Source organism: Anguilla rostrata, chromosome 16, assembly GCF_018555375.3.
Source record: "Anguilla rostrata isolate EN2019 chromosome 16, ASM1855537v3, whole genome shotgun sequence".
In the NCBI taxonomy this organism is placed as follows: domain Eukaryota; kingdom Metazoa; phylum Chordata; class Actinopteri; order Anguilliformes; family Anguillidae; genus Anguilla; species Anguilla rostrata.
In genome coordinates, this window is record NC_057948.1 from 26,456,326 (window position 1) to 26,583,063 (window position 126,738).

The 126,738-nt window shown below is 43.9% G+C and overlaps 8 protein-coding genes across 12 annotated transcripts; 7 read left to right on the top strand and 1 right to left on the bottom strand.

Moving 5' to 3' along the window:
* The first annotated feature begins 2,161 nt into the window (after positions 1-2,161).
* Positions 2,162-6,920, top strand: LOC135242040 (cytochrome P450 1A1-like). Its single transcript, XM_064312921.1, has 7 exons — positions 2,162-2,303; positions 2,976-3,887; positions 3,998-4,124; positions 4,289-4,378; positions 4,693-4,816; positions 5,017-5,103; positions 5,345-6,920. The coding sequence occupies exons 2-7, from the start codon at positions 3,048-3,050 to the stop codon at positions 5,628-5,630; spliced, it is 1,554 nt and encodes a 517-aa protein (XP_064168991.1). The 5' UTR covers positions 2,162-2,303; positions 2,976-3,047; the 3' UTR covers positions 5,631-6,920.
* A 352-nt stretch (positions 6,921-7,272) lies between these two features.
* Positions 7,273-29,162, top strand: LOC135242641 (enhancer of mRNA-decapping protein 3-like). Its single transcript, XM_064313794.1, has 7 exons — positions 7,273-7,432; positions 9,124-9,288; positions 9,508-9,791; positions 16,102-16,324; positions 20,370-20,558; positions 23,777-23,994; positions 24,187-29,162. The coding sequence occupies exons 2-7, from the start codon at positions 9,125-9,127 to the stop codon at positions 24,519-24,521; spliced, it is 1,413 nt and encodes a 470-aa protein (XP_064169864.1). The 5' UTR covers positions 7,273-7,432; position 9,124; the 3' UTR covers positions 24,522-29,162.
* A 463-nt stretch (positions 29,163-29,625) lies between these two features.
* Positions 29,626-66,689, top strand: csk (C-terminal Src kinase). 3 transcript variants are annotated; one of them, XM_064313556.1, is made up of 14 exons: positions 29,626-30,246; positions 44,156-44,229; positions 53,553-53,630; positions 55,062-55,175; positions 55,760-55,872; positions 58,398-58,617; positions 62,339-62,432; positions 62,980-63,045; positions 63,350-63,449; positions 63,706-63,796; positions 64,024-64,097; positions 64,224-64,419; positions 64,778-64,864; positions 65,588-66,689. In XM_064313556.1, the coding sequence occupies exons 3-14, from the start codon at positions 53,616-53,618 to the stop codon at positions 65,768-65,770; spliced, it is 1,353 nt and encodes a 450-aa protein (XP_064169626.1). In that variant the 5' UTR covers positions 29,626-30,246; positions 44,156-44,229; positions 53,553-53,615; the 3' UTR covers positions 65,771-66,689. The 3 variants fall into 3 exon arrangements, with proteins under 3 accessions (XP_064169626.1, XP_064169628.1, XP_064169627.1); XM_064313557.1 differs by lacking the exon at positions 29,626-30,246 and adding an exon at positions 43,736-43,789; XM_064313558.1 differs by lacking the exon at positions 44,156-44,229.
* Positions 66,690-80,553: 13,864 nt separating this feature from the next.
* Positions 80,554-87,207, top strand: LOC135242065 (complexin-3-like). The gene is made up of 3 exons (XM_064312964.1): positions 80,554-81,593; positions 85,373-85,460; positions 85,782-87,207. The coding sequence occupies exons 1-3, from the start codon at positions 81,436-81,438 to the stop codon at positions 86,004-86,006; spliced, it is 471 nt and encodes a 156-aa protein (XP_064169034.1). The 5' UTR covers positions 80,554-81,435; the 3' UTR covers positions 86,007-87,207.
* A 1,414-nt stretch (positions 87,208-88,621) lies between these two features.
* si:ch1073-459b3.2 (growth arrest-specific protein 1) lies at positions 88,622-91,573 on the top strand. The gene has a single exon (XM_064312963.1). It carries the CDS (start codon positions 89,250-89,252, stop codon positions 90,024-90,026), a length of 777 nt encoding a protein of 258 aa, XP_064169033.1. The 5' UTR covers positions 88,622-89,249; the 3' UTR covers positions 90,027-91,573.
* A 10,961-nt stretch (positions 91,574-102,534) lies between these two features.
* Positions 102,535-105,967, top strand: tm2d3 (TM2 domain containing 3). Its single transcript, XM_064314041.1, has 6 exons — positions 102,535-102,694; positions 103,318-103,419; positions 103,527-103,687; positions 103,875-104,049; positions 104,564-104,639; positions 104,734-105,967. The coding sequence occupies exons 1-6, from the start codon at positions 102,634-102,636 to the stop codon at positions 104,897-104,899; spliced, it is 741 nt and encodes a 246-aa protein (XP_064170111.1). The 5' UTR covers positions 102,535-102,633; the 3' UTR covers positions 104,900-105,967.
* Positions 105,968-106,108: 141 nt separating this feature from the next.
* On the top strand, positions 106,109-112,182 carry adal (adenosine deaminase-like). Of its 3 annotated transcripts, none has more exons than XM_064314040.1 (10): positions 106,109-106,356; positions 107,033-107,163; positions 107,258-107,318; positions 107,635-107,722; positions 108,300-108,381; positions 108,545-108,671; positions 108,989-109,069; positions 109,152-109,290; positions 109,422-109,522; positions 109,616-112,182. In XM_064314040.1, the coding sequence occupies exons 1-10, from the start codon at positions 106,312-106,314 to the stop codon at positions 109,805-109,807; spliced, it is 1,047 nt and encodes a 348-aa protein (XP_064170110.1). In that variant the 5' UTR covers positions 106,109-106,311; the 3' UTR covers positions 109,808-112,182. The 3 variants fall into 3 exon arrangements, with proteins under 3 accessions (XP_064170110.1, XP_064170108.1, XP_064170109.1); XM_064314038.1 differs by lacking the exon at positions 106,109-106,356 and adding an exon at positions 106,493-106,753; XM_064314039.1 differs by lacking the exon at positions 106,109-106,356 and adding an exon at positions 106,493-106,660.
* On the bottom strand, positions 111,423-115,953 carry larp6a (La ribonucleoprotein 6, translational regulator a). The gene is made up of 3 exons (XM_064314037.1): positions 115,170-115,953; positions 113,944-114,142; positions 111,423-113,455 (listed from the first exon to the last, which is right to left on the bottom strand). Exons 1-3 carry the CDS (start codon positions 115,907-115,909, stop codon positions 112,337-112,339), a joined length of 2,058 nt encoding a protein of 685 aa, XP_064170107.1. The 5' UTR covers positions 115,910-115,953; the 3' UTR covers positions 111,423-112,336.
* Positions 115,954-126,738: the final 10,785 nt, after the last annotated feature.

The following is a 126,738-nucleotide window of genomic DNA, read 5'->3' on the forward strand; positions in this document are numbered from 1 at the left end:
CAGCGTCTAAATTACGATATGAACATCTGATTTGATTTCTGGACCGAATCGCCGTTTTGGGAGTTATTTCACTGTTTAAATTGACCGACATATTCATTTTAGATAAAACACAACATGTAGACTAGACTACTACTCAAAACTGGAAAAAGTTATTCAGTTCAAATAATGCTATTTAGTAAAATATGTAACTTATATTATTACATTAAATTGTAACAAGGAAAACTGATTTCCCCAGCAATGCTTTCAGTGTAACGCTGAAAAGTTAGCGTTTCTACTTTGACACAGTGAGTGAGATTTATCAAGCTGTCAAAGGCGAGTTCCTTCTTCAAAAAACACTCCGGGGCTTGAAGTTCTCCCTCCCGGAACGTATACCTTTGCACGCTATCGAAACTCTTACCTTAATGAGCACAAAAACAAGACTTGCAACTGGGAACATGAATGAACATCAAACATGACGATTTGATTAGTGCATAGAAAACAATTGCTTGACATTTTTCCTCCTGTAGCTAAATTAATTTCAAATAAGCGGCCTACTGTACAAATGTCGAGTTTAAATAGATGTCACAGTTAGATCAGTTCTTGTTTCATGTAATCATAGGGCATATGCATTTATTATAGTCCTGTTTTTATTTCTCTCAGGTAATTAACCGAACATTTAGTGCAACTTATTGGCCAAGCCGTCTTCACGCCTGACTCCCAGGTAGGGAGGGTGGAACAACAGTTCTCGGCCCTTGGGGACCGAGTAACAAGGCTTTAATATATACTTACAACCTGAATGAATTCCAGTGTGATATGTATTTCTATTTAACAAATGGCTAACAGTCGATATTTACATAGTGTAAATATGTATATAAATATAAACATATTAATAAACATTTAAACAAATAATGTAGGCACCATTGTGTGTGTGTGTGTGTGTGTGTGTTTCATAATGTGCATGAATTATTAATTGCTATTAGGTAATGTGCTCCTTTCTTGGAAAATCTGAGGCATACACTACACTATTAACATTTTATTATTTGTAGTAATGACAATAACAACAACAATAACAACTACAACAACAACAACAACAACAGCACATCAGTTTACCTTTAACTTTCAAATATTATTTTATAGCCACGATAAATTTTTACTAAAGATGCATAGGATGCATTTTAACTAACGCAAGTTGAAATGAACCAGAAATCCTGTGAAAGCACAACATTTCCTTCCTTGGAAGGTCCAGCCAAGCTTTAACTATACTATTGACATTTTGTTATTTGCAGTAATGGCAATAACCACTCCAAAACAACAGCAATAAATAATAATAATAATAATAATAATAATAATAATAATAATAATAATAATAATGCAATGTTTAATTTTCAACGGTTTAGAAACCTTATTGTCTCGTTTAATAATAATTCGTAATTTAAAAAAATGGGGGCAGAAAGGTCTTTAACCTGTATTAAAACAAAAAATAGTCACGTAATTTTAAAAACACCACCATGCATCCTTTCCTTTGTAAAACTGCGTCTATCTTTGTCGATGACTTGCACCAATACGTCTGCAAAGATTAATTTTAGAATATTTCTCCCAACAGTGTCTACCTAGCCTACAGCTAATTAAATTAAAAAAAAAACACCGCTACTAATTGATAGTTATTTGGTAAACTCCATGCACTAAAATTCAGAAAAGCGTTTGCACAGCGTTGTTCAACTGTACTGTAGCCTACTGTATTTTCTGGAGGTGTAAAATGCGCTTGGTTATATGCGCTGATTGTTCGTTGCTTTGGATAAAAGCGTCTGCCAAATAAATGTAATGTAATATATATTTCAAAAATAAAGTAAGCAAAAATGTTAATGAAATTATCTGGGGGATAGACTTTAGTTTGCCTATCGTTCATAGGGCATTTTCACAAATTGTATGTTAAAATACACTTTTTCCAAGTAGTTTGTTATCAGTATTAAGGTTTTTTTATTTATTTATTTTTAACCGTGATTGCTCTTAACATAGCATTTTACTAACAATGGAATCTAGTCATGATCACTGTTCTTTTGAATTGCCGCGACCTGAAACAATCCCCTGAGCGCCGCTGGGTTTCCAAATACAATGAAGAGCTCTCCCTACGTCATTCAAACATGGACCAATAGAAACGAACAGCGCTCTATAAAAAGAAACTTTTCATTCATCATTTACTTACTCAAAGAGCTTCAAAACAGAGAACAAGGATTAAAGTTTCCTCGACGCAATTCCTTCTGTGATAACAGAGTTTGGACGTCTCTCCGCATTTGGACCCCTGCTTTCTTATCACCAGCGTGAAGGTAATATAATCATCATCGCTGTCTATATGGTTACAACAGAGGTAGAGTAATTTAATATCCTACAATTAGCATACAACTGAACGTTTTCTACCGGCTTTTTTTATTTTTACAAATGCAATCAGTTCTCCAGCTCGGGACTGTTCACCAGTCAGTAAAACCTATTCATATTGCAGCTTATAATTAGTTCAGGATATACTGACTTACAATGCATTCATTCATGTTTCGTGACGTTTAACCGTGTAGTGACGTGTTCTTATTTATAAATCGGAGATTTATTTTCCAATTTGGGGAAAACAAAGGTTTTTACCGGAAAAGTTTTGTCCCAATGTATGCGAATTTGTATGACTTCCATGCGTAAATCATAGTTCCAGCATATTGCTGGCTGGAATTTAAAGACGTTTTTTGTTCACTAGTTTGACTTCTTTAAATTACAGCCAGCATCAAGCTGCCTCATGAAAACATTACTAGCCATGTATGTTCAACTGGTTCAGTCACTGCTAAAGTCATGCATCAATTAATTTTGTTGTTTTTAATTAATGTTCCTGAAAGGGAACACTTCATGTATGTCAGGTTCTCATGAAACACCTGAACTGTGCTGAAATGCCACAGTGATGTTTTCCAGGATTTTACCTTTTTGCACCTTAAAATATTTTTACACTTATCTCCCAGCAGACAAACAGACAATCACAAAGCGACAAAGCTCCCTCCTTCATCTGTCAAGGAAAAGATTCAACCATCTCCTAAATGGCACTGATGAATTTGCCAGTGGTTGGCCCGATCTCCGTATGTGAGAGCCTGGTAGCTGTGGTGACAGTGTGTGTGGTGTATCTGCTGCTGCGGCTCCTGTCCACACAGATTCCGGAGGGGCTGAAGCGGCTCCCAGGGCCGAAGCCGCTCCCCATCATTGGGAACGTGCTGGAGCTGAGCGCTAACCCTCACCTCAGCCTGACTGCCATGAGCGAACGCTACGGCCCTGTCTTCCAGATCCAGATCGGCATGCGCCCAGTGGTGGTACTCAGTGGAGGCGAAACCGTGCGACAGGCGCTAATTAAGCAAGGGGAGGACTTTTCAGGCCGGCCTGACCTGCACAGCTTCCAGTACATCAGTGATGGCAAGAGTCTGGCCTTCAGCACTGACCAGGCAGGGGTGTGGCGGGGCCGTCGTAAACTTGCGCTGAGCGCCCTGCGTTTCTTCTCCACCATCGAGGGAAGCAGCTCAGAGTACTCCTGTGTACTGGAAGAGCACATCTCCAAGGAGGGCGAGTACCTGGTGGAACGGCTCAGCACTGTCATGAAAGCCAACGGGACCTTTGATCCCTTCCGTCACATTGTGGTTTCAGTCGCCAATGTCATCTGTGGCATGTGCTTTGGCCGGCGCTACAGCCACGATGACCAAGAGCTGCTGAGCATAGTGAACTTGAGCCATGAATTCAGTCAAGTTGCAAGCACAGGCAATCCCGCAGACTTCATCCCCTTCCTGCGATTCCTGCCCAGTCGCACCATGAAAGCATTTATGGAAATGAATGACCGTTTCACTCAATTTGTGCAGAAGATTGTCAGGGAGCACTACATCTCCTATGATAAGGTCTGTATATAATGTAAATGCTCCCTTATTTGAGATCTCACTGCCTCTGAATCATTCATGCATCATTTTCTCTGGTAGCCATGGTGTTCATTGTTTCTTATTTGTTCCAGAACAATATTCGTGATATCACTGACTCCCTCATTGATCACTGCGAGGACAGAAAACTGGATGAAAACTCCAACACCCAGATCTCTGATGAAAAAATTGTTGGAATTGTTAATGACCTCTTTGGAGCCGGTGTGTGAAAACTTTTATCACTGAGTTCAATGTAGTGCTTGACTTTTATATACATTTATTTACCATAATCACAATTTAATCATGAATTTAATCATAATGTGAAAATGAATAATGTGATTAAAGGTGCTAATGTTTTTGAATGTCTATTTTCTCTGGCTTTTCAGGATTTGATACTGTCAGCACGTTTTTGTCATGGGCGGTCATGTACTTGGTTACCTACCCTGAAATTCAAGAGAAACTCCATCAAGAACTAAGTAAGTTAAAGCATCATCCAGTTCTGGGAAACATTGTGCTCGTCAGATGAAACCGTATCTCCTTCTTGTATCAGTTAAAGTACTGTGCTATATTATCTTTTGGCAGAGTATTTCAACTCTATCAGCTATCAAAAATGGACTGTAATCTAACTGCAGGGAACAGGAAGTTCTCTCTCAATTTGATTTTGGACTAAAAATTTTGCTATGTTTCTTCATTCCTAATGGATATGTATTCACACAATGTAAGACAACCATAGAAGTCTCCAGTTCCACATCATGTCTGACTTCAGTGTGCTGTCACTTCCTGATTTCAGGAGAAAAAGTGGGAATGGATCGCTTCCCCCGTCTCACTGACAAATCGAATCTACCCTTCCTGGAGGCTTTCGTAACGGAGGTCTTCCGCCACTCTTCCTTCGTGCCTTTTACCATCCCCCACTGGTGAGTCACATCTCAAAATGCACATCAAGACTCATACAATCAAAGCTGCTGACAATGTTTCTGAATGTGTTGTCAAATTAAGTATTCTATGAGAACCTAGTTTTAGTGAAGTAATTTCAACTCTATCACTAGTAGGGTAAAGTAAAAAGGCACGGTGATGTGGATAGCTTGGTCAGCTAACTCATTTTAATTCTTTCTAGCACCACTAAAAATACATCACTCAATGGATTCTTCATCCCAAAGGACACTTGTGTCTTTGTCAACCAGTGGCAAGTCAACCATGACCCGTAAGTATCATTTATCTGTCCTACCTGAACATCAGGCTAGTTTTGCCTCAAAATACAGTTAAAAGTTTTCTTTTTTCTTACAATTATTTTTGCAAGAATAATAATTTCCAGAAGTAATTGCTACCCATTAGCATTATCTGTTGAGTCTTAAAATATAAAAATATTGTTAATAAATGTTAACTATTGCTTATTGTTCCCTGGAAATTATTTAGCTATATTGTGCTTCTCTCATATTCTACAGTACCGTGTGGAAAGAGCCCACTGATTTCAGCATAGAGCGTTTTCTCGATGCTGATGGCATTAGCATCAACAAACTGGAGGCAGAGAAAGTGATGACGTTTGGCCTGGGCAAGAGGCGTTGCATTGGCGAGGCCATTGCGCGATCCGAAGTCTTCCTCTTCCTGGCCATCCTGCTCCAGAGGTTACGTTTCTATCAAAACCCAGGGCAAGCACCGGACATGACTCCGGAGTATGGGCTCACCATGAAGCACAAGCGATGCCAGATGAGTGCCAGCCTGAGGACATGAGAGCAGCAGCGAGAGCCTGGGAGGGCCTGCCAAATGCTTGCCATGCATTTTCTGTCATTTGCATTTGTTGACCCTAAATATTAGTGGGCACAGGCTATTACAGAATGGGGGTCTCACAGAGAAAAATCTGCATTGTCATGCCAGTTTGGTGCCCTTTTTAGGGCAGATATTGAACATGTGGCAGGGCTGTGTGTGGGGAAGCCTGCAAAGAATGTTAATTGAAATGACAACCCTCAGGAAAAATGAGCAAGTTATTAGCAGGAATATATATCTGCTGTCTGTCATATACCCTCAAATTGTGAGTATAAGTTACCAAAACCTAAATCCCTTTGCAACACCAGTAGATGGCCAAGTGTCTGTGTTTTAATACCAGACCTGGAATTTGATTTATTTTTTAAGCTAAATGGTTATATGTAGTGTATATTTTGTGATGCTCATTTCATTAAAAAATAAATATTACCCCAGGGTAGCATGCAAGTGAGAGATACCACTAGCATGTGTCAGTGGAGATAAAAGCTGAAGGTGTCTTCCAGTGAAAGATAGAATAGCTGCTATTTAGTTAAAGCTCAGTACTTTTGAATTTCACAAAGCAATCTTTACTGCCCATCAGTGTATTAAGAAAAAATCAGGCCCCTTACATCATCAAGCACCTTTTTCCATTAACTGTTGTTGTGTATACATAGAATTAATTTTGGAAAAAGAAAATATTTTTCATTGAAAGAAATGATTACCATCTTATAGATTTGTGTCGTTCAATCTGCTGAGAGAATGTGTTTGATACACGCATAAGCTATTTTGATATTTTTGGTATCTTTAATCCCAAAATGTGACATATTTTTAATGTTGAGAATTATTAGTGAAGAACAACTTGTAGATGTCTGTGCCTACACATACTGCTATATGTACAAAAAAGAAAAATAAGAGACAGAAAAACACATTATACACTGGAGTATACAATTCACCAAGGAACCTGATGATATATATATAATTGTGGCTGTATGTTTTTCTTTAAAATGGTACTTTTTTTAGACCACCTGCCCTTTTTTATTTTTATTTTTGTTTATTTGTATTTATGTCAGTCACCCTTAAAAATGGCAATTATGAAGGATGTTTCATTCCATTGATGGGGAAACAGATACACAGATGCGAGCTATTTTGTAATTAAATGATATTAATTCATGCTGGTGTAACTATTTATCAATATTGTGAAATGTAATGCAGTTTTTTCATCTCTTTGCGATCTTTTTTTTAAATGTACAATGTGAATATAAAAAGTGTCTTTGTTCTTTTGATCTGATTCCATCTGTGATCATAGCATACATAATTTCCATACTGTGGAAATTTTGTGCAATTTTGAGAGTACATTCCACACACACACACACACACAAATGAACAACAACAACAATAATAATAATAATAATAATAATAATAATAATAATTTGATGAAGACAGAAACTGTATTTCATTCTGTTATGTTTCGAATCTTTCTGTCCGAAGGAATCTATTTGACTATTTCGCTAGGATATAAAGTAATAGTAATAGCTAGATGATAGGCCTACACATGGCGTTTAGTTGATTTCGCTAGCAGCAAAGTGTAAACAACAGACACGTGCGTAAGGTCTTGCGAATTTAGCTGCAATGAGCCACAGGAAATGACGCAAATTTCACTTTTGGCCTGAGGAAGTAATACGCTGGGTCGCAACTGCTTCTTCCACTACCACCACCAGCTTTTCAGAATAACACAACAGGTTTAGAAAAGGCTTTTAAAGTACATACGAGCTGTCTTACAAGTTTGACTACAGGTATGTTTTTTGACTGTTTGTGATTTTTGAGGAAATAGAAGTAGTTCGCCTCATAGTGACCCATGCTGTCTCGACACACAGCAAGGACCTCAGGCTACATCGAAAAGGCTAGTGTGTTGGCGGTATTGAAAAGTCAAACTTTACCGATATTAGAAACTACCAAGTATTAGCCAGCGGTAGTTAATCTGTTTATAATTCGTACCTGATAGCCAAATCTGCTGCGAATTATGAATTTTACCTAGCTAAGTAGCTGCGTCAGGTTTGAGACGCATTTAATTATAACTGATCGCTAGGTAGCTTAGTGTGCGCGAATTTTTAGGTAGCTAATATATCGTCAGCTAGCTAGATTAACGTTAATGATAGTTATTTACAATGTTAAATGCTAGCAAATTACAATTTTATCTTCATGCTCGTTTGGCTTAGCATGTGGATGTAGGCCCTACTCATGTAACACTGTCGTAAAATTACTTCTTAATGTGTAAAAATGCCTTGTTTGACTATGACTTGTTTACATAGACATATGTGATTGCTAAACAAATCTATTGCCGTTTCTGTCTCAGCGCCTTCGAAAAAATCATTATCGGAACCGCTGTCCTAAAATTTATCCGTACCATGAACAGTGCCTGACCTGCAAGCGTAGACATGTGTTGCCACGACGACACAATTATATAGAGAAATCCCATCTTCGCAGAGAAAAAGCCTATATTCAGTAACTGCATTTAGATCAAACCTACCAAGCATAAAAAACAAAACACTCCTAAGTCACCCGTTCAATGTGTTCATAATGCGGTCATAGCGCGTTGCTTAAAACCATAAAACCACCCCCTTACCAGAAAAGAAAACTGTAGGCTGGACCTGAATTTTAAATGTAAACCAACTAGTCTGACTTTGACAACTTTCGGATTAAACTGGCTCACGTTTTGGGTAATAAAACTCAAAAGTAACTTAAACAACCATTGAGCACTAGTGGCTTACTACTAGTCCAGTATTTTTGTATCATTTCTGCAGCCTACTTCAGTATACTTGATGTACTAAAAGTATACGCCTAACTATATTTTCCTGATGTGTATAATAGTTCAAAAGTGAACCGAGGACACTTTATTGTAAGTGGTATATTAATGTGCTTATTAAACTTTGTAGTGTCCACCTTGTCAAAGTTCTCTTCAGCCTAAAATTGGTTATTCAGTTTGTAGGTCTAAATAAATTTACTTTGCAGTCAAATTTGTCCAAAATGTAAACAAGTCAGGGATTCTTTGCGGTAAGAAGAAATTTTGACAACTTTACTAACGAATACAATTAATTGAGTTTGAAAGGTAGCTAGAAAGCTCTTTGAAACTGAGGATTACATTTTTATGCAGTCTGGCTAATTATACAATCAATATGAGTTGTGCTCTCTAACATTTAACCTACCTGTTTACTGTTATACCTGAATACTGCATATTCTATTAACTTGGTGGTTACATAACTTGTTTACTAAGTTAATTGGCTTTGTTTACTAAGTTAGCAACCTTGTCAGCTAGTTAGCCTTGATGACCCAAAATTGGATTTACGGGCTTTTTACGTGCAATTTTAGGTAACTTAACCTGCATGCTGTCTAATAATTCAGACATTTAGACTACCCTGCTAGCCACAAAATATAAACTCACTATGATGGTCACATTTTCTTTTTTCTGGTTGTCTGTTACTGGCAGTATGGCTGCAGACTGGTTGGGGAGTCTGGTGTCAATAAATTGTGGAGTGACACTAGGGGTGTATCAGGGAGAGGTGTCCTCGGTGGACCAAGTCAGCCAGACCATCTCTCTCAAACAGCCCTTTCACAATGGGATCAAGTGTCCTGTCCCGGAGGTCACTTTTAGGTGAGGAATTTCTTGGAGTTGTTATTTTACTTGCATTGTCAGAATGGTACTGAATGTCACAGTAATATCTAGGAGGAGCTTCCTCCACGCTATAACATAGCATAGTTTGCTGATAACAGTACACGAAAGATCCTCCATCTAGTCCACCGCACCGCTGATGTGCAGTGGGTGTCTCTTTGCATAAAGATGTGCCTTGTTTTTTTGTGCTGCATTTTGCAGTGCTATGGATATCAAGGAGTTGAAGATCCTGGACATTAGAAATGGCAGCGGCCAGGTGGGTGGGGCCGACTTTGGCCCCGCCTCCTTGGGACACTACGGACGGAATGGCAGGGGCGGAGCCTCCGTGGCCCCTGCCAGCAGCGCCCCAGTGGCAGTTCCGCGCAAAGGTGAGCTGAGGTCACAGGAGGGCCTCAGCTCACCACAGCAGTGTTCCAAAAGCTATGGGGAGAGATACCTCGAGGGCCCGGGGCAGACCAAGGGCTTTCGCCGCAGACACAACTCCTGTAAGTACCACAGCCTGATTGGCTGAGGCCAGTGTTTGTGGTGGTAAATGTGGGGGCATTGTAGAGGGCTAGAGATGATTGTGTGATCCTCACATCAACCGTTCAGTTTTCTACAGATTTATTAGCATAGATCTACATAAATGCCATTAGTACATTTTTACACGATGCTGTTAATGTTTACATTGAATCAAGCTCTCTTTGTAGGATAGACAGCCAATACTGTCCTGTCCTTCCCAGCCACAAACGGGTCCATACTCTTTTTCTTCTCCTTTTCTTTGCTTTCTCCAAACAAAACGCAGCCAATATTGCAGCCACAACTTGTTCTTTTGACCCCGTGCTTGATTGGCCCGTCAGTTGCCATAGTCTCGCAAGCCAGTTGCAGAGTGTGACAAGGGAACTGATGCAATCTGGCCAAGTTGATTTCAAGATTTTTATTTGGTTACGTTACACAGTGTGACATGTAATAATCATAAGACTCAATCCATTGTACAGTGTGGGAAGGTATTTAGATAAAAATTCCAGACAGATTCCAGATTTCTTTTTTACACCAAAAAAAAACAAGAATTTAGGTTTCATCAGAGATACAAATCTATGCCATTAAACCTCAGCTTCTTATGTTTTACAAGTATAGATATCATTTTTCTGTTGTAGCCTATTATGCTCAACACATTTTCTCTGTATGTTTTGTCTGAAACTGCACTATAGCTACACAAATTTTATTTTGAATTGCCTTTCTCAGTCTAGATTTATTATTATTTTTAAAATTTCCTAACAACTGGAACAATAAATCCCTGGACTGGCCACCTGATGTTTAAAACTGGGCTTTGGTTTGCTCAATAAGAATTTTGAAACATTCACTTCACTCTAACGCAATGTATGTATTTGAACCGAGGGGCCACTGGTGTAACTGCTCATTTACCCTACAGAATTAGCCTGCAGCTATACAAAGTGCTAGTACCCTGTGGTCTGGCTAATGTTAACTTGGCGTTTGCATTCGCAAAATAAAGGTGGAGTGCAGCATATGACTAATGTTTTTCTGTGTCTGTCTCACCTGCCGAAACTTGAATGCATGTGATTTTGTGTAGCAGGCCGTGTCTAATGAGCGTTCATGGCCATCCCAGCTGAATAACTGAGCAAGCAGACACTGTGTTCCCTGCTCGGCAGTAAATCTCTGTAAATTCTGGGCTCAGTGGCAGGTCCTATCAGCTCCTGGCAGGAATCCGAAGTGGAGAAGGGGGCTGGGATTCACACACTGTAGCTGTGATTTTTTTTTCTATATATTTCCACTGCCCTCCGTCTGACTTCTCCTGAAGAGGTTATCCCAGGCCAGGCTTACGTGCCTCTGCACCCCTCTTCCCTCCCTGGCTCTGGCACGCCACCCAGAGCAGGAACCCCCCCTCTCGCACCCCCACAGGAAACCTTGCATCCCAGTGTGCGTGTTGGTGCAGGGGACAGCAGTTTTGAAAGCACTGTTTGGCTTTCTGATGTTTTATTTTAATTCCTTATCTTGGGCAGGTGGCCATGTTGTCAAGGAGGTGTTTCAGCAGTGCATGGATTTGGTTCGGTAGGGGCAGGGCTGTCCCGTTGAAACGCAATACGATTGGCTGATCCAAGCCTGACTTGGGAGAGTAGTGGAGGGTGAAGGACAGGGCACATTTGTTATTTAAGATCATAGATTATATGGATGGATTATACGCTAATTATCTTGAGCTTTGTGGGTCATAAGATGGGAAAGGAGAAGAGTGCTGCATTTGTAATGAAATATTAGCCTTCAGTAACCCAACTTGAACTGATATCCTAACTGATATGGAGCAATTTTATATTGCTCTTTTTCTGAGTCACTTATGCCATAGCATGACTTTGCTAGGGGGAGTCTAGCCTCCCATGTCAGGCTCATATTAATGTATAATTCTCTATCAAAGACTGCATCTGAAATTATGGCTAGGAGTAGCCTTAAGGCTTGAATAACAAATTCATTTTAGCTGACTTACCTCAGTTTTTCACCTCTGTCATCTGCATTGTGTTAACCCTTTCATTGTCCGTTCACTCGGAGGTTTTCCTGTAGCTAAAGTTTTTAGTTTATACAGACCCATTTCAATAAAATTAACTAGTCTCTTGGGCACTTACCCCTACCCCCTTGCCCGTCTATGTTCTCTCCCTCTCCACCTTGTGTGGTGTGGTGAGTGTTGTGGCGCAAAATGGCTGCCGTGCATCACCCAGGTGGGTGTTACACATTGGTTGGGCCTGGGGTTTGCGGAGTTCCCTCTTATCATTGTAAAAGCACTTTGAGCGTTCGGAAAAGTGCTATATAAATTCACTCACTCATTCATTCATTCATTATATAAGCTTCTCTGACAAGTACTGACCAAGCAGTTCCTCAGTATAGCCAATGGGACCCGCAATGACTCGACATGGACAATGTAACTTCTGCCAGCCAGTGGCAAGCTATTATATTGACGACTGAGAACCATTTTTGATAATGAATTTATGTTTTTAACGATGTGTCGGTTGCTCGGCTTGCATAAAGTTACCCGCACTATTTCTTCAGCGTAAACACACCGTCTCTATTACAGTACTCATGCTGAAAACATTACGCATGACTCTCAGCATTCTTGAGACTTTATGCCTTCAGAGGTTGTTTTACCCAGTGGTTGTACTGGGCAGCTCCCAGGTGTGAATGTGTGTGAGTGTGAAGCAGGGCGTTCCTGCAAAAGAGCAGCTGTGCTCAGTGAACCTACCCTGGGTAAATAAAGGTTAAATTAAAAAAATAAAAATTTTTACAACAAAAATAGTTTGCAATGCCTAAGCCTAAGTGAAAGGTAGAGGGAAAGCAGGCCACTACTTCTTCCACAGGCATATAGTATAAAGTATATATTTTACTCCTCTAATAACCCAAATATCATTTGGTTACCAAGTGTCCTTTTTGGAAACCGGCCTAGAAATAGCTCAGAAATTTTTTTTTGGTGATATTGTCATCACATTTGAACCAGGGTTTGTCCAGATGTGTCTGCATTGTGTTTCTAAGCCCACCGGGCAAAGCCTCAAGTGTCTATCTGCTCAAAAAAAAAAAAAAAAAAAATCATAATTTTTAGATGAGAAAAAAAACTTCCACTGTTTGAGCTTCTGTTACTTTGTTTCAGTAATATTTAGAGTACTTCTTACTCTTGCGAAATAAACTCCCAAGGGTTACCTTTCAGGAGAGGTCAAGATTATGCCCGTAGTCGAAAGGGTTCAAGAATAATAACCATTTTATTTTGGGCATGTCGTTTTCAGGCTTGTGTTAAAAGGATGTGATACATTAGGGGTTAAACTTAGCTCGTGATAATTTTAAAATGTGTTTTGTGTTTACTCGTTACTATTACATTTCGTCTACAGATCTGAAACCATTCAGTGTGACAAATATGCAATAATAGAGGAACTTTCCACGGCACTATACCTGTAGTAGTGATCGCGTCGTCGATCCTGTTTATTTCGGTGTACCAATCCTGCTGTAAAGATGATTGAGCTTTAACTTTATTCTGAACATTTTAATTATCACTTCCTGCACATTAATCTACTGTCAGGTCACAATGTCTATATATTTCCATATTCTTTTAATCCTATTTTAGTATGCACAGGATTCAGATGGTAAATGATTACATCTTTATCAACAATTTAAAGTCTTACCTATCAGCAAGATGCTTAAAAAAAATTAAACCTTTGTGTGTGAACATCAGGTTTGATCTGGTGTGCTAAGTAGCTCTCAAATGCATACCCCAAGGGACAAATCAGTGGCATTTATTGCTGCGCCCTCTATCAGCATATCATGGTATTACGCATTGCCTCAGATGACTTAAGCCGCGTTTCCACCGCAGGAACTATACCCCGGAACTAGGAACCTTTTGAGGAACTCAGTGCGTTTCCACCGCAGGAACTAGGGTCTAAATTTAGTTCTGGGGGCTTTGTTTTACCCCCCAAAACGTTCCTGCTCGGGGGGTAGTACTTTCCGAAAGTACAGGAACCTTTTGGGTGGAGCTTGCAGCGCTGAACATTTCTGATTGGTCGAGTACTCGTAGCATTTGTGTTGTATTTATTTTCCGCCATTACCCGCCATGTTTGAAAATATGCAGCGGCAAACCAATTTATTTTCATAATAACAAATCAAACTTGTATGTTATGCGGCGCAGTAGCCTACTTTTGGTTATAGCCTGTCAACGTCTTGGAATTATAACGTGTGCTCTTCTGTTCTTTTCTTGCTTTAGTATTCGTTTTATAAAATGCTAAGCATTCGTGCTGGGACAGCATATTACGTAGGCTACCAAAACATTCAAACGGATTAATTCGGTTGCTGAATATTTTCTTCCGGATTTTCTTTGTTAGCCCGTTGTAATTGACTCAAAACGTTTGATACAGTTATGTGAGGTATGCGGTAGTTCTGCATAATTAACATTGGTGATACAGTACAAGCAAACTGGAAATCACCTTCCGCACTTTTTATCCGGGTAAAATAACAGGTTAATTCTAGTAATCTTCCCTTTAGCTTTTTCAGACTGCCGTAATTTTACTCAATTTTACTGCCATTTTTCAATTCCACGAAAAGACCAGGAAGACTATGGACTCATTTATGGTGCATGGTTCGCATCTGGAGGGCACACTTCGCTGCTCGGCTAGCAGTAACTTCGAAGGAAAGCAAACGGTGGCTGTACCACTACTAATTTACATTTTCACGCAAGTCCGAGTTTTCGTTCTATTCTTGTCATTTTGCGATTAGCCTATATGGAATTGACGACGAGAAAGTAATAAAACAGCAAATTGTTTACAACGTGTGCATGTTTTCTGCTGTTAATGAATGTGTTTGAGAGGATATATGAAAATCAATAAATACAAAAGTAACCATATATAGTCATTGTTGGTAGCCCGTTGTATATAAGTGGAATAAACCCCTCCGGGCTGTCCCGGTTATTAGAAAATAATGTAGGCTACTTCGGTGGTAGCATGGGGTTACAGAAGAAATCATATGACAGATGGACCGACGACAACGTCAGTGGGCTAATTTGCCTAATCTTCGCGGTACTTTAGACCCCGGTGGAAACGCAGACAACCATTAGCTGAAGGAACCTTTTAGTTCCTGGTAACGTAGTTCCTGGGACTGAAAGTTCCGGGTAATTTTGGTGGAAACGCGGCTTTAGATTGAATAGCAGAACTGATGTGATTAATGGAGGAGAGGGGGGGCCTCTGGTATTGTAGACCATGCTGGTGCTGCATGCTGAAGCTCAGCGTTGGCCCCAGTTGGGGCCCGGGTGAGCGTGGCTTGGCGCAGAGGCAGGGGCAGGCGGACGTGCCCGTGTGGCATGTGATCTGCGTGTGAGCCTCAGCGCCAGGCTGTGGCTGCCACACTTGCGTGAGACAGCGCCTCTCTCTCTCCCCGGCTTTGCGTGAGAGCTCAGGACTGCCGGGCAGAACACCAGGTTTTTCCAGTTCTCCTCCACTCATCATGCTGGCACGTTTTGTTTTGTTTTGTTTTTTTTTCCTTTGTGTTTGTGTTTGTGTATGCGTGTGCGTGTGCGTGTGTGTGTTTGTGTGTATGTATGTATATATGTATGTATGTCTGTGACCAGTGTGTGGATGTTCATGTTTTGGACAGCAGGTACGATAGTAGTGTTCAAGGTGGCTTTCTGAAGCCACTGGTTGTTACTGGAGGGATGGACTGCAACGCAAAGCTCACAAACCAGGCGTACAATGCAGGCGAACATTGCTGCTCTCTCACGCATCCCTTCTCATCAGTTTCTGCTTGATGAGTGGTGGATTCCTGTCGCTCACAGCCCTTGCTCACATGCTTTAGACCTTTAGCAAAGCAAGCACGCTTTTCTGGCTCTGTTGCAGATGTCGATACTGCAACAGTACAGTATATGAAAAATCATACACGACTAAAGCATGTTTACATTGCGCAGGGAGAGAACATTTGGCTCTGAGAAAGATTTATGGATGTTTGTGTGTTTATGAGCAGCATGCATTTTTAATAATGGCCGTTTGATCCTTGCTTTATGGCAGCTGTGCCCAGCCCTGTTCCTGGAGATCTGCCGTCCTGTAGGTTTTCACTCCAGCACTATTAAAAGCACACCTCTTTCAACAGGCTAGAGTTCTCATTGATTTGCTGATTAGTAGAGTCGCGTGTGCCAAATAAGGGTTGAAATGAGAACCTACAGGACTGTTGATCTCCAGGGTTGGGGTTGGGGTATCCCTGATGTATGGAGTGTTTTTATGGGAAGGCTCTGGGCATTTCATTGGGTGAGATGCTATACAGACCCCCTTTTCTCCGCCCCCTCCACAGGGTCGTCCAGCAGCAGAGGCCCAAGTCAGGCCACGCCCAAGAAGAACGGTCTGAAGAACGGAGGCGGGGCCATGAAGAACAAAGACGACGAGTGTTTCGGGGACGGGATGGACGAGGGTCTGGACACGGACTTCGACTTCGAGGGCAACCTGGCGCTGTTCGACAAGGCCGCCGTCTTCTCGCAGATCGTACGTGAGCGCGGACGCGCTCCCGCGGAACGCGGGTGCGGCCCCTGAACTCCCGCGGAACTTCGGACGGCACCCATCGCTACCGCCAGATCAGACACACAGGGCAAAAGTATGCCTTAGACTGCTAAATGCACTGTACACTAGAAGTGGAATTAGGAGCCTGCACTGGTAAGACTGCTCACTGCGCTGAACACTAGAGTGGAGTTCAGGAGGCCTGCACTGGTAAGACTGTGTTCACTGCACTGTACACTAGAGTGGAGTTCAGGAGGCCTGCACTGGTAAGACTGTGTTCACTGCACTGTACACTAGAGTGGAGTTCAGGAGGCCTGCACTGGTAAGACTGCTCACTGCACTGTACACTAGAGTGGAGTTCAGGAGGCCTGCACTGGTAAGACTGCTCACTGCACTGTACACTAGAGTGGAGTTCAGGAGGCCTGCACTGGTAAGACTGTTCACTGCGCTGTACACTAGACTTGCTGCATTAGTTAATGTGTTAATTCACTGTCAAATGTTAGTGCGGTTACTGATTACCTAGCAGTCTTCAGTTAAGCATAACATGCTTCTGGATTATCAATCACTGTGCATTGTGCTTTGGTCAGAGAATTGGGCATTACCTCAATGTGATGCGCTAATGCAGAAAGCACAAATACAATCTGTTTTTTAAATCATTATTATATATTTCTTTATCGTCTTTCCCCAGCTTCTCATGTAACATGTAAGACTGCTTGAATCCTTAAGTTTGTTAGTCGGTTTCTAATGTTAATTAGATGATTTAACATCTTATATTTTTATACATGTGGTTGTAACTGCACATGCAACATGCTCATTAGCTTTTATTTGGTATTCCACGAACTCAGGCAGAACCTTAGTGCCATATTTATTGTCCATAGTAGGGATCCATTCAGTTTGAAATTGGGGCATTTTTTTACCTTGCTGGTTGATTTGTATTGATTGTTATTGTGGTGGATAGTTGACTTAGCGTGTTGTTATTGGTGTAGTTGTTATCTTTGTTCTCAGTGCTGCCAAGGCTTTGTAGCACTGCTTGTCCTCAGATGACCCCGCAGGCTAATTGCTTCACGTGTTGTGCTGAAGCTTTGTGCAAACAGACTGTGATTATATGCATTGTATTTGGCCTCTTGCATTGACTTGAACAGAAGTAGTGTAAAGTAAAGAGCACATTGGGGAATGGTATTGTCTTTCATGTTCGTACCGCTGGAAGCGGGTGTATTGCGGTAAAGCCGTAGACTTTCCGTCTGCGTTAACAGGCTGGTTGTGGTGAAACTGCCTCCCATTGGCCAGGGAGGGGCCGCGTCCTGGCTGTTTTGGCGGCAGGGCGAGCGCTGCACCTTGTGCGGCTGCTGTCCGCTGCAGAGCTTTAAGAACGGGCCGGTCTCGCTACCAGGAGCAGGGACTCACAGGCAGCGCAGTCTGCTTTTGGCACAGAACCTTCTGATTGCACAGGATATGAAGCAGTGAAGTGCAAATACTGAAGTTGACACTGTGCGAGGAAGAGCAGCGCCTGCAATGGGACACCATTTGGGCTCAGTGTAGGCATGGAGCATGTTAGCCATGCTAAATACGCCTGGTTAAATGCACCTGCTGAACGCCTTCATTGTAAATACGTTTAGACGTGTGCTGTCATTTGAAGCTTTTTGTCCCGAACCAGATGAAGGATTTGAGGGCAGAACAGGCCAGAGCAGAGGGGGACAGGTCACAGGGCACAGGGGTAGTCGAAGCTGGAGGTGCACGTGTGCTGCTGCCTCACACACATGCAGAAATGTGCTGTGCGACAGGAGCGTGTGTCTGCTCAGAGCCAACTTTACAGTAACCGCATCCCAAACTGGAAGAACCAGAGAGCCCTGATCTGGAAACTCCGCACTGTAAACAATCAAACCAGCTATTTGATTCATAAAACAAAGAACATGCAGCAGTGCTGTTCTCATACTGTCCCTCTGTCAGTGAATACTGGAATACTGTTATTGAATCAGTTTCTAACATTCATCAGTGTTGTCCTAGTTTTGACACTTTTAGGCAATATTAGATTTCAGGACAACCAGCAGCCCTTCAGCATTCAGTCAGTCACAGCTGTTCTCTTTTTGGTAGCTTTAAATCCGAATAGGCTAAAATTTATTAGCATTTCCCATGTTCGTTTCTAAAAGAGATGGCTAGCTAGATAGTTCCCCCATTCTATTAGCCTATAGGTAGTTTCCTCAGCTTTATCATTTATCTTTCTGTTTAAATGGTTTACCTTTAGTTTGGCTCACAAATGAGGTCAAACCTTCCTCATTTTAATTGTTCTATCATGGTGAACCTATCGGGCCAGACACCATTTACTGAAATCTTCTGTATCCCATCTAGATATGCCGGTGGTAGCATCGATGTCGTGACTGGAATGTGTTTGAGATTAGCCTAATACTTTTGAACGAAGAGTTGCTGAACTTGTGCAGGTGTATTGTCATCTTTATGATTGTTCATGCAGAGATTTTAAAGACAATGAAATGTGCTCAAATTCCTGGCACAAAACTTCCATGAGGTTTGGTGTTAATGATCCTGAGTTGTGCAAAGCAACTTGTAAATATCTGCGCGACAAGTTTGTGCGCCCCCCCCAGCCATGTGATACTCCAAAAAAACAAGAACAGAGTTTGTATGGAGTATACTGACAACAGTGTCCTACGGCACGTTCACCGGTGGTTCTTTTTCTAAAAGTTCATTGGTCGATTGGAGAATAAGTGCCTGCTTAAAGGAGCCCTGGAGCTGAGGTGCATGGGGCTGCTTTCCACACCACACTGTATTACAGTACTTGCACAAAGCTGAATCTGCTTAGCCCAGATGAGCATGTTGTGGGGGCTTGTGTTGTGTAAACATTCGCACCCGTCGTCCTGTCTGTAAGGTCCATCTCAGGATATAGCCTGTGTTTAACCGCAACCTGCAGAAGAAGGTTGTGAAATCACTTTTTGCACTCTGCGCCAGGCATAATTAGGTATGGCCTCCGTCCAGGTAACACCCCCCTCCCTCCCCGTGTATTAGTTTCAGATTGGCGTTTTTGTTATCATGCTTGAAAGATCAAGATCATTTCCACCTCAGTTTATTTTACCGCTCCTGCACGCTCCTTGGTTACCCAGTTGAGCAGGTTGAACGTTGCGTGCTTGTCTGCACCACAGTGGAGTGGGTGTGTGCAGTGTGTGCGTGTGTGTTTCTGTGTGTGCATGTGTGTCTGTGCATGCATGCATGCACACAAAATGTATGTGTACGTGTGTGTGTGTGTTTCTGTGTGTGCTTGTGTGTCTGCATTTTGTGTGTGTGCATGCATGCACGCACATTTGTACGTGTGTGTGTATGTGTGCGTGCGTGCGTGTGTGCATGCACGTGTGTGCTTGTGTGCGTGCGTGTGTGCGTGTGTGCGTGTGTGCGTGTGTGTGTGTGTGCGCATGTGTGTCTGTGCATGCATGCACATTTGTACGTGTGTGTGTGTGAGGAGAGGGTGTCTGGTAGAGGTATTTTTTCCAAACACACCCGGAGGCGAAGTCCAGAAGCAATTAGCACGAAGTACATTTTTTTCCTGCCCATCATTCTTTTCCTCTTTATCAGCGGCAGGTTGCATGACAGAGAGCACTTTGCTTTCTTCTGCTTATCGCTGTCCGAGCCAAGACTCTGCGCCATGTGATACGTTTCCTGCTTTTTCTGAGTGTGTGTGCGTGCGGATGTGCGGGTGTGCGTGTGTGTCTGTGTGGGTGCGTGCGTGCACGTTTAAGAGCACGAGGGAAGGATTTAAATCGCAACGTTCCTCCTGTATTGGCCAGTCAAGAATGTCTGGGTGTTGGGTGGATTAGTCCCTGTGAGTTGGCATTGGTCTGACGGGGTGTGTGTATCTGGTGTGTTCTTCTGTGGTGCATGATGTTATCAGAACACACCCGCTTCTGCATATCAGCTTTTATTTTATTTTTTTGTTTATTCTTGTAGCTCGCATAAGGTTCTCAGGCATGATTAATCTGTAATGTAAGTGATGCAGTTAAGGTTTTCAGACGTGATTAATCTGTAATGTAAGTGATGCAGTTAGGCATTAACTCAGAGGTAACTGAGTGGTGCTGACCCCTCTTCCCCCCTGCCCGTCGCAGACTCGGGGCTGGTGGTGCCCAGCGTGCCCTACGAGCTGCACAAGCGGCTGCTGTCGGCGGCGGAGCGGCACGGCCTCTCGCTGGAGCGCCGGCTGGAGATGACGGGCGTGTGCGCCAGCCAGATGGCCCTGACGCTGCTGGGGGGGCCCAACAGGTGAGGGGGGGCCGGAGGAGCTGCCGCCGCACATTGCACACATGCACTTGCACACACACACACACACACGCATCACACATGCGCACACACACACACACACACACACACACACAAACACACACGCGCACACAAACACACGTGCACATGCACACACTCGCACACATACACAAGCAAGCACATGCACACTTACACGCACACGCGCACACACACACTCACACACACACATTCTCTCTCACACAGACTCGCGTGCAGGCTGGCTTTCCCTGCGCTGATCCCACCGCGCGCGGTGCTGCTGTTGAGTGTTACTGGGCCGTGTGCGTTTCCCTGCCGCCGAGGTCGTCGCTCAGGTTAACGTCTAGCCGGTTTCTGCAGAGCCGTCAGCCCAGCGCTGGAGCTGTCGAAACTCGCAGAGTCACGTGTGCCTGTCAGCACGGCTAATTCATCTGCATCCTCTTGTCAAAGCCTTTGTCTGCTCTTTCGTTTTACACACGGCACAACACACCGAGCTTCACGCCGCAGTTTAAAAAAAAAAAAAGGAAGATGAGTTATGGAAATGATAGGGCGTCGCCAGGGAAGGCAGTGAAAGTGTGGTGGCCTGATGCCTTACTGCTGAGCAGTGTTCATTCATACCACTGCACTTCTCTCTGAGTCTGTCTTTCTCTCTCTCTGTCTCTCACTCCCTCTCTCGCTCTCTCTCTCACTCTGTCTCACACTCCACACACACACACTCTCTCACTCAAATTCCAAATTCCAAAGCTTTTAATTGGCATGACAAATACAGGCATTGTTGTGTTGCCATAGCAGGTTACATAAGAAAACTATGTACAGTATGGATGATAGATTAAGGGGAAAAAAATCATACAACAAAAATGACCATATATGATGTTAGGTCTGTCTGTGTGTTGTGTGTGTGTGCGCACGTATATGCCTGTGTGTACGTGTGTGCAAGACAGGGTCAGTCATTGTCCCTCAGAGTGTGGCAAGAAAACTAAAATTGTGCTGCTAGTATGCAGCAGTCTTTTTCCCCCTAGGGTAGCTTATCTGTGTCAGGTGTGTTGTTAAATTGTGGGCATTTTTCGCTAATTTTGGGGGCACATTCAATCAGGAAGTGTTTCTCAGTTTCTATTTTATTGTCTTTACATTATTGACACCATCTTCTTTCTTCTGGCAGTCATGTTGTTTGTGCCTCCCAGTCTCTATTGCTAGGTGGTGCTTGCTGATTCTGTACCTCGTCAAGGTGGTTCTCAGTTTTTTGTCAGTAACTGTGGTCAGTTTGCTACAGTCGTTTTAGGGCCAGATAACATTTAATTTTACTTTGTGATTTGTTTGTGATTCCCAATAAGTAATTTTGTTGCAGCTGTGTTAGAATTTGATTCATTACTGTAATTAGGTTTGTAATTTTGTTCTGATCCTGAGCCAGTGAGGTGTTAGAATGTGTTAGTGTATGAGGAGAACTAAGGCTCAGGACCAGTTGAGTGAGGGGATTATTTTATTTGCTCAACTCTCGGTATTGCAGGGCTTTGTATTGATGTGTATGCATGGGTGTCGCTATGTTTTAAGTGCTTCCAAAATTTGATTGCCCTTTTTTGTATTTTGATGAGTAATGGGTATTGGCCTAATTCTGCTCTGCATGCATTGTTTGTTGTGTTTCTGTGTACCTTTAAGATATGTTTACAGAATTCTGCCTGCACAGTTTCAATTGGATATTTGCCAAATTCTTGATTGATGAGTGGACTGCCAAAAAGAGCAATTGGTTCAACTATAGCTTCAAAGATTTTAAGCCAAATTCTGATTGGAATTTCTACAGAGATTTGTCATTTTATGGCATGGAAGGCCCTGCGTGCTTTCTCTCTTGATTCATTCACTGCAATCAGTTCTGTGAACTGATTTTTAATCCTCAATAGTAGCTAGAGGAATGTACAATATAATTTGTTCCTAACATGAATTTGTGTTTAGTTCCTGAGATCTGGATATTCTTTTGGATCTTTATTAAGATTTACTGCCAGGGCCCAGGTCTGGCAGTACTGTTCTAGCCGATCTAAGCTTTGCTGTAACCCCTGTTCAGTCGGGGACAGCAGAACCCCTGTCTCTCTCTCTCTCTTTCTCGCTCTCTCTCTCTCACCATTTCTTTCTCTTGTCCTTGTGTTCTCTGGGAATGTAGAACTGTTCAGGCCTTGGTCTGGTCGAAATGAAAGGGGTCTAGGTGGAGTTTAACATGGGGTTTAATAGAGAGCGTGCTATCTGCTGAGTGAAAGATGCTAACGTGGAGCTCCCAGTTGGCAGCGTACTGTAGCCCAGAGCAGCTCTTCTCAGGTCCCACTGACTGCAGGAAACCTCTTATCTCTGCTTTGACTGCGCAGTCACGCCCAGGAACTGCATGTCTGCTGAGTCTGCAGCCCAGCGCTAAGAGCTGGGAAATTCTGAGCATTAATGAACAGCCATTTTGCCCTTTTTGTGTGCTCACTTTTTCTCATCAGACGGTTATTTTCGGAGTTTGACCGCAGCCTTTTGGGCAGTTGTTAAGGCCCTGTCTTTTCTGTGTGAAACATCGCTGATTTCATTGGAAATTCTTGCTGGTGCCACCTCTCTGGGCTTTGTGGTTTCCTTATTTAGAATTCAGTCCATCCTTTAGTAAAGACTGTAGCATTATGACCGGTGTGTGGGGCCTGCTCGGCTACTTCCATAAGTGCAGGTTTCCTCATGCATTAAATTGCATTTGAAAGTGCAAATAAATAATATTTATATAAAGTTCACTGAACTTGACTGAAGTAGGTTTTTTTTTATTGTGTTGGCGGGCTAAGACACTGGTGCACATGTGGAATTAAAGAAAAGCAGATTCACCCATGTAAGGCTACCGGGCATTGCACTACAGTTTCCCACTTTACCTTCCTGAAAACGTGCATCCAAAATATGCTGTGTGAGGGCACGTTGTTCAGCAGACTGTCCAATTATATGAATGCATTTATGAACATGGAAGCCTGGCCTTTAGTAGGAATTTCAGTCTGTGTAGTCCTGTAAACACAGTGTCTTTTATTCATAAACGTTTATTTCTGTAGTGACTGGTGCTCGATCGCGCCATGGCAGCGGCAAGTACAAAGCCGTGAATTAGAAGAATGAGAGCGCTTTAACTTTTTTGTTTTCAGGAACATCTTTGAGTAAAATTACTTGTCAGAACCTTTTAACGTCTCTCTCCCTCCTGGTGGACCTTCCCTTCACAGGTTGACCCCGAAGAACGTGCACCAGCGCCCGGCGGTGGCCCTCCTGTGCGGGCCGCACGTGCAGGGGGCGCAGGGCATCAGCTGCGGCCGCCACCTGGCCAACCACGAGGTGGAGGTCATCCTCTTCCTGCCCAACTTCGTCAAGATGCTGGAGTCCATCACCAATGAGCTCACGCTCTTCAGCAAGACGGGCGGAAAGCAGGTGTCCAGCGTCAAAGGTAACCCCGCCCCTGCCATCACCACGGGTACCCCTCTACTCCAGAGTCAGGCGATTAAATCAAGGAGTCATGAAATTAACTTTGAACGTGGCCTGTTGGTTCCTTCAGCCAACTTATACAGTGTGAAACAAGGTTGCCCTCTAGTGGACATGCGCATATATATAGCGTTTAACTCTGCTTACTGTATTACAGACTTGCCGGATACTCCAGTGGACCTGGTCATCAACTGTCTGGACTGTCACGAAAACGCCTTTCTGAGGGACCAGCCCTGGTATCGGGCAGCAGCGGACTGGGCCAACCAGAACCGGGCGCCGGTGCTGAGCATCGACCCTCCGGTGAGCGGGCAGGAGCAGGCGGTGGAGGCCAAGTGGTCCCTGTCCCTGGGCCTGCCGCTGCCCCTGGCGGAGAGCGCGGGGCGGGTGTACCTGTGCGACATCGGCGTGCCCCGCCAGGTCTTCCAGGAAGTGGGCATCAAATACCACTCGCCCTTCGGCTGCAAGTTTGTCATCCCCCTGCACTCCACATAGCGGGGCCTCCAAATCAGGGGCTGCTCACTTGTGGCCTCCTTTCTGCCCCTGTGTTCCTGAACACAGAATTAGCCTTAAATTCCACATACCTTGAATGAATATAAACAGTGTGACTGATTGGTTTAGGGGTGTAGCTGAAGTGGTATATTTTTGGAGGGAAAAAAAAGCATTTGGCTGGGGGAAGCGATGCTGTTCTTGTGTGAATGGAAGACTGGAAGCGACATCAGCAGGCCTTCTCCTGAAATTTTGCTGGTTTTTTGGTGATTATCATGCTAGGTACCACCAGGAAGGCTAAAAAAAAACCTCTGAGGAGAACTTTGTGTAAGTTTGAGTGTTTGTGTACATGCATACCTGCACACATTCGCGTATAAAGCACGGTTTCTCCCGCACCTCTGATTGTGTTTACAGCGTGCTCAGTCCCTCCCCTTAAAAGATACATTTACACTGGGTACTCTGGATTAGCAGGCTGGACCTGATTACACTTCCTGTTTTCTGTTCTGCTTCCTGCTGGACACTGAGCCAGGCCCAGTGACTTGGCCTCTTTGACCAGGTGTAGAGATTTTTTGTGAATTTTCTTATTTCAGAAGTGTCAAGACTTGGAAATGAAAATTGCTTTTAGACAATGGGAAGCTTGTCATGAATGGAGCCAATTTGAATGATTATTTCACCATTTCTTTAAAATTGTATAAAACAAGGATTTGAAGAAGATGGAGGGATTTATTGGAACTGTGCTTAGAGATTGGTTGCTTGCTGCTGAACTGAGATTTGCAGCTTTTGGCACTACTTTTCAGCTTACCGTCTGTATGGCTTTATTTTGACTGTCATTCCAGGAATGGCAATACAGCAGCACACAAAGATGCTTGTCTTCATATCTGAACATTTGTTTAAAATTCTGAGGGTTTCAAATACTATATTAATATGTGTATGTGAATGCTTTAGTTTTATTTGAAATTTAAGTCAGGCAGCACACCGTCTGCTTTTGCTGTGAATCAGAGACCAGAAGCTGAATCTGCCATGCTATCATTTCTGTGCCAAAACCTTGTGTTTGATTGCGTTCAAGCGGCTCTGACATGAAGCTTGAAGTGAACAACGGCCATTTTTTCTCTCCACAGACCTTCAATCAAAATCAGGTCTTGTTTATGAAAAACACTGTCGTACAGTCTGTTTTACTGTGTGAACGTTAATATTTACAGGGGAGACGGCAATGATTCCAGCCCTCTTTCACACGTGTGTATGTTTATATTTGTGTGTGTGTGGTGCGCGCGCATGCATGTGTGTGTGTGTAAACATATGGAAAAGGCATTAATAAGGAAGTGTTGTCTGTCAAAATACTGCCAGGGTTGTCATTGTGTATTTTAGGACATCAGAGTTTAGGACATTTTCTTTTTCATTACTTTCTCTTCTAATCAAAAAGATTTTTTCTGCTCAGTTTGTGACTGGGGTTTGACTGAACCCAATGTGGAAAATGTTCCTCCACATCCTCCAAGAACAATAGACAATACTGAGTTTCAGTGGTTATGTTACTCCTCTTTAACCTTGTTACATTTAACCATGTCTGTGCTGAAAATGTCATTTGGTGATAATATGTGCAGATTCTGGACTTGCTGCATCTGGATCTGTGAATGTGGATTGATTGTCTGCATATCAGTTGCTGGTCAGTGACAGTATGCTGTGCAGTGACATGTCTGGTCACTGGTTAAGATAAACATTTTGTAATTTTTTTTGTTTTCTGTTTGCTCAAAATCACTGCTCATGGAAACATGGGAGCATTGTCAATCACTTGAGCAGACTGCTGTACGTCTCAGAACTGTATCAGTTTTGTTTAATTTGTATTTCTTTTCATTTCTATCTTTCTTAGTTATTCCTTTTTTTAATATTGAGATCTCATTTCTTGTCCAATAATGCATTTCCGTGCTAGCACAGGTATCATGAACGAAGCTGTGCGTATGCATTGGGCGTTTGATGGTATGTCTGTCTGTTTTGAACATGTTCGTTTCAGTGTCCTGCTCCATGAGGGGCTGTTGTTTTGCTTGAGTTTGGCCAGGGTGGTTGAACGTGGTTCCACACGGTGCTTGTGTGTGCTTGTTCATACCAGTTCCCCTGTCTAAATTGGTGTTAATTAACTATTTCTGTTCATACCTTCAGATTTCTCAAAATATAGCGCACTTAAATATTGTTTCACTGTAGGGCTGTGGTAGGTAACCATGTTCCTCAAGTAGTACAGTGTTTCTGTGTTTTGATTCCATTGAATCGCTTCTCCGATCATTAAGAGCCTGGGCCTGGATATTCAGTCTGAATGGTGGAATTGTGGAATCATGTAGCAAGCACATGGTCATGTGCATTCCTAGATCGTAACTATTGGCCTGTGGTGTTTAGGCGGTTGGATGATAGAGGGGGGAAAGAAACATGCGTGGAACTCCAGGACCAGGGTTTCCTGCTGTACCCCTTGCGTTGGGCATGGGGGACATTTAACACCTGACAAAAAATGATAATGAATAGCTGTAGCCTCAAAACAAGCGCATGCATTGTTGCTTTAGGAATTGGGTTAAGCACTGGAATTCTGCCATTAGGCTGTTTTGTATTTACCCTAATCTATGCTCAGTGAAGAGGGTTGTCCGCTGTACTGGTCAGACCGACTGTGTTCTGTTAGCGTAAATGTGCCTGTGAAAGTCCAGCACCTTCCGCTTAACTTTTTGCTGCCATTAAGACATGCTTGTGCTTCCGCGGTTCATGTCTGACCTAATCTTTAAATATGTGGACTGCTAATTTCACATTTAATAATAGGCTGTTTGATGCTTTTGTGGGCAATGCCAGCGCTTTTGCCTCAATCTGCACCAAACAAGATCTGACATCACTTTCAGCGGAAAGGGACTTTTTCACAGTGCGAAAGATCTTGTGTCTCTTTATGCTGGCAAACCTCCTAAGATTTTGGTTTGATGCTTCACAGCGGAACAACAAGTATTTGGAACAACTTACACTGTTTCCATCGTTCTCAGTTGTAAAGTGGAACTGCTGTAAGAGACTGCTGGAGCAATCAGCTGCTCTCACATTGTCAGTTGTTGTTTTCTATCTGCGTCTGCAGTGTGAAAATGGGGCCTACTTGCAGGTGCGCATACACCTGTGTTGTGTATGTACTGGGCAAAAAATGATTGGCAGCTTTAAACGTAAGTACACAAGTTGAATGAGGATTTTTGGTGTAACTTTGAAATGGTGACCTATAAGGTTTTATTTACAGAAAGTCTTCCTGTCACTGAGAAACAGAGTTGTTTTTCCATGCTTTTCAGCACCACTGGGTGGAAGAATTTGACTGACAGGTGGACACTGAGACACCGGGCCTCGCTGTATTGAATTGGAAGCCCAGGGTTCACGGTGGCCATCGGTACACCTGTGTCAGGTCTCAGGAAGAGCCAGTTGGCTCCCTGTGAGGAATAGTGGGTGTGCGCTTACTAAAGGTCAGTTTTTCAGTAGTTTAGGGTACAGGCTGTGATAGTTGGCCTCTCACTGGCCTCTGCCGCCCAGTCATGGCTGCAGGAATTTTATTGATATAATTGAGGAGTTTACTGGTATTGCAGCAAAGTATTTCAGCTGTACCAGTCTGCCTTTTATCAGTGACCGCTTACCCTAGTACTTTTTGGGTTGTTTTTGTGGATCTGGTAAATTCTCAGTCTATATTGTCAGTTATTTGGCTTGAGGTATGACTGAATCAGCCTGGTTCTTTCTCACTTTTGTTTAGTTACTTTAATTTTGTCTGATGTATGCACTAAGGCATCTGATGCATTTGTTTCAGTTGTGCAGGCTTGTGTTGGTTTTCCAGGCATGTCTTGAGCATTTTCCTCTTGGCTGACTTTTGAAACCCAGTCTATAGGAATGACTGCCAGCCAACTGTGTACATGTTTATGTTCATTTTTAATAATTCCAAGGATTGACTTTGACCATTTTTGACCTGACCGAGTTCCACTGGTCTGTTCTTGAAAAAAAAGATGCTCTGTTCTTGGGAAATGCTTTGGTACAGTTTGCTGTGCACGAGCAGGTCTTATTAAGGGATCAAGGGAACTTTGCTGCATTTCTCGTATCTCAGTGGCTGAGGTGATTCCTGCCTTCCTCTGGTTGGTGTACTGTAGAATAATCATAGTTACGGAAGCCATTATCTTTCTCCACATGGAAAATGCAGTATCAGGAAATATCCTGAATCCTGGAATATAATTGTTTCCAAAAACATAAATTAGCAAAAAAATTATAATCGTGTTGCTGCCGCTGTATGAGGTGCATTATGATTTTGTGAATGACACCAGTTTGTTCACTTGGTGGCTAGTGAACCATTACATTAGACTGCGCGACATCAGTATTACAGCTGACCTCATGGTGGAACTGCCCTTGTAGCTGCAGGTTTCCAGCCAGAGAAATGGGAGAGCAGCAGAACAGGGCAGCTCATGATGTCACCATCTTTTTTGGAGAAAGGCAGTGTTTCACCCCAGCCTTGTGATATTTACTTAATTTTCTGTAGCCATTGGGCTAGATATTTTTGAGCCCAATAGACAGCTCCTCAGTAAAAGAGCAGTTTGTCATTTGGATCCTGTCATTATTAATATGTAAGATTGGGAAATAAAGAACTTAAAATAAAAATAAAATGATTGAAAAGCTCTTTGTGTGTGTTTGTTTACTGACCATTTAAATGTGTGAACCAAAAAAATGTTAAGACCGCATACCGCCCTTCCGTTTGCTTTTTATTCGATAAGGGCTATAATGACATGTTAACAGCACTTCTCTAGTGTCGACTGCCCAGGTCTCTGCGGTTTTTGATTCAACATGAACTGGAAAGAATGTTGTGAGAATAATTCGAGGTTATAACATTTATAAAGGGAAAGATTCTGGAGTTGGGTCAAGTATTTGGATTTTTGTGAGTGCTACGTGACTATTTTCCGGTTCTACAGTATTTCCATCGACGCAGTTTTTTATGTCTATGTCTATCGCATCTAATCAATATAAAAGCTAATGATCTTTGCCGTTTTTAATTAATCCACAGGGCGGCGCTAGCGTGTTAGATTTGTGCTGCTCTAATTTCTGTTATGCGCGGCGGCGGTGGAGCGTGGTTCACAAAGAAGCGCATGCGTGGTACGGTTATCAAAAACGTAGAGGACCACTTCCCTTGCAAGGCCTGTGCAAAATCGCACAAGGCAGTTTACGGTCGGACCTCAGTTTTGATTGTGGCTTTTTTGCCGCTTATAAATTGGATGCGCAACTTAGCAGGCATCTTTCTTCACTGTCGCTTTTTATCTCATTTTAGTATTTGCCTAAATTTCTCTCACGGTTTGCTGCAGACCAGCACTGTTTTGTTTTTTCCATCAGCGCATTCTACAACTGACGTTATAACCGTATCACCTTGGAATCGATTGAGACTTAAAGCAAGACAGACATTCTAGTTTGTCTGTTAATCGTATGGAATTCCGGTCAGAAAATTGTTTGTTTTTCAGTAGCTTATTTCGGTGGTTGCAACAGGACTCTAGTCTTCTAACCAGCAAGCCAGTGTCAGCCACATCCGTACGCTGCAGCTAGCTACAAACGATTGACCGTGTTGGCGAGAGCAGAGCAGTTCAGCCCATTGATGGAACACTGACGAATTGAGGCTGGAGAGGAGATCCACTTTGGAATCTAACTATCTTATTTTGCCCCCATCATTCCAACGCAACATCAAGGAATCGCACGCAGATCATTTCGTGAAAACAAGGTAAGATATCTGTCTGGCAATCTATCATAGCACTTGGTGCTGGATTAATTATTGCTTGCTGCATCAGTACTGGGCGAACTGCACGGGTGTTGCATTGTACGTCTAGAATGGATGTTGGCAGCAGTCTACATGAGTTTCTATGATTGTTCCCCTCTTCTTCAGCAGCTCGTTGACCTCTCAGACCTTTAAATAATTTGAATTTGGCAATGAATGGTTTTCTAACTTGGATTCATATTTAAATATTAAGTTTAACGACTGCTGTGATTAATGGGGTAATGTATCATTACATATGGAGTGGTGAGGTGTGGCTAGAATGATAGTATAATAGAAATCGTTAGCATTCCTGTACTCTATCAAAACTTATTAAACTGCAAGCTTCAGGGTCAGTTCCGCTGGACGACTGTTTTGCAGTTGTTGCCAAATACTTGTGAGAGTGAGATTGGCAGGGTGGCTGGCTGACAAAATGTCACATTACATCCAGTGTATCAGCGTTGTAGACTACGTGTGGGGAAAATGAGTCTTATGTCCTCGGTGTGAGAATGTATAGATAACGCCAATGTTGCCACGAGCCGAGATATTTATTTTAGGTTTAAAGGGTTTGAGAATGAGCCAGGTCCTCAACAAAACTTCCTCTCCACTAATTGTAGCAACGTACTCTTGTCTATTTGTCCCCATTCCCCCGGTGCTCAACTGGAATGCTACCGACATTACTTAAGCAAAGCCGCTTGACATGTTTGAAGGGCTGCGCGTTAGCTCTACTGGTAAATCCTGCATGCAGCCTACAGTATACGTATAGGATAGTTACATTCCAGTTGTTCTTTTGAAAGGTGGCGTGTGTTTTTTAAAATAAAGGACGTTCACACAAAGAACATAATTCTGTTCTTAATAATTTGTGTCATAATAGGTGCGCCATTTTGTACATGTTAAATAGGGAATGCAAGGAATAGCAAATGTACCCAAATAGGCTTGGCATTCTGAGAGAGGGTTTCTTCCAGCTGAATTTGCATGATTCCTGAATATGGCCTGATATTTAATCTGGTGTGGTATTTCCTTTAGTCACTGTGGCTACAGATCATTTGCTCCTATCTGTTGTATGTCAACAGATATGATTACGCTCACATTTCCCTGTGTCTTGCTGTATTTTTTTAGTTCCTCTGCACATCAATAATCCTCTCGAATATTGTCTTTCATGCACAAATGGCCACTACTGTTATGCATGGCTAGTGTTGAGTTATTCATTCTTTTTTTGAGCCGATGTATTTGAGATGATGACAAAGTGGCTCAAAGATGCTGTGTATGCATCTGGTTAATATCTTATTAGACCATGATCAGAACTATTTGCAAATGGCATTGTATATTTTCTCCTTTACCCTGGTTTTGTGTCTACAAATGTTCTGCAAAATGCTCTTCAGACTTATTTGCCAGAATATTCTTTTAAATGTTTTCCACAGTTGTGTACAGTAGGAATGCAGTCGAGGAATTCCAGTGTTTTATATGAATCAGGGTTACAGTTAGGCTACTTGTTGCTATTTGCAGCTCTTCTTTTGGTTAATCATTGACACGATCGCTCGGAGCCCTCACAGGGAAGTATTTGATGTAGGCATTATTATCCTCGCAGGAATTTAGAAAATCAGATTGGTACATGTGTGTTCTTGTTGTGCTGTTTCTGTTTCTAAAAGCCTGTTGCCAAAGAATAAATCTGCTTGCATTGAGGTGAACTGCAAAGAGCAAGCAGCTGGATCTCACCCAGGCTGGATTCATCAAGTATTTAGGCATCACTGCACATTGTAAAATAATTAAATTGTGTTACAGAAAGGGAAACCTGTCCAGTGAGCCTTTCACATGCACTGTTCGTAGAGTCGCATGTTCTGTCAGAGGACGTATCTTGCCTGAAGGTCCATCAGTAGTGCCAAATAGGGATTTAAACGTGAATATAGTCAATTAGACTTTAGCAACCAGCTGATCCATTGAATGAACACACACAGCGCTGCTGGTGTACTCTGATAGGCTGCTATGGAAAGAGCTTCCCTGGGAACGGCTATAGCACTGCTGATTCGGCCATGTGCCAGTTTTACTGCTACCTTAAGCAGAACACTAGATCTGTGGAGGTCACACAACGTTCTTAATTGAGTGCCATGCAATATTTACTTTCACCATCAAGTGCAGAGGTGGGCAACAAGGGCCGTATCAGTTTCCGGTGTTCATGCCAACTTCTGGCCTTAATTTATGCCATCTGACATTTTAGCTACATTTCTTGGCAAGCGCATGAATGGCAGCCGAAGACTGTTCTTGTGTTTAATATATGAGATTTTTTACTGTGATTCGAATCTAGGAGTGAACCTGTGTTGGTGTAAATGACCAGTTAGCTAATTTAGCCAGGGTAATTGGTGGAGACAAAAACCTGCATATAGCCTACTCCATCCCTCTAGGAAAGGAATTGCCAACCCCAATCAAGAGAAACCCTTTGAGTGTGTGGGGGTGTGTGTGTGCGCATGTTGCAGTAAGGTAAATTAAAAGCTTGCATGGAGTTCTGGTGTAAGTCCACCCTGGCACTGGGAGGTTGTGGGATCTGTCCTGAGCCAGCCTGAGTCATGCCAGGGCTGGTTTGGCACTGTGTATGAAGGGCTGGACGTGCCCTGTGCTCTGGGAGCGCGCTGCTGTGTCAGGCTCTTTCCAGGCCTCCTGAGCCCGGGTGTTCTGTCAGATATGCTGGTTTTGGCTCGGGTCCTTCCCAGTGAGCTGCATTCACTTATTCAGTGAAAAAGCTGTGGCACTGAAGCCGACTAAAGGCTGCTTTCTAATTGTATTATTATTCATATATTTCATGTTCTTGTTTTCAGTAGCTGCATAATCAAGCAATTCTTTGTCAAAACTCTACAGTAGCATTTCCTGGGTTTGGCTATGCAGCAAGACCAAATTTCAAGGTTGTGCCTTAAGTAATTATTGAGATTTGAATTTAAATTATGAAGTTATATATGATGTTATTCTCTTTTAAAAAAATAAAAAAAAAATCTTTTTTGATTACTATTGACTTGAGCATGAGCATGAAGTTGGTTTGGTGGTGGACATTCCCAAGAATTCTAGTGGCCGTCATTGATATCACCGTGTTGTAATGAGTTGACTCATTGCCGAGCAGCGAACATGTCGATAACGTAGGTACACTATAATTGTCTTTCCTGTTCCTGTTAAAAGGATGTGCGCTTGTGCTATTCTTGGCCCTTGCCACTTCAGCTTTTGATTCAACCCCACTAGCCTGTCTTTGCTTTACCATGAACCTGTGACCTTGATCGCATGCTTGATACAGCCCTAACCTGTGAAGTGGTGATCAGTCATAATGCATATCTTATCAAAATGTATCCGCTTGTAAAAACCTGTCAGAATTTTGATTTTTTTAAAAAGGAATCCAACTAGTTTTGAGGAGCTCACGATTGTGCGGCTTCCCATGAATGACATTTATGTTTTTGTTTATTGTAATGTGGCCTAATATTTATTGTAAAAACACATGGACAGAGTTGTTAGACATGTGTACATATAGGCCTAGGCCTTATGTTATTCATATTTCATTTAGTAATGTTTTTTTCCAGTCTTTTAAAGTTGTCTGGAAAGAATTCACACCTCTTGCTGGTCTATTTCTTCATTATTAATTGGTACTTAAAATGAATTGGAAACATATGGGTATGATTGCAACAGATTTGGTTGGACTGATGGTGTTGGAATTGTCACTGAGGAATGGAATTGGCCCTCGCTGTGATAGTTTTGTGTTCATCTGCAGCAGCAGCAGCAGCAGTTTTGAGGAATACAGTACTGTGCACGCCGTAGTCTTCTCTCTCTCTCTCTCTCTCTCTCTCTATTTCTCTCTCTCTCTCTCTCTCCCCTCTTCGTTCTGTGCAGCAGAATGGAAGCATTGTGGTTGATGTCTGGGGCCCTGATGAAGTGGCCCTGGTCCATCTGGGCATGGGCTGGTCAAGCAGGCCGTTTCTCGAGTGTGTCCCTGGGCGGGTGCCACCACGTGTGGGATGGGCCAGGGCTCTCTGAGACGCACTGGCCCCGCCTCCTCCTGTGCAGAGTAACTCGCTGGGCTGTTCTTTGTGTTTTGGATTTTAGTTGATTCTTCATTTCTTTGTGGAATAAGGTTGGCAGAGGAATAAGCGAGAAGACAGAGGGTTGGCTATTAAGTGTGTGTGTGTGCTGGTGCATGTGTGTGTGTGCTCAAGCTTGTGTTGGTGTGTATGTTGGGAGATATCTTGAATCTAAGGGTTCTCTGTCTCTCTTCTCTGGAGGGGGGGACTGATTCAGACACAGGAAATGATTTGTCAGAGATCAAATGCGCACTGCTGAGAATCTTGGCGCAGAATGGTTTTGTCAGTCTCAGATAGGCCTAATAAGAAAAGAAAGCCTTGATTTACAGCAATGACCCCTCGAGAGAGAGAGAGAGTGGACACTTGTCCACTTTGTGCTACAAGCCAGCTGTTATTGTGTGCCTGCTGTAAGGCCTTAAAGTCTGAACGGGTTTTAGGCCTATAGGCCGCAAGCAGCTATGGAAGAAACAACTGCAGTGTTCACTGCTGCTACAATAGTATGAGAACTCTGCACAGGAAGCAGGAAGCAGAAGATCACCAGTGCACTGGGGTGCCTCTCTTTCTGGAACTGAAAGAGTACAGGAAGGCCATAATGAAAGAAGAGAGAGAAAATAAGCATTCAAGCATAACTGAATTAATATTGCCTGCCAGACCATTACAGTACGGTGAGGCCTGACTGGCAGAGGATGTACGGTTGTCTGGGGTGCGATCCATATTGCCGTTTGAGTCTTGTGTATGTATTACCCTGGAATAAGGGCCTGCCGTCAGCAGAACCATCTTTTGAAGTGTGAACACACTGAGTTTAAATCTCATTCCCCATAACTCCTTGTGCAAAAAGGCTTTGTCCTGTGAATTTATAATGCTGCTTGCCTAATGTTCCACCGTAGGCAACACCATTTAATTGTTCAATGTGAGAGAACTCCTTGTGCACCATATCCCTGGTTTTCTGTGATGTCTTGCTTCAGAATTGTCAGTGCTGATATACCACATGAATTCTGATTTTTATGAATATTACCACTTCGTGTTACTGATTGCTTTCCAAGCCATAAGTGGATCAAATAAACACTTGTGTTCTTGCCACAGCCCAGGGAACTCATCATCTTTATCTGTCAAACCTCTCCTCAATGAATGTTTACAACACAACAGCAAAAATTTCCAATTGCTGAGTGGTTATTTTTATTGATAGTATTTTGTTTATTAAACTAAGGTTTAGGTGCGATTCTGGAAAAAACAATTAAGCAAAGTGTTTGCGAGCTATTATATAGCTCAAACACACTGCAATATTTATACCACTGAGTCGATTTGTGTATAATTCCTGCATGCTTGAAGCTTTAACAATCATAGGCAAGCTGAATTTGCTGTCCAGGTATAAAGTCATACTGTATATTTGAGGTTTAGAGAGATATGTCACTGATGCCAGGCACTCGTACCAATCACCTGTCATATGCTATGCTTCACAGTCCTTGATGCTGCAGTATAGCAAATGCATATTAACTTACGGGGCAAATACAGAATGCAGTTCCTTTGGGCACCATCGTGGAGGGGTTGTATTTTGCAGAATACTTTTAATGTTCATATGTAGGCTATATCCAGAATTCCAGTAACAGAGCTAGCTAAAACTATTGTGAATTGACCCGCTTCATATGTTAATATTTCCTACAGCAGCACCTTTCTGATAGCTCATGTGACTTTTTGTCATGATAAACAAATGGAAAATGTTTTTTATTTATTATTTCTTTTCTTTTTTTTTTAGACGAGCGTCTTTGTACATAATTACCATACAATTGGCACCTTGGCAACATGGCCATTTTACAGCCATTTTAGTCAATGAAAGAAGCTATTGCTAGGCTCTGATATTCCATGGTTATTTCTCATTGAAGTAAGATGTGTAAAACATTGTAGTGGTCCTATGGTCAGTTACTCAAATTTTGGGCTTTAACATTTAATTAGAAGGAAGGTGATTTGATGGAATGAGCAGCTGGTAAATTGCAGACAATGGAAACATAAGGTCACTTCCTCCATCAGACAGGACCAGGCAGCAGCAGGCTAGTACTCCCCAGTCTTAAGCACTGGTGACTGGGTCGGCTTATGTGCTATAACAAAGCCAATAATAAACCAATTCATACGTTTGATGATACAAACATACAAACCATTCATACGTCTGATGAATCCATTTGGAGATCTAAAGCTAAATAACTAGCTTGCTTGGCTAACATACTAGCTGCTTTACGGCAGGAATTTGTCTATAACTTAAGCTAGTTAGCTTGCCTTGGTAGATAGATAGCAAGCTTGCTTAGCAAGTTAGCCAACAAGCCTGCCAAGCACTGCTGATTCATAATAAAAATATATGCAATGTATCCAAATACCCTTTCCAGTTCACTTATGCAATGTTAACAAAGTGGACATAATGCATGTTCAATTTTAGCCATCGGGAAGTGCTGACCAGAAGTCGCTATGTCATTTAGTGTAATGTGGAAGTCCGTGCTGCAGGGACTCTTTTGTAAACCACTGAAGCAAGATGTGCTGAAGTGTGGAGAAGAGGAAGTGCAAATTGTGGGGAGGGGCGGGGATGAAATTTCTGGGGCAAGTGTTTGAAACGATAAACTGCTCCAGTCAATGTGATCAAGTGCCACCAATCGGATTACAATAAATCTATGTCACAAAAGTTAACTAAGCTGTCTAGATGCTTTGTCAGAGATTGAGCATCTGAAAATGGAGACTACCCCATAATCTTATCCCACCCCGTGGGTGAAAAACACAGAAACTCATTTGGGATCAGTATTCTTTTGATGATACTAGGCCTAACTGTAGTGGTTACCAGAGGTCTGAGCAGTTCCCGCTCATGATAACCATACCTGCCCCAAATTCAACCTTAAACACTGGTTCAACAAACCATGTGCCAGTGCTTATCATATAATGTGCTGTCAGACTCCATATTGTGGTATGTTAGTTCTGGGTTTCAAGTGAACGTGTAGCCTACATTAAGCTACAGTTATGCAGCCAGTACTTGCCTATTTCACCTATCCTGAGTAAATTTAGTTCTCCCCCTGACCCCTTTTAGTAGATTGATTTCCACTAGTTTGCCAAATTGACCCATGATGGCCGCTTCCCTGATGGTCTGTATTTGTCATTTACTTGCTCATTTCTTTGTCGTCTCCTGTTCCCAGATTGCAGTACCAGTGGCCAGACTGGTGTGGTTACTTTTGTATCTTAACCCTTGTGTTGTCTTCATCTTAAGTACACATTAGTGTTGTTTTTGTCTTCCGATTTCATGACTGCAGGGTTAAAAAATTGGCTCATAAGATGGTGTACTACTATTATGAAAATACTAAAAATAGGGCAGTGTTTACCTTTTTCTTATGGTATGGTCACTCCATGGAAAGTTTTGTGGGTTTTCACTGCTGTTGAACTAAGGAAGTGTTGCTTTGCTTCTTAGAAAAACACTTTTAGAACTCTTCATGAAAGTTTGTTAATACGCCAGTGGATACGTCAGCATAATACTTACGCTCAACTTTTTTTGTTAAAGATTACCCAACCTCCTCCCTACTGTCTATAACATCATCTCTTTCCCTGCCCGTGACGTCTTCACAGCTGTTTTATACTGACCTCTCATTGCAAAAGGGCCGTCAAACTGCTTACACAGAAGAAATATTCTGGGTGATGTCATGAAGCCGCCAGGCTGTTGGGAAATAATGACAAGATAACTTACCACAAACTGTGCCAGATCCAAGCACCACTGCTGGGGGTTAAGATGCGTGAAGAATTAGCCTACTTTTGAACAAGAAATCAGATCAAATAAATAACAATATTCATCATTTGAAAAATCCCAACTACAATATTCTGTTCAGAAAAGTGGATACAATGTGTCAGCATGTGAAAAAATTGGAACTTGTACATGTCAGCTTGAATAGATTATTGATGTTAATTTATCCAAGACACCATTTATGTTGATATATGACAAGTTCATTAAAAAAACTGATAACTGCAATGCATTGGGCTCCAAAATGATAACCATTAATTTTTATTGCTTCAAATCCAAGAATGTATTTTGCTGAAATGATTTCCTACATTATTTTAAAATCCTATGAAACAGACTGTGAGTCATTGATAACTTAAGTTCACAAAACTGAAATTTGGTCATCAGTCTGATGTGGCACAGTCCAGTATGGAGCTGGTGTCTGAGTTTGTCTTTGCGTAAGCTCGATCTCCCACCCGGACTGAACCATTTGCTCCTTATCATGGGGGTTTTCCCTTCGGTTTCCCCTCTCTTTCCCTGAAAGCCTGCTGGACATGGATAATTGATAACCCGGATACGTAACATATAGCCTAGAGGTTTAGATGGTTATTATTTGCCTTCATTTTGCATATGGGTGATCACAAAAAGAATCCTTTGTTATGGTATGACCTAGCCTATAGCTTGTCACTGATGGCACTTAAAAATTATTTTTGCTTTCGTGGTGGGTAAGAGTGTGAACCTTGGTATGTTCAGTGCATAAAATTTAAAAGCATTTTTGATGTTCTGTCCTTTAAACAGTCTAATTGTGAAGTGAACATTAAAAAACATATAGCCCTATATGCTGTTGTGTAGCCTATGAGCACAAATATGTTTTATGCATAATGCAATAACTCATAAAAATGCTTGTGCTACATGGTGACAGTTGGGGTGGTGTTGACAACACTGCTGTTTATGACAGAACATGGCTGTGCATTCTTTCCCTTTCTGTGGAAGGCATGTTAAGTGAGAGGTCAATGTTGTTCTGTAAAAATAAAACAGCAGTCCTGTCACCTGCTGTAGGTCAGGGCCAGTGGCTATTGGTTGAAGGGGAAGGGGCTCCAACAAAAGTTCGCTTAACGTAATTCAGTTGATATATTTAAAAAAGGGCACTTGTTTAGATGGTGGAACATTTATTTCCTGTTTTTTTAATGATGCACTTAACCACTGGAGACTGCCATGGCCAGATGATGCTCCTGCTAGGACTGAGGCCAAAGCCTGTGGGATAAGCATGTATTCCCAGCAGCCCCTGCTCTGCCTCTCCATACTGTCACTCTCTCTCAGGTAATTGGCTAATGTAGCCCCTGCAGACACACCAACCCCCCCCGTCCATAATGCCTCTGAAGCTCCGCTCCTTCCCCAGTCTCCCTGTAAATGAAGGAGCTAACTGCACCTCTGCACCAACCCCCTCTGAGCCTGCCTGCCTGCCTCTCCTGGCTGCCTCAGGAGTGCATTCAGATGTCGGTTCTCCTGAGCGGGAGAATTATTTGCGTACCTGGCAACATCAGCAGCTCTGCTGTTTTGGCAGCCTTTCTCGGGCTGTTCTGTACTGTGCATTTCAGCAGTGATGTGCTTTCTCTCTCTCACAGGCCCCTCTAAATTAGGCGTTAAAAAGCCATGCGCTCTGATCTTGCAGCATGTTGGCTCCGAAGAATTAGCAGGGAATTCACAAAGACATGAACCGTGTTCAGCTTCTTTCTCTGACGGAGTGCCCTGTTGCATTTGAAATCCAAGCATGTTGGACACTGCCCTTATCTTATCGATGGCTGAGCGTAAATACTGAGCCTTTTTATGAGCCCCACAGCACCACCGGTATATGCTGTACGAGTAGTCTTACGCTGCAGGCTTCTGTATTTTTTTTCCTCTTTAAGATTAGAAGCTGCTGAAGAGGTTCAGTATGCATGTGCCTCTTGTACTGGCTTTAATATGTTCTGTCCCATTTCAGGTGAGGCTAAGGATGGAGTAGCTTCCAAGGGAAGCAGAGACCTTTTGGCTGTGTTGTTATCCAGCTGTTGGGGTCACAATAAGCCAGGAATAGCTCTCTCTCTTTCCCCACAGTGTGTTTTCTTTGCGCCCTGCATGCAGCTCATTCGGGGGGCGTATGCGTGTTACGGCGTTTCATACCGCTGCTCCCCGCGGGGGTCGTCCCGCGTTACGGCGTTTCTCATACCGCCGCTCCCCGCGGGGGTCGTCCCGCGCTTCCTGTCCCGTGGCCCCCCGGCGAACATCTGGGGCCTTTCGTGACGAGCGGGACGAGGCCGTGGCACGCTGAGCGCTGTCCTGTGGGCCGCCCCGCCCCCTCCCTGCTGGTTCTGTAATGCTGCGGCCCTGTCATTAGAACCATCAAAGCAGATGTCCCGTCGGAGGGCCCGGCCCAGGCCCAGGCCCAACAGGAGCCCGCTTTGGAGGGTCAGGATTCGGGACGAGACAGAGACTGGTGCTTGAGCCAGGTTAAGAACTCTGCTCTGCTTTACCGTCTAGATCACACACTGCTGCTAAGGGTCACATCAGTCTAGAGCAACCAGCCACCTATTCTCTCAGATGTACTGGTTTCTGAATATGCAGGAAACATGCTTTCCAGTCCGGGCTATTGGCCTAGTTAGTGCATAAATTCTGGTAACACATGTTGCAATGTAGCAAATTCTCAGAAAATGCCAAATAAGCAAGGTTGCGTGTGCGTGCGTGCGTGTGTGCGTGCGTGCATACGTGCGTGCGTGCGCACTGCATCTGTAGAAATGATCTCTGCGTCTCTATCCATTTAATTTCCAGTATGTTGTGAGTTATTTTTATGATATATTTTTTTTTTTTTTTTTTACAGAGTTCCTTGCAGCACTAGTTCCTGCAGCCGGTAGCGCTGAGCTTTGCGTATGGTTTCCCTTCCTGCCCTCTCTGCCGGCGTGCAGAATGGCCTTGTGTATCAGTCTTGTGACGCATTGATGCATAACTCTCGGCAGAGAGCTAAGCGTTTGCACTGATTAAGGTTTTGCCTCAAAGCTGAATTGGTGTGCAGCTCTGTCAGCCTTGGGTAGAAGGTCTGTCCTTAGAAGCAGAAGTCATGTCCAGCCCATGATGGATTTTAATGTTAAATTTAAACATATAGCTAATAGCTGTGCTAAAGCCCAGGCTTGGTTCGCAGAAGACGACAGGATGCTGTGCAAGTGTGAATCATTTGCATATTGCAGGTAATGCAGCATTTTGGGTTTTTTTTTTTGATATGAAAATTTGCAGCCTCCTAACAAACCCTTTCACATCCTATTTTTGCACTCCATTCCCACGCTTCAAAGGTTTTTGTGTAACGCATAGGCAAGGTGTTTCGCTGTGCGGTCTGACTTTTTCATAGCTGAGGGGCTTATCGTTCGTTCGGAGAGAATGCAGAAGCTTCCTTCGGGTCTCTCTCCGTCTCCGTCTCTCCTTCCCAGGCTGGTGTGATGGTGGAGGCTGCCTGGCCGGTGGCTCCAATGCAAGTGCCTCATTAGGTATTAATTATTCAGTGTTAGGGTGTGGGCGTGCATGCCTGGGGGGGGGGCAGCTCATGGCAGCCGTCAGAAGAGAAAGGCGACAAACGCCGCAGCGGCTCGTAATTAACCCCTCGACTCCCTCTCCCGTCGTCCCTTTCAGGCTGTGGGATGCTGGGATGTGCAGCCTGTTCTCTTTGGGAGACACAGGAGCGAGGCGCTTTTCCCAACACCGATGCCTATCCTCACAAGCCTGCTCACTCCAGCTGTGCTCCTTCCTGTAGGTTAGCACCACAAATATGAATCTGTAGCTGACTGCATGGCAGCGTGCTCATAAAGCATGGCAGCGTATTCATAAAGCTCTCTGCCATTCTCTGGGTCTAAGTCAGACCCCAGTTCATGAGGCTTCTGTCAGCCCCATGAACAGTGCTGCCAGGGTGCATGTCTTCTCAGCCCTGTCTCTGGTTTTACACATCTCCCTCACTCGTGACTTCAGCTGCCTCTCTCAGCGCACTCTCCCTCCCCTCCACCCTTCTCCTATCAGTGATTCGCGTGGAGAAAAACGCGGTCGTCTTTGTGTTCCTGGTTTCGCTGCGGGGCATGAATTCTCGCCTCGTTCTGTTCAGGAGCACCTGTGCCTAACCTGACCTGCCACTCAAGTGTGTGATGTGAGACGGCGTCTCTGTGTGTGAAGAGAACCCCTCGTCAGCTGCCACCGCAATTTTCACTAATCCTGTCGGATCTTATTTTTTTTGTCAGGATACCAATTCCTTACTTATGTTTTGTGATAAGGGATTAGTGATAAGACTGGTGCTTCCATGTAGGATAAAGGCTTGTGTGCCTCTTGGCTCCCAGTCTAATTTCCTATCTGGAAAGGAATAAGTGGTTATTGCGAAAGGGAAAAAACCATAAAGGCAACTAGGGAGGCACATAAAACTCATTTCTCATTGAGCTTAAAAGCATTTAAATGGTGCACTTCCTGCCCTGTACGCATAATTCAGAATCCCAAATGAAAAGCTTGTTTTTAATTGACGATTTCTCGCGCACTTCCATCTTCCATCTGCATTGAGCTACGATGAGGTGTTTACACAAGCAATGTGAAGATGGAGCGGTAAAGACTGTTCCCTTGCGGGTGTGCATGCGAGCCCTTCCTTTAGAAGACTCCTCTGTTCCTCTGTCCTGTGTGTGTTTGAGCATCGGTGCTTTCTCCCCCTTCTCCGATTCACCCGCCCACACACCCCTGCAGAATATCCTCGGTGCCCTAGCTGTTCTCACTTTAAAGGCTCTGCAAGATGCACCCCGCCCCCGACCCGCACCCTCTCCGACATATGTGACAGTTCATGTCATTTCCTTTTGCCTGAATCCATGTGATATTTATGAAATGAGATTAGCTAATTGCCAGCGTATGATGCGATAAGACTATTTCCAGCTCTTCACTAGATATCTGAGCTTGGGCGTTTTTCCTCTGTTCGCACATTGCTGCACATTATATATAGGCTAGATGTATTTTTTAGATAGATATTTTTAGTCTCTGTGGGAGGAAGCCTACAGTTTGTTGCTGTGTTCATGTGGGCCCTCTGCTCCCCCTTGCCAACTGTCTCCTCCTTAATGGCAGCTGTTGAGCTTTTATGCCGTGGGCACTGGAGTGTGAAATGCTCAGTGTAGGGACTCATAGTTTAAAGAAGAATGGAAATAGGGAGCAGTGCTGAATAGCCTTTTTCACACAGTATCGGTTTCCGTGAAAGTCCTGCACAGACTCAGCAGTACTTCAGAGGAGAACACAGCAGTGTTGTCAATGACAACCATTTGTACTTTCAGCAGTAAGTTGCAAAGGAGTACGCTCAGCAGTGCTGTGGAACCCTCGATATGGACTCATATGGAGACCCAATATGGAGTATAGGGTTTATACCCTCAGTAAAGACTCTGCAGTGCTGTGGAACCCTAAGTAAGGGATCAGCAATGTTGTGGAACCCTCAGTACAGACTCAGCTGTGTTGTAAATCCTCCTGTATAGCCTCAGTGGTGGTGGGTATCGCTTCAGCAGAGTTGTAGAGCTGAAAGTCTAGTCTCAGTTGTGTTCTGTGATTGCACCATGTGTGAGGGATCCGCAGAAGTAGCGGAGGAGAACGGACTCGGGGGGCGGGTCTCAGAGCCGTCTCTCCTTCTGCTGCAGAGATAAACACACACTGCGATCAAACGCATAGGCTGGTACGGGCTTCTGCAGTCAAGATTCCTCAGGTATTTAATTGACATGGACCAACTCAAATGTCGACTAAGTGTGGTGGCAAATTTGTGACATTCTGTTAATGAATTGAAGTCACGCCTGTGTTTTACTCCTTTTTTAATCTTTGTGTTTTATAGGGCACACGCACTGGAGTGCTAGAGCACTCGTTACCTGGTGTTGTGAAATATTTGCTGTCTGAGACTGTGGGAACGGTCTTGTAGTGCATTGCGTTACAAAGCTGACAAGTTGCCCGACACATTTCTTGAATATGTTTTGACTGTACTGTACCCGGCTGATTTCTTGTAATTATCTGACCTTTGAACCCCTGATCAGTACATCAATCCCAGTCTGTCCTCTTACCCAGACTTTCTCTGTTTCAGTGCCCTGACGCAGGAGGGACCATAGAGAGAGGACGCACTCTCAGAGACCACCAGCGTGGCTTCAGTTCACCCAGGTGAGCTCATCTGGACCTGAGCCAGGCTTTGATCCCTCAAAATCATTCTGATACCAGTTATTATTGGCAGTTTGACTGTTGGAAATCAGTGGACTCTCTGGTTACTCTTGGACAATTTAAATCTATTGTAAAGAGCAGAGAACTTGATGATGCCATTGGTCTCGTTCTTTATCTAGCCTAGATTGTACTGTTGATTTTATGTAGTTTGTGAGACTGGGTATCTGTGTGAGTGTGAAACAGGGCGTGGCTGTAAAAGCGCATGCTAGCTCAACTTACCCAGTGTAAATAAAGGTTATATAAAATTAAAATCATCTCCGAAAGCGTGCTTATATGCCCAGCTGCCAGTACTGTAGGACGGCAGTGCGTGACGGTGGGTGAGTAGGCTGAAAGTGAAAGTTTGCAGGTTCAGTTCTCGTGTCCGGTTCTGGCGTTGCTCAACCTGAACTGCTTCGCCGCTGTCAATGTGCACCTGTGCAAATGGAAAGCATGCTAAATGTGTGCTGCTCTGGATGAGCGGCTCTGCTAACCAAATGCCTCATGCAAATAAATGAGCACTCCAGCCAGCACTCCGCAGGGCTCTTGGTAATGGCACGCATGTCTAGCCCCGTCCGTTTTAATCTTCATTTACAGCACAGCGCTACAATATTTATGGCGTGGCGCCGCCCCTGTGGAAGGATTCGCATTCTTAATAAATGATTCGTTTGTTTCCTGCTCCAGTCTTTTTCTCTCGCTGAGAATAGTTGGGGTAGTGTGCTGCAGTCAGTCGCTGCCCCTTTATCAGCAGGGTCAGGGAGTGAGGGGGTGTTGAGCGGAGTTGATTTTGAATGTCTGATATCGAGTAGCTTGGGCGCACACTGCAGTCGTCAGCTCAGGCTTCATTACGTTCAGCAGGGAGTTCCATGTCTGTCTGTCGGTGCTCTGTTTGAAGATTTGCCCGAAGTAGCCTGTATAGTGTTGATTAAAGCAGCTGTTCTGAGAAGAGAGGAAGCTGAACGGCTGCCCCAGTAGTCTCGTGGTTTGTAGAACTCTGCTGCCAGTCTGATTGGTGGAAATGGGGCAGACGTTGTGAGTAAACCCTCTCCTATGAATGGAGCAACTGCTTGATGCACATGGGCAGATTCTTGTAGATTCTCCTGCCTAGATGTCAAAGAGCGAGTGCCTGAGGAGAGATTGGCAGGAAAAAAAGTGTGCCACAGATGGGTTCTGGCATTTGCCCGGGACAGTGAGAAACAGACCGTGCCTGGAAAAGGTAAATGAGGAGAGTAGAAGGTGGAAGGCGGTGCCAAGCAGATGGCCGGCTGTTCTCCAGTGCTTAATGAGCGGGGTGACTGTCATGTGTGGGGGGGCCGCTGAGCTGTAGGACCCCCCAGGTGTGAATCCCTCCTCACTCGCTACAACCTGCCGTCCTGCTGATAGTCCCCGCAAGTACACTTTAACACACGCACACACACACAAATGTGTGCACACGCACATGTCCCCACACACTGGCACACACACTCAGAAATGCTAATTAATGCAATCATGCGTAGCATTTCTTTTAAAACTTTAATTCACACCCAAACGTAGACTACTACAGTCAGCCCACTGAAAATAAAACCCAGGGTATAAATGACCAAACATTTTTTCATCTAACCAACCATGGAGCATCGCTGCTGCACATTTAGCTGCAGTGTTTTTTTGTTTTTTTTAAGGTAAAATATTGTGGGGGTAGAGGTCTGCAAAGGCAACACAGGATTGAAATAGGCTAATGGATAGAGTCACAATCTATAAAAGGGGTATGATGGATTCACAGCCTTGTTTAGTATATTACATTTTACTGAGGTCTTTCATTGGCTTAGTAACACTCTTCATATCGTTCCCTGCATTTTGTTGCCTTCTGGCACTGATTCACACTGCCGATGCTACTACAGACTGCTCACCCCACCAAAGCATTATATATTTTAAAAACAATGTAAGGCAGTATTATTAACAGAAGGAGCTTTGACCAATCGGCTCCTCCGTTATTAATGTGACTGCGCTGCCTCAGGCTTGCTCCCCTCCCTTGATGTTTGGCTGCTGGGAAAATGCTGACACGGGCATATTTCAGCATAGGAGTCCTGGTCTCTTGAGACTGTTTCTGACGGGGAGAGTTCATTGCGTTTCTCCGATTTTACTGCTCGTTTTATTTTTCTCATTTCCTTTCTCTCTTCGAGACCTTGCATTCTTTCCTGAGTTAGTAAATTGAATTTTGTGGTGTAGGTATGAGGTCTGGCCGTGAAGGATGTTGTGTGCCTTCCATGACCAGGGCAAGTATCTGACTTTAATTTAATTTTAATTGCACTGCGTTAACTATGTCCCTGTTTATAGAGAGCGCCGCTCTCTGCATTGGCTGGAGTTGATGATGAGGTGCCCAGAGACAGAGGGCATTTCAGTGCCTCCTCCCCCACTCCTTCTGAGGGAATATTGCATGTCAGTCTGGGTGCTTTATTTGAATCTGGATCCTGGCCTCTTTCTTGCTCTGGGAAAGTGGCATACAGCCATAGTGTCTGTGAACCCACACACAAGTCCCTATCCGAAAAAGGCACTGAAACAAGTATCCTGCCATCTTGTTTCCCAACATGCTCTAATTTGCCAGTGCCTGGGTGTGAGCTTGCAGTCCGTTGTCGTGCCTGTTTTTCGGTTTGATGTCAGTGTGTATGACCTGCGTCTTATTCTGTGCGCATGGAGAGCCGGCCGCTCTTTGCAGCTGTTTGTGCTGGAGCCAGATTGGCTCCTGACCCAGGGAGGAGACTGACCTGTGTGCTCTTTCATTAGCTCTCTCCTCTGGAGGACCTGCTGCGTTGGCCTCTGCAGATACAGCTTAATTATGCTCTCTGCCCCAGGGGCTCACACTTGCTTAAAGACAGCATGGTTTCAGACTGTGTGGTATAATGTAGTGTATGCCCTTCAATCAGAACAGCCTGGCGCTTGTAAGCACGCTATACAGGCTCCTGGACAACCTGCTGCAGCAAGTGTATAAAGCAACAGCAGCCATTGGGGGTGTGTGGGGGAGTGGTGGAATGGAAGGGTAAAGGAAGCCGGCGTTGGGGCTCTTGTGGCGGGGGCCCTGTGGGCCGGTGGGAGGTGAATGCTGTAGAGCGGGATATCGGGGACCCCACGGGTTTGGGTTCATTAGTGCAGCGGCGGTTGCGCAGCGCGAGCCCCTGCATCTGTGTTCCTTATCCTGCCAGGCAGATTGAGATGCTGAGGCCTGGGAGGCAGCGCAGCTGTGCGGCGTGTAATCGACGCTGAGGTAATTACAGTCCCGCAGCACGCGCCCCGCGGCGAGGCCGCTTCGGTCTGGGGCGGGAGGCCCAGGCTGTCCGTCAGCCCTGACCGAGTTTAGCTTCCTGCCCACGAGCCCAGGTGTGATACCGATATGGAAAGTCAAAGGTGGAGCTGGCTTTGTAGTTCAGGTGTGGGTGGCTGTGCTTGTGGTCTGGATTGTGTGCTCTGGGCCAGATTGACTGGGGCATGCTTTGTCTTTATGGAAATGTGTGCCGAGCTCAACAGTGCAGGCAGATTATGGCCCCCCCAGCTGCCCCGCCGACTGCTTTTTTCCGAGTGGGGGTGCTGCTAGGGTGGCACCTCCAATGGAACATGGTGGTATAGTCCGTCTGCTCCTACGCCATACTTCACCGCAGCAGCCCTGCGCTGCCTGTTGAGTCACTGCGTGACCGGAGGTGTCGGGAACAAGTGGTCAGGGGCACAGAGCAGGCCTTTTTGTGCGCGCTGTGGCTGCGTGTCCGTACGCAGCTCTGCGCATGTCTCCCTGCCGGCGGTTAGCGGGCGGGTCCGGCCGGATCGACGGCGTGTAAGTCGGCGCTGTGCTGCTGTGATGCGTGCGCTGCTCGGGCGCGCTGTGCGCTGGGCGGAGCTCTTCGCGCGCGGCCCCTGGGCGATGATGTCAGCCTCCCCTGGAGCCCCTGGCCAGGCACGCCCTGACCCCACTATCAGAACACGTCATGGGAACTAATTTCATTTGGGCCCATTTCATCATTCCAGGCATCAGCTTTCAGGTCCTGGTGGACCGCATTACCCGTAGGTTTTTCATCTAATATAGTAGTTAAAATGAGACTTGTGTTTGGACAAAGAGCCTGGTTTCCTAAATCCGGTTGGTAATCGAATGATTCCGCAGCATGTGGAAGGTCTGGCAGTGCCCCTGTCTCAGCCTTCATCAGCTCTGTATCTCTGTGAAACTGGAGCGGGTGAAGCCACCGCGTAGCTAACGTGGTGCCTGCCCCGCGGGTGGTGTGTTAGGGCCGGTCGGCATCAGTCCTGCCTCACCATGCAGAAATGTGTGTGTTTGTCTGCATGTGTGGGTGCCGCAGTCTCGGTATTTGCATGGTGGGTGGTTTGTGTTTCTGTAATTCAGTGCCTCTGCAAGGGACCAGCGTCTCTGTCTGTCTGTCTGTTTGTCTCCACATTACCAGCAATGTGTAGTGCCTTGGCCAATTCCTGCTGTCCTGACCCAACCTTAGCGCTTCTAATGCCTGGACTGGAGCCGGAACCCGACCAGGACTGTCAGAGCTCCATGCGGTCCAAGTACCATCAGAGCTCCCTGAGGTCCAAATACCTAATATACCGTGTGCAAGCTCACTGATGCGTGTGGTTCGGTCCAGTGGTTACAGTATGCAGTAACTTGCCCTGTCCAAAGATGAACTGGATGTGTGTCAGGTTTCTTCAGTTCTCCCTCAGTGTTTCAGGGTCTCTTATCTCCCCACCCTCAGGGGTCGATGGGAACAGTGCCATTGCTGACGTTCACTAACAGCTGCTGGGTTGCAGGGGTGGGTCCCTAGTCCCTACAGGGAGGGGCTTTGTCCAAGCTTTCCTGCTAAGGTCAGAATGCGTTCAGTCGTCGTCATAGTGATGAGAAGCAAGCTGTACAACAATGTTGCCAACCCCAACAATGAGACACCATGGGGACTATATCCGAAGTGAATTGAAAGAGTTTTTCATAGGATAATGGAGATGTGTGTAATGATGCCAGGAGTGCACTTCAGATACGACATGCCTCGTGAGAGTGAAGCTGGCCTCCTCCCCCACATGACCGCATCAGTGTGAGCCACGGTTTAGTCATTTCTGACGGCTAACGGTAGACTGGGACTTGACCTAAAAACAACTGGAATATCATAATTATGCTTTGTGGTTCACATGGCCACAGATGACGTTAAGAGGCAACATTCATTTTCCACCACACATCAGTTAGTAGTTTCTGCAATGCTGAATTAATTGGATGAAATATGTAGTCTAATCCTATTAAAAGTCTGACGACTGTGGGTTTGGGAAACCTAAAACATACTAAATTGGGAGGGACTGATGGCTTCTTTAAGACGGAAGTTGATTTAGGCTCTGAAATGCGCTCGCTGTCAGAGATGCTGCTGCCCCAGCCAGACTTTATTCATCCTGTCCGGATGCTGAAGAAAGACCTCATGAATGTGATGGGGACGGAAGCGTAGCTGTTTGTGAAGGGAAGTGTGACATGATGTCTCGCTCCAGGCTCCCGCTGCGTCTGTCTTCTGGGCTCCGCTATTCGGCCTGCCAGCCACGCCATTCATCACTGTCCACACGGAGCCGAGCGGAGATACAGGAAGCCCGTTCTGCGATAAAAAGGGAGGAAGTGATGTCATGCCATTATGGCACATTGCACTGGGTATTGCCCTGACCCTGACTACGATTCCGTCCTCTGACTTCCTCTCACCCTGGATTCCCTGGCAGAGAGGTGGGGGGAGGAAGTTTGGCTGGAGGAACAGGGGTTTGGGGGGAGTACACATTAACTACGCGTCAGACAGCTGAACACCCCACCCCCACCCGCGTCCCCCACTGCCTCCCCTGAATCTGACAGCTCTTCCCAGCCCGCCCTCTCCCAGTGCTGTCAGTCATCCTGTCCTGTCCGGATTCAGGTGTAATTAACTACACTACCACAGCACCGTGCAGGGCGGTTAGGATTCAAATGCCTGTCACATCATCCCCTGTCCAGCCCTGCAGGGTGATCGATGGACCCACATGCCTGGACTGTCAGTGCGCTTCTGAGTAAGTGCTCGGGGTAAATGCTCTTTAGGACAAGGGCGCAGCTGAGCTTCTGCAGTGTGTGCAGGTAACAGTCCGGTTTCTCTTGTTTCTCCCGAAATCATCTGATTTTGGGCCGAACAACGCAGGAATTGCAGGAGCCGCCGGATGCCGACGGTGACGCTTTCCCATAGTGCCGTGGGCCCCAGCAGCAGACCAATCATATTTCTGTGCCAACGACGGACACTTTTATAAGTGTGGTCAGGCCGTTAGGAGCTGTGCGGAAGAAATAAGTGGATTCCCTTTAGGAACCACATCATCAAAGCCACCCTCAAATCCCATCTACGACGCTCGCGAGTGCTATTTATTCAGCAGCAGCTGCACGCTGGAGACTGCTCTGTGAGTTTGCGTTCTCCCTCTGTGATGGGATTTTGCTACAGGGCTCAGGGAATAAGCTTCTTTGTGTTTCAGATGTGCAGCGTAGCGTGAAAAAAGCCGAACATATTAACTGTTAAACGGCGAACAGCTCAGCCCTTCTCAAAAGCCAGACGGAATGCCCGAGGAAATCTTTCGCCGACCTCGGCCTCCACACAAGGGCTTATTCACACCGTCATTTCCTGATTTGTGTCTGCGGTTTTTTTTTTTATCGGATATGGAGTCAGGAGCGTAAAGTGCGTTCTGGACAAGGGTACAGGTACAGGGAGCCTTTTTCAAAGAAACATGCAAAGCAGACCCGAAAAGCTTTTTTTCTGCAGCATCGTTGTTTTATTTGTTGAAGCAAAAGGTCTTTAAACAAAGACCTTGTTAGCAGCTTTTTGTTTTTTCCCCGTAAAGATTTTATCATCAGGTTTGTGTGCCTGGCTTTATTAGTGGCCATCGTCACAGTCATTTGCGTCTTTAACAACTGATCATTTGGCCTTCTACAAATAGGTACATTACGCACATCGCTACCGTTCTCCATGCATTAGCGTCCTGCGTGTGCGAGACCCTGTGAGAGAGCGCTAATGATCCCTAATGACTGTCACTGGGGGAAGAGGAGAGAGGAGACAAAAATGGAGAGAGAGATACTCATGGGCACGCGTTATGTAACCCTGCCTGTTGCCATGGCGATGGCGGCAGCAGCAGGCTGCTGGGAGCAGGAGGGGGAAGCGAGGGAGCGGCAGCGGAGGGGTGGAGGAGAGGAGGATGACGGCTGAAGGAGAGAGGAGGTGGGGAGCGGCTCGCGTCAGGCAGGGGAGCTTTGTCCGACGCTTTCTCTGCGCGTGGAGCGCTTGCTGAGAGCTCAACCCGTCTCTTCGTCTCCCTCTGCGTTGTGCGTGGCGACGGGACCGTGCCACGCGGCCTCTCTCCGCACGTGCCCGTCGCTGCCGGCGCGGTCTGCGTAATTACAGGCTAGAGCTCCATCTCCTCTCCTCTCCTCTCCGTGCGCTCTGGGCCCAGCGTTGCCACAGCGCAGATCCATCCCAGCAGCCGCCCTGCAGAAAAAAATACCCGCTGCCATCGTCGTTTCGTCTCCTTCGACGTTGTAGCACGTGGCGGTGTTAAAAATTTTACCGTTGTAATTCTGTTGTCTGGGCGAACGTTCCACAGAAAAATGCTTGTCGCACGTAAAACGGGGAGCAGTAATTGGCAGGCAGCTTTACCAGCCTCACTTCTGTGCTCTGTGTAATAATCCTACACCCCTCCCGCCCCCCGGCCTCGCCCCCCGCCCCCTGCCCCCCCCACAGTGTTTAGTAGCGCTGGGAGACACATGATTGAACGAAGCGCCGATCGGACGAGCGGAAGACGGGCCCCGTTTCCTTCCTGCCCTGCGTCTTCCCGGCCCGGCCGCGTCTCCGCCGCTCTCTGATAGCCTCCACGCCCGCCGTGCCCAGCGTGGCTAAATTTGGCCGCGCCGCTTTGCATTCAGATCTGCAGCGGTCTGCAGTTCCGCTCCTTCCTGTTTCGACACAGGATACGTCTGCGCTGGCAGCACGAGGCCCAGGCGCCCCCCCCCCGTCCTCGACCCAGTCTGCCACGCCCACTCTCTCTGGGCTCCAGCTTCAGGACGTCGCGTTTAAAAGCCTGATAATCGGACGACGCGCCGGTGGTATTAAGATCTGTGGGGTGAATGTATGTGACGGGAAGGTGTGTGGGCAGATGGGCACATGAATCGAGGATCGTTAGGCGGTGTGGCTGGGGCGGATTGATGTGGGCTAAACCTGCGTGTGGAGCGACCTCAAGCTGCCGTTTTACAGCGTGAACATCTGTGAATGCGCTCCCACCTCCTGAACAGTGACCGTTGTCTTTGTGTCTTTCTGATATCTGGGTCGTCGGTGGCGATGAAGTGGATCAGAAATAAATGGCACCCTTCTCGTCTCCGGCTGCAGTGCCTGTGAATGAAATCGCTACCCCTGCTCCAAAGCACAAACCAAAAATGAGAAGACCAACAGCCCGCCCACTCCCCCCCCCTTGTCTGGGGCATTGGAAAATCTGCATCACCCACTTCCTCTTCATTTTTTTTTTTTTCTTAACTTCCTGTTAGCAAGCTGTTGGATGTGACCCGATCTAGATGAAGGCTGGAATCGGGCTGCTGTGTAATTAGGAACCGGCTCTTCCCCAGGGCGAGCAGGGCCTCACGCTGAGCTCAGAACAGTCGTTCTCAGCACTTCCCCAGAGTGAGAGGGGCCTCACGCTGATCTCAGAACAGTCTCTCGCAGGGCGTCAGGTCTGGGGAGCGCACGGCGGACCCCGGAGCTCTTCAGTCAAGTGAAACCCAAAGTGAGTGACAGCCTGAGCTCCCTGTCACAGTAAACGAGTGCAGAAAGGCTGCTGTCCGATCTGCTCTCCGTCTGAGAACAAAACCGCTCAAGCGTGGTTCTGTCTGTTCGTGTTCTGTTTGGCCATCAAGTAAAGCTCGGTTCAGTGTAGCGTGGTACATCGTGGATTATTTTATTTTCGCAGAAGTAGGCCTATTTATTTTTGCTTTTGCTGTGTGTTTCCTTGTTTAAGGAAAGTGAGGTAAAGGTGCAGTGGTAGTCAGATGAGAGAGAAATTCTAGCTGGTCTGCCTGTGGGGCTTCAGTCTGTGTGCCGTTCAACATATTCCTAGTTTTTTTAGTTTGGAAGAGCCTGGCACAAAAAGTGCCTGTGCTGAAGGTGTTCAGTGAGAGGTGTTACTGGAGAAAAGTGCCTGTGCTGAAGGTGTTCAGTGAGAGGTGTTACTGGAGAAAAGTGCCTGTGCTGAAGGTGTTCAGTGAGAGGTGTTACTGGAGAAAAGTGCCTGTGCTGAAGGTGTTCTCTGCTTGCCTCCCCCAGCTCTGATGGTACCAGCTGATCTGTGACACCAGCCAGAGGACACCCTGCCCCATTCCCTTCAGCATGTCTGGTCTCCAGGTGAGAGAAAGTCCCCCACAGCCAATCAGCATTAAGTAAATCATAGTACCGCTAAAGCCGTCATCATGATAGGCTGATATATTTTTATTTACAAATGTATTTAATCAGGAAGTCCCTTTGGTTAAAAATGTAACCAGCATGTGTGATATTGACTGGCAGTACTCTCCTTGCAGTATTATTAATTGGTTGACACACGCATTCCATTTGACTAGCTGATTAGCGTTTTCATCAGTGCAGTGCCACTGATGTAATGTTGTCTCTCTCTGTCTTCTGATACAAGGCAGACCTGTGATGGTGTTTCTTTTTGCATTTATTACTGCCGTCAAATGTGATTTAAAAGGTGTTGGGTGTCTACAAGGCACAAGGCTAATGTTGTCTGTAGCATAAAGCATAATACAGCCTAATTGCCAAAATACATGCATCTCCCTGGATGACTGCGGGGGTAATTTTTTTTACACGTAAAGCAATAGACAATTTAAAGGTTCATTTGTACAGTATATGTTGTGTATAAATAGATGAATAGGAGAGAAAAGTTCACCTGAGAATGATCCTCTATCAGAGAACACATTGCCATGAAAACATTTATGTGTGTGGATATATTAACATCACTGTCACTTCTGTTCAAAGCACCCATTTGCCTATTCATTTCATCTCTTTTTTGGTGTTTGTATCCTTTATGTGAAGGAAGTGAATGCAGCATGAATGCATGGGCACACTACATGTCTACTTTGTGACTGTGTGCTTCTGTCTGACTTAGTGCAGTCATGCATGCATTCAGAAGGGCAGCAGCTATGGCGATAGAGGAGAGGCATCAGGTTTTGACATGTTATCCCCGGGACACCCACAGGGGGCAACAGTGAGGCCTCTGGGGTCAGTGTGGGAGCAGCTTCCAACCAATCGCGTTGGGGAAAATATGCGCTTGTTAGAATGGCATTCGCCAGAAGCCGTTATCAAGCCTGCCTCTTGGGTGTGTTTGAATGGGCGCTTGTGTGTGAATGTGTGCGCAAATGAATGTGACTGTTGTGCACTTGCATATTCTACCATACCATTTCCCAGCATACATTTCTTTCACTTTCTCCCTCTCCCTCCGTCTTTCTCCTTCTGTCTCCCTCTGTCTGTCATTCTCTCTCTCTCTCTCTCTCTCTCCATCCCTCCTCCATCCTCTGTTTCTAAATTTCTTCAGTGATGCTTTAGACCTTTGTCCAGCGCAAATGTATGATGGTGATTTGCAGCAGATTCACAGCAGTTTCATCAGGATGGACATCATGAATGATTGCCCCCTTTTTCCTGGGTCTAACTGAGACAAAGGGGCCATGCCACACTGAGGATAGATCACACCTGCACTGTCCAAACGCTCCCAGTACCTCTCTGGGCCTCTAGTGTCCACAGAGCTCCTGTGTGTGAATGACCGTTTGCCCACCTCCTTCCCAGATAACATGGCCAGCAGGCACCGAGTGCATAGCCAAGTACAACTTCCTGGGCACGACGGGGCAGGACCTGCCCTTCAGCAAAGGAGACGTCTTAACCATAATTGGTGTTACCAAGGTAACTGGCTACTTTTGCTAGAAGAGTAGGAGGTGTGAAGGAAGGAAACAGAAAAAAATGTATCTTTTTTTATTTTCTTTTTTTATCTGGGTCAGTTAAAATATGTTCCACCCGATGAGATGGATTGGAATGAGGTGGACGTATGTTAAAACATTACATGTTATACTGGCCCTAATCAGACACTTTTATCTAGAGCAGCTTTACAGATCCATAATTGCTTTGCAAAACCTATGTAGTGAGACCACACACACACACACACACTGCGGATCTGCAGTTGTGTGTGATAGGTTATATCTTTCCTGCGACTCAGCCCTTATTGAAATATAATGTTGACATATTGTAAAGCAACTGTGTACACTGTAACTTGTGCAATGCTTGCAGCACATGCAGTGAGTGATCTGACTGGGGTGGTGTGTGCATTATTTACATGTGTTATTTCTCCCCTGTCACAATCCACTCAGTTCCCCCAAAACCCCCAAACCCCCTACCCCCAGTGTTGGGCCCACTGTTCCACAGAAGATTTGTCTCTTCATTGTTGTGTGCTGTCCAGCTGTGGTTCTTAATGTGATCCTTCTGCACTGCAGGATCCTAACTGGTACAAAGCCAAAAATATAATGGGGAGGGAAGGTACCATACCCGCCAACTACGTCCAGAAGAGAGAGGGCGTGAAATCGGGAGGCAAACTCAGCCTCATGCCGTAAGTTTGTGCGCTCATGTGTTGCATGCGCTAATTTGAATCTGTGAATGTGTCCGTGTGCATGTGTGCTCATAGCATTGCATTGTGTTGTTTGGTGAAAAGTTATTTTACAGCTCTTTCACAGAAATGAGGCTTTTGAGAAAAGTATGCTCAGAATAAATATGGGTCGACTAATAAATGTGATTTCGCATTTCTTTGAGCAGATGTTGTACATCAGGATGACAGCGTTGACTCAATTTGAGATTTCATTCCTGACTACACCCCAATAATTATTGCCCTCAGCTGCCCAAACTCTACTTTTAAACACTGCTTGGAAAGTTTCATAAAATATAACTGTGTGTGTCAGATTCCAAGCAGTATAGGTCCAAAACATTTTTAAAAATATCAGTTTTACTGTCTGACCATGCATGCGTGCATCCATGTAAGAAGTACACGTTCCCCAGGCAGAACCGTTCCAGGTTCTCTGATGGTGAAACTTTGCCAGGCCTAGCTGATATGGTTTTGCTTGGTTTGCCTTCGTAAGTGATATATCACAGAACATGGAGGAGGGCTGATTTCAACCGCCGTAGGCACCTCTTGTATGCACGTAAAATTAAAATCATTAATCCACTTAAAGCCTTTGATTTGCAGATCTGTTACTGTTGGCCAGCTGGTTTGAATGATAACTACAGAGGAAATAAAAGGCTATAATCCCTTTAACATTTCTATTTATTCTGGTCAGTGTGTCTAATATGATCAGTATTGAATATTTGCAAATGCACTGTCTCAATACCCGTGTGCATTTATCTCTGTAATTATCCCTACCAGTGTGTAAGGTGTGGTGTGTAATGATTAGGCGAGTGTATTGTGTTTACTGATCAGTCCAGTGTACTGGGTGATTCAGTCCCATGTAATGAGCCCAATAATATTGGACTCATTAGCATTTGAGACGTGAGAAGGATGTTGGGTGATGACATCAGAGGGCACCTCCAGTTAATTAGCCTTCCCTCACTTCCTGCCTGTGAGTAAGGCCTGGCTGGCGGACTGGAGGACACACTGGAAACAAGCCTTTTAAAGACATGGCAGGATTAAGAGAGAAAAACTGAGGGAATTGTGCAAATGAAATCATTTCAGATGGAGGAGGCAAATAATTGATGTTCATCACACACTACATGTTCTATATGGAACCTCATTTAGAGAGTAATACGTCTGTCTGTTTGGTAAAGTCTCAGCATGGTCACTTTCAGCTGTTTGGTATAAATGATGGTCAGGTGACTGACAGTCTGGGTTATTTTTAAGATGAGTTGAAACTGGCAGAAGATCTCTGGCTAAGTCCATTTCCCCATAGCCAACACTCTATATCCACTCACCAGTAACACAGGCATCTACACAGGCCTGCCCCCTGGTGTCTGAAGGTTGTATGTGTAGCGGTACTGGACACTGCAGCAGGGACAGAGAGTAGGCACTGAAATATTCTTCCCACTCCATATCACTCTACTTTTGTAGAGTTATTCAGTAGCAGATACTCTATAGCAGCATGTCCCCTGTCCCTCTCACTGTCTTTCACTTTCTCTCTCTATTTTTTTTTGTTGCTTCCTCCTTGGATTCTGCTCATTCTCAGTTGCTTGTTGGTATTCTCTTTGTTCTGCATTCTTGGAAGCAGTGTGGGTGCAGGATCCCAGCACCTGCTTCAGCAGTGGTAAAATATTGTAGACAGGAGAGGTGAGGGTGTTGAGGGTGTCTCTCGACTCTAACACAGGCAGGCTTCCCCTTTCATCAGTGGTGGAGGAGACCACCAGGGGACTGGAAAACAGGTTCAGTGTTCGATTATGCTTGTTGGTTTTCTATAAAAACACCCCACATCTTTACAATCTGTATTTCTGTTTCTAATGTTTAGGCTGCTGTCCACTCAAAGGGTCAAACTGGTCATTCTCACATTGTGAGAAGTCATGCCAGTCTGCTCTCCTTCAAAGTGATGGAGCTTTTTCTGTCCTATTATTAACTCATTAAATATTCCATCACTTGGAGGTCAACTGTCACTTGCCTGGAGTCTCATCTGCTGTGAATTAAGTGACATTTAAACCAGTGAAAATGAATGCTAATTTCCAAGGTTATGGAATGGTAAATGAGTGACAGACTGGGTTATTTTTCACACAATGTACATCTTCCCCTTGGCAATATGTAGGCCTCTGTCACATCCATATCCATATTCATATTCATACAATCATGATATGATTGCAGAAATTGGAGACAGCAGTAATTTTAGCTTTCAAATCCTGTAAAGTGATGGCACCCAGTTTGGACAGTGCACCAGATATGGATCCACTTGTGTCTTCAAAGTTTTGGCCACTGGGTTGGCAGCTATGCCAGAATGATGTACACAATCAGGCTGGAGTGTAACTGTCCGCGCTTGCTTTTCGTCACTTTGTGGGCTTCTTTGTTCATTAGTGTGTGGGAGTATGTGTGTGTGCGTGAGTGTGTGTGTGTGTGTGTGTGTGTGCGTGTGCTTGCATGACCCGTTTCACCCTCTGGTCTCGGTCTGCCAGGTGGTTCCATGGAAAGATCACGCGGGACCAGGCAGAGAGGCTTCTCTACCCCCCAGAGACGGGACTCTTCTTAGTGAGAGAGAGCACCAACTACCCCGGGGACTACACCCTCTGCGTCAGCTGCGAGGGCAAGGTGGAGCACTACCGCATCATCTACCACAACGGCAAGCTCACCATCGACGAGGAGGAGTACTTCGAGAACCTCATGCAGCTTGTGGAGGTGAGACGGGGAGGAGAGAGAGGAGACAGAGGGAGAGACACAAATGGAGAGAGTCTTAGATGCACAGGAGGAGAGTCCCAGGAAGCCGTACATTGAGAGTTTTAGGGAGACCGACAGAGAGTCTTAGAGGCACAGATGGAGAGCGTTAGAGAGACACAGAGGGAGAGTTTTAGAGACAGATGCAAAAGGAGAGTTCTATGGAGACGCACAGGGAGGGAGTCTTTAGAGAGGGACACAGAGGGAGCGTGTCCTCCTTCTTCAGGAATGCGTCTCCTCTCAGAAGAAATACCCTGTACCTCCTCCACACTGCGACTTCCCTCAGCCTCCTCCCCTGCATTCGCACACACACACACGCGCACACACTCACACTCAAACAGACAAAACAGGAAATGACTGAGAAAAAAAACACAAGCCAGCAAAGACACAGCAGCCTAGGCCTGCCCCTCGCTCTGCCTCAGGTCCAGCAGGCTCTCGCTCACTTATACTGACAAAACACAAACTGATCTCAGATCAGTTTTTCGTCCTGCGGTACAGGTGACTGGGGCCACTAGGGATGTTATTCAATGTCCAGACATTACCATTTAATGGATATTCAATGAGAATCAGCCCCGCTCACCAGTAAGTACATTTTGACTCCTTATTTTTGACACCTCACTGTGTGTTGGATTTTTGCAGTAGGGGGTCAGCAGGGCTGTAGATGGTGGTATAGCCTTCTCCACAACCGACCATTGGCCCTTATCTGCTTTGGTAGCAGCAGTACTGCACACATTTTTACCCTGTGCACTCGGATGTCAGTGTTTGCATCTGCTCAGGTATGTTATGTTTTTAAGGCTCTTGTGTAGTGTGATTCATTGCAATGAGCCTGCAAGCCGAGGTGTGTGTGTGTTTATGTACATGTCTCCGGTATCTGCCACACAGCCTGTCATTTCTTCAACCTCATGTATGTATTGAGTTAAGTGTTCGCTGTGATCAAACAGCCATGTGTGTGTGGCTGATTTCAGCGTGCTGCCTGTGGGTGCTGTGGCCTGTGTCAGTAGAGAAATGCTCCAGCCTCCCAACAGAAGCCACCCTAAGCCTTCAGCAAACAGTGGCACTGCATGTTTTTATCATGGGAAGTGCACCTGGAGCTCCTACCAGCAGAGTGTTTAAATGGTTCATTTAGCACCAGTTGATGCCCTTCATTCATCTTCCTGAGGTGAAAATAAGAAGAGGCTTGTGTGCGAGGGGTCTGTGCCCAATTTGGCTTCAGGATTTTACATGGAAGGAAGGGAGTGATGAAGTAGGAAATGTCTTTCATCTGGTGTTATAGGAACGCCGGTAACTCGTCTGCAATTGCACTTTAATTAAGGTTGATCTTTTTCTCCTGAGACATTGAGAGGGTTCAAAGCTGCGATTCTACGATTCTCTCTTCCTCCTCCGTCTCCTCCTCTCTCTTTAGTTTGACTCTATCTACCATCTCTCCCCCAATTCTCTCTCCCTCTCTTTGCCCTTCCCTCTCTCTCCCTTTCTCTCTCTTTCTCTCTCTCTTTATTACACTATACCTCTCTCTCTCTGTCTCACACACACACACACTCACACACACTCTAATAGGCCCATTACTGGATTCCTCTCATTCTTTAGTTTCTTTTTTGTACCATTTCCCCTCTCTCTAACTAGCCTGTCACAACAAGTTCACATGGTTTTACACACACACGCACATGCATGCACGCACACACATGCACGCACACACATGCACGCACACGCACACACATACACACACACGCACACGTATGCACGCATGCGCGCACACACACACGGCTGAGGAGGAGATTATAATACCCCATATACTGCATCTATGAGGAGCGGAACAGAGATGCCCTACAGGTGGGATAATCACTCACAAGGACTCCGGCTCTCTGCTTCCTCTCAGTCTCACACCCCTGTAACCGCGAGGTGTCATCATGGACAGGAAACGGCGCGAGGTACCGATGCTAATTTACATGTAGCTGGGCCCCTGGAGCTGAAGTGGGCGTGGCACTCTCCCTCTGCCTCAGCTCTTCCTTTTCTCAATCTCTCTCTCTGTGGTTCTGGCGTCAATACTCCGCTGGCTTCTGGTTAGCTGAGGATATTCTTACGGGATACCATTCTAATTGAATTATATTGATAAATAAGTTACAGCATGTCGGCCACAGATCTGTGGGTTGTCTGTGCAGTCCAACGTTTTGCCCTCAGTGTGAGTTGGGCTGTACAAGGAATGCACTTTCTACCTGAAGTTCATACCACTCGATCAATAATGCGCTTGTTGTCATGTGTATTTTGCTTAGAGATGACTTCCTCTTTCCAAATGCCATTAATGAATTGGAGGTAGTTGCATTGTTAGTACAGTAAAATGTCTATGACAAATACCAAATTTCTGTATTTGACAGTTTATGTTTTTCTGCGGGCTTGCAGGAGTGCGTGTGTGTGTTTGAAGTGTCACTGTTCTGCGTGAGTTATGATGTCTTTCCTGGAAGTTAATGAGCAGGATGTGTGAAAGGGCAGGTTCCAAATTTAACCAAATTTATCCGACGGGTGAACAATGCATGTCACTCATCAATTTCTGTTGATGCATGCATATGGGTGTGTCTGTGGCTGTGCGTCCGTATAAGATCTCATTGTGGTGTCTGAATCCTCAAGATATCATCAGTAAATTCTTATGAGTGTTTTCATATAACTAAAAATGATCTTGTTTGATTCATTAAATTAAACGTGTTTATCTTTCGTATTCAAAATCTTGGTCTTTAAAGAACAGACTGTTCAGCAAAAACATTTGGCTTCAGCTTTATTGAAAATGCATGTGTCGACAAATTTCTAAAAGGCGTCTCTTGCTTTGAAGAAAGCTTTGTTGGTCTCCAGTTGCCCTCTGCTGGATAGTATTGTTCATTGCATAAGCTGTTTTGGTTAGTTATATATTCACATTTATTTGTATTTTCTGAGTCAGTCATACAAAAAAAAACAAACAAAAAAAAAAATCTAATTGGTGCAGTAGTGTAGGTTCATGGCTGCTCCTCTCTGTGAAAATGGAAGGAATTGAAAAACTCTCACACCCACACTCTTTCCCTGGAGATAGTTTCTCCCAGAACACATGCAGAGCAGTTCTCACGCTTCCCACACAATGTCAGTTAATTGACTTGTCTGCAGAACCTTCCCTTACTCAACAGGGCCTGTCTGTGTTTGCAGCATTACACCAATCTGAGCTCTGCTTTATAAACCTGTCTGCCTCTTTAGTGCTTTACACCAATCTGAGCTCTGCTTTATGAACCCGTGTCTGCCTGTTCAGTGAATTACACCAATCAGAGCTCTGCTTTATAAACCTGTGTCTGCCTGTTCAGTGAATTACACCAATCAGAGCTCTGCTTTATAAACCTGTGTCTGCCTGTTCAGTGAATTACACCAATCAGAGCTCTGCTTTATTAACCTGTGTCTGCCTGTTCAGTGAGTTACACCAATCAGAGCTCTGCTTTATAAACCTGTGTCTGCCTGTTCAGTGAGTTACACCAATCAGAGCTCTGCTTTATAAACCTGTGTCTGACTCTTCAGTGCATGATAAGAATGAGAGGTCTGCTCACTGTCTGTCTGTTCACAGCATTACACCAGTCAGATATTTTCCTTACTTACCTGCATCTGCCTGTTCACAGCCCAACGCCAATCGCCATAATGAACACCAGGTCTGCCTCACTAACCGGTGTTTGTTGGTTCACAGCATTACACCAATGATGCCGACGGCCTCTGTACCCGACTCATCAAGCCGAAACTCATGGAGGGGACTGTAGCTGCCCAAGACGAGTTCTCCAGAAGTAAGGCCTCTGATTAGTGTTGCATTGTGGGATATGGAACTGAAGGGAGCTCATAGCCAGTGTAGACAGCAGAAATATCCCCACAGATACACAAGCATTACCACTAGCAGATTTGTAATGCATTTTGTTATGGCCAGCCCCTGAACCCACCAAGAGATAAATGACGCCACACAATCCAACTTAAATCACCGAAATACTTCCAATGTAAGGAATGAAAACAAATGAAATAATTCCATGTAAATTTGGCAAACAAGTAACTGAAGCATCCACAGCTATCCCTCAGATGCCAGCAGAGAAAACCGAAGTCATGGTAGATAAGAGAGAGGAAGCATGTGCAAGCACTGCCGTGTGCCTAATTACTTGAAACGAGAACAAGAGCAAAAGTCAATGGTCAAAATAGCCAGGAGGGGTTAGAAAAAGCGGATGACTCCAGCACGTGCATTGGGTTTCACTCACCAGATGTTACTTGCAGCTGTAATGATGGGGTAACCAGTGACTCAGGCACTGATCCCCAAAACCCTGACGAACTCCTCCGTCTGTCCTACAGGCGGCTGGGCACTGAACAGGAAGGAGCTGAAGCTCATCCAGACCATTGGGAAAGGGGAGTTTGGAGGTTTGTTTCACCGGCCCTCGGTCATTGTTGTGTGTGTGGAGCACGTGTGGTTTCGTCATGCGCTCCAGGTTTCAGTTTGAAAGTAAATCACAAGCTGAGAGAGTTTCAGGTGGAGCTGGTCTGTTAGGATGTGGTCAGATTTTAGGCTTGGCAGAGAGAAAAGGCAGTACTCCTGTAAAGAGGTGCGTTTGAAATGTGACCGTACCAACGGCAATCCCACAGCACACACCCCATCCGCCCCGTGGTTACGCCCGGAGTAACGGCTGTGTGTGTGTGTGTGTGTGTGTGTGTCTCCCCTCCTCAGATGTGATGGTGGGAGATTACAGGGGGAACAAAGTGGCAGTGAAGTGCATCAAACACGACGCCACAGCGCAAGCCTTCATCGCTGAGGCCTCCGTCATGACGTGAGTCTTCCTCCACTGTGTCCGAAGCTGTAATAGGCATTCTTTTGTGTTGTATTATAGTCTTGTATGGTGCAATTATATCACTTGTAGTTAACCTTGGTTAGCTGCTCTGCACCTTTGTAATTGTTGTCTTGACTGTTATATATTTATTGTAGCAACTCATGGAAATAGACCACGGTGTGTATGCATGCGTGTGTATGCGTGCGTGTGTGCGTGGTATTGTTAACTTGGTTCTTATTGTCCCTCTGTCATGTAGGCAACTACGGCACAACAATCTCGTGCAGCTTCTGGGTGTGATTGTGGAGGAGAGGGGCAGTCTGTTTATCGTCACAGAGTACATGGCCAAGGTAATGTGTACACACTTTCACACACACACACTCACACAGTTACTTCATGAAGGTGCTGAACTGACTAATTGAATAACTGCTGTAATGGCACAAAACGTGCTAAATCCACTGTGAAGGTGGTTTTTCGCATTCATGTGTTCCTATGGTCCTTACATTAGAATAATAGAATGGAAGGTGTTGCCCTTGGCCTTTCAGGAGAATGAAAGTGTGTATTTTCGCCTGTCCAGGGCAGTCTGGTGGACTACCTGCGCTCTCGAGGTCGAACAGTGCTGGGTGGGGACTGCCTTCTCAAGTTCTCCATGTGAGTGACACCTCACTCCTTCACTTCTCCTCCATTCCAGCGACAGAGCATTTCCACTTCATCACTCGCTCCCTGTCTTCTCACTCTCCCTCTCTCTCCCGCTTCCCTCCCTCGCTCGGTCCTCAGACACGTCTGCGAGGCCATGGAGTACCTGGAAGCCAATAACTTTGTGCACAGAGACCTGGCTGCTCGGAACGTTCTGGTGTCCGATGACAACATCGCCAAGGTCAGCGACTTCGGCCTGACGAAGGAGGCCTCCTCCACGCAGGACACGGCTAAGCTGCCCGTCAAGTGGACTTCACCCGAGGCCCTGAGGGAGAAGGTACCGTGTGCGCACGTGCCTGCGTGCGTTTATTTGTGTGTTGGTTCTATGTGCTTGTGTGCATTTATTTTATTTGTGTGTGTGTGTGTGTGTATGTGCTTTTTTTGTGTGTGTGCTTGCGTATGTATTTCTGTGTGCTTGTGTGTGTTTCTTTGTGTGTGTGCTTGCCTGTGTGTTTCTGTGTGCTTACATGTGTTTGCGTATGCTTATGTGTGTGTCTCAGGGAGAGAGGTTGTGAGGAAGCCCCAGTGCCCTTGCTGTGGCAGGGCAGATGGACTTTAGGATGAGGGGGTGTGTGCTTGTGAAAGAGGCAGAGAGCGTTTGTAAGTGTGTGTCAATCTCTTGTGTTCTTGAGCAGAAGTTCTCCACAAAGTCGGACGTGTGGAGCTATGGCATCCTGCTGTGGGAGATCTACTCCTTTGGACGTGTGCCTTACCCCAGAATTGTAAGTTTTCCTTTTGCTGCAAAGTTTTTTTTTCCTCCCAAGGCCACATACGCATAAATAAATGTATTTTTATGCCTTTGTAAGTCTCCGGAGAGGTAAGAAAAGGTACAAAGCAGGAAATGTAAATAACCCATGTTTTTTTTATCCTGCAGAAATAGAGTTAGTTCATTCAAAATGCATGTCCAAAGTCCCACAGAGGGGCAGTCCTTCTGAGCATTTATATCATTGATGTTTACCTTGTGCACTGGTGAATCATCACGTTGTTTTATTGGCCCCCAAATAAGGTTAATAAGGATAGATTTATTACTTCTGGGAGAAAACTTGGGCAGAACGCCCTCCCCACACCCAGGCCCCTTCATCTAAACTATAGCATTAGTTATTGTTTTGGTTAATATGAGTAAAAATACACACACACACACAAAATATCACTCATCCTCTCATTTTAACCCTATCACTCCCTTTTCTTTCGATTTAAAGTGCCAAATAGTATTCAGAAGTGCTCATTGCTACAGCCTCCATTATCAGTTTGGGAGAGCACAGATAAGCACATGCTCAATGCGAGATTTTCAATCGCGTGTAAATCTGTGACTTCAGCCCGTATTTTCCGTGACAAACACCCGGCATTAGCAATGATGAACTTAGTTTAAGGTTATTCCATCATATGGCCAGTAGAGGGAGATGTTGTCAACCTCATGTCTGCATTCCCCACTCTCCTATTCTCAGCCTTTGAAGGATGTTGTCCCGCGGGTGGAGAAAGGTTACAAGATGGATGCCCCGGACGGGTGCCCGCCGGTGGTGTACGACATCATGAAGCAGTGCTGGACCCTGGACCCCGTGGTGCGGCCCTCCTTCCGCGTGCTGAGGGACAAGCTGCAACATATCAGAACCAAGGAGCTCTACCTGTGAGAGGAGGTGAAGGGAGGGGAGGCCTGCCTTTTCTCTGATCGGGACCACACCCTGACTCCTGCACCAGCTTTCTGGAACTATACACCCCCCTCCCCACTACCACCACTCCATGGTGATGAAAGAATGAACGCCACCTGTTCATCCCAGGCCTTTCCCTCCCCTGTTCCTCTCTTTCGCTCGTTCTCTCTCACCCTCTCACTCTCTTTTCGTCATCCTCTCCCTCCCCCTCTCTATCAAGTTGCTGTACCCTTCTTTTCTCTTCTGTTCCTTCTCTCTCTTTATCATGCACTCTCTGTCCATCCATCTCATTGCAAGGAGGGGGGTGAGGCAGGCCTTCTCCTCCCCATCTTGACCCCTGACCCTGTGTGTGGCATGCTGGGAATCGGACACACCGCACTGGCGGAAGTGAGCGAGGCCTTCACTCTCAGCCAACGTGCCTCCTGAACTCCAAACCCCAGGGTGCCACGCGCTCCGTTACTTCGACTGTTGTGTTTTTTTATTACAATTATTTTTTATGTTGTTTTTTTAATTAATTTCTGCAACCTTCTACATCTCGCTCTTCTCTGAATGGAAACAAGAGAAATGAGACTTTTTGAGCTGATCTTTCCGGAAATGTATCGGTATGTCCAAGACAGGGCGGCGCTATCAATTCCAAGATTTGCAGGCTTTTTTATATGAAAATCTATATATAAAGGACACAAAAAAGACAAAAAAAACAGGACCCAAACGATGCGTGTAGAGGCCTGGGGTGTGGGGCTGAGAGCGGGAGGGGGTGCATGCCGTTCGGGGGGACCTTCAGTTACTGTCAGTGCTATTAATGTTTGTTTCATTATGCCACCATGATTATGAATAAACCATTCCATCTGACCAGTTTGGAAAACAAACAAATTGAAAAATACAGAAAAAAAACCTGAAAGTCTGCATGAGTCTTCAACTTCAAGCTCTTTCCATCGCAATACACAACTATCTATGACCAGCTCTTTCCATCGCAGTACTCAACTATCTATGCCCATCTCAAGTGGACAGGTTTCTAATCTCAACATGCAATGATCAAGGGTTACAGTTTCTAATCTAATGCATTTTGTCAACTAGTTCAATTAAATCATATGCAACTAGCCACGCCCACACACACACACACACACACACACACACACACACACACACACACACAGAGTCCCCCAAATAAATAATCACCCAATTGCCAATTCCATTATTGATTAAATGTGCTGTCTAGTTCACTCGTCAAGGGCCCTGACTGTTGAATATTTCTCTAGCTGTGTGCATACATATCTCTGTGTGCATGGAAGTGTTTCTGCGTGCATGCGTCTGTTTCTCTGTGCATGCTTGTGTCTATGTGCATGTTCGTCTGTGTGCTTGCTTGTGTTTCTGTGTGCATGCATGTATTTCTGCATGTATGTGTCTATCTGCATGCACATGTATCTGTGTGCATCTGTGTGCATGCATGTGTTTTTGCATGCATGTGTCTATCTCTGTGCATGTGTGTCTATGTGAGAATGATGGTGTTTGTGAGAATGAGGGTGTCTCTGAGCAAGCGCGTGTTTCTGTGTGCATGCACTCTTTAACTGTCCCCCATGTTCTTGCTTCATCTTTCTTCTGGGTAAGGGCCTGTGTGTCTGTTCATAATCATGGAGCCCAAGACCCAGGTCTTTCTCAGAACAGCTTTTACTCTGGCAGTGATGGACACGCCAGGGATCACATCCGTGTGACTCTGTTTGATCCAGTCGCCAATTTTAATCACCGTCTTCACCATTGACCTGCTGTCACTGAGTCGATGTGATTGTTTAAAGATATTGCTTACGTCCTGGAAGTGGGCAGATTTACCGCACTGCTTTCCCCAGCCTTGCAGCAGAGATGTCGGCCCGGTGCATAAGGCCAGTCAGAGCCTGGTCTAGGGCTAGGTCAGCTGCATGTCAGTCAATGGGGATTTTTTGTCTCATCCTGTGAAGGAGAGGAGACTCTCCCCCCTGTCACACTGCTCCTAGCCTGTCCATCAGGGCTGGGAGATACCCCCCTGCCACCGCCATACATGTATATGCGTGGACACGCTCAAACGTGTACACTGACTTCTGCATGCACAGCACATGGAACACATTTAACCTGAGGAAAGGCAGCCCTGGTTTGTGCTGCAGAGAGTCAGCGGATGATCTTATCTGCAGTGACATTCGCTGCCGTCCTGTCACCTCTCCAGTGAGTCTGTTTCCTACAGTCTTATGGCACTCTTGGGGCTGCTGGTTTCTAGACCACATTCCCAAGTGCAATCGGATTCGTATAAAGGCATTTTCAGATGACTTAATCATGAGAAAGAGAACTGTGCGTGTATTCACACTGCTGATTCACACACATCGTCTCCTCTCCCTGAACCTCCCTCCGCTTCTCTCTCTGTCCTCAGGGGGGAGCCGTCACTGTACCCCAGTGCTCTTCGCCTCCCACAGTTTCCCCTGGGTCAGGGCTCGATGAGTCATTCAGCCAGGCCATAATGCACAGCAGCATTGAAATCCGCTTCAAGGAAATGTATTGTTCGGTTGTATAACTATACATGGCAGTGTTATCATTTATGATTCATCCTGTCTGCGCCAATGTTTTCTGTAGTAATGCTTTGCATTCATTTTATATATGTAGCGTTATATGCATATGTGTTTGTGTATGAATGTGTGTGTATACATATACACACAAGCGTGCACATGTGACACGTAGCATTATGCATACAGAAATGGGGTCCCTGTTTTTGTCAATAGCAGCTGCTGAGGCAGAATTAGAACCAAATGAATGAATGGGTTACAAAAGTACTGTAAAGATCATACACTGTCCCTTTGTGCAGAAGTTCTGTTTCAAGAAGTGGAAATCTAGCCTTGACCATAGTACCTGCTTGTGGAATTATTTAAGGCTGAATAATTGCAAACTACATGCTGCCAGCAGGTGGCAGTATTTCTCACTGTGAAAAAAACTTAAGGTCGTAGCAGTAATGCAGTGTCCTCTAATTAGGCTAGTACGAAGACTGGCTCAAAATACCCTGAGATTGTGATATTTCTTTTTATAACTGAAATTGTTAACACATATGCAAGTTCTTGGTTACCAGCATCTGTTATCTTAACTCAATGTGCAAAGATGCTGGGTGGCAGGTCTGATGATGTCATCATTTTAGATGCTTGACCTCTGGATTGCTCAAGGACAGCACAGAAGTATTCTGTCACTCACAGACACAGTAGAAGTGTAATCCTGAGCCTAATGTTCACTTGGCACTACAGTAGAGTAAGGCATTGACATCCTAAGCAGCTTTCCATAAACATGGGGGAGTGTACTGACCCACAACATTTCCAAAATACCTTAAGCCTGGAGCCCCCGGCCCACCAGTGTTCTTGTCAACAAATGTAACTTTGTGGGATTGTCCATATAATTATGGGAAGGGATTTTGTATAATTCGATGTGAGTGACATGTGAGTAACATGAATTAGATGCATTTCATTATTAGTCTTGTACCTGTACATTTGGATGCTCTTGTGTTCCAAAATTTTCCCTTCACACTTTTATACTTCCAGGTTGGTGCAACGGCTGCAGTTTATAGATACCACATACAGTTGTGAATTATTCTCTTTAAAAAATAATGAATAAAAAAACTCCAGTGGTGGTAGTGGAAAAAAGCTTAGCTAAATTAATGAATTTTACTAAAATCATTATTAAAATTATGACCATCTTATGCCATCCTCAGAAATCCAGTCATCTTGGTGAATCATCCTAGAGGTGCATGCTAGTGTTAGAAACCTGGAGAGGTGTGTGTCCCAGTGTACACATTCTTAATGAAACGGAGGGTACACATGTGGTAAGCCAAAAATTCCCAGTGAGCATTCTAGCTAGTACTTTGAACCCATTCAGTTATATATCCAGAGCCATTTCCGGAAATGCATTTAAACTTTACATGATCTTCGTGTTTCAGCATCATATAAATGAAAATGTGTTTAATTGAATGCCATGGCATGACGTTCTGTGTGCTAATACGGTACGCTGTAATGAGGAAGTGGTTAAAAATGAGATGGGTTGTAAAGGTGATTAGAGCTGGATTTCACTGAAGCTACTAAAGCAGGCTAGGAGTTAAGAGTTAATACTTTCTCTGCGTTTCTGTTTCTCGGTTCCCTGTGATGGTTTCCCATTGCAGCTCAGATCTACTTCTCATGTTCTTGCTAACTGCTGCTTTAATCCTTCCTCTCATATTAATCTCCAGTCAATCATTATTTTGCATCCTCTTCCTGTAAGATTGTAATACTCTGAGACCGTATTTCCCATCTCTTCAGCTCTGAAAGCGCACGCTGAAATGTTCCTATTCTTGCCTCTGTGATGGAGGAATGGAGTTTCTGCCCTCCATCTGGTACACGAGGGAACAACCTCACCTTTATTCATCTGATAAAGGCCCCGCTCTATGACAATGCTGTTTTCCAGCTGTTTCCCTTATTGATTTTCTCCATTGTGTTCTTTCCCTTTGATAACAGGCTCTTTATCTTACTCACATTTCCATCACATATTGTGTGTTTTTTAAACAATTGTTCACATGCATTTTATTCTATATGAATGGGGTGATATTTAGTGTTGTAGTAATCTCATGCTTCATACAGAGCCTTTGCAAGTGCGTGGCATTTTTGAGGTACTATAAATCTAATTGTTCGGTATTAACTTGATTTTAAGAAGCCGCATCTCGAGTGTACAGAAGTCAATGTGGAAATAGTGTTGTATTTATTACACAGAAGCTGTTGACACACTTTCTACAGAAAGGGCAAATGATGTCAAATCTACATAAGAAATGTTGTTTTCTACATATTCGCGTTCAGATAATTACAGCTGTGTTTCCTTATTACACAACTTGTTTATGTTGAACGTGTCCACTTCCCACACACTGGACTTGTTTGCCTCTAGGCTCAGCCAGGGCCTTCCGGATGTGCAGAATGGCCTGGTGCCCAAAGGTTGGGGTTGTGACTACTTTAATCACGGAAATGTGTGTGAAGAGATTAACCGCCCATGATGAATGAGAGGAATAGCCGGTGGGCTTCTGATGAGATGGCTTTTGGTGGGCCTGCAGGACAGAGGGGGAAAAAATGGGCGGGGGTGGATGTTGCCTCTGTGGGGATTTGCTGCTCGGATCATGTCTTTGTCAGTTGCGGGCGATGGCGTCTGACAGCTACAATTGTGTGAGGTGTTAAAGTAGCCACGTGTCAGCGGGTAGTGGGGTGCCTGTACTCTCCCCCTCTCTGCAGGCTGGAGCACCGTTCAGAGAGAGAGAGAGAATGATGGGGAGAGGTGGGGGGAACCAGTCCATGTATTTATGTAAGAAATACTATCCTTACAGTCCTTACAATCCTAATGCAGAGTCATTTATTATCTGCATCTATTGTATGCTGTCAGAGAGAAAATCTAATCCGGAATTGTCTGTGACCAGGGTTAGACGCATATATTTATTTCACAGACATTTGCGGTCTTGCGGTAGTCTTGGTCTTGGAGAGGTCTTACAGAGATCTATGGCTCCTATAACAAAAAAACCTGGTCAGTCCTGCTTTGAGGAATAATACGTCCGTATGTGATAGATTCAGATTTTTTTTGTTCCCAGATGTGCTGATTGGTTATGGCATTACCAGCAAGAGGCCTAGACTTTTACATGTCAGCCGATTTGCTTTGTAAGGGCTGGAAATAGCTTCTGATCAGATGGGAGCTGAAGTGAATTACATTGACACAGCCGTTTGAATGTGCTGCAGTATGCGTGTGCATCCCACGGTGGCTGACAAGGCCGGTTTCATGCGCTTGTGTCACTTTACCACAGCCTTCCTGTGAAGCCCTCTCATTTCCCCTCAGCCTAAAAAACATCTGCTTCAGCCAATGTGTCTCTTCAGCGATTAGTTCTCTCTCCATGGCCACTCATGCAGATGGGAAGATCTGTGTAGCAGACGTAGTTGTGCCTCCCATTCCCAGGTTCAGCGCCCAAATGCAGTTCCTATTTCCCATCTGTCTTTATTTCTCTGACCTGGGAATTTTTGACTGTGGAAACAGGGTTGTCCATCTCCCAGGGCCACAGTACTCCCTGTGGTATTGCTTGTGGTATTGTCTTTGGCTTTCTGAAAATATGATAATATTTCTTATTTTTAAAATAATAACGTTAATGAAATTAAGAATAAATTCATAGCAATTATAAAGGAGTTTTACTTTCACGCTGTGCTTTTACATGGAAGTCAAAGAGAGAGAGAAGGGTCAGAACAGACAGATAACTAACATCCGGTACCGTTCTGCAATGTGTTTGGTCTCTTTAAATAGCCCGATCTTTGCCCCAAGGTGCTGGCCGACATGTCGCGTTTGACTTTGTGAAATATCAAGCTTCCTGCAGTCGGAGAAAACGTATTTTCCGCACCAGTTGTCAGACACTATTCGCATTTTCTAAGTGACATTTCACCCCTCCGCCCCCCAGCGCCCGCCCACTGCCCGCCTACAGAGGGGCAGGGTGCCAGCGCAGATCTCAGTCAGGCCCGTTCGCGGGGCCCGCAGGCCCCCCAGTGTCGACGGACCCCCCCCCCCCCTCCCAGCGGATCCCGTCTCTCAGCCCAGCTAATGCCTGGGCGGGGCTAACGCCGGTCAGTGGTGCATGTCTGTGTTCCCAGTAGGATCGGATTGTACTGGGGGGAGGAGCCACAGATCACACACACACACACACACACACACACACTCGTACACTGCCCTGCCCGGCTGACCCCACTGAGCCTGGCTTGCTCGCCAGTCGGGTCAATGCCCATCATAGCGAGCGCCGCTGAATCTGCTGTCACCGGGTGCTGGTGCGCTGACAGTCGAATCCCGCCCACACACGCAGGACGCCTGTCAGCTTAGCAGCGAATCAGGATTAAGACCAGGGCTTTCTGTCTGTGCTGAGTCCTCAGGGTATTTCTCTGCGTGCTTTAAGATGCTCCCGTACGTGCTACACCTTGCTGATTGCATGCCAAGTCAAATCAAACTAACTTGGCCCGGCTTATATTTTAATCCCCACTATTATTTCAAGGCAAAGTGTGGCATCTGTCTTTGATTCAGGCTTTAATTAATGTGTGTGGGGGTTTGCAGCCCACAGTCAGGCCTTGAGTCAGAGCTGAGGTGGCCATATGCGCAGGAGCCCTTCAATTATTACCCACATCGCTGATAGGATGCTTCTCAAATGGAAAGAAAATGCATTTCTATTTTAAAGTCTTTCGCTTGATGTCCAAACCTCTGCATTTTGACTATAGCCTCAGCCCAAAGCTCCTTTCATTATCTATCAATCCACTGTGAATGTGCAGTGTTTTTTATATTTATGCCCCTCGAGTTATTGTAATTCTTGTACATTACATCAAAATAACATTAATAAATGCCCTTCACAAAACAAGAAAAAAAACAACCTTGTGCATCTTCATGATGGTCCTCCAGACTCAGCGCCCCCCCCCCCCCATGCCATCCTGGAGCACTCTGTACTGTATCAAGTCGGCCATGGTTCCCCTGCTGTGAGTTCCCCTGCCCTGTGTCCGTTAGTGTGCAGGGATGGGGGCTAGGATGGAAACAGTTCAGTCAGCTTAACAGAGATGTAGCTGGAATGCGAGCGCAACCCGTCTCAGACGCATGGCCACTGAGAGACACGGGGACAAATGGCTGCTGTGTGCTGTGCCAAATGTTTCCTACTGCCCCCATAGAGAGGAGAGACCAGAAAAAGGATGCTCAGCCTGCAGCAGAAATAAGTGACATTTCAGAACGTATTTAAATGCAGGCACGCGTGCATGGCTATCATCAGAGCATGCAAATGATGATGTAACGGCATCTGCACCATAAACAGGAATGACTCCAGGCTTCTCTGAGCAGTGGCACATTAAGACGAAATGTGGCAAGTCGCATGCAGGGAAATGCTACATACAAATGTGTGTGTATATATATATATATATATATATATATATATATATATATATATATATATATATAATATATAATGTATTTTTGAGTGAGTTTTTGTGCCATTATGACTGTGACTATTATGATGCATTTTTTGTGATGGTGCATATTCTCCAAGGGTCTTTTGCAATAACACAAGCTGGCATTAGTAGCAGGGCTGTTTTGCACATTGAGTACAAGACCTTATTAGACTTGACTACCTGATTGGTATTATCATAATCATTAATAATGTTGCCCTGTTTACAATTCATTGCAGTGATTATTTTGCCCATGCCATTGTCAAGAACACGCAAGTTTTCCAAGGTCGCTAAAGTAAATTGTACACCCGCAGTGAAGGTAGCGAGCATGAGGGCACAAGAGTACAGTATTGGTATGGGGCACACACTGTGCGTGTGCGTGTGTGCATGTGATCGTGGGTGACATGTCAGGGTTGTGTAAGGCCCAGCCTGATCCCCTTCAGCGGATGAAGATGACTTCACTGTGACTGCTGGCGAAATTACTCACTGTCCAACAGGGCCGAAGAGGGGAGGGGGGGTAGCACTTGCACTGGATTCATGTGGATCTCCAAAGCACATGCATTTCAGGTCTGATCATTCAAATCTGAGAAGATGGTAAAGCGTTCAAAATGTTCAGCTGCTAGGTTTTTCTCTAGTTGAAAACGGAAAGAAATTTCCCTCTCTTTTTTAAATTGCGAAAGTTGCAAGGTGCTTAATTAAAAATGCTTTGGCTATGCATTGGTCTAAATCTCACAATTTTTGGGACAGGTAGGTGAGGCGAGAGTTCAACCCTTGATGAGTGAAGAGCAGCCTGTGTCTGAGAGAGGTGAAGTATAGGCACACTGTTGTGATGGATTCTGAAAGCCATCAGTCACCGCTGTCTTGACCCTCCCTGCTGGCATGCTTGCAGCCTTGCTCCAAGAAGTACCAGCTCCTTAGAAAATGAGGGAGAGGGTCAAGAGGGAGCCTCACAGTGAAAGTGAGTAGATCCGCTATTTAATCAGATGGTGTGACAGAATTTTGTGTGACCATTCTGGTGTAACTGTTCTGTTTGATCAGGTGACGTGAGATAAGGTGGACTTGGCATTGAGTGACAGCACTGTGTGGTCAGGTGATGTGTGTCTGTGAGCACTTCCTGTGTGATGGTGAAGGAGTGTCTGTCTGCATTAGTGCACTTTGACCTGACACTAACACATCCAGGCAGCTTGTCACATATGTCCACGGGCCTGTCTGCTGAAAAAGAGCACAGCAAGGTCTCCTATCGCATTCTGCTGGTTGCAGCTTTGGATCTGAACGTGAGTTTCTATGAGGGAGCGTTTGGTTACAGCTCCCATACCCAGCTCTCCTCATAGGGAAAGCAGGTGTCTCCAAAGGCCAGTGATGGCAATGAAGACAGTGCAGGATGATCCTCGTTCAAGTGCCAAGAGGGACGGGCTGATTTTTCATGTCTAGCTGGCAAACGGCATCAGTCATTTTGATTTGTTTCCCACCAAATCCCAATTACGCTGCACTAATGGAGAATGATAGTTTGTTTGGACGGAGTGTTCCAAGTTGCCATTAGGTAGAAGCCCACTGCTGTTTTGTAAAGGGTAGAACTTAGTCACTGGTTTGTGGGAGAAGCTGAGATTTGATGTACTGTGGAGACAGTGGAGATTGAGTACTTTTCCACAGCTTAGGGTGCACTGACTGGTGGAGCTGGACAGTGGTTCCAGCTTTGGCAAAAGCTTTGCTTTCAGGTTAAAGTGTAGAGACAAGGTGAAGCTCCCTGTTACTATATTTGTTCGCGCTTTCAGAAACGATGCCTGCTGAGCGGAGAAATGGAGATTTTTCTCATTAAAGTCCTCATTACTGAGACTGAGGGGCCTCCACTGGGCTGCATAATTATCCACCGTCCCACAGCCTGTGCTCTGCCCTGAGAGAGGAGCAGATCAGTGGAGCTGACAGAGGAGACCCAGGAGAGAGTGGCCCCACATTTTCTCCACTCTCTCCACAGACAATTACAGGAGAACCACCTCATGTCCCCACCCCAACCCTATCTGAAAACACCGTCTCATGGAAAGATCCAGGTAGCATATTGTACTAGGTTCCATGCTTTTGGCTGTTTCTATTTATAGCTGACCCATTCATGTCTACTTTGAATATATGCTGCATTTCAATGGTCTAATGGTGAATGGAACAGCAGCTCCACTCTCTCTGACACATAGTCCAAACAGCGTGTGAACTTTTCTAAAATGAACCACTGATGAACACATCCACAAAACCTGTGTATACTAAATACAGTATATTAAAAACCAGTGGTAACCAACCCTGTTCCTGGAGATCTACCTTCCTGTAAGTTTTCACTCCAACCCTAACAAAGCTCACCTTATTCAACAACTAAAGGTTTGTATTGAGCTCCAAATGAGTAGAGTCAGGTGTGCCAAATTAGGGTTGAAATGAGAACCTACAGGATGGTAGATCTCCAGAAACAAAACAAAACAAGCTCCGTGTACTTCCTTTTATGTCTCTCCAAACCGCTTTCTTCCTAGCATTACTGGATTGATTTCTACACCCACAGCAACCTAACTTCATAGATACTACAAAACCATATGTTGCAAAAGTGTTGAAATAAAAGACACAACTGAATCAAATGCAACTGTTTCATTTCTACATTGTAGTGGTTTTGTTATATAGGTTAAGGGGAAAATGTATCACTACATTATTACTGACACAATGAAGAAAGTGCTAAAATGTGCAAAACAAGACAAAACACAAAGTTGAAAAAGTAGTTAAAGAATAGTTCAGCATTTTTCTTTTTAAAGACGTGATTTCTTCAGTCAGAAGAAGGTGGATGTTGTGGTGGGAGTGTGTTCCCTCAGATGGGCTAGGTTTGCATGCAGTAAAGAACCCTGAGAGTAATGCACAATGAATACAAATAACCACAGGGGAGTTGGGCTGCTCATATGAATAATACAGTACAGGGGCTGTTCCCAGAGTTGAGCCAATCTGTACCCATGCTGACAGTATGTCTGGATATCTTAGCTGCGATGGCCCGTTTTGTGTGTGTGTGTGTGTGTATGAACTTGTAATACTATCTTTGTGGGAACCAAATGTCCTCACAAGGATAGAAAGATGAGGAAAATGTATATTTGTGAGGACCTTTTGCTGGTCCCCACAAGGTCAAGAGGCTGTTTAGGGTTACGATTTAGGGTTAGGGTTAGGGTTACAATTAGGTTAAGGTTAGGGTCAAGGTTAGGCATGTAGTGGTTGGGATTAGGGTTAGGGTTAGAGGTTATGGAATGAATATAGTCAATGGGAAGTCCTCACAAGGATAGCAGTACGGGACTGTGTGTGTGTGGGTGTGTGTGTGTGTGTGTGCGTGCGTGCGTGCGTGCTTGCTTGTGTGTGCTTGTGTGTCTGCTCGGGGGAGAAAGACTTAATGGCCTTGCTGTGGGTGGACTGACACGCTTTAGGATGGGGGAAGACAGGGGGGTGGATGGTTTGCTGTAGCCCAGCCTCCTTCCTGTAGCTGCACCATAAAGAGTTACCTGGGTCTGCCTGTGTGCATGACTTCATCTGTGCCCTCTAAATCAACCGTAATATCTCTCCAGCACCGTCTGGATAATTTGTGATTTTTAATTACTCTCAGATTCCACTCAGGATGTATTCAGCTTCCATCCAGAGAGTGTTTACTTTGTGAAAGGGTGAGATGTGGTTGTCTGGGTTTCCCTGGAACAGCTGGCTGAGAGTCATTCCCACCTCCCTCACAGGTTCTGTCCAAAAGCTACTGAGCGAAAGCTACGTAGTTAATGCTACAGAGCTGCTCCTTCTGTCTGTCAGGACAACAGTCCCCTTATTGCTGGGTTCCCCAAACATTTTCATCCGAAACCTCCACCCTGTATCCAACATAGTATTTATATGAAAATATATATGAAAAAAAATTATATGAAAAGTTATGCCTGTTTGAAAAACAGACATGGATATGAAAATAATAATGGCAAAAAAAGAACGGGGACAAAAACCAAGAAAGGGGAAACATGCGATGAAATTCCAAATAATGGAAATATTTTTGGATCAGTTTTATTTTTAGAGCAAGGTTGACAGTTGTAAAATCCAAAAAAAAGTAGTCACCTATCTGTGACCTATCTGTGACCTAAAAAGTAGTCACCTATCTATTTGTGGCAACTGATAACACAAAAGGTGTTTTTTTCCATAAGAAATTATAGAGGATTTTGCCTGTCCTTTTCACTGTGTCTTTTAGGGCATGGAGAAGTTGGGTGGTGTAGATCATTTTGGAGAGATGAGTGTTTAAAAGTTATGGTAAAAGTTATGAATGGAGAAAGAAGCTGTGTTATGAGTAACAAGGAGAAATTGGGCACCCTTGATAAATGCCCCAGTTTAGCTTGAATGAATGTGTTGTGGAAGTTTAATTGTGCACCTTTGAGGCTTTGAGGGTCCATTTTGGAAAATTTGAAGATTTATAATAGTAATGCATTAAATATGAAACCATAAGAAAAAAAAATATTCAGAAAACATTTTGCTGAGGACCTCCTTTTGCAGACCCCTAGGGGTCCCTAGACCCCTTAGTTTGTGAGTTGGTTCATTTTTTGGTTCAGGCTGAAGTTTAGCCTGATTCACTGTGAACAGAATTCTTCTTTTCCTCTTCAGGGCAGTGCAGAGTTTACAGGCTGTTTCTCTCTACATATGTTTCTCATACAAATGCTCAGCATTTCTCAGGGGCTGCATTTTGTGTTTTTTTCTTTTCTTTTCTCCCTTCCATAAAGCTATATCACTCAAATATTGTCAGAAGACAAACAGTCTTGACAGCAAAGCGTTTTGTTTGTACGTTCAGAACTTACCATTCCAACAAGCATAACTTCAACCAGCGATAATTGTAGTTTTATTTTGGGTTGTTTCACATACACGTGGTTGCTTGTCTGCCTTTATCATTGGATGGTACTCCTGAGGAGGTGGGGGAGTGACAGGAAGTAAAGCTCACGTGGTTTGCGTGACTGATGAGGATTAGGTAAGTCCCACTGTTCACCAGAGCCGATGCTTGTGTTTGTGAGTGCAGGTATCTGTTTCTCATCAGGTCAAACAGGAGTCACGAAACCTTGGGCCAAGCTCAAAGCCAGGGACAGCTGACAGGATCTAATTAGCGCAAAGGAAAAAACATTTAATCATGGGAAGGATCTCTGCACTACAGCCTGTGGGTAGGTATCTGCTTCCTGTTATGAGTTTGCTGTGTAACTCCTTTTTTTGTGGCAGCACAATGTTACCTTGTGGGGACAGTGTTTTGGTCTCATCATGGCACACAGTATGATGCTGTGTCCCCAGAATGCTCCCAGTATGGAAATGGGGACCTTACAGTGCCTGGTCAAGGTTCTGTAGGATAATGAGGCATGTCAGTGCAACGCCCCCCCCAAACTCTCCACGTTTACTGCACAGGACTCATCCTGGTACACTCACCCCCCATCTGACTCTGGTACCCCATGACTCCTGCCCCCCGGTACAGAGCGTTCGCTCTCCCCCACTCCTCTTGCGGGGACGGGACCTCGGGTGAAAGAGAATTTTCCGGTTATCGCATCCCATTTAAATGCAGCCAGCGCTAACTTATTGTGCGATTTCTCCGAGGCCAACATTCTAAATCGGGCGGAGAAAAAGAGCAGCATGGTCGGAGACAAAAAAAAGGGAGATGTAGAGGGAAAGGGAGAGGGAGAGTGGAAGAATAAGCAAGCGGAAGGCAGAATTTGAGCGTGTTTAAGATGGTGTGCACCACTCATCTTGTGGACAGCCATCTGATGTCTCCTCATTTTTAAGATTTCCCTTACTTTATGCTGGGTTAGCAATGACTCCAAATGTGTTCATGCTCTGCTTTGCCCGCCTTCCATAATAGCATGTATTCACATGCCATTTAAAATGGGAACGTGATGGATGGTGCATGCCCCATACATTTGAGCTGGTACAAACGGACTTCTGAAGAATACCTTTCTAACTTGCCACGTTTGTGCCATCAGAGCCAATCCTCTGCCCTGTGCTTGTGCCCTGAGGGGTAGCGGCAAGCTGAATTCAAAATGAAGCTTCGAAAACATTCATCAATAGTTGGGGGATTTGTAGTCTGCACAGTGCGAAGACGCATAATCTCCTGAGTGTATGGAAAAGCCGCATTTTAAGGAAAGCTCTGAGAAAGAATGTAGAATGTGCAAGGGACGGTAAAATGTGCGAACCCTGTGACGAGACGGCTTGCAGTGATCAGTGCCTTCCGGAGCAGGCGCTGTGTGACAGGAGCCGTTTTTTCAAGCCAGCTCCGAATACCTTCCCGCGAGCCGACAGTCACACCCTAAACTCGCAGTGGGGCATGCAACTCGGAGCGCCTTTGTCCACTACCAGACAGAATGCCCTTCTCCCTTTGTGATTAAAAAACACCATAAATTCCCTGCTCTCTCCCTGCTGCCGAGACGTTCGCTGTATTTCTCTTCAGAGAAGAATGTCCCAGCTCTCCCTTCCATGTGCTCAGCCCAGGCAGCGAGACTGAGTTATCATAACTCTGGCTAGGGGCTGTCTAATTATTGACAAATGACAGTGCCATGAAGGCTGTAGTATAAACATAAATTATAGTATTACTAGTGGTTATATTAAGTGTAATAATTTGTCTCCCGTGGTTTACTATTGAGATTTACAGCTGTTACAAGCTGCCGTCATGTTTTTCTTTTATTTATTTATTTATTTTTATTGCTCACTTAAGAATGTTAAGTGCCCTTTCTAGGTGTTCATTTTACTTCCAAATGGTTTTATTTTCCAATATAGGAGATAGGAGAGCAATGTAATTACATGTAATTTCCTAATTTATGTTTGCTTCGTGTCAGCATTTGTCCTTGAACTGCTCCAAGTTACAACGGCATTTTATCTGAGTAATGAAATGCTCAAAAAGCGAGGACAGGTTTTTTTTTTTTTTTTTTTGTTTTTTTTTTTTGTAGAAAGTTATTCGCCGGCTGGACAGTTCTTTGTTCAGCAGACAGCTAATAGTCCGTCCCTCTACCAAACCAAAGTGCATGTTTATTTAACCAGTGGCGAAAACTGTGAGTTCTTCTCCACAGTGTGCCATAACGCATCTTGATGCATCATATATAATGCATACATAAGGCGTCGTTTTTTTCTTCTGAAGACAGTTTGAATGCATTATTGTGGCGTAACATTTTTTCTCGTGACTTGTGTGTCACAGTTCAGTTCCGGTTACCTACCTCCGCACCTGCTGGAGCATCAGTTTGACAAGTCACGTGTGTCCGTCATTGCCGAGTTCCACTTGAATTTCAGAAGTGCTTATTTGAATCCATGATGAGTTAATATCCTCGGGGCGAGTCACGGGACGCCAAGGAAAGTCATACAAGGGAACATTTAATCCAGCAGCACACAGGATTGGATGGAGTAAAACCGTGCTGGGCAGAGGAAAAACAGTCAAACCTGTTGACTGGGCTTGTACTGCCCAACGAAGAGGAGCTGTCCTTTACTATTGGTGCTGAAACATTAAGCAAACTGGGACGACCGAGACGGGGCTCTACAAATAAGTTGCTTTTGTGTGTCTACGTGTTGAATTTAACATTATTTTTTCGATTAGGCTAATTTGATCCATATCGTGGGATTTCCGTTAACACATCTCACTTCTTCAGTACGGCCGGGCAGCCAATTTGTACTTCTTGAGCACAGTATTACTAAAGGGGACCGAGAGAACCGCAAAAAATGGCTTTCATGGTAAAACACGTGGTAGGGGGACAACTGAAGAACCTGACCGGGGGTTTGGGAGAGGAAAAACCCGAAGCAGAAAAGTCTGAAGCCGCGGCACAAGGAATGACCCAGGAAGAGTTTGAGCAATACCAGCAGCAGTTAGTGGAAGAAAAGTAAGAAAAAACACACGTTACTTTTACATTTGATCTTTGTCTTGCATTGTTTTAAGTATCTGAATTATACGATAGGCTACTTAACTGCCCTGTGAATGATTACTAGAGCTGTAATCTCGTCTTGCTAGTTGCTCTTTCCATCTCTGCGCCTTTTTCCAAATTTATCTTGGTCTAAGCTCGCGTGTGGACTTCCCACTAGGGTCCACCCAAAATGATGTTTTTCTCTGGTAATATTTACATACTGCATATACATATTTGTTAACACATAATAACGTAGTCCATTGGAACATTAACAGCCAGCGCTGTAAAGCATGTTTTGGAGATAATGTAAAAAAAAATTTTTTTTAAAAACAATTATTCATTAAATATATTTATATTTTCTGTAAAACCATAGTAGGCTACTATACGCATTTTTAAAAGATACATTTTATGCATTTAATCTTGATCGCAAGCGCTGTAAAACTACATGTTAAATTACATTTGTGTTGAAAGGTTACGCTGTAATAGTTGATTCCTTCATCTCTTGTGTAATTACCACAAAAGGCTTATTAAAGCTCCACGGACTTTTCATGGAGGTTTACTGTAAGCTACTTTCATGTGTCGCACAAAATAAATTATCATTAAAATTTTATGGGACCCCCATGGCCTCTCGTTTTTATCTTCTGATCCATGTTTTATCTCAATCTTGTTATTTCCTTTTTGTATAAACCTGTAGCCTACAACCCAGTGAGCACAAGCCCGAATCTAGACGGAATCTAGACGTGTAGAGGGGTGGAAATCTCGGTTGAGAGATGTTTTTTTTTTAATTACATGAACGCACTTGGTTAGCTCAAGTTAGCTCAATTTAGTTCAGGTTTTACCCGGATGAAGTCTGGCTATGGACTAGTCGGCTAGAAAACTTTCACTTTTCAACCAAATAGCCGGCTGCAGGCCTAAATTCGGTGATAACCCGACTACATTTGGCAACCTAGTCCGTTTATTCCGTCTAGATTCTGGCATGTGCTCATTGGCAAATAACAAAAATAAATAAATAAATTTGGGCTATTGATAACAAATATCCACGCATGAGTTCAACGACTTTGGTACTGAAATATGCTGACAAAGTTGGCGGTGTGTTATTATTAACCTTAAAGCTGTTGGACTCTTTAACCATAAATCAGCAGTCTAAAACGCATAAGTTCGACATTTTATATGTTATACCACCATATGACCTATCCGTAACTGCTCGGTACGTGTAGGACTTGATTTATTGCGAGTAACTGAGTGGTCAGTAGTCTCTATGTGAGGGAGTAAAGTCGAAAGCAGAAGTGTATCCAATAGGGCATACGTGCTGGTATGTATAAATCAACATTTTATAGTATGTCAACCTGTGAGTATAAATTTGGGGCTGGTTTGGCTGGGTAGCTCTACCCTTGGCTAAATATCTCAATACAGCAATGACCTTGAGCTTCATCCACATCAGAACATTGGGACTTTCATATAAGAGGTTTAACTCTCCCTCCAGCTTCTGCCTGCTACTCTGTGTTGTGTGAAAACCAAATGCAGTTGATGGATTAAATATATAGAACAAACCATATGTTAAATACAAGAGCGTCATGATCTCCTACGCAGAACTGGATTGTCAGGTATTAGGGTTTAATAAGAACCGGGGGGGCGGGGGGCAGGCATACAAGCTGGTGACAGAATACTTGCTTGTATTTAATCCAATGTGTTTGTGCATGAAAGCCCTCAGTGATCCATAGTGTTCCTCATTGCGATGGTAGATAAGAGCCACGCAGAGGAGCCAGGGGCCAGAAACAACATCTGAGAAAAGCCATCCAGGCATGCAGTAAAAGTGAGGAGTTTTGGAGTATTGGATAAAAATGAGCCCTCACCATCTTGTTCTCGAATTGGCTCCTCCCACATTATGTCTTGCATGATGTCACAGAAATGGGGAAAGTAGATGTGCGATGTAGTCTAGATTTGTGAGTTTTGGAATCTAGAAACTGTCAACTTCCCTCACTCCACCATATAAAGAGTCTGATAAAAATAAAAATAAAAAAACTACCCACAAATGAAACATATGCTACATCCCCTCTTTAGATGTAAATCTCTATGTCAGGGCTCAAGTTTTTGAAATAGTGGCTCCTGACTGCGCTCTGCTGGTCAAAGACAATAATTCAGAAAATTTGCATTAGAACTAACCTATCCAGGGTGGATTCCTGCCTTCAGCCCAATGCATACTGGGATAGGCTCCAGCACCACCTGTGACCCTGCCCAGGATAAATGGGTAGAGATAATGGATGGGTGGAAGTTAATGCATTGGAACTAAAAATGACTCCAAAATTTTTCATGGTATTATAAGTATCAGTCAATTATAAATGTAAATCTTGAAATTAAATAATAATAAATTGTAAAATTGATGGAAATAATGGTTTGATCAGTGGAACAGTGTAAGTGTAAATTTAGCTTAGGAGATGTGGTGTGTGTTAGTTTTAGCAGTGATTGTTACACTGTGTTGTCTTGGCAAAGCTGACATGCTCTGAGATGAGGATTCTGAAGGACCAGTGTTGAGTCCTGTGTGCTGTACTGTGTAACCTTTTAGCACACGCAAAAGTAATAATACGACCAATGATTGGTGAAAAACAAATACCATGGCCAATTATTGTTATTGGTCTTGCGTGTACTTAGAAGGTTTTGGACATGCTGAAGGTTTTAGTAAGGCCAAATGTATTAGGCCACTTGTAGTTTAAAAGAAACTTTAGGTAGAGAAGGATTCAGTTAATATATGCACATTTACTGAATAACAAACCAAAGAGCAAACCTTTTTTTCAATTTCTACTTACAATAACACAAAACAATTGCATAAAAGTAATCTTAGTCATGATTTTCCTCAAAATAGCCTCCTTTGACTTAATTCCAATTAAATTAATTGCCGGAAGTCTATCCAATCATTTTGAAAGTGGGAGGTAGAGAGGGTAATTAAATTTAGCGAAATCTTATCTCCAAAAACGAAGGAGTTCGGCTTAGATGTGCAGGGCCAAGTAAACACTGTGGCAAGAGGGTTATTCGCACTGAGAAATTGTGATTAAGATTTCCAGGTGCAGTGTTCAGTACACACGCAGAAGGTTCTAGCTGATGGGCAGCAATATTAACAGAAGAAGACAAATATCTTGTGTTGTCGTAGCAAGAGAAACAATCATAAAACTTCCCCACAACTACAGCAAGAACCCAATGCAACTAGAGAGAAACCAATTTCCCAGACTACAGTGAAACAGCAGCTACAGTCTGCTGGTCAAAACAAGAAGAAAACTTGTGGGCAAAGTGTCATCAACACTGGACCAAAAAGATTTGGAAAAGGCATGTGCATGTCCTTTTAGACCAGCAAATCATAGTTGACATTTCACTGTAGTTAGAGAACTGACTGCTTTGAGTTGCTTCTGTAGTTGTGGTGCACTTTTACGTTTTTATTATTTTCTCAAATACATAATGAAAAACATTAAATTGTTGTTTATTGATTAGCAGCTATGGTTACCACTGTTGCTGTCATGCTTTGTGACATTCCTAATGCTGCACAGCGGATTTATTGAGGGTTAAATCCTGCAAGTTATTAGTAGATATTGTTGACATGTAGATATTGTATATATTGATTGACAAAGGCTTTTGCCGAAAATATAAAACATTGTTGGATTATTTTCCCAGGAAGTGGGTGGAGTTCCTGCGATTATGTGTGTGTACATCCTGAAGCATTTGCTTGTTACACTAATTGTGGTGTCTTTTTTTATTATTTTTTTATCCAGGATGGAACGTGATGCCAGTTTTGCTCAGAAAAAAGCAGAACGTGCAACAATCAGAACACACTTCCGTGAGAAGTACAGGCTACCAAAAGTAAGACATGTGTTTTCTGAGACACTTCTGGCTAAATATTTGATAACATAAACAGACAATGCAAGCACTGTGGAATTTTCTAAAGTAAACTAAGAAGTGAGCATCCAGCATATTTTTAATATTACAAATGTTCAGTGAAACAGTAATTTCCTGTTGAAGGCTGCATTAGTTGTTATTCTTCTTACTTTAATGCTGTATATCTCTTCCTGTCTTCATTTGTCTTCTTTGTCCCTCCCTGTTCCTGACACTCTCAGTTTCCCTTGTGTGTGTGTGTGTGTCATTGTCTTCCCCTCATTTACAGCTTGTTGTTTTCTCCCTCAGAATGAGCTGGATGAGACCCAGATCCAGCAGGCAGGCGATGATATTGAGCTGCCCACAGAGCTGGCCAAGATGATCGCTGAGGACAACCAGGAAGAGGAGAAGAAGCAGTCCATCATCGGGCAACTGACCAACATCCAAAACGTGGATTTGGATCAGCTGAAGGACAAGGCCCAATCCACACTGGAGGACCTTAAGCAGTCTGCAGAGAAGTGCACTCTCATGTGATTCGATCACTCCAGGACAATCATACCATAGACTATCACACACACACATTCAGTTGTGTACTCATAAACAGCTTCTGTTTAGATTCCACATGAAGATGATAATTAATAAATGCATATTTACAAAACCAATATATTCCCCCTACTCATATATATATATATATATATATATATATATATATATATACACACACACACACACACACATGCCCAGATTTTGTTGAGGGGGGATTTATTGACAGATATGCACTTAGCCACTTCCCAGTTAAGATAAATTAGTATGTACACTACTGATCATTGATATTTACGCATGAACTGGTAGAATAAGTCTAACTCAGATCATCAGGGCACACAGGAACGGCTTACTACTGAGTCTGAAGGGGTCTATTACCATAAGACTAAGTATCAGTATCCTTCTAAAGAAATTATTGTGAGCCTAGTTATAAACATTAATGGAATAATTTGCAACATAAACTCATGATTGAAACTGACAAATTGATAAATAAATGTATCTTAAAAGGAAAACTCATTTCAAAAATTACTCATAATATAAATTTTTTAGTTATGTAAAATAAATGAAGAGCTAGCTTATGCACTGTTGTTGTTGACCCTCCAGGTCTTTATTCAATATCTGGTTGTAGTTTGTATTTTTATCCATGTCTCCATTGCAGTCCACAGACTACTGACTGCTCCCATGATTCTCTGTGGCTCACAGACACCTGACACTCATAAATCCCTCCTTTTTAGTGCTACCATTTTGTGCTGTCACTTTGGTATTACTTAGCTGTAATGAAGTTGTCATGTGTTGATTTTAAGAGTTTATTCTTCTGGCTGAGATTGTTTCTCATATTGCTTAAAATGTGTAAGCACACTTAAAGCGTTGGTGTTTATCCATATCATTGTAGCTTGTTCATACAGAGTTCAGTAAAAACAGCGATTTTGGATGCAACAGAAGGACACATATGTCACAGCCGTCAAGGTAACCGTCTGTAAATTTGTAAATACTGTTGTTTGTGTATTCATTCTCTGACAGAAGACAGGACTGCGGCTTACAAAAAAATTTCTCTTTTCCAATCATGATTTCCCAGAGGAAAGTATCTCTTTTTATCATTTGTTCATTGTTGTGCGGGTATCCTTTTGTGATTTTGGCGACACCAAATATTTGATGGACTGATTAAAAAGCATTAAATGAGTTTGAAAATATTGCACTCTGGTTATTATTAAAACATTATTTGAACACAAGGGGGGGCCATAAATACGTTTTATAAAGCGTCGCTCTGAAGTTCTTGTCCCCTTCACTTCTGAATGGTGGTGTCAAAAGACTCCATAACTGAGGAGGAGAGAGAGAGCGCACGCACGCGCGCGCGCGACTAAAAGCATCGCAACAAGATTCGAGATAAACAATTTTCTAACATTAATTATTAAGCATTATGTAGGCTATACAAACTTTTTGTAATACTTCTATTGAGACTTTTGTGTTTAATATGCCGAGTTTAAACATTTGGTGGTCACGTTGTTTATATTTAAATGTAGCCTACACTTTGATATGGCAGAAAAATAAACATTTCTACAGTTATGTTTTTTTTTTTTTTTGTTTTTTTTTTATATCAGCATTGCTGCTGTTGACACAGACAGTCGTATGTACCGTATTATTATTCTATTCCCTCAATAGTTCAGCTCAGTCGGTGACATTCGCCCAGCAATCTGGCTCTGTACGAACGTGGGTCCGTTTTCCCAGAAGGAAGTCTAAAACTTTGTTTTGTAAAATAGCCAAAGGGCCTGGGTGTTGCTGTGGCTTTTTCATCGCTTTCAGAAAAAAATAAAGCTAGTTTCCATCTCAATGGCAGGGAGGCCTGTCTCTATTGGCAGTTTTCAAGTGTAGTGTGAAAGGAGAGAGCTGTAAAATATATTGATGCTGAAACCCTTCTCTATTGACAGGCTGCAAGGCGTGAACAATCTTCGGGCCTGGAAAGACACTGGGCCAGTGCATGGCCAATCAGACACAAAAGGGTGAAACGGGCCAGAAAATACTATTCTCTTCCATTCAATCCTATCAATCAGAGTTTTAAAACCCACCAGAATGAAGCGAGTGAGAGAGGGAAAGAGTAAGCAGAGGAATTGGGGGGTGGCACGGCCGTTTTTGTATTTAAAAAGTATTCTTAACAATTATTTAACGATAAGAAGTTGTTCCTATGGTTTTTCTCATCGGTTTAATGTTAAATAGAAACAGATTTGTTTTCCCGAGCTTTAATTTAGAGCGGTGAGTTTCAGATGTGAGCTTCTAGCTGTGGAATGCTTTCTGCCGTCTGCTTCGGGGCTCACGTTCTCCTAACCCCCACCCCCTTCCTCACTCGCCAAGCTTTTTTAATCAACTGAAGGAGGAGAAAGTTGTGGGAGACCACACAGGTTGCGAGTTTCATAAAATTTATAAACATTTTATCCTGTATGTGACGTGCAGATTGCCAAAACTGGAGTTGCTATGGAAATGAATCCCATGGCTGACTCCTCAATGACGGCCAATCGTTGAGCAGGACTGTAAATGAGAGAGAAAGAGGGAGGGGGGGCTTTGCCTTTTCTGTTTTCAGAGTAGAGGGGTTATAGGGGAAAGCTAAACGAAGCGTGAAGCGTAACAGGGAGAGGGACAAAGACACAGGTAGCGGGAGAAACGGCGACAGTGAAGGGAGGAGGAGAGAGTGAAAAAGGAGGGAGAGAAGAAAAAACAGAAGGGAGAGATGGACGTGTACTGGTGAGAAAGTGCACAATTTGTATCCCATAAAACCGAAACAAATCTATGTTTTCTACTCATGACAGGACTCAGGGACGTGGACAATACTGGATAGAGGGAGGTTAAGTTCGGATTTATTTTCTTTCTGTCTTTTTGTCAAGCGGAATTTTGATACTTCTTTCATTTTGGGGTGTATTCATAGTCCAGGAAAGCTGTGGAAATCCTGTATATCTTAAGTGAAATTCTTCAGTTGCTGGCTAAAGTGTTACCTTCCCCCATAGAGCAACAGGCTGTTCTGTGATTCTAATCTGTCAAGCTGACCATAGGGGCGGGAGGAATGAGTCCGTCTGGACTTCGTGCAAGTAAGCTTTCTTTTTTCTGGTCTTTTTTAAAAACATGAAGACACTATGCTGTCCAACCCGTACTTCTGGATGCGTGTTCTCTTAGGATTTCTAAAATAAACGTTCGCTGTTAAGTGGAGAAACAGGAGCGCATCCGTGAACTGGAGACTACGCTTTAAGCATGAAGACTTGGTGTAGCGCTCTGGCTCTACTGGGCTGGGTACTTGTGGCGCTGGATGCCCAATATGTCTGCTGGCAAGCCCTGCTTAGATGTCAACAGGAGAAAGACTGTGAATTGGCCTATAACCAGTATCTGGTTGCATGCGAAGATAATATCCGAGGGAGCAGGCGACAGTGCCCCAGCCATTGCATCAGCGCCTTAGTGAAACTGAACCAGACGCACAGTGGACCGGACCTAGAGACATGTGACTGCGCCCAGGATTCACAATGTAGGAGGGCAAAACGGGCGATCGAGCCGTGTATTCCTCGAAGGCATCCAGGGGACGCAGCTGGGATAGGGTGCACAGAGGCACGCCAACGCTGTGAGGAGGACCCTGGCTGCCACTCCACTCTGACAGCCTACCTGTCCAACTGTGGGCAGCTTTTCAACGGCAGAAAATGCACTGCAAAGTGCAAGACCACAATTCAGCAAATGCTGTTCATCCCCAACGGTATGCTGCTTAATCGCTGCGTGTGTGACGGCATGGAGCGACCCTTTTGCGAAGTGGTGAAGGAGAACATGGGGAAACTATGCTCTATCGGGGATCACGGGGTCTCTACGGCCTATGGGGACATGGACGACATGTATGAGGATGAGGACTACGAACTGAAAGCAGATAGAGAAGACTTTCATCCGGACACAGGAGTTTTTTCCTCCAGCCCATCCAAGTATTCTGTTAATATTGCCTTGTTAAATGGTGTGTTGCTGCTGACATGGTGTTGGACAAGAACATTCTAGGGGCACACATAGGCTATAAAATACATTGACTTGCTTCTTTTATTTGTTCATGAATCGTGCAGGACACCTTGCGCAGCACTGCTTATATTCACCTAATTGACCCTTGGAGACGGTGATGGACTTGTGAAAATGTAATTCCAAGGACACGGGGATAGGTTTACAGCAAAGAGACAAGACTTCCGATAATATTGCGAAGAATGCATACGTTTTGCTCATGAAAAGATATTTGGCTATCAGACGAGTGTGCCTTTCGGTTTATTTCATTCGTGACTGAAACTGAAAAGTATACTGTTGTATTCACTTATAAGATCAACTCCAAATCACACTCGAGGAACCCGGTTGTAGAGTCTGTTATAGGCCGAATGGTACTTACGCTGTAACAAAATGCTTAAGGGGCTGATTATTTGGTGGGAAGTGAACCAAACATATATGTTTATTGCAACACGGAAAAAGTGGATTCGTTTACTTTTCTCCGTCTCTCCCCCTTTCCTTTCCTCTTTGTTTTGTTTCGGTGGCCCTTGAAGTGTGTGGCTTTATTAAGACTTTAGATAAACATTGGAGCGTTTTCATTTGTGTTTACTCTCCTCTCTGCACTCCAGCGCTTGGGCATTGAAGCCATCACACTTCAAATATTTGTGGTGAACCACGAGAGAACAGACGAGGTTCTGGGATCAAGTAGTTAAATTAACTGAAGTGCCTCTCCGGTAGCCCCCACCCATTTCACTCTTAGTCTCTTCTTGTTTTATTGAAAACTCTACCATTGACCCACCTCCCCACTCACCACCACCTCCACCCTCCCCCTCTCTCTATCACACTGTCACACACACTCACTCACTGACTAGTTCTACTTTGCTGAGTGGGCTTCGAGTAAAGTGGGGGATCACCGTTCGTTACTATAGTTTGACATTTGTGTTTGCTAGTGAAATTAACACTGATGGGCCACGGCTGCTATAACTAAAGCAGGACTGTACCGAAATGTTTAATCATATCGTTTCGTTCAAAAAACGTTTTCTGAAGTGAAATGGTTGAAATTAATTTTGCATTGATCCCTCGAACACTTGAAATGTATGAAAGTTAAAAAAATATATATTTATAGGCTAATTGGGTTATTGCTCATTTCAGTTGCGATTTGTTTGTGTTTATAGAATAAAACATTTAAGGTTTTTAATGTTTAAGATAAGGATATTGAAGAACAGCATTTGCCTGCAAAAATATATTCCCATATGCAACAGCAACCAACATTTATACATGATATACTGCGTATTTTGTTTTTGTAAATGCCGTTGGATATTTTTTTTTTACCTGGCGAAAGTAAACTGGTATCTTATGTTAATTGATGTATTAAATGGGTGTATGTGTATGTAAATGAGTTATTATTCCTTGTATTAACATACAATGTTTTGTAAAAGTGTAAATGTGTAACTTCATCAACAAAATATTTTCTGTACAGAAATAGATATTTATGTCTCCGAAAGGATTACCGAATCAAGTAAATGTCTCCGAAAGAAATACTGAATAAAGTAATAAAGAGGGAACATTTAATGAAATGTGCGATCCGTTTAATTGAAAAAGCACTGCAGCAGTAGCTAACTGTAATTTCTTCTGTCAAGTTTTATAACATGGGTGACAGACGGACCGCAGCGCTGTTAATGAGTTTGCTGAGGTAATCTGTCTTTCAGTTGACACCGCATCCAGGTCTCTGAAACCAAGTCTGCGCCACAGGTAGGCAAATACGCGGAAGAGGCACAACTCTTTAAAAAAAAATCCTTACAAGTGGCCATTTGCATTTCAGTGTGTAAGATGAATTGTATAGAACAAAATCTGCCCTCCACAGGATGCTTAAGAATGCTTAAGTTTCTTTTTCAGCTGCAAATACACCCCTCCCCCCACATGCTTTAATGGAGGGGAAACCTATGACATGGAGAGGAAAAGGCCAAATTGGGAATATTGATGTCAGGCATGTGTGAATTTGCTCTTAAAACCAAAATCTTTTTGCGGTGTTTTGACTCCTCTCCATTATTTTTATTGTCATGTCTTTTCTTGGACAAGAACAGGTCTGCCATTTTTGTTTGTTATTCCTGTAGGACTCTCTTTTGGACAAGGTCCAAGATTGTGCGTTAGCCTTGACGTACAATAGACGTGTTATAAAGTACTTTTATTTATCAAGGTATTTGGTACTTGCTTACTGATGGATACAATATTTAGTGCTGAAGTTCTACAATAATGAAACTGTTCTTCTGGTTCTGTGTTACTGAGATTTATATAATCCTTGGTATAATTTAACTTTTAAGTGATGTGTCTGGTCTTATATCAATGACAAGAAAAGGGTTCCATTCATCGCAGCTCACATATAGGTTTGATGATATGCTATTATCAAAAATAAAGGGTAATAAGTCTCAGTTTTATCACAAACCAGAAAGGGTAACATGTTATAAAGCATAATATCTTATGACTAGCTTGGGAGACAAGCACATCTTAATATTTTGATTAACATCTCAATATACCAAGGCTATGGAGTGTGCATATAAGAGCAGGATAAGTGGAGTGGGTATATGGTGTGTGTGTGTGTGTGTGGTTCACTCTAGCAGAGGAAAGCCCTTCTCATTTATGTACCTCCAACTCCCAGCATGCCTCGCATTCTACTCTTCTACCGTCACCCCCCTCCTTGAGAAAAATGGCTGCCCAGAGACCCTCCACTCAGTTTCTGGGAACACAGTCAAAATAAACATTAGCAGAGGAGCCTGCAGTGGGTGGACAAGGGAAGGGGTTCACAGAGACGACAGTGTGCTGTTGCCTGTTTTCTAAAATGTGTTTTTACCGAATGTCTGAAACAAACCCTAGTTTTCCCCTCTTGTGACTGCTTGTTAACCTGGGAAAGGGAGACGGTTGGCTTTGTCTCCCATCAGGACAATGTCCTATTCATGATTGCAGTCCCCCCAGGGTGAATGGTTAGTGTGTGTGCGTGTGTGTGGGGAGAGGACTCATGGCTCCTTGAGGATTAACCCCCCCCCCTACCCCCACACAACCCTTTTTTAACTCGACTGTTCTCAGTCCGACTCTACCTCTCTCTCATTAACTGTATCAACAGACCCAGAGGGGGAAAAGCTGGGAGTGTGGGGGGGTGTGCAAGAGCACTTGATGGGATTGAGTGAAATGGAGGCTAATTAAAACCACAAAGGCAGAGCAGGTTTGGGGGGATTTGCATAGTGGTGCTCTATATATGTCCTGTTTTATGTTCTAGCCCTTCTTTGGAGCACCTGAGTGAGCTCCCTGCCTGAATGGTCTCCGGGACAGATGTAAAGGATTGTGATATATTCTCCTCATTGTCCTGGGATAGTCAACTAACCGTTTTTCAAGTACCCCTAGCTTCTCAATCTGCCAGGGAAAGGACTGTTCCTTCTAAAAGTGAGCCACCAAACCCCATACTATAGAGCCCAATAAACTATTTTATCCCTGCATCCCTGCACACTCCACCCCCTACCCCAAGACCCAAGCAGTTGTACACAAGCCTAAGATCTCCATGCGCAGTGCCAAGCTCTGGCCGGGGTGGTGTGAAGCACACCGCCATTGGACTCTGGAGCAGTGGACATGTGTTCTCTGGAGTGATGAATCATGCTTCACTATCTGGCAGTCTGACGGATGAATCTGGGTTTGGCGGAATGCGTAGTGCCAACTGTACTGGCCTGAATAGTGCCAACTGTAAAGTTTAGTGGATAGTAATAGTGGTCTGGGGCTGTTTTTCATCATTTGGGCTAGGACCCTTAGTTCCAGTGAAGGGAAATCTTAATGCTACAGCATACAATGACATTCTAGAAAATTGTACACTTCCAACTTTTTGGCAATAGCATGGGGAATGCCCATTACTGTTTCAGCATGTCAATGCCCCTGTGCAGAAAGCAAGGTCCATAAAGAAATGGTTTGCTGAGTTTGGTGGGGAAGAACTTGACTGGCCTGCGCAGAGCCCTGACCTCTACACCATAAAACACCTTTGGTATGAATTGGAACAACTACTGTGAACCAGGCCTTATGCCCAGCATCAGTGCCCAACCTCACTAATGCTCTTGTGGCTGAATCCCCGCAGCCATGTTCCAAAATTTACGAAAAGACTTCCCACAAGAGTGGAGGTGGTTTCAATGACAAAAGGGGTCTAACTCCATATTAATGCCCATAAATTTGGAATGAGAAGTTCAACAAATACATGTAGGTTAGATGTTCAGGTGTGTCCACATACTTTTGTAAATGTAGTGTAAGTAATATTAGAGATCTGTTTATTGTTCATTACTTCGGCAGTTTTGCGGATAAGATAAAATTCTGTATCTACCATCTACAAATCAGATTTAATTAAATACACAATGCAAATTGTGTCATGAACCATATTATTTTTGGATGTGTTCCATTTGGTTTGCCGCTGAAGATTAGATCTGAATTGTTACTGTAATTGCAGCATTGTATGTTGTTTTGTGAGTGGATTCATGCAGCTGATTTGCTGCTGATAAGAAGAACCATCATTGTCATAACTATCATAATTATCCTTGCACTAATTCCCTAATAACTTGGAGGATGTGGTGCTGGGATCAACAAGCTATCTCCATAAAAAACTAAGATGTCCTCTGAGAGTGGCCTGAAGTTGCAAATGACCGCTGTGAAGCGTTGGCATTGTCAAAGCTCACCGGCATTCCATTTTCACTCTGCGTCAGCTGGCCCTCATCAAATAAGAATAAAGAATAAATGAGTCAACCAAAAGGCACACTTTCCTTGTGGAAGTGAAGCTCCTCTCTGTGTGGTTGCGTTTGGGCTTCCTGAGTGGAGAATGTGGTGAGGGTGCGGTAAGTCTACAGTGCTGGGAGTTTATGTGTGTTCAGGGAGCTGACAAAGGTGAGACCCACAGGATCACTTTCAAAACATTTCCAACATCAATGAAGGCAGCTTCCTTCCCATTTCGATATTGAAGCAGCTTTTTCTCATTTGAAACTGTTCTGTGTGTTACAGGGGCTGGAGAGCTGAAATTATGGCATAAGTAATCTACTGAAGTGCTACGTGGTGCCACATGAATGAAGACTGAGAAAAACTGTCACGTCTGAACAGCAGTCATATGGACTGTAAGAAGTGGAAACTCTGCTCTGTGTGCAGCAATGAAGGAGGTACAATAAGCATAGTTTTCCGAATACAAACCTGTGAAGTCCAGTGGAACATGGCTGTGGGTCTTAGTGTAACTGCCAAAAGTTCCTCCAATAACAAAATGTCTGCGTTGATAGGCCATTGCTTGAATGTGTGCAGAGAATATTTCTAATATAGGGGCTATTATGAATTCACTGGTTTGATTGTTTTTGATTATTATAAATTATTGGTTTACTTGTATGTTGTTAAGCACACTAATGCACACTAACACCCACTGCACCGCCGTGCCACCTCTGTCCAGGTTTTTTTTTAGCAAAATATCCAACACTATAGACCTGTAGCATGCTATGCTTGTTCTGTAAGTAGGTTAACCATGGAATCGGAAATATGAACTATGCAGGAGTAGCTCTTCACCAATTACCAAATCACCAATTACAATGTGCTAATTGTTTATTAGCACATCAGGATCAGTGCTTTCCTCACTCTGACCACTTTGGTGGCAGGGTACCTGACACTCATTAGAATGCCATCTTTTTTCTTATTTCGTGACAGTCCAGCGTGTTGTGATTGCTTTGTTAAACAGTCTGCATGTTAAACAGTCTCCATCAAAGATGCACTGGCTGATATGCACTTGATATAGCTTTAAAAATATTTTAGAAATTAGATTTGTAATTCAATTAAATGTAAAACTAAACCTTTTTCAATTGTCCAAATTTTGTAATGCTGACAATTGGAAAAAGGCTTTGGCCACAATTGAGTAAAAGGCTTTTGCCACATGAATTGGCTGGGTGTGCTACAATTCCAAGTTGATGGAAATTAAAGTCATCGCCTGTGTCTTGCTGGCCCAGCCCAGCTAATGTGGTGCAATGCATGGCTAATGCAAACAAGGCAGGAAACCTCCATCACAACGAGACCACGCAGACGCTTCCCTGCCCACCCGAGAGCGCGAGAGGAGAGGGGCGGGGGCTCGGTGCCCACTGCACAGACGGCCTCATGCCCTTACACTTAGGGCAGCGGAGGGAGGCCGTAATCCCCAGTGGGTGTTGTTGAAAGGAAATGGGGATCATTAGGAGACCGTCAGCTTGCCTCTGTATAAACATGGTCGGCTCAGATGCTGTTTTGACAGGGGCCGTTGTCATACTTGCACGGGCGAAGAGGACGGAGAGCAGCCGCGGAGTCTGTGCAAACAGCACGCGGACGGACGCTTCGCTGCTAAAACTGTGCGCTGCTGGACGCTAAGCATGACAGCGCCTCATTACGAGTGCACGAGTGGGGCTAGCCTTTGTTGCGGTTAAAGATATGCAGCTGGAGTGATGTAGATCACTACACACAACCTTTGCTTACAGAAGCAAACAAGAGCTAGTTTCACTCAAATTTGAGCATTTCATAGTCTCTATGTGAATATTAAACACTGACCTGAGCACATGCAGCTTGGTAAAGTGAGTGTACTGCATGTAACTGTCAGTCTATCAGTCAAAATCTAGACCTTGGTGCTGGCCGACTGGACAGTCAAGTACATGGGTCCTTTCTAGCATCAATCTATTATTAGATCTGAACTGTCTGTTACGGATATGATTAGATACGTAAATAAACACAGAACTAGACAGATTTTGTCGTTTAAACAGACAGCCAGACTGATAAATTGATGTCCACCTCACTTCAACTTGAATATATTTTTTGCAATTAGCTACAGCAAGCTTTAAGGTTCATCAAATATAACGAATCACACATTGGAGGTGTGAACACTGAGACCGTTTGTTTTATCAGTAGTTCAGTATTTTATCAAATGGACAACATCAAAAGCAACAGTGAACTGTATCCATAGAGAAGCTTCACTGGCTGGTTGACACAAAGCATATAATCTGTTATAATTGACCTTTGATCTTTGATCTCTGATCATCTTGCGTTTGTGTCAATGCATTAAGACTGAAAGAGTGTGGTCATGAACTGGATCCCCCTCAGAAGAGTTTTCACCAAGATCTGGTCTGAGCTCTTGGCTCGGAGGCTGCTGTGGCTTGAGGTTGTGATTCCAATGAGCCAGCAGTGCATGAGTAATGAGGCCAGTGAGCCAGCAGTGTGCTGGAACTGCAGGGCAGTGTGTGAGGTGGTGAGAGATCTGCCATGTCATTGGCTGCAGCAATGGAGAAACAGGAAGGAGAGCATAGAGAGGGATTTCTGTATTTTAACATCAGCTGCTGGCCTAACCCCAAACAATATCTAATCCTTTCCTTGTCCCAGACCACCAAGAACTTCAGCAACACACAGCATGACCCTGTATGTACCCAGCAGACTGATGTTGCTCCTTCTTATGCTGAACATTCCACTTAATCAGAATCCAATGATTTGTTATTATTATTATTTTTTTTTTTATTTATTTTACTTTTTGCATGTAATTTGTGTGTGTCTTCACACACTTTGAATTTGACCCAGTGGGGTGCAGATCATCTTTTGTGTGATTGGTTCAGAAAGATCCCAGTTACCAGCACAGCTGTCTGGCTTCTCAGCCGGGCTGCACACAGGGGAGGGCTGTCTCTGCTTCACTGCTCAAAGGCTTGTGTCCTCCCCTCCCCCCTTGTCCCGCACTCCTTCCATACTTCCCACATAATGGCCTGCACCCCACCCCCACAGCTCCCCTACCCGCCACGCTCCCTCCCCTTTCCCTCCCCCTCACCCTGTCCCTGACCCAGGTGTTAGGCTAAAGGCAGCTGAAGTAGTTTATGAGTGCGGAGGGGGCTGCAACTCTAAGTGTTTTCTGATGTGGGGGCAGGGCTGCTGGGGGCCGGGGTACGGGGGTGAAGGACGTGGATTCACTTTCCGAAGGTGAAGTTTATGGGATGGCTGCACAGCTGGAGATCGGCCTGCCCCGTCCCTTCCGCCCGAGCGGTGCGCAGAGTGGCCCAAATCAGAGGAGACATCAAAGAGCGGCCCGCTCCTGTGGTGAGAACAGAATGGTAAAAGTGAGGCTCGTATATTATTATTATTTTTTTTTTACAAAGAAGAGAAAAAAATTCTAAGCGAGGAGGAATACTCATGAAACTTTAGACTGAAACTACAGTCATGCGCTTAACCTCTGAGAAGGCCACTGACAGGCACTACTGCTCAAGTGCATTCCCAGAAGAGCTGCTTCCAGCGTGTGCCATATTCAAACACACAAGCTGGCCTCTATGGTGCCATTTCTCCTCATTATCTGTCCTTCTGTTGTTTCCCGATAGTGCAAAGATAGGCCCCAGTGTGTAAATGAGTGTGAGGGAGGGTATACATGCGACTGCCTCCGCAGATACACACAGAATCTACAGTGCAGGATCCATGGCTGTACAGATGAACCATCAGGCTGTACACAGAATGCAGGTAAACTATAACTCAAATCACTGAGATAATCACCAAAACTCATAATTATGCACCTGAATTTTCACACAGAACCTATTGAACTCACAGAAACATAACCATGGGGCTGACTCTGGTCGAAGCTGAAATGGTAAAGATAGACCAAATGTATTGAGGTATTAATGGAAAGATGCTGGGGTCAGTCGAGCTAGTCCGCTGCCCTTGGGGAGTGTGGGGAGAGTGTGTGAGGTCACCTCTGGAGACTGCAGAGCTGATTCATTGCCTACACATGGAGGCCAGCTTTGGCGGCTGAGAACTCAGCTCCTGACCCACACATGGTTCAGATCTGCAAGACTTCTGAGTGCAGCGTTAGATTATTGCAGCGGCATCTGAATTTATTTAGGCCCCCGTAAAACTTCAAATGAGGGGGCTTCAGATCCCACGTCTTTAATCTTTCCTTTGTGTTGCTATGGAGGCTTCAGCTTGGAAGGTTCAATTAATTATCCACATAAATACAAAGAACAATAAATATTTTGGGAACGTCAATAAAATCAAGTAATGTTAACTAATCTAAAGCACATTTTAGCTCATATGTAACACATTTAAGTAAAGGATTAGATCGTCTAAGTGTATCTGATTGATAAGAACTCAATGATATGTTTTATATAACTACACTTGGTGACATCAGGGATGAAGACAGAAGAAGCATAGATACGTCATTGCGCCTCCACTCTTTCTTATACTTACACAACAGAAATAATACTGTTAGAGGTAGAGTGGAGTTAAATGAGACATGTTTTAACTTCACTTCCATATAGCTGTGCTCAGGGGGCATATTTCAGACTCAGGAAGTGACTGAGCTGAGGCCGCTCCATAGAAGCCCAGAAAAGTCAGTTTGTCTTGGAGAGGAGGGCAGGAAACTCTGCGTTCCAGCAGCAAAGCATCCTGGGAGTTTAATCAGGCAAAGGCCAAGCACAAGACAGAAATGGATCTGCTTTGATCTTGCTGACGTGCCATGGCAGAAATCTCCCTACCTCAGTCTGAGAAGGGGAGCAGGGAGTATTCAAGCCCTGCACTAATATAAAGACAATAGTTGTCTCATTTTTTTCCCTAAATGTGTAATAACATTAAAATATGATCTGATGGTTCTGAATGGGAACCAGATGGCAGAGTCTGAGTACCACACACAGGCACTGGCATCGGACTCCTCTAGAGCTCAAACCCACATCTGGCTTCAAATCCCGTCTCCCCATTAGGACTGTCTCCCAGATGAGATCATGTGGAGCCGATGCTAATAAACGCCAGCCCACAAGAGGGGCGAGGAGGGGGGAGGGGGAGGGGGGGGGCTCCCTCATCCTCTCTCTCTTTCACGCCTTAGAAAGAGAAATAGAGGGGTAGAAGTGAAGGGAGACCGCTGCTGTGTTTCCAGACTATATCAACATCTCAAACAACTGCACATTCCCTTCCACAGCTTCCACCAATAACAGCTAACTACAGAAAAAAAGTTCAGTTAGTCGCTAACATGGTGCCCATTTTCCTCAGGGGGGCCGAAGTTGTGTCAGTGAGTTGTTTCCACACAAGTGCATGCTACAAGTGCCCTTGTGTGCAAAGTGTACATTTCCGATGTATAGACTGGCAGTCGCTGCTTCAGCAGATGGGCTAACTGGGAATGACATAAGCGGAGTTGTGTTCCCCGAGGACAGCCAATCAGCGCAGGATATGAGCCAGCAGCGGAGTGAGGTGCGGTACAGGTGCACACATCATATGCTGCTGGTGAGAGCGGGGACGTTCTGGGTGTCTGGGCAACAGGTTGCCTAGACTTCATTGGTGCGAATGTAAATACTCAGTACTCCATTCCATGTTCCATTCTCCATTCCTGAAACCAAAGCAGGATGAAACATTTGGAGAGGGGGGAAAGAAAGCAGTAGATGTGTAGCAAGAGTGTCATGAACACACACACACACACACACACACACACACAAGTACACGTGAACACAGGTGCATGTGTCATGCACATACACATGAAAATTTCTATAAATATACATTCAAAGTTTGACAAAAGATATACCATTTCATAGATTCACAAGGGCAGAAAAGAAGTTAAACAGTGTAAGGATGTACTATGGCCAAGACCAATTGAGTCTCATGGGTTTGGTCACCCACATCCAGGCCCCAGGGCATCTATACCCTCTGTGGACAAATACAGAATACAGAATTTCCATCAAACAGTCAAATTTCACCCTTGGTGGGGTCTCAGCCAAATGATTACTGATTACTAATCACTGAATTCAAAGGAACTTTCAAATTCAGTGGGTAACTTACTTCTAAATTTAGTAAAATTGGTGGCCTCTATTCCTAAAAGTAGGAATAGAGGCCACACAGTAAAAAATGCATTATGCACTCATTTGCAGAATCTCAAATTCAACATAAGCCCATATTCTGTTAAAGAAAATGACACTACGTTATTCTTGGGATTGTTGTTATAACACATGCACAGAGGCCAAGACAAACCAGACTGGTATAGAATGGTATACTCTAGGGCTGGGACCCTGTTCCTTTTCCCTGTCCCTTCCAGCAGCTGCAGCCCAGCCACACCTGGTCTGTCTGTCTCTCTTCCTGCCTGGCTTAATGGGGGGAGCAGATTCCCAGACAGAGCGAGCAGCAGCTGCATGTCTCTGAGGGACCCTGCTCTCAACCATCAGCAGGCGGAACTGTTACCCTCATTTACCCCTCAAACTCCTCACTGAGAGATGACACTGTGAGTCTTCTCCCTCACATGGCAGACCTGGACACACAGCGTGGACCATTATTTATAACAATAATAATAATAATAATAATAATAATAATAATAATAATAATAATAATGACGCTATAGCTGTGTTTGTAAAGGGTGCCATCTCCTGGCACCAGGTTGTAAGTGCAAGAAGCAACAATTTAATGGAGAAAGGTTCTTGGATTCTTTAACTACAGTAACTATTTATTTTTTTAGAGATATTATTCAGTATAATAATTTACACCACATATTAAATCACAATTACAAGCATATTTTTATTATTGTAATTGCAATTTGTTTTACAATTCCTGCATTGTGGGAATGAGTCTTTTACATTAAGGCTAATTGAAGGAATTCTTAGGGATATATTGTCACATTGCCATACTGTTCTGGACTCAAAACATCTGAGGTCTATAGCAGCTACTATGTGCCTGATGCGTATGCTTAGTCCAAATGCTGCCCAAACTGACTCAACCACCTCTCTCTGTTTGAGATGACTCAGCATGTGGTGTCTGATTCCTCAACAAACAAAAAAAAAAAGGATATTACTCCAAATTTAACGCTCACTCTGGCTTAATATAGTTAGAGAAGATAATATGGAGTTTAATGTGTTTTGCTGTAACATTAGAATAATTCACAATCTTTGTGGCATTTTGCGTATTTCTGATGCTCTGTGTTTGGTGCACAGTGACAGAGGATAACTGTGTGCCTGACACATGCACTTTCACTTTATTATTTTTGCTTTGCACACTTCAGTGGTGTTACATTCCTCTGTATTACCCAGTCCTTTGTTTTTTTAATGAATGTTTCAAATATTTAATCCATTCTGTGTGTAATTTATGCTCTGTCTAGGAAAACCCTCTGCACTGTTACCTCAAATTGACACTGCAATTTTATTTTACGTATTTTACGGCTTGAAATAATTTGTAGCACCGCTCATTTTTGTCAAAATTCATAAATGTGAAAATACATTTATTTTCCCTTTCATTGAAAAAAAGGGTCTGCCCTTTGAGTACTGATTTTAATCGAAACTATTCACTGACGCCCCCTGGTGATCAAACGAGGTTGATCGGATACACTAGTATACAGTTTTCTTATTATCAGGGATGTATTGTTGTATATGTATTGTTAATACATTACACATTAAATTTTTTATTTTTATCTTATTTATTTTTTATTACTTTTTTATTTTCTAAACGCAGCCTAAATTTACATTAATTAGTCATAACCACCAATAAACGGTTGGTAAGTTATTTCGGTGCGGTCCCTTTAAAGGGGGAAGTAGGCGGAGTTTGGACTAACCAAGGTTTGAGGAAGTCAAAATTGTGCAGAGCAAGCTTCGGGATGGGAAGGGATTTTTAGTTTCGGGGATCTGAGAAAGCTGCATTTATCATGAGAGCTTGCGGGATCACGATTCTTTTGTTTATAGATTCTTGTCTACAATCTGTAAACGGTAGGAGGAGTCTACTTATGTAAAAATTAAATTAATTTGGCGTTCTCCTGATCGGCCCATTGTCTGTAAGTTAGCCAGAGGACATCTTTGTCAATGCTAGCGAGCTAGCCAACTACTTCGAACCGTACCAGAATCATCAAACAAACACAGTAGCGTCCGTGATCAGATCAGCCTGACACGGTTTGCATGCCACAATGGCTTATAGATTACCGTACCCAAAAGATAGCTAGCTGTAAGACAGTATACTTTTACAATCTAGAAATTCACCCGTAAACGATTTATCGATATGTTTGCTACGCAACCTTCGTTTGTTTAAGTTAAGTTGGCTAGCAGTGTAGGCGCCGGATTTGTCTTTTGTATATGGCAGATAATGTCTAAGAGCAACATGTATTACTGTTTACCAAGCAAGTAACGTTTGTGACTACGAATACTACTGCATTTCTAATGGATAGTGTGTAACTCCCAAAACGAAATCATCTGGCTTCCATGTATTTGCACGTGTAAAATTACAAAGTTAAAAAAAAAATAGGTCATGGCGCTTGTAAACTAGCTAACTGTAAGCTAAACCCTGGCTATAGTCAGGACCTTTGTACTAACCTCACTTTGTATATCACGTGTTTTAGGGTACCTGAGTTCCCCCCATCTAGGCCAGGAACCCCCGTACAGCCGAGATGCACAGCAGAGTCCGGTTATTACAAGCCCTGTGGCCGCAGCTCCCACTCCAGGTAACAGTTCTTTTAAAGTAATGATGAATATGATGGCGAATAACAATGAAGCATCTGTTAAAATGTAATTTATATACATCTTACAGTTAAATTGTTTGTCTATGCAGTGTCTCCAACAGATTTGGCCGGCTACGCTCACAAGTGTCCGAGTGGAGGCCTGTGTTCCAAGCTACCTGCTGTCTGCATCACTTGCATTGAACGTTACAACTGCTCGTATGGCAAGCCTGCCTCCTTTTCCTGCAAGACCCACGAGGGTGTCCACTGCCTTGTGAGTCTGCAAAGCAGCATTGTCTTTGTTAGTGGCGGCTGTCAGCAGGAGGATGGAGAGTACATTTTTGGGCACCTGCATAATTTTCAGTGTTCACTGTATTTCACACGAGAGAGTGCTTAATAATAGGTGGCAGAACGGGTGGGTGTTTCTTGGTACGCAGCATCTCTGTGTTCTGTGCTTTTAGGGGCCTTCAGGACAACAGTTGACCAACTTCTCTCTCACAATGACCTGCCAGTTCTGCTGGCAGCTGGACCCTTCAAAGTACCAGTGCTCCAACTCTACCAGCTGTATGACAGTGGCCTGTCCTCGCAAACGCTACAATGCCAACTGTACTGTGCTGGACCACGTGCACTGTTTGGGTGAGCACCTGCCACACTATGTGATGAACTGGAAAACAAACAATATGTATGTTATGTATATTATTGCTCTATACTGTTATAGTATATCTTAAATTATTTAGATATTTGTAAGCTACTTCTTAATTCTACGCACTGCCAGAAGTTTTACATTTGATTTTAAGGCAGCTGGTGTAATTTGTGTTCAGGCTGACATTAAATTATGGGCTTTTAGCAGGCGCATTAGCAGTGCGACTTAACATTTTCAGTATGCATTTATACGGCTGGATATATTACTAAAGCAATTCAGGTTAAGCAGATTTCAGGTTGCTCAGGGGTACAATGGCAGTATCCTACCTGGGAATCAAGCGTGGAACCTTTAGGTTACAAGCTCACTCCTCTAACTATTACACCACATTGCCACCGTAGAGCTGACTGCCACTGTTGCAACTCAGTGAGGATGTGTTTTATTTTTAAATGAATAAAGTGGTTGTGATATGGTACTGCACAGATGTATCTCTTTTTTGTTTATTTACAGGGAACCGAACTTTCCCAAAACGTCTGTACTGCAACTGGACCGGAGGGTACAAGTGGTCAACAGCCTTGGCCCTCAGGTACCTTTCTCTCATAGTGCAGAACACCTGTTAGCACTGATTATTGTGGTCATGAGGACCGAGGCTAACCGTGTGTGTGTCTGTTTGTCTGCAGCATTACACTGGGTGGGTTTGGAGCCGACAGGTTCTATCTTGGCCAGTGGCGAGAAGGCCTCGGGAAGCTCTTCAGCTTTGGAGGGTTGGGCATCTGGACGCTGATCGATGTGCTGCTGATTGGAGTGGGCTACGTGGGGCCTGCAGATGGCTCTCTGTACATCTGAGCTGAAGAACAGATGGGGTGGGGTTGCTGCTTGCATGGTGTGCTGCCCATGAGTGTGACTTTTATGACCCCCTATCAGGATATTCCTGTTCACATACACCTGCCTGGTCCAAATCCCTCTATAACACACTGCGCTGCCCCAAACACCCCCCTGGAACATACTGGTCAGAGACGCCTCCATTTGCACTTGTCAGATGGCATGCTCATCCCTCAAGACTGTCTTTCTCCTTTTTGTATTATTTATTAATTCAATGTATAATTTAAAATAGAATCCTATGGAGCAAGGAACAGCGATTAGAGTCAGACATGTGAGGTGCACTTTAGGAGAGCCAGGGAGCTTCTTGCGCATGTGTGTTCAGTGTGTCCTGTCTTTTTCCATCACTTTAATGTTTCTGTGGCTTAGATTGTCCATTAATGTGATGGAATGATTGTATCTATTTTGAAGAGGGACATGGAAATAAAAACTGATTTCTTTGTTTGACGCTTTAAAACTGCTATTGGATGCAAGGCAGGAATTGCTGCTGGCTACGGTCTCTCGATGCTTTGCGACAACTGAAAGCATCTTCACAGTGACTTTTGCCAGGCAGACTGTTGATGGTTGCTTATCTTTTTTGTGATCAGTTGTTGTGTATGATATATAATTATGACTCAGTACATTTGAAATCCTACTACAAAGTATGTCCAGAAAAGCCACCTGTATATAAATGTTCTATAGGATTACATATAGAACATATTTATAAGTGTTCTTGGGATAGTTTATGCAAATCAGAGATCAATATTGTGATGATGGTTTAGAATTAATGGTTAAGCCGCTTCTGTTTTCATCGTTAGCAAATTTTGAAACTTCAAATGAAAAAGGTTTATTGTACAGTAAATGTATATATGTTCAAAGTATATATAATGTAATACTTAATCGACAAATACGAGAATGATTACTCATTCGGTTGATGAATATGTGCAGCATTAACTGGTTTCCTACTGTTGAAAGATTTGGTTGTGTACACGTTTTGGTAATGTAACTAAATATTTGTTAAAACGAATGTATATAAAGTCTCGAAGGAGTTCTGTATATTCTTGCCTTTTTTTTTTTTTTTTGCTAAAGTAGCAGAAATAACGTACTGAATATCGCGCATCATTTTCCCATGTTTAGGTTTTAGTCTGCTTTCCTGGTAATGGGAACTGTCCTGACTGGGTCCTTGTTGATGCGGGGAGTGGTTAGAGAGCTGCAATTAGTCGGTGCAATGCAAAATGTGCACTGAAAGCAACTCTAGTTATATGACCAAGGCTGAGTTAGAACAGTGCTAATGTTATTCATAAAGCGTTGTTTCTCAAACGTTACAATTGTATTAATATTTATAGTAACAAAGAGCCAGTTACTGAGTTACAGTTTATAATACTTTGTTCTCAACGCGGATGGAGAAGCCAGCAGATTCGTTTTACCGACAGCTTCCAAAAGTGGTAAGTGATCGCTTGCTTTATATCCATTTACAACTAACTTTAGCTAAAGACACGATAAGTGATTCGGTAGCTAATGGACAAGAATGCACCAATCACGAAAACGTACTGTAGCGCTACGCTGAAGCACAGATAAGGCGAATCTGAGATGGAACCATGCTCGCATAGCAGGGGAGACCAAACAATCGTGCAAACAACGGCCATCTTCCCAGACAGTTCAGTGGTCTATATCTGCCGTTATGTAGGGCGAGTACAGTTTCGTGGTTTGGACGCAAACGTAACACAACCCAAAGCACCATGGGCTTTGGCAAGTACCCCCAGCGTCGAACTACAACTAACACGGTGCTCCCATGCCACTAACTGCCACTTTAATAACATTTTTTACGGGCGGCAAGCTTATGTAAGCATGTTTTCTCGCTAATTAGCTGCGTTAGCTTGCTCAGCATGTTTCTATATAACTTGCTAGCTACTGAAAAATGCGTATTTCTACTTAACTGAAGACATCTGTACATCGATTACCTTTATCAGTCATTAAGATTTATATTTAACAGGTTATTTGCCTGCTTAAATATGGGTGATTTCTGAATATGAAATGTGTCTTATGAAGTTACATATGAAATGTGTCTTTTAAAGATAAAATTGTGATAAAAAACTGAAAAGAGTCTTGTAATGTTTGCAGGAACTCCATGCCCACCTCAATGGCTCCATCAGTATTGCCACCATGGAGAACCTAATTTCCCGTAAACCACATCTCAATATCCAGCACAGCATGACTGCCATCCGCAAGGGGCAGCGCAAGACACTTGACGAGTAGGTAGTCGCTTCATAGCCAGAGATTATCCTAATATGCCAACCTGATTCATCAGTTACCTTTAACATTACTAATAAATCTCTTATTTTGCAGATGCTTTGAGGTTTTCAAAGTGATTCAGCGACTAGTAGACACAGAAGAAGACATTCTCATGGTACAGTAGCCTAATTCCTTTTCTCGTGCTCATGTTTAAGTGGGAAGTATGACTCTTTGCAACATTGACCATTATTTGAAGGCAGTTAAAAACCATAACAGAATCACAGAACATCTGCTCTTTATAATCACTTTTTGAGCACCAGTATTTTCTATTGCATTGCTGTTAAATTATCTTATCAACTTCGCATGAAGGGAAAATACACTAGGTTAAAATTATGTGGAAAATTAAGAACTATTCCAACAAGTCTTTGTAATGATCATACTATAACCAGAATTGTGCATGCAGGGAGAATAAGAGGTGTCTTGACCTACAGGTTGCCAAAGCTGTGATTGGTGAGTTTGCTGCAGATGGAGTGAAGTATCTGGAGCTGAGGAGCACACCCCGTGAGGAGACACACACAGGTATCCTTCTCTGTGAGGACACACACACACACACACACACACAGGTATCTCTCTCTGTGAGGACACACACACACACACACAGGTATCCCTCTCTGTGAGGACACACACACACACACACACACACACACACACACACACACACACACACACAGGTATCCCTCTCTGTGAGGACACACACACACACACACACAGGTATCTCTCTCTGTGAGGACACACACACACACACACACACACAGGTATCTCTCTCTGTGAGGACACACACACACAGGTATCTCTCTCTGTGAGGACACACACACACAGGTATCTCCCTCTGTGAGGACACACACACAGGTATCTCTCTCTGTGAGGACACACACACACACACAGGTATCTCTCTGTGAGGACACACACACACACAGGTATCCTTCTCAATGAGGAGACACGCAGGCACCTCGCCCCGTGAGGAGACACACACAGGTATACCATTTTATGAAGAAAGACACACAGCGGAGCTCGCCCTGCTGGCACACAACACAAAGAAATAATTGAGTCTTTGGTTTATTTTTCAAAATGATGTACAATTTTTTTTTCTGATAAGGTTTAACAAAGAGGATGTATGTGGAAACAGTCATTGAAGCCATTCGTCAATGCCAACAAGAAGGTTTGGACATTGAAGTGAGGTAAAAGCAACATTTAACCGCACTAAGTACAAGCTAAACTATTGATATATACAGTATATTGTATACTGCTGTCATGTCTGATCATATCCATGGCAAAAATAACTCTGAGTGTCTTCACCACTTTAGTAATGACTTCACTGTATGTACCTCTTGTCCTATCTAGGTTTCTAGTGGCTGTTGACCGAAGGAATGGACCTCAGGTTGCCATGGAGACTGTTAAACTTGCAGAGGATTTCATGGTGTCCAGTGATGGTGTTGTGGTTGGACTGGATCTCAGTGGTGATCCAAAGGTCAGTGGATCAAACTATACATAGTGATTTCAAAATATATTCATACCTTTGACACATTGTAATTAAAAAAAACTTTTGTTTGGTAAAATGGAAGTGCACAAGACTTTTTTCTCAGATAAATGACAGTATTTATTACAATAAAAATGCATACAGCTATTGCCAACATACATAAATGCATGTGCACTATATGCTACAATGCTCTGTTATAAAGGGCATGGCAAGTATTGGGTATCTTTAATAAAAACCTTGTTTACTCAGTCAAGTTTTTCAGTTTCTGTCAAATGGAAGGCTTTAAATTATATGGTATCCTTCCAAAGGTTGGTCATGGAAAGGACCTCTTGCCTGCTCTGCAGAAAGGCAAGAACTGTGGACTAAAGCTTGCTCTACATCTATCTGAGGTATTGAGCTGCATATCTACGACACTTTTGGAAATAATATTCAGGCAGAAGCCCCAGAAAAGCAGAAACTGCTTTGTTCCAGGTTCCCTCCCAGAAGGAGGAGTCAGAGTTACTCTTGACCCTGCCTCCTGACAGGATTGGCCATGGAACATTCTTACACCCAGAAGTGGGCGGGTCCCAAAGCTTGGTGGACAAAGTGAGGGAGAGAAATATCCCTCTTGGTAAGAATATACTGCCAGTCGTTTCGACACACTCATTTTCTCACACTCACATTAATTTCTTCACACTGAAACAGAGCGTGAACTCAATGACAGAATGTTTTAACCGTTTTATTGGCCCTCATCCCTTGCAGAGTTGTGCTTGACTTCCAATGTGAAGGGTCAAGTGGTGTCATCCTACGATAAGCACCATTTCCTGTATTGGTACCAGCTGGGACACCCTTGTGTACTGTGTGTGAGTATATATATCCCATTCACCACACCACTCTAAAACCCCTTCCTATCCACACATTAAGACTCTTGACGTTTGCTTCTTTGCTCCCCGCAGACTGATGATAAGGGGGTGTTCAGCACAGAGCTCTCTCAGGAGTACCAGCTGGCAGCCTCCACGTTTGGGCTCAGCCAGGAAGCCATGTGGGCGCTGTCCCAGCGGGCCATCGACTGCAGCTTTGCCCCCGATCACCTCAAGGAGAAGCTGCACCAGAGGTGGGTGTCACTCCAGCCCCAGGTCTTCCGCTGACTGCAGCTGCACCTCAGATGGGGATGTCCAGATGGATGCCCGCAACCCTCAGGGAAAGGAATGTCTGTGGAGAAAAACATGCTGTGTCCAGATTCTGAAGTACCACATTCAAATTGGGGAACAGAAAAGCGGTTCAATTGACCTGTGGTTTGTTAAAATATGTCGTACTTCGATGAATGTTCCGATCACTTAAAAGCAGTCTGCTTGAATAGATTACAGTAACCCATAGTAATGTGTGAAATACCCAAGTTGATGCAATTCTAATATAACACTGGTGAGGCTGGTGTTTATGGCCAGGCAAGCAGAGAACTGCCGATTTGGGACCGAGGGAAACCACTGTCAACAGAAGGTAGACCTAGGGGAGCAGGAACACGAAACCCTTTAGAGATCAAGAATAGTTTTTACCAGAGATAACCTTGTGGTTTGGGTCTCAAGACCATAAATGTTTTGTACAAAATTAGAAAAGTATAATACCTTACTTCAGGGTAGTGCCTGAGAGGGATTAACATCACTGGGTGTAGGTCACATGTTTTTGGGAAAACTTGAGATTATGGGGTTTTGTAATGGATGTTAGTTTGATGTGACACGAAACATGATTTTTCATAGCTTAAACCAATACAGAAAATCTGACAATTGATCTTTTCACGATCAGACTAAGCACATAAAATTACTAGTTTTTGTTAATTTAAGTTCAATGTATGAACAAGGAATTAAAGGCTGCAAAAAAGAATTAGGTAAATTTATGTATAAAACATGCTTAAAATATATCAAGTATTCTGAAGGTCTCTGTTTTGTCACTCAAGTCCTTTCACACACTACACTGACAAAGTTGAAACGGTTACTTGAATTGGTCTAGACTCCGTCTGGTTTTTACTTTCAGACTGTAGAAGAGAGAAACCAGACAGCACTTGCGCAGTTTGGGAACAAATACGAATGCAAATGGGTACGGTCCATGCAAAGCATGGCTCACTTACAATGAAACACTTGAGTTACTCGTATCCATCTCCCCCCCAATGATGTGAAATCTTCTACATCATACCTTTAAGGTATCAGTTTGATTATGATATGGGAATCCGCAAAATAATCTGAACCGTTGTTCCGTTAGCTTTTCTGCAGCACATTTGAGAGCCTAGGTGCAATGCATCGTTTCACAATATGCAGTCTGACTGATGTAGTCTAAAAAGCAATGCACGGAGTAATGGTTTCATTTTGAACAGAAAGTTGCTGAAAAAGGGTTGCAATTCAAATATAAAATAGGCCTACATATGGTTGCAGCCATACTTCAGTAAGGATGAAGGACAGTGCATTTAGAAAAAAAATAGTCTGGGGAGAAACATCAGAACCCATTATATGCATGATCTAACCTAAGAGGTGGATGGTGTAGTTTGCCAATGAAAGAACAAGGTATGCCAAAATTCATAACTGGATAGGGGTAGACAAGTGCTTTAAAATCTGCTGTAATGCAATTAGAAATTTGCTTGATCCATTTTAACATCTTGAATCACTCAAGTTGGATACTCATGTGGACCATAACAGGTGAAATGTAAAAGACAAACAAATGATTTAGACATTGATTTTCCTTCTATAAAAAAAAGCAGACAGTACCCAAAGTCGGTCAAGTGCAAATGCAATTTTAGTGCTTTATTTGTACAAGAGGAAATGCACATTTGATTGCTGCAGCAACATCTGAGCATGGACCGTCAAATTAACCTCCCACACACACACAAACACTGCCATTCCCACACAAACAAACAGGAAATGCATCGATGCCTACATCCTCTCAAGGGTAAGACAGACCGTAGGCTATATAATCACCATTTCAGAGTGAGGATAGCATCTCTTATATTAGCAGCATTAGCTATCAGTCACCTGAGGCATAAGGGGAAACCAAATTAAAGCCAATTTGCTACAATAAAACAAATAAGAATCTGTAAACATGAAAATGGCCACTTTTCACAAAAGACAAGTCAAATACTGTTTTTTGTAATATTCAGACAGACAAATGGTATACAGTGATGAATTCACAACATCATGTAACCTTTTCCGTGAATCATTGGTCAGTACGTCACACCATGTCCACTTTTCACAACATCCACTGAAAATGCTTCACTTGACCCACTGTGCACAATGAGACATTGTAAATAAAAATGGAGTCAGACCCCAGTTCCTCCTCCCACCACCCCTTTTCATGAACACCCCAGTACGCTTATGGGGATAAACTCCATTGCTGTGTGGCATTTACTGCTCAAAAGCACTCAACTTTTGGGATTTCACGGAAACCAACTCTAGTCTCTTGCAGTAGTAACAGCTTAGAACAAATAACATTTTGAATGGTCACAAAAATAAAATTTACAAACAGATTTAAAAAACAAAAACGAAATAAAACAAAAGGCCAATTAGCAAAAATGGCATTCTACTGTTCATATTCTCATTCACCGTGTGTGGGGGAGGGATGCATCAGTTCTCTCACCTACACGGCTTGCTGCCTGGAGCGTGCTGGGTGTGTGGGCTCTTCTCCGATCCGCCGGATCAGGTTTGGGTTGCTGCAGTCTTTCCCCGCTCTTCCACCGAGGGGTTGTGGAAGCCGCGGGTGCCGTCGGGGCCGCGGGGCAGCCTCACCACCCCGGGCGGCAGCCCGTCCGCATTCTGGATCTTGCGGCCCATCATCGGGCTGCCGACGGGGCTGCTCTCCAGGGAGGCCACCTGGCGCCGACGCTGCACCCAGGGGCTGCCGATCGGGGTCAGGCTGCTGTCCGAAGAGTAGTCCGCCCAGCGGCGGCCGGACTCCGGGCTCAGCCTGCCCTCGCTGGCCAGGGGAGACATTTGGATGTGCGGGGATTTGCGCTGGGGGCAGGGGCTGGTGCGTGGGCTGACGCGGGGGCTGGACCAGGGGCTGGAGCGGGGCGACAAGGCTGGGCTCAGGTGATTGTTCTGCAGGAAGCTGGCACCCCCTCCTGTGGGGCTCAGCTTGTTGAGGGACTGCGTCTTGCGGACCGGCCTGGGGGTGGTGGGGTTGCTCTCAGTCTCTGACGAGCTGCAGGTGGACTCGTCCAGGTACTGCAGCTCCCGGACTCTGCTGTTCAGGGAGCGGCTCTTGCGCATGCCTCCCTCCTCACGCGGGCGCTCTCGGAGCACCTTCTTCTTCGGCGGCTTTGTCCCAATTAGGACCACCTTCACTCCCAGGGTGCTCGTCCCCTCCTCCTCTCCTGCCACGGCCTCGTGGGCCCTCACGGCAGCCTCCACCTCCTCAAACTCCACGATGGCGCACTCCTCCACCCCCAGCTGGGTGTAGCGTCCGCTCAGCTTCTTCAGGTCAGCTGGAAGTTCCTTCGCCGGTTTCAGGACGCGCACGGAGGCGATGGGGCCGTACGTCCCGAAGGCCTTGAGCAGCAGCTCCATCAGGCGCTCCTGCTGAGTAACCCCGCCGCCTTCGCTGCCGTCCCCCGCCCCGCCCTCCAGGGCCACGCCCAGCTCAGGCCAGCTCTGCAGCTCGCTGAGCAGCAGCATGCGGCTGGGCAGGCTCTCGCTCGCGAACACGGGCACCGGGGATCGCCGCCTCACCTTCCGCCCCTCCTCGTTCAGCTCCAGCAGCGTCGACTGTCTCAGCGCGTATGCAGTCGTTCTCCAGTCTCGAGTTAGATGCTTCACCTGGTAAGACAAATGTAAAATTACACACAAGTGGTTGTCAAACAGTTGCTCAGGACATATGATCATGAAAGTTCTTCCACTCAGTTCCTGAGAACTGCGGAAATGTGTTTCAGTAGTACTCATGCAGTACTTCTGGCATGATTTTGTATTTCAAAAAATCACCTTCCACAACTTTCAGCCGCAAATTACAGCTTCACAGCACTATGATTAATTGCAGCAACATCCTTCTAAAGTTTAGTAAGAACTCAAGTTCAATCATTTCCTTATGACCCAAACATTAAAAGGAAATTGCAAACAGGATAAGGTGTCTGACAAAATTCCACTGAAAAAAAAAGTTCCACTGAATTTTAGAACAATTAAAATGATTGCCATTTTGAAATCTTTATTTTATGCAACAGAAATCCCCAGGATTTCAAAACAGCTGATGAATAGCAATCTTGTTACAGAATCTCCCTACCAACAGAACGCAGCAGCCAAAGCAAGCATACCTTCTTGAAGGATGTCAGCAGTTTAACACTGACGAAGCCCAGCTTGTTACGACGGACATGCTTGAGCAGGAAAGCGTCGTGCTCCAGATTCTCATCAGACAGGTAATATTCGATCTGTGTCACCAGCTTTTCCATCAGCTCAGGGTCCGGGGGCTGCCAGCTCACCTCCTCCAGTTCCCCGCCACTTGTACCTGCACCACTGTGAGAATGGAAAGAGGTGACACTGCTTACACAGCCATATACCTAGACACCTGGAGAGAGAAAATGTCCATTACTGAAGATAGCCACATAAATCATTCCATCTAAAAAGGATGCTTACAGTAGGAGGCCAACTGCACAGCAGAAAGTGTTGACAGGTGACCTTACACTGCACTATGCTGTGCTCAGTGGGGTGTGTCCAGCCAACTGCACAGCAAAGTTTATTTCTATGCAGAAGGCCAGTCACTACTCGGTGTCAATGCAACACCAGGGCTGGATTCTGAACCAGTCTTCTATTCCAATACATGTAGGCACATTAATATACACAAAGATAAGACTATACCAAGAACTTAGTGGTAAGGGTGTTACAGGGATGACTCACCACCCCCTCCCTTAAAAAGACAGTCAATTCTATTCCCACGCTAGCGCGACTAAGGCAAACTCCATCCTACGTGTTTTTGGTGGTTCCCCATACAGCCAGCAAGTGAAGATTGTAACGCAATATATCGGCGAATGTAGTGCATTAATGTCCTGTTATTAAATTCAGCAATCGGGCTAGGTCATGTTTAACAGCCAACCAGGTTAAGGTTTAGCACAAGTTACACATAGCCCGCCGAGTACAGATTGAGAATTACATTGCGAATAGGCCGAATCGTTACAAAAGACCTGCCAATGGATCAGGGTCCTAGGCATTACAAAGAACAAAAATAGCTCAGGGAATGACGCAAAGGAATTAAAGCAACAGGTCTTCGTGAAGGTGTCATGAATTCTCTAGTTGGCCGGTCGCTCGGTTTTACGTCAGTGGGATTACAATGCATGACTACAGGTGGATAATGTCACAAGGTTAAATTAAAGCCTACTTTAACACAACAATTAAGTCAACGCTTTATAATCAACACTATAGATTTTATAACGAGACCTCCTTGTACAGTATGCCCGATGTTTATCGCAAACTGATTAAGTAAATGGAGCCAAATGCAGGAATAAAGACCCTAATGGTCTAGTAGCCAAGCCTGTAGCTAAATTACCTGGATTTATCGTGTCTTCCAACTTCATCTTCGCTGCCGCTGCCCTCAAGGAAATCTATAGGGTTTGAGGAGTTTTCGTCATCTAATTCCTCGTCTTCAGCTGCCTGAATGGCAACAGTTATCTTTACTTGAGTCATCATCCCCTGCAGCTGTCTATCGTCCGCTCCCTCTTCCTCAGCCGTTATCAGTCTTGCTGAATCTGACATAGATTCTCCCTGGCAAGGCAACTCCATTGCCGCGCTCATACTGTCCTGAATGAAAGCTTTGGTTTTCGGCTGGTTACCGTCCTCTGCAGAAACTATTATGTTCTGAGATCTCTCAGCAACAACTGCGCTATCCTCGATACCTTCGGTAGTTGATTTGCAGGTGAAAGGATACTGAGCAAATAAAGGCCGACGCTTTGGGAACCAGTGCTGGAGGATAGAAAGAGGTATCCCAAAGAAGCGCTCCAAAAATTGCCACAGCTCCCCGATTGTACCCTGCGGAGTGTCCTGTGGCGGCGAAGGGCTAGCAGCAAGCGAGATGCAGCTCGGAGCAGGGGAAGAGGAGGGGATGAAAGCGTTGTGTGCGCTTACTTCCTGGTCGGTAAGAGGCTTTCTTCCTTTGAAACGAGCTCTGGGATTGGGCCATATCGTCTTTCCGCATTCATCTTCAATCCACCAGCAAAAACCTAACTGAAACCAGTGGGAAGGCAAGAGCAAAGAAAGACAGCGGAGAAACGTATGGACCAACGCGTGCATTTTCCTCCTTTTTTTGGTATGGTTTGCTTGTTTTAGCGACGCGGCTGCCGTCTAACAGGTGGTTTTATAAGGTGGCAATTAATTTCTCAATTTGGTTACAACACTCGATAATCAGGGCAGGTTAATGTGCCAATCAATGCTACTGACCCACGGTAGGTTCTCGACCTGCAAATTGGATAACAAGCTTTAGCATTTAGGGCGGATATGGCTGTTGAAGGATTTATTTTTGAGAAGCGCTCAATAAACTCAAGTTCAAAGCAGCACTTTGTGGTTTACTGATGCTAACAATTAAATTAGCATCGAATTACGTTAATTATCTTTTTAATCGCACAAAACATATTTATGATAGCGTCAGTCAGTTATTTCTTGACAAGCAGTAAACTTTCGACAGCGGTTAATTGGCAAAAAAATGACATTAAATCGTCTCGATGGATTTACAGCAACAACACAGTTTACCCCAATCTCATCTGGTCATGTCAGGCATGAGGGATTGGTTCATTATGGACTGTAACAACCTTGCTGTTGCAAACTCATGTAAATCAGTGCGAACGGCCATGCAAATCTTGAGGAGAATGCTGTCTCCTCAGCGCTGGCAGAAGGCACCCAGCTAATGGAATGACTCATTCCTTGCACCGCAAAGCCCTGTCTGGCTCGTGGCCAAAGTACGTAGGGAAAGAGTGTGTGATGTCATGTCTCTGCAGATAGAGGGCACATCATCCACCGGAACTGAACTGGTTATTATCCCCTGCCAGGTCTCATCCAAGCGTGAGGTGTTAGCTACAGACCAGCACTTAGGATAGGCAAAGCCGCCCCAGTCACGTGCAGGTTGTGAGAGAAGAGAAACTCCCTTTACCCACCTAGACAAGCCACACAGCTTGTAGATGAGCCAAAGCTTTTTCTGCCAATAAACATACCTCACACTGGCGCTGCCTCTTCTGTCCAAAACTACAATTATTGACTTTCATGTATTTCCATACTGTCCAAAACTACAGTGATTGACTTGCATGCATTTCCATACCCGCACAAGTCATAAAGTGAATTCTGATGCAGAAAATTTGATTCAGCCTCCTCTTTTCAGCTAAAATAATTCAGGTTTCTACTTTGGTGCTGATGAGAAGCCCAATCCATTATGTACATTAGTGTAGCTCAGAAAAGTAAAAATATTAAAATGCAGCATTTTCCTGGTAAAAACAGTGGTTGTGTACAGTTTTCTACACTGATTTTGTTTCTTTTGAAAGAGAGCAGTTCAAATAGCAATGCGACATTCTGAAAACTGGATTTGTTACAGTGATAATTTTGTAGGCTGGTCGATGACTTTTTGCTGAGGGAGCATGATTTCTGGGGAAGAGGTCTTATTAGAGACGGCTGTGTATTCATCCCTCACTTTGATGGACAGAATGCTGATGTGTGCAGTAGAGGATTCTTAGTTGTATTGGATGTGATGGCATTCATTGGAGGAAATCAGAGTAAGGGGCTAAATCTTATACTGTGACAACACAACATTGACTCCTCTTTCCCTTCACATTCCCCAGTTACAGGGACTTACCTTTCTTCCATGCAGCAACACTTCCTTAAGGACCAGCTTTATGGTGCTGGTGGTAGTGGGATCTGTTCTGTTTACAGGGCAGAGCATAGAACAGGGCCCTGCTTCACGAAGCAGGATTTCTGAGTTAGCTAGGTAACTGCACAGAGTAAAACCTGGAACCGTCCTAAATCAGGAACATGGACTGAAGTAAAAAGGTGTTCCAGGTTTTGATCAGCGCAGTTGTCCAGCTAACTCGGTAATCCTGCTTTGTGAACTATCCCCCAGATCTCTTCATTCCTTGCATGTATTTGGCAACACATTCAAAAGCTAAGAGGGGTAGTTCACTAACTGGCATTTTCTTTTGATATTTTGATGTATGACGGGTTGTGTGTGCAATGAAGGATATTTTGTACAATGGTTGTATTCAGGGGTTAATAATCTAAAGTAAGATGATAAACTTACAGGAACCAGCTTGTACAGCTACTTAATGTCTGCAGAGGTTGTATGTGTGGATGTTACTTGATAACACTTTTTTTTTTTAAAAGAGTAATCTTATTTTTGGTTGGAGCTATCTCCTATAAGTGGTAGGAGAGACACCACACAGCTGCACTGACTATGAGTCTGTGGCCTAAGAATAACCCCACCCACCCTGCAGCTTTTCCCTGTGGAAAAACAAGGTGATCCTGGGGCCTAAGAGCACAAAGCCAGGTTTAACCATGCCCCCTGCTGTTAGGGATTAACCCCCCCCCCACCCCACGTCCAACGCAGTGTGCAGACAACAGAGTTTTCATTATTGGCTGTAAGTGAGTCATCGAGGGACTCCCATCCTGCATATCCAGGTTCACTGCAGAATTTAATGAGGGACCTCTGAATAGGATATTTTTGCTAAGAATAGATGGCTTTGAGGGTTGAACCAAACAGCAGTCTCTTATTAGCATAAGCATGCGCTGAATTATTAAAAGATGTGACCATCTATCATGAAAAATGTATTCAGCAAATTGCACACATTTATTGAGCACTTTTGTTGTACTTGTCTAAGGGCATTGTTACAAGTCATACGGTGAGAAGAAGTGACCAAAAGGTGGCAGAAAAATCCATCTAAAATGTATAGCCTATATGAATCCACAAAATCGGAGCACGAAGTCCCAACTTTGTTGGTAAATGGTAAACAGCGCAGCATGCTTATAGACCTGTTTTAAACTTTTCTACGAGAACAGAGCCTGTCAAACAAATCATAAGTTCAAAGAATTATGGGCGATAGTCATCATTCACCTGAGCCACATTACTCCATGATGCCATTGGATGTGCTTTGTAGGGGTGCCACTTTTATTATTATTATTATTATTATTAATAATAATAATAATAATAATAATAATAAACCTTTATTTAACCACTTGCTGAGGAAAGCTGATCAATCCCAAACACCCATACTACACAGTGTTCCAGGACTTCATGGGCACTAAGTGTGTCATTAGCCATCAAAATGGCTGAAGTAATTGCATCTGCCTCCATTTGCTCATGGTGGGCTAGACCAAGTTTGTCACTGATGTTAATTTACATTCGCAGGTGTCTATGGGTCTAATGCATTTACATTAAGTCTTGTGTTCAAGTATACATGTACTCACATTTGCATAACTCTTATAACAGTAACTGCAGATTTTGTCTGCTTTCTCAGTCATCACAAGATATTTTGACACTTTATGTAGTGCTTCAGGTGCTCCTAATGTTCTGTGAATTGTGGCTGCATCAAATAAACCACTGCTGTGAATGTTCCAGCAGATGTATGACCTCTAAATCCCGAAAAACCCGAATTCTCTTGCGTTGAAGAGCTAAGTCCCAAACCACTGGGGTGAATATCATTGCCAAAGTCTTGGTTTTGGACGATATCTATGAAACATGACGTTTTTGTTTTCCTTCGTCCAGGACACCTTCCATAAAAAGTGTATCTCTGGCTTTACTTTCCGCAGGGAGGTCAGAGGGACTGTAGCACAAACAGCTGTGTGGATTTTATGGACCACATTTCTTTTCTTGTGTGTCCTGAGTCCAAGATTTTCCAGATTGCATCCCCTGTCATTGGAAATGTATTTGAAATAATATTCAATAAGAGTAGTGATGTGCCAAGCCCGTAAGCGTGTATCTCATTAAGAGTATAAAGTAGGTTGCTCTGAGCCAGCTGAGTGCAAAAGGTCTCATTAGGATAAGGCAGGAACAAGTTATTCCTTTCCTGCCTGCCCTTGGTTTCCCTAGCTGCTTAAAGCTTTTAATTCCATCTAAGTTTCTGCCAGCAAAAAGTGGCAGATGGGCTTCCTCAGCCGAGTTTACCTCCTGGCTGCCTTCTAGTTATTATAAGAGAAAGGCTAGCTTTGAATGAATAATGTCCCTTTTCCTTGTAATATGTAGAATAAAAAAGTATGATTTTTACAGTCCTCAGAGTTTGGGCTGGACATCTGCTTTTAAGGACTTTAGCTTACCTTTACATTTTTCAACAGCAGGGCTAGCTGGAGTTGCATGTTGTTGAAAGGGACTCAAGTCACACAAAGTTTTTTTTTTTTTGAGGTGGGGGGAGGGGGGTTGTTAGATGTGTGTCTTTGGTGTCTCACCAAAACCATAAAACATCTTCTGGAAACGCATTTAACCAAATTATTCACCTCTACATATTAAAATTGATAGATACATATTTAATGAACCCCAAGGGTAACATAGTTTTACTTCATAAGCAGCATTATGACTGCTACTACTCACAATAATAACAATAATAATAATAATAATGCCACCGTATTGTCATTCAGTATCATTATTGTTATGTGCTTCAGCTTTTCATTGCGCTTTGAAGTAATTTAGTTGTCTATCGATAATTGTTAAGTAATTATCCAATTAAATATTTAGTATGTCATTTCTGTGGCACTGGTCTTTCCAGGACACTAAACACAGAGCAGCTCATGCCCAGCATCTGTAAGTGCATCTGGAATTTCCACTATTGCCTATAGAGGACAGCATTTCCCAATGTATAACTGCAGTGTGTAGATACTGAAAATACCATAGCAGTATGTGAAGACTAGAATGTGAACGTGCATATTTGTTTCATTGGCTAAATCAGTCCAGTGGTTAATCTGCAGTAGCATTTTTTGAATTAGGAAGAAAACCTTCTCAGTGGAAATGGGTTTTGTATTTCACTTTTTTAAATGATTGTAAAGTTTATGATGGGCTTTAATGTACAGGATGGAGTAGTCCAAGGTGAAAAATAAAAATTCAGCTCATTAAATGTGCTACCACAAATAATGGTTTAGATCAGTGGTCTCAAACTCAGTGCCACGGAGGGCTGTGTGTATGCTGGTTTTTATTCCAACCTCAAATCTTGATTATATAATTAGTTCAATTATTTGCTGAATTAGGAATGCAGGTTTGCACATAATGGTGACCCGACGTCTAAGGTGACCCACATGTCTAAATAAAATTGCTTATATTCTGTGCTTCAATGCAGTTAAATGCATATGGCTGAATGAGAAATTGAACTCAATTAAGGCCGCATAAATTGGTTGGATTGAAAACCTGCATGCACACGGCCCTCCATGGCAACGAGTTTGAGACCACTGGTTTACATTAATTAATTTAGGCAAAAAATACATGAGAAGTGCTTACTAGTGATTTCACCTACTTAATTATAATGATTAATTAATTCCATGTATAAATATATAACACATGTTATAAACTTTACAATTCATTCCAATTTTAATAACTGTCATTTTATGAATTCATCATAAAGTATTTTATGCAATTGAAGTGTAGCCTATTTATAATGTATAAATATAAAAAGTGGTAATTGTCTATGCGGTATAATCACATCTATCTGAAATATTTTTTACCTTAAAGTTGGGGATTAAGCATTTCAACAAAAGTGATATTACTTTATTTACATTTAGGAATCAGCACAGAAACGTCTTCTAGTGAGGCCTGCCAAAACTAAAGGAAACCTCTCCAGAGAGGGAACATCTGTCCACTTTTCAGTTTAAATTAACAGTCATAACAAAGACGTTACCTTCCCCCGATCGCAGACATTTTCTTTATTGGTTGCTGTCCAGTAATAACACTCACTTGCAGTGCAGCTGTGTGAGTGTCATAAGTGTGCTGTCACCCGCAGCACTCTTGAGCTGGACGCCTCAGGCGATACACCACTGTCCACACAGGGCGCTAACCCGCCGTCCCCTTTCCCTGCTCATCTGAAGACTGACAGATGGTGGGGCAGCAAAAACCTCTGATTTAGACAGACAGCTGCCTCCGTACCACCCCTGTGCTGTGCTTGTGTTTTATTCTAAGAAGGGGTGCATCAGGTACTTAATGCTTGGCCAAAAAAGCTATTCCGGTCTGCTTCACTTCATTCTCCTGACAGATTTTAGACTATTTGTTCAGTACTCAAAGGAATACATGGCCTGAAAAGCCTTGAGTGAAACTGGTGGATTTTGGTGGCCAGAGCATCAGGGGGACCATCGCAGGAGACGCTGGGCAGCTCTGTAAGCACAGTGTGAAGTTGTTCGTATAATAGTACCTCACCTACTGCAACTGTCAGTCAGTCCAAACTAAGTGATCTCCTCAGGGAGAACAGAGAACTAGTCAGTCAGATACAGCTGCACCTCAGGTAAGGGCAGGCAGGCCTTTTCAATTCTAAGCAAACAATCTGACATTCCTCCTAGTTTACAATAATTACATTTTCATATATTATAGCTCTTATCTGTAACACTATGTTTATGTGTCTGTGTTCTCTAAGGAGCCAGATGGAAATCTTCACTCACGTGTGCATCGTGAGTCTGTAAGTCTGTGTCTTCCACCCCCATTCAACTCTATGCCTTAAGAAGTTGCCCCTGGTGAGCTGTACTGTAGGATTCGTGTTGAGCTGGGCTCTTGCAAGGGGTGGGTGTGGTTTATGTGTGCGTGTGCATGTGTACGTGCGTGTGTGCGTTTGAGGAGGGGGTGTCTGGGGTAAAGGAGTTCTTGGCCCAATGTCCTCATACAGGATATTTCCCTAGGAATTCACAGATTTATGTGCCCTGTTGCTTTTAGTTTCTTTATATTTGATAGCTCTGCTGCTTCTTTCCAATGAGGAAGCAATGGAAAAGGAACAAATGTATGGAAACAGAATCAGCCTCTGCATAGACATTGAGAAAGGGAAGAAAAGCTTCACATTGTTTTTGATCCCTGTTGATACAACACACTTCAAATCATCCTCCCATGTGTCTCTGTAGTAACAATCTGATAAACAGAAGGAATTTTGATTATACAGGCCCTTTGTTTGTGTTCATATGCTGTAATATTGTCCCTTGCACAGCATTTTGGTATGTAAATATTTCTCTACTAGTGTACCACAGTTTAACAGACCTATTCTGTATTTATAATACCAGTATTTATCTCCCAAAAGCCTTGCAACTTGCAAATTTAATGTGACAGGATATAATAATGTATCAGTTGCAGTAAACCCCCCAACCTTGCTCCCTCTTGTGTTTCAGTATTATGCTGCCAAACTTTTCATTGCCAAAACAGGCTATCCATCAAAATCTCCAGGTACGCTTGAAATGTTTTGCTTTTCATAATCATGAGACAGGGGCTCTATAGACAACAACAAAAGAGAATTTTTAAAAATTATCCTGAACCAACCCCTAAACAAACGGCTCAGTTACACGGAGTACCATTGTTTGGCAGAAATGTGTACATTTCTTGTGTCTTCTTGCATATACATATGAGATTTAGTTTTAACCATAAATGTCAACAACCACATAATAGGCTTAAAATGCACGTTTATTGACTGTATATATATATATATATGGAGTCAGACGCTTACTGGATAAACTCATGCTTTAGCATCAGAACATCAGCAGAACCAAGTGCACTTGCTTTTTGAAATATTTACATTCCTGGCCTTGCACGTCAAATCAGCCCACATCTTCACTGCAGAAGCAGATACAAGAAGCTGAACAGCAGCAGTCCAGCTTGGACTGAGGCCAGCAGTGTCTGTCCTGAATCTGTGCTTATGCAGTGTGCATTTCCTCACATTCTGCAGAATGCATTGTTATAATGTTTTAAAAGTAAAAAGGCAGTTGCCTCTATATATATAAAAAAGATTTCCTTAAACTAAAAAAGATATAGTTCAGGTTAATGTGACATCATTCAAAGAAAGTAACAGAATTTTGAATGAATGCAAATAGATTAAATAAGAACCAGAGTATATTAAAACTACTGTACTCAAATGATTTAGTTCAACCCAAAAATGCCACTGGACACTAAGGGATGTAATGACAGTGAGGAAATGTCTCATGCCAGGATCCCACAATGCTCTCTGCTTGAGGTGAGGTGCAGTTGTGCATGCAGATCTCTGTCAACACTGGAACACTTACCCTCTATTCCTCATGTCACTGTGCTGACCAGAGTCAGGACGCATTTGCTGAAATGCGGGTCAGTGGTGGGTCTCCCCGGTGACAGCTGGCTTAGAAAGCATTCTGACTATGATGTCAGTGCCCTTTATACAGTGTATGTTCCACGGCATGCCTTTCATTCATCAGCAAGTATTGAGGTCCGATTGGTGTTGGCTTTACCTCACGCGTGATTAGCAAGGAGCCTAATCACTTCCCTTGATTCCCTATAAACATGCTGGCATGGCCTTTTGGGAAACATTCCTGATGTAACTGTCTAAGGCAGTTCTGCGAATGCTCCCATGTGAGAATTTTGCTGAAGAACAGGCGTTGGGTGGATTTTATTTCCGCGGCATCTGAATCTTCTTTTCTCACTGAGATTAGATGGTCTTAGCTTGGGCTTGATGTTAAAGGAAGAGGCCCTCTTCACCCACTCCTGCTGAGGCACCATGGTTGCATTTTTGGAAACCAGCAGCTGTGTCCTGTTTTAGCACCCAGCATGGCACATTGAGAAGTATGCCACCCACATAGTGGAGATTGCTTTTACCACTGAAGTCTGTTTGGGAAGTTACGCTTATTTCAAAACAATCTAGTGGCAAAGGTTTGCGCAACAGGCTAGAGGGCAACTGCTTCTCTGTCAGCTTCTGCCCTGAGAATTTTTTTAGTATAAGCAATGGCTTAAATATACTTCACTTGGTATGTTCTCTACAGGGAGATGTTTTGGGGGATTTCTACTCATTATAGGTTCTGAACTCCAGTTCTCATAGGACAGGAAATGCAGCATGTATTTGATCCAGTTGTATTTATTTATTGATTTTTTTTAGCCATATTATTTCACCCCCTCCCCCTTCATTTTGATTGAAACATTTTGTCAAATTAATTTTAATGTTTACTATAGTTTACTGTGTTTTTTTATAGTCTCCATTAAATCAACAATTTATGGAGTAGTGACTGACTTTGCTGCTTCAATACTTCTGTGAAAAAAATGTGGTGCGAAAATATTGCAACAGCAACATTGTGGTATTATGATGCACAGGTATAGTGTGGACAAATGAGTGTCTGCTAATGTTGCGTATTGCACATTTTGGGGTCCTGGGGATACTCTCTCTTCTGTCAGAACATTCCTTTGAGCAAGGTGAGCAAGGACATGAGTACCTTTCTGAAAAAGAGGGGGCTGTAATGTCTGTCCAGCCTCTTGTCTGCAGGCTTATCGGATTGGCTGTAAATCTGTTTATAGACCCCCATTCCAGGATGCCCAGGTAATTCTGAGCTCATTGTAATGCTGCAGCATCCTCTGACAACTTGAGAGAGTTGGTACTTGACTGGTATTTCACAGGCCTGGTGTGCAAGAGGTTTTGTGTATAGCTTTGTGCCTTTATATAAGCGGTAGTCATGGAAATGCTGACATGTACAAAAACCTGAATACTGGTTCCAGAACTCTCAACATTTCAAGAGGTGTTTGACTCATAAAATCCCCATTAAATTTAAAGCCTTATTACGAACACCAAAAATGCACATATAGCAGGTCTTTAAGAGTCATGTGTTTCTGAATGCACCCAGGCCTGAGCACATACTTCATTAAACATCTTTATTATAGCACGTATCATGCCCTTAGACTTTGCAGTATCCCGTACAGAGGCTGTGTCTCTCTATTTCCAGGGAGGGATTTCCCTACTGCTCAGTTAGAGGTGAGACCTTAATATTCCTGTCTATTTTATTTATTCAGTCATTTCATGCTTTAGATGGCTGAGTCTGGGAGGCCCAGTGTGTGTTTATTCCACTTCAGAAGGGTCCTTGTATCACATTGTTTGACAGATTGAAAACAAGCTAGATTTTTAGGATAGTTTTTGATCTGTGAACTGAGAATAAGTTAGGGCGTTTAGTAATTTGTTAGATAGGGATATTTAAACAATTAAGGTTTCTGCTTCTGCTAACATGTGCTTTTTTGGAAATGGGAATTGCAGCAGTTGTGAAAGCCTGCTGAATGAAGTTTACACATTATATTAACACTCAGTCAATAAATGGTCATGAAATTAATTTTTATAAATTGCCACTTTCATGTATGAATAGCCCATATCTCATGGGCTCGAGTTACTCTGATGAAACTTGAATGTGTGTTTAAATGGAAATGATGTTGATTGGTCGTGAAAGTGCAGAGTGAGAGCTCTGAGCAGGGGCTGACTGTGTAGAGAGAAGGGTGCCAGGCCAGAGATGGGCATTGGGCTCCCGTGTAGTCTGAGTCAACAAGGCTTTGGAAAATGTAAAGTTATTTTCAGTGTGGCTGGCAGAAGTAAAGATTTAATGCCTGCTTTGTTGGGGAAGGAATCGATTTAATGCCAAACTTAATGTATACTGAACTAATTAACAAACCATGTTAAATCAGAGAGCCCAGGATAAGTTTACTGTACAATTTATGGTGAGGACTGTATAGGATGCTCAGTCTAGCGCCTTTTTTGCAATAAAATAATGAGTGCACTATCATGTACCAGAAATGAATAACTTTATGTTAATAACTTTATGGCTCTGTGGATGGCCAATGTTAGTGCAGTGATGAATGAGTCAGCGTGTGCCCTGCTTAATTGTGAGGAACAGTGGCAGGAGCCCAAGGCCTTGCTGGAGCTGCTGCAGAATACAGCACAGAGAGGGACATCATCCCTGTGCACAGGTTACATCCACCTTAGTGGCCTACACATCTGCTGTCTCTGAAGCCCCAGACAAAGGCTCAGGCTTCAGGCTCTTCTGGTTTTTGTTGTTACTTTGCGATCAATTATAGCAGTTGATTTCAGAGTTAACTCACTTGACCTGGTTACTTGGGTCTGAACTGGGTGAAAAGCACACCCAGCAGAGCTTTTGGCTCTCCAGGACGGAGGTTGCAGACTCCTGCTGTAAGGTATCTGCTATTTCTC

Excerpts from the sequence above, each read along its gene's own strand:
- adal (XM_064314038.1), top strand. The coding sequence starts at position 106,502 with ATGGAACCATGCTCGCATAGCAGGGGAGACCAAACAATCGTGCAAACA. Across the intron at positions 106,754-107,032 it reads TTTACGGGCGGCAAGCTTAT|GAACTCCATGCCCACCTCAA; the intron begins GTAAGCATGTTT and ends TAATGTTTGCAG. Across the intron at positions 109,070-109,151 it reads TTGCTCTACATCTATCTGAG|GTTCCCTCCCAGAAGGAGGA; the intron begins GTATTGAGCTGC and ends GCTTTGTTCCAG.
- si:ch1073-459b3.2 (XM_064312963.1), top strand. The coding sequence starts at position 89,250 with ATGAAGACTTGGTGTAGCGCTCTGGCTCTACTGGGCTGGGTACTTGTG.
- larp6a (XM_064314037.1), bottom strand. The coding sequence starts at position 115,909 with ATGCACGCGTTGGTCCATACGTTTCTCCGCTGTCTTTCTTTGCTCTTG. Across the intron at positions 114,143-115,169 it reads GGAAGACACGATAAATCCAG|TGGTGCAGGTACAAGTGGCG; the intron begins GTAATTTAGCTA and ends CCATTCTCACAG. Across the intron at positions 113,456-113,943 it reads TGCTGACATCCTTCAAGAAG|GTGAAGCATCTAACTCGAGA; the intron begins GTATGCTTGCTT and ends TTGTCTTACCAG.
- tm2d3 (XM_064314041.1), top strand. The coding sequence starts at position 102,634 with ATGAGAGCTTGCGGGATCACGATTCTTTTGTTTATAGATTCTTGTCTA. Across the intron at positions 103,420-103,526 it reads GGCCGCAGCTCCCACTCCAG|TGTCTCCAACAGATTTGGCC; the intron begins GTAACAGTTCTT and ends TTGTCTATGCAG. Across the intron at positions 103,688-103,874 it reads ACGAGGGTGTCCACTGCCTT|GGGCCTTCAGGACAACAGTT; the intron begins GTGAGTCTGCAA and ends CTGTGCTTTTAG.
- LOC135242641 (XM_064313794.1), top strand. The coding sequence starts at position 9,125 with ATGGCTGCAGACTGGTTGGGGAGTCTGGTGTCAATAAATTGTGGAGTG. Across the intron at positions 9,792-16,101 it reads TCGCCGCAGACACAACTCCT|GGTCGTCCAGCAGCAGAGGC; the intron begins GTAAGTACCACA and ends CCCCCTCCACAG. Across the intron at positions 16,325-20,369 it reads CGCGCTCCCGCGGAACGCGG|TGGTGCTGACCCCTCTTCCC; the intron begins GTGCGGCCCCTG and ends GAGGTAACTGAG.
- LOC135242065 (XM_064312964.1), top strand. The coding sequence starts at position 81,436 with ATGGCTTTCATGGTAAAACACGTGGTAGGGGGACAACTGAAGAACCTG. Across the intron at positions 81,594-85,372 it reads CAGCAGTTAGTGGAAGAAAA|GATGGAACGTGATGCCAGTT; the intron begins GTAAGAAAAAAC and ends TTTTTTATCCAG. Across the intron at positions 85,461-85,781 it reads AGAAGTACAGGCTACCAAAA|AATGAGCTGGATGAGACCCA; the intron begins GTAAGACATGTG and ends TTTCTCCCTCAG.
- csk (XM_064313556.1), top strand. Across the intron at positions 58,618-62,338 it reads ACCTCATGCAGCTTGTGGAG|CATTACACCAATGATGCCGA; the intron begins GTGAGACGGGGA and ends GTTGGTTCACAG. Across the intron at positions 64,420-64,777 it reads CCGAGGCCCTGAGGGAGAAG|AAGTTCTCCACAAAGTCGGA; the intron begins GTACCGTGTGCG and ends GTTCTTGAGCAG.
- LOC135242040 (XM_064312921.1), top strand. The coding sequence starts at position 3,048 with ATGGCACTGATGAATTTGCCAGTGGTTGGCCCGATCTCCGTATGTGAG. Across the intron at positions 4,379-4,692 it reads GAAACTCCATCAAGAACTAA|GAGAAAAAGTGGGAATGGAT; the intron begins GTAAGTTAAAGC and ends TCCTGATTTCAG. Across the intron at positions 4,817-5,016 it reads CCTTTTACCATCCCCCACTG|CACCACTAAAAATACATCAC; the intron begins GTGAGTCACATC and ends AATTCTTTCTAG.